The sequence below is a fragment of the Alexandromys fortis genome, unplaced genomic scaffold (genome assembly GCF_014885135.2).
Source record: "Alexandromys fortis isolate MF-2015 unplaced genomic scaffold, M_Fortis_MF-2015_v1.1 scaffold_55, whole genome shotgun sequence".
Lineage (NCBI taxonomy): Eukaryota > Metazoa > Chordata > Mammalia > Rodentia > Cricetidae > Alexandromys > Alexandromys fortis.
In genome coordinates, this window is record NW_026067936.1 from 2,493,529 (window position 1) to 2,604,406 (window position 110,878).

The 110,878-nt window shown below is 47.8% G+C and overlaps 3 protein-coding genes and 1 pseudogene across 14 annotated transcripts in view; 3 read left to right on the forward strand and 1 right to left on the reverse strand.

Moving 5' to 3' along the window:
* Positions 1-9,289: 9,289 nt before the first annotated feature.
* Positions 9,290-9,721, forward strand: LOC126504497 (40S ribosomal protein S15-like; annotated as a pseudogene).
* A 13,550-nt stretch (positions 9,722-23,271) lies between these two features.
* Fgfr1 (fibroblast growth factor receptor 1) lies at positions 23,272-76,564 on the forward strand. Its single transcript, XM_050146764.1, is given in 19 exon segments — positions 23,272-23,290; positions 34,620-34,798; positions 53,111-53,152; positions 59,450-59,716; positions 61,433-61,522; positions 61,773-61,945; positions 64,811-64,934; positions 66,083-66,273; positions 68,342-68,486; positions 70,722-70,924; positions 71,801-71,946; positions 72,216-72,337; positions 72,740-72,850; positions 73,270-73,460; positions 74,096-74,218; positions 74,486-74,556; positions 74,890-75,027; positions 75,290-75,395; positions 75,502-76,564. Coding segments are annotated over 18 exon segments (2,511 nt in total). The 5' UTR covers positions 23,272-23,290; positions 34,620-34,707; the 3' UTR covers positions 75,679-76,564.
* Positions 76,565-80,519: 3,955 nt separating this feature from the next.
* On the reverse strand, positions 80,520-98,965 carry Letm2 (leucine zipper and EF-hand containing transmembrane protein 2). Of its 8 annotated transcripts, none has more exons than XM_050146775.1 (11): positions 98,896-98,965; positions 97,713-98,105; positions 95,378-95,822; positions 94,084-94,227; positions 89,314-89,451; positions 88,623-88,823; positions 87,078-87,197; positions 83,520-83,633; positions 82,233-82,325; positions 81,655-81,732; positions 80,520-80,819 (listed from the first exon to the last, which is right to left on the reverse strand). In XM_050146775.1, exons 2-11 carry the CDS (start codon positions 97,757-97,759, stop codon positions 80,757-80,759), a joined length of 1,443 nt encoding a protein of 480 aa, XP_050002732.1. In that variant the 5' UTR covers positions 97,760-98,105; positions 98,896-98,965; the 3' UTR covers positions 80,520-80,756. The 8 variants fall into 8 exon arrangements, with proteins under 8 accessions (XP_050002732.1, XP_050002730.1, XP_050002729.1 ...); XM_050146773.1 differs by lacking the exon at positions 98,896-98,965 and adding an exon at positions 98,506-98,888; XM_050146772.1 differs by lacking the exon at positions 98,896-98,965 and adding an exon at positions 98,484-98,888.
* A 4,255-nt stretch (positions 98,966-103,220) lies between these two features.
* Positions 103,221-110,878, forward strand: part of Nsd3 (nuclear receptor binding SET domain protein 3) — a 101,054-nt gene continuing 93,396 nt past the window's right edge. For 3 of the 5 annotated variants that reach the window (XM_050146759.1, XM_050146761.1, XM_050146762.1), the window contains exon 1: positions 103,953-104,422. The gene's annotated coding sequence lies outside the window, so the exon portion shown is untranslated. Of the gene's footprint in view, positions 103,678-103,952; positions 104,423-110,878 lie in introns of those variants that run through there. The other 2 variants (XM_050146760.1, XM_050146763.1) reach the window with 2 other exon arrangements.

Consider the following 110,878-nt stretch of genomic DNA (forward strand, 5'->3'; position numbering starts at 1 on the left):
AACTCATTGAACACAGAGAAGCCAAGTTGGTGAAGAGGCTTCACCCCCATGATACTCGAGGGCACTCTACATGATACCAGAGGAGAATAGACATCAACCCAGCTACAAACCCTTCACTCTGCAAAGGGACCTCCCGCAATGGCACAAAGATAATTGAGTTTAAGACTTACTCTGTGAGATGGAACCCGTGCCCAACACTGCTCCAGTGGCCACGGACTGAGGGGAAAACCAAAACCTAGTGTCTGCTAAAGGGCCACAGCTATAAAGCTCCTAACGATGTTCTTCTGTATCCATAGATCAGTGTCTGACTCAGCCATCACCAGAGACGCATCCTCCTGTTGTGGATGGGAACAAATACAGAGACTTACAACTGGACAATGTATAAAAGAATGGGAAACCTTGGAACGCTCAGTCCTAAGTGGAATGTCCCCATCAAATCCCTTCTCTCAAGGCTGAGAGAACTGTAGTCAGAGACTGCTCTTTCTTTCCCGGCTGCTCAGACCCGAATAATCACACAGAAACTGTATCAATTACAATACTACTTGGCCAATGACTCAGGTATATTTTTAGCTATCTCTTATATTTTGAATTAATCCATTTCTATGAATCTGTGTATCACCACGAGGCTATGGCCTACCGGTAAGCTTCTGGTGTCTGTCTCCTCGGCACCTATGTGGTGTTTCCTTGACTCTGCCTACTCTCTATATCTCTTCCAACCTGGCTATATTCTGCCCTGCCATAGGCCAAAGCAGATTTATTCATTAACCAATAAAAGCAACACAGATACAGAAGGACATCACATATCAGGGAGCTCTGAAGAAGAGGAGGTGGAAAGATTATAAGGGCCAGTGGGGATATAGGATGCCAAGGAAACACTGTATGATACTAGAGGGGGCCTTCTAGACACACATGAACCCACAGAGACTGCAGTAGCATGCACAGAGCCTGCTCTAAGCCAGGTGGGGTACCAGTGCTGAGAGGGGAAGTAGACACAACCCCCACTCCCTAATCCAGAAGCTACCTCCAATTTTTTCACTTGCAAAGGAAAAATTAATTTTCTCCAATGAAGTCCCATTGGGTATACAAACCACTCTAAGGGCAGGCCCCATGCCCAGCAGTAGATGGCCAACACAAAATGATTCAATGGTATTTTGGTAGGTTTATTTGTTTTTTTGTTTGTTTGTTTATTATTTTTGTCTACTAATGCATTGTCTGAGTTTTTTTCATCTTTAACCCTACGGGTCTTTTGCTTATATATTATGGTTTCCTATAGTGATATTTCATTTGTATTTTAATAAATGAAGCTTGCCTGAAGATCAGAGAGTAAAACAGCTGCCCTGGTTAGTCTTGCAGACCAGGCAGTGGTGGCACACACCTTTAATTCCAGTAGCCACACTAGTTTGCCATAGAAATTTAGCGGTACGTGCCTTTAATCCAAGCCTTAGAGAGGATTATAAAACAGGAGGAGACAGCTCTCAGACAGTGTCATTCTGAGATTCCTGGAGGCAGGATCACCATTTCAGACTGAGGTAGAGGTAAGAGTCAGTGGCTGGCTGTTTTGCTTTCCTGGTCTTCAGGTTGAACCCCAATTTCTTTCTCTGGATTTTTATTAATTGTACTACCACTCCCAATTTTGTTTTTATGGGAATTTTGTGTATCAGAAGGTATGTGTCTCCACGCTTGTGTGTGTTTCTTGTGCTTCGTCTTTGACTCTTTATTTTTCTGTTTGTTCATTTTCATTTATTTTTTTTAGATGCCTGATGGTTTTCTAATAGAAGAAAGAAAGAAAGTGTGTGGATTTGGGTGGGTGGGGAAGTGAAGAAGATCTGGGAGGAATTGGATAGTCAGAATAAGTTGTATGAAAAAAATCTAATTTCAATAAAAATATCTAAAACCAAAAACAAATCTAACCTTTTTACGATGAATTATCTGATATATAGAAAGACTATCTGAAATAAAAATATGTATTTAAATATGATAAATCTTTCTTTTTTAATTTTTAAAATTCCCAGGGGTGTGTGTGAGAGATGTGTTGGCTCATGCCAAGGTGTGCAAGTCTGGTCAACAGAGAACTCTCTGAAGTTGGTCCCCATCTGTGGGTTCTGGGAATCAAACTCAAGTTATCAGGTTTGGTAGCAAGAGCTTTTACATGCTGAACCAGCCCAATAAGAATTATTTCTGCCTCTTGGAAATAGTTATCCATTGTGGGTGTTTGAACCTGAAATGTATCCCACAGGCTCATGTTACAAAGCTAACAAACTGGCGGCACTATTTTGGGAACTAGCTATAGAAAGTGGGTCTTGGGGCTGGAAAGCTGACTCAGCAGTTAAGGGCACTGACTCTTTTCCCAAAAGACTTGGTTCAAATCCCAGCACTCACATGACAGCTCACGTCTGTCTGTAACTCCAAGATCTGATACTCTCATACAGACTTACCTGTAGACAAAACATCAATGCACATATAATAAAAGCAATTTAAAAAAAAAAAAGAAAAGAAAAGAAAGGAAGGAAGAAAATGGGTCCTCAGGGGAAGGCCTTTGAAGGTAACTGGACCCTGATTTCACCTTTGCTCTCCATTCCCTGGCTTTGATCTAAAGGGTGTCTATCACCTCTCCATCCACCCTTAACTGAGCTGCTCTGCCCCTTGACCCAGATAGACCAAAACCCTCTGAAACCCTGAACCCAACTAACTCTTTCCTTAAACCGCTTCTTTCAGGGACTGTACCCGCAGTTAAATTCAACCTGAAATGAACAGAGTTAACACATCACCTATCTTCAGAAATGGAGCATCCCCTATGGTGCTGAATGTCGCTGTAGCTCTTCTTTAACACTACAGAGGGACCCACTGGCCTGGCTTATGTCATGTTGTCCTGGGCTGGGGTGTAGAGTTTATTAAAATGTATATTTCCTTGACCAACATGTTACTTCATTGTACTTGCTTTAAGGAATAGTATCACTTTGTATTTTTTTTTCTTTTTGTGGCTAGCTGGTTTCTCTCCCTATATTTTTAAGATCTATGCTGATGATAATTTCAATTTTTTTTCATTGTTGAGCAGTATCTCATGAGTGAACGGAACTGCTTTGTTGGCCCATTTTCTTGGCAATGAGCATTGGATTATTTCCTGTTGTGGCTGCTCTAAGGCCTTCTTTGTGCTCCCTGCCCTGGCTACCATACACACAGGTCCAAGAATTCTCCAGGATTTGCTCCCATGGGAGAATAACCACAAACTTCCGGCTTTTAGGTCATTTGCCAGACAGTTTCTGATACAGTTGTGCCAATTTTTACCAGCAGCATGAAAAGCTATTTCCCTTTACACCCTAACTAGCCAGTGTTTAGTTAGGCATGGTGGCTCATGTCAAGAATTCCATCCTTTGGGAGATAGAGGCAGAAGTCGTGACTTAGGGGCAAACCTGGACTGCACAGAGAATTTGAAGCTAGCCTGTGCTACATAGCAAGACTGCTGTGAGGTAGTGCTCTTGTACACTATAAAGATTTGTCACTCATATTGGTTTAATAAGATACAGATTGGCCAGTAGCCAAACAAGAAGTATAGGCAGAGTGACCAGACTAGGAGAATGCTGGAAAGAGGAAAGGCAGAGACACAGTTGCAAATCAGATACAGAGGAAGCAAGATGAGAATGCCACAGTGAGAACAGGTATCAAGCCACGTGGCTAAACATAGATAAGAATCATGGGTTAGCCGCGCACGCCTTTAATCCCAGCACTCGGGAGGCAGAGGCAGGAGGATCTCTGTGAGTTCGAGACCAGCCTGGTCTACAGAGCTAGTTCCAGGACAGGCTCCAAAGCCACAGAGAAACCCTGTCTCGAAAAACCAAAAAAAAGAAAAAAAAAAAAGAAAAAAAAGAATCATGGGTTAATTTGATTGTGAGAGCTAGTTAATAATAAGCCCAAGCTAATAGGCCAAACAGCTTATAATTAATATAAGCCTCTGTGTGTTTATTTGGAACTGAATGGCAGCAGGACAGAAACTTCCATTTACACATTTCTTTGAGACCCTGTCTCAAAGAAAAAAATATATAACTGTTTTCAGAATGCTGTCATTAAGAAAATAGATAATAACAAATATTGATGAGATATATGGGAAAGAGAACTTTAATCTACTGCTGGTGGGAATTGGTGTTACTCCAGTCACTATGGAAACCCATACAGAAGTTTCTCAAATGGCAACAAACAATAATCTTACAGATAAAAAAAAGAATGATTGTACAGATAAAGTGAAATTTCAAACTAAGTAAGAATAAAGCCTGTACAGTTTCATCTCAGAGCAGCGTCTCAGAATTGTCCCTTCTTGCTTCCTGCCTTGCATCTGTACTGACAGGGACGTCACACTGCCGGAAAGGGAAAGTGAGTATTTTTCTTCTCTTGTTTCAGAGGTTCCCTGAACTCCCTGTCACCAGGCTCCTGTCATTAGCTTTCACTCATCCAGCCAAGTCCTCCTGCACCAAACTCTGGCAGCCCGGCCTGGGAGGAATGCAAGAGGCTGCCTCCCGCTTGCACTTCCTAGTGCATCCTTGACCCCTGGGGTAAAGAGGAGCTCCAGTGTCAAATCTCCAGGGCGACCATAGACCACAAGCATGACTACTCACCCCTGCAGCAGCAATCCCTCCCTTCTATGGGAGCAACTTCCCAGACATCTTGCTAGGTAGCTTTAGACAGTCTTCACCATGACAGGGTTTCCCTTTCTCTTCAGGTGAAATGTCTCTTCCTGGTGTTTCTCCCTATACCTCCCAATCCTGTGGTTCTTGCCCTTCACCGTGAACCTGAGAGACAAGCACAAGGCATTATGCTCACTGCCGTGAGAAAATAACTATCTATTGGAACCAAGCATGGCGACACAGACATGTTTATGTTTTATATAGAACATGAAATTCATACATATATACATATATATAATTTCATGCATCTATATAAACGCAGGATCTAAAAAGGATTGTGATTAAATTCTTTAACTTCAGTTTGTGAATAAAAGACTGCCAGGTGCCAAAATCCATTCATGTCTTGTTGTTTATGAGGTATCTGAATGTAAGAATTAAATAAATAGGGCCAGCAGGATGGTTCACCTGGATAAAGGCATTTTGCAAAACCCTTGTAAAGGTGAAAGGAGACAACTGTGTGTGTGTGTGTGTGTGTGTGTGTATGCGTACACATGCAAAAGGTAAAGGAAAAGGAAAGCCCCTGGTTTAGTTTGACCATACCTCCAGGCTGGGACAGTAAACGCCAAGCTGGCATTTCCTCCCGACAGTGAGAATGTGGGGGAGGGGGGAAACATGGTCTCTGCTTTCACTTAGGGTCTGGAAGGCTAGGTGAATCTACTTTCCAGTTCAGTAACCCATCTGAGAGGAAGCTGTGAAGATTCCGGAATGAGAAGGAAATGTAATCTTTCTCACCAGCTCTTCTTCACTTCAGGGTCTTCAAACACCTTCTCCCTTGTCCAGGAAAGTTAGAACCAAGGTCCTTCCCCATTGGGTCATGTCCAAGAACTGAGCTTGGGGGTTTGTGAGGGCCAGGCTTCCCTCTGCCATCTCTCAAACACAGCCTCAAGTGTCGCCCATCTGTCATCTAAACTCCCATCCTCTGTGGCCACCTCCCAGCAGCAGCCAGCAAGCCGCACACTTCAGTCTACCTGACCTTTTGTGGAACAAGTACAAACTCAACTGTATTGTTAAAAATCAAGTTAAATAAATAAATTAAGTTTTGATAAACTAAATGCAAAGATAAAGAGACAGGAGAATTTAGCATAGAGGAGAGAAAACGTGAGAGGCAGTTTCACTACCAGAGATGTCATTGCTCACACAGCCCACAGACCCATCGCACAAATCCCCAACATACAGAACTCTGTGGAAACAGACAGACTGCTTAACCTGCCCTGTTGCATGCCTTCAAAAGCACACAGGCTTCTGAAACAGGCTCTCGCCCACTGGAATCCTGGGATTACAGACTTGAGCCACATCCCTAACCAGAACTCACTTTTTGTTTGCTTTGTTTATTTGAGACAGGGTTTTTTAGTTATTTGCTTTGTTTTAGTGTGTGTGTGTGTGTGTGTGTAACCCTGGCTGTCCTGTAACTTGCTCTGTAGTTAGACTGGCCCTGAACTCAGAGACCTGCCTGCCTTTGCCTTCCCAGTGCTGAGATTAAAGATGTGTGCTACCACCACCCAGCTGGGATTAAAGGCATGCACCACCATCACCCTGTGGATTTGCAGTTCTAATAGGCCCCACGTCAAGAAGATCTATTAAATTCTAGGCTCTGGACTGTGTAGCAACAGAGCAGCTAGGAGGTAGTGGACGTTCATCCTCGGACCTGTCATTGGGCTCATATAATAACGTGGGGCATAGCTCTCCATGTAGCACTAGGAGACCTGGCTACAGAAGCTGCTCAGAGTGTCGTCTGGAGACAATGCAGCCTATGTAACAGGCTCTATCCAGTCTCCTCTGGAATCCCACAACGACCCAGCTCAGAGGCTCCCTGAGTAAGTATCTTTCTTCCAATAGCAACAGAGCCTTGCAGCCACCTCCTCTGACACAATTCTAGACACCTTGCATTCTCTCGTCCCCCTTTGACCTCTTCCTTCTCCACGCCCCATCTTTTCTTCCTTCCACACAGAATTGCCCTTTTCTTTTATTATGCCTTTAGCCCATGCCTGCAGCTTGTATCTCAGCGAGTACTCCTTCCATCACGGACCGACTGTCTCTCCCTCCCCAACTGTCCCTGCTGCTGGAGTCTGGTGCAGTGAGGAAGCCTTACGGGTGGAAAATAAAAGCCCACATGGAGTAAGTTGACTGTATATGTTGCCGTTCCCCCCAATTTACTGTGAAATTTCCCTTGAAATGGGCAAAGCATTGCTTTTTTTTACCACCTGTCGTGAGGATGGATTGCAGAGGTCCTACTTCAGAAGATTCTTAGGGCAAAGGTCACTGGTCTTCTGGATCCCACTAGCTTTGCAGTGGCAGTACCCAACCACCACATCCCATACCTAGATTAGCTGTAGGAAGTTTGACTGTTGGGCAGAGTCAGCTTTTCTTCATCCCATCACCCCTCAACTCGCAGGTCCCACCTCCATCCTGTAGGACTCACTGGGGATGAATGGGGATTAAGGAGCCCTGTGCTTTATAAATGTAATGAAGAAGTACTGAGCTTGGCTCTCTGACAGATTCTCTAGAGAAGACAAGGGTAAGGGCAGCATTGCCTACCCTATAAGGGAGAGGCAGGACAGGGAACAGAAACCGGGATTGGAAACACTGGGGATATTCCGTTACTTCAGCTTTGCACCATTTATTGTTGAGACTCCAGCCGTTGAACCACATCATGTATGTGGCCACTGAGATGCCCATTCCAGTCCCTACATCACCAGCGTGTATGCTAGGGTTAGAGGTGGTAGGGTACTTACTTAGCTTGCTTGAAGCATTGGACTCAATCTCCCCCAAAGAAACCCCAAAATGTGAGGAGAGAGAGAGAGAGAGAGAGAGAGAGAGAGAGAGAGAGAGAGAGAGAGAGATATTATCAGGAAGGCTGTTGAGAAAAATAAATTGAGACCAGTGGTCTGCTTCTTCCCCTTGATTGCTCATTTTCTTTCCCATCTCAGTTTCTAGAACATTGTGCAGTAACTCTGGAAAGGCTGCCTGTGGCTGCAGAACCCTGTCATGTATTGGGCACCACGCAAAGGATTATAGACAGTAGTTTTGTATATCCTCGCAACCCTAGGTAGCTGCTCCACAGCTTCCTATGAGGTAAACCCATTCTAGGGTGAAGATACCATAAGCTGAAAATGCATCAAAAATATCTTATCTACCAAACGTCCATCTTATACACATTACACAGTAGAGTACAGTACGGGGTGACTAGTAACGTCAGTGGCCGCGGCCGCCCACACTGCACATCACTAACCTGAGTGAAATAATCAGAAGCCCCATCCCCAGTGGCTGCACACCTCTAATCCCAGCATTCTGGAGGCAGAGGCAGCAGATCTCTTTGAGTTCGAGGCCAGCCAAGGTTACACAGTGAGACCCTGCCTCAAAATTCAAAATTCAATATATGATTGCTACTTAACACATCTGGCGTTTGCACTGCTGCCGAGCTGAGAACTCACCAAATCAAACCCCTGGAGGGCGAGGACTCCCCGTCTTACAGCTGAGGAAATGTGCCCCACGGGGGCTCACTGCTCAACCTGCCAAAGTGACAGGAGGAGGAAGACACAAAAGCACTCTGAGTGTTAGGTCCAACAATGCTTTTCCAGTCTTCGGGGGAACACACTGCAAGGCCCGTGAAACAAATGCTAGTCTTGGGTTATTCTGCGTTTTGATTAAGGCCAGTGAAAATCTCATTTAGATTTTTCCAAGGAACTTGAAAGTCAAACACAAATGGTTACCTGAAGCAGAAATTTCCAGGGCCTGGGGCAGGGACAGTGCTGCTTGCTGCCTGGATGAGACGGGGTGAGCATTTATTTTGCAGTGTGTTCCATACCGGTTCTCTGCCTGTCATCAATACTCTTCCTTGCTGCCACCAACACATGATAATCTGATCTGAAAGAAAAGAATGAGCAAGGTATCTATAGAAACAAACATCATCAAATGTCCTGGCTCCCTTCCCGGGGCTTCAATAAGAATGCTGGAGAAAAGGAACCGCAGAGCGCTAGCTGCCTCAGCCAGTCTTCGTCAAGCTGTGAAGACTGGATTTGCTTGCTGATCTCCAAGCCTGCTGCTGGAGAGGTGGGAGCCCTCCTGGTGGAAACATGGGCTGGGCTCAGTATCAGATACAGAGAGAAGGACGTTATTAGGCGCTTGTCTTCCTGGAGTGTATGAATTCTTTCTTTACTTCCACATTTAATGTTCTGTGCTAGCTAACTCACTTACTGTTTTAATGACATTTACTGCACTGAAGAGCTGGAGAGATGGCTCAGCGGTTGAAACTATTAATGTTTGCTCTTGTAGAGGGCTCACTGGTTCCCAGGACCCACATTAGGGGCTCACAAGCACCTGTAACTCCAGTTCCAGGGGGATTTGGTTTTCATGAGCACCTGCATTCATGTGTGTGCGTGCACACACACACACACACACAAACACACAATTTAAAATTTGAAAAGAAAACTTTACTGGATGTGGTGGTGCATACCTTCAATCCCAGCACTCAGGAGGCAGAGGCAGGAGGATCTCTATGAGTTTGAGGCTGGCCTGGTCTACGTAGTGAGTACTAGGTCAGTCAAGCGAGATTCTGTGTCAAAATAAACAAACAAACAAAACAACCTTGGCTCCTTTTCCAAGTCGCTGCCAAGATGGCCGAAGTGGAGCAGAAGAAGAAGTGGACCTTCCGCAAGTACCTACTGCAGTGTGGACCTGGACCAGCCGCTGGACATGTCCTATGAGCAGCTGATGCAGCTCTACTGTGCCCGGCAGAGGCGATGCCTCAACCGTGGCCTGTGGCAGAAGCAGCACTCAAGCGCCTGAGAAAGGCCAAGAAGGAGGCGCCGCCCATGGAGAAGCCCGAGGTGGTGAAGACCCACCTGCGGGACTTGATCACCCTGCCCGAGATGGTGGGGAGCATGGTGGGCATGTACAACAGCAAGACCTTCAACCAGGTGGAGATCAAGCTGGAGATGATTGGCCACTACCTGGGTGAGTTCTCCTCCATAACCTACAAGCCTGTGAAGCACGGCTGGCCTGGCATCGGTGCCACCCAATCCTCCCGCTTCATCCCCCTCAAGTAGCTGTGGCCAATAAAGACTCATGTTCAGTCAAAAAACAAACAAACAAACAAAAAAACAACCTTGGTTTTGGTCATGGTTCAACTCTAATGTGGGCAGCAGTAACTCACAGTCTGCTCTTAGGAAGCAAAGACGGTGCTACTAGGCAAGGAGTCCCAACTGCCTTAGCTTCTTGGTGCCTTACAGAGAGAAGGAAACAGAGGCCAACACAGCTTCTGATAACGCGAAACTGACAATGCAATAAAAGACAGAATCATTTGTTTGTTGTTTGTTGAGACAGAGTCTCCTTGTGTAGCTTGGCTGGTGGGAGCCCACTACATAGACCAAGCTGGCCTCAAACTCACAGAGGTCTGCCTGCCTCCTGAGTACTAGCGCCACAATGTTCTGCAAGGCTCTTTCTTGAGCTCGGATACTGCCTCTTACCCCTGGACTCAGAACTTTAGAAGACCAAAGTAGATGGAATTAAATGCAGGTGAAGGGTGTGGTGGGGGAAAAAAGACAAAAATAAACTTGAAACATACATAGCAGAAAGCATACTTGATTTGGAAGAATTTTTCCATCTCAATTCTCCCCGGGGCCTATTCATAACAGAGATACGGTTTCTTAAAATACATTTTCTGCACTGGCTGGGTGAGTCTCCTTAAAAATGCCTGCCATACTTTCCCTGGCCCTGCCTCAGTGAACTCATAATTCCTGACCAGCACCTTCCGTGAGACCAGCTGAATTTGAGCAGCCGGGGTGACCCTGAAACCTGGCTAAGGGCATTCATGCCAACCCAAAGGTGTCAGATACCAGTGGGCTTTTTTTTTTTGCATATGTCTATGATCTGTATGCATGTATGAATGTGTGTGGAGGTGCTTACACACAGCGTGTGTGTGTGTGTGTGTGTGTGTGTGTGTGTGTGTGTGTGTGTGTATGTGTATGTGTAGATCTGAAGCAGGCTCAAAGTGTGGCGTTGCTAGCATTCCTCAATTGTTCCCCACCTTATTCTGATGCAGGGTCTTAACTGAACCCAGACTCAAGTCTGGTGGACTCCTGGGATCCCCTCTCTCTGTTGTTCCCACAGGGATTACAGGTGGGCCATCAGGCCTGCTCAGTGTATATGTGGATACTAGGAATCTGAACACTCTATCCACTGAGCCATCTTCTCAGGCCCTCAACATTTTTTTTAATTGATTTAGTTAATGTGCACTGGTGTTTTGCCTGCATGCACGTCTGTGTGAGGATGTCAAATCCCCTGGAACTGGCATTACAAACAGGTGTGAGCTGCCATGTGGGTGTTGGGAATTGAACCTGGGTCTTCTAGAAGAGCAGCTAGTGCTTTTAACCTCTCCGGCCCCAACATTTTTTTTCTGTTACCCCACTAGTCCCCTCCTCAACACTCATGTGTTTTGTTGCACAAACATGTAGTCCCCAACAAACATACCCTATCTCACTGATCTGACAGGACTGAGTTGCAATGGATTCAGGTTGGTTAGTACCAACTCCTCTTTAACATCTGCTCAAGTCATTCACAATTCTTTGCCCTTGTTGAAACTATTTTTTTTTTTTGTAATTGAAGTTTGTAGCACAAATTCTAATTCTTCTTAATAATAAAAACCTGGAATCAGATAACGGGGCAAAAACTGAGAGATCAGAGAAGCAGAGCAACTGACCATTAGAGAGACCTTTTACCTCTCCTGAATCCCAAGACCAAAATGGTGGTCCTGTCCTCAGACTGTGTGGGTGATCCTCAGACTGCGCTGAGCTCCTGTCTCCTCCTGTGTTCTATCCCTCTCTCCACCCAACCATGCTGGAATTAAAGGCCTGGGATCCCAAGTGCTGGGATCGCCTTTGTGTGAGCTCTGTTTCTCTTAAAGACTGGTTCAATTTCACGTAGCCCAGGGTGGCCTTGAACTAACAGAGATCCATCTTCCGAGTCCTGGGGTTTAAGGTGTGCACCACCACCGCCTGGCCTCTGGTGGTTTAGCTCTGCACCCTAATCTTCAGGAAAGCTTTATTTGTTAAAACACAAACAAAACATCACTACAGGTGTTTTAAAGAGAGCAGTTTTAAATCCCCACTGTAGTCATGTGCCCCATTAGGAGAGCAGCCTCTTTTCCTGTGGGGAAGGCTTTGCAGTCAAACTGGATGCGCAGGCTTGCTTGTGGGCCTTCCTTTGCATTGTTTAGCCTCTGCAAGTCTCAGTCTTCTGACCTGTGAACTAGGAGTTGCTAACAGCACCCGGCTCATCATCGTGGGGTTTAAATGAGATAAATGGCAGAAGGGTGTTTTAGTGTGTTGCCGGCACACAGTGAATGTTGTCAAATATTAGCCTCAGAAACAAACACACAAATCCCACGCAGGCTCCGGCACAGGAGGGAGGTGCAGAAAGAAACCAGGGCCTGCCAGACCCCTTTCACTTCCTTTCTTTCTCCTCCCAACCTCTAAGGCATCATTGCAGAGTCTGAGCCCAAGTCATTGAAGAGAAACTTCACTCCAACCACAGCAGGTAGCCAGACCCAGGGGGAAAGAACAGTAAGCAGCCACTGAAGATACTGGCGAAGCATGAAATGCAATGGACTTAAAGGAACAAGCCAGTGAGGACCATTTGAAAGCAGAAGAGAACTAAGAAGACACTCCACCAGTAATATTCAAAGAGGTTAGAAACTGACCACTCAAATGCCAAATTTTTAGGCAATATTTTCCTGCTATCCATAAGAAATCTGTACCGTGTAAGGGGGAAGGAAGATAAAGAATGACTGGATTACTTGACAGGAAGTCAACGTCACAGATTTTGAAGATGTAAGCCACGTACCACATTCAGGGCTCAAGAGATGGCTCAACAGTTGAGTGTTTGCTACTCTTGCAGAGGAACCAACTGAGTTCTGTCCCAGAAACTGTCAGGGAAGGGGCTATTTAGGATTGTTCTTATCCAAATTGACACCCATCTAGCAGGCCATTTTTCATGATTTTCCTTCTTGCCTAGAGACCATACCATTTATCTTAGGGTTTTTATCGCTGTAATGAAACACCATGGCCAGAAGCAAATCAGGGAGGAATGTAACAGGAGGAGGGCCCACTTGTCCATCCTGGCCACCCATTAGCTCTAACTTCTTATTGGCTAACTCTTACATCTCAGTCTAACCCATTTCTATTAATCTATATATCGCCATGTGGCAGTGGTTTTCCGGGAAAGATGCCTTTTTTTCTCCCAGCATTCAGTTCTGTCTTCACTGCCTACCTAAGTTTTATCCTATCAACTAGGCCAAGGCAATTTCTTTATTCATTAACTAATGAAAGCAACACACAAACAGAAGGAACTCCTACACCAATTCACCTTTTCTGTTTAAACAAAAAAGGAAGGCTTTAACTTTAACATAGTAAAATTGCATATAACAAAACAGGTATCAAATAAGAACTACAGTTAAAATATTTATATCTACTTTATCTTTTATCATAATTAAGGAAAGCTATATTGTTACTATCTATTCTTCAACTCCATCAAAGACTCCAGAAGGATATAATATTACTTAAGTAAACAGGAAGTACAATGTAAACAACTTCCAAAACTCTAGAATTGCTGCCTGGACAGTCACCCAAAGTTCTTCTGTACCGTTGGGGCATTCATCTTCAGCCTACAGGCCCATAGTATCCAGCAGACTTTTCCATGACAGAAACTGTATTAATTAAATCACTGCTTGACCCATTAGCTCTAACTTCTTATTGGCTAACTCTTACATTAGAGGAAAGAGTTTATTTGGCTTCCACATCATAGTCCATCATGGAAGGAAGTCAACAGGACAGGAACCTGGAGGCAGAAGCTGATGCAGGTGCCATGGAGGGGTGCTGCTCACTGGCTCACTCACTGAGGTTTGCTCAGCTTCTTTCTTATAGAACACAGGACTACCAGCTTAGGAATGGCACCACCCACAAGGGCTTGCCTCTCCCCCAACAATCACTAATTAAGAAAAATGTCCTACAACTGAATGTTATGGAGAGGTTTTTTTGATTTTTTTTTTCCTCCTTTCAGATGGCTCTAGCTTATATCAAGTTGACATAAAACTAGCCAGGACTCCAGTTAGTGTAGACTGAGGGATTTTGCTTTGTTTGTTGTGTAAGTGTGTGTGTGTGTGTGTGTGTGTATGTATTTGTGTATTTGGGCACGACTCTTACAGTTGTGCGTCATGGGTATATATGCGTGTTTAGAGACCAGAGGTTAATGTCAAGTGTACTCCTCACTAACTCTCCCCATATTTTTTATGGAAAGGCTTCTCGCTGAAGCTGGAATTCAAGGCCCTTTTGCCCAAGGAACCCTCCCATTTTCTGCCTTCCCAGCACGAGGATTGTAAGACAGCTTTCTGAGCCTGGCTTTTTTATGTGGTTGTGAATTCCAGGTCATCCAGGGCTGCACAGTGAGATCCTGCCTTTAAAAAAATTAAATTAAATTAAAAATAAAAATAATGAAGAGGCCAGGCAGTGGTTGTGTGCACCTTTAATCCCAGCACTCTGCAGAGGAAGCTGAATCTCTGAACTTAAGGCCAGCCTGGTTTACAGAGTTCTAGGATAGGCAAGGATATGCAGGGAAACTCTGTCTCGAAAATCCAAAATAAATAAATTCAATAGATTAAAAAAAGACGTCACACCCCCAAAGATAACCATTATTAGTAGTTGTTGTGAAATATGACTTTAACTATGTGAAGGTGTGTTACATTTATTTATGCTGCATGTGTTTTAACGATGTAAAGATGTGTTGTTTTGCCTGCCTGATTGGTCTAATAAAAGCTGAACGGCTGGCCAGTAGCTAGATAGTAGACAGATAGGCAGGGTTGGCCAGCAGAGAGAAAAAGTAGGAGAAGGAATCTAGGCTTGACAGAAAAGAGGGAGAGAGAGAGGGAGGAAGGGAGGGAGGGAGGGAGGAAGAAAGGGAGGGAGGGAGGAAGTCGCCTGAAGCCAGTCAGTCAGGCAGCTGTCAGTCAGCCAGACGTGGAGTAGAACGTACAGAATGAAAGGTAAAAAGCCCTGAGGCATAGGTAGATGAAGAGATACAGGTTAAATTAAGTTATAAGAGCTAGCGAGAGAAGCATAAGAAAAGGCAGAGCCTTCATAACTAATAATAAATCTCTGTGTCTGGATTTGGGAGCTGGTTGGCGGTCCAAGTAGTTTAGTTAACAGACCACCATCCTTTTATTTCAATAGAATAGGAAAAATAATAATTGGTTCGAGAGAAATTACATGTATATAGTAAAAATTTCTTTAAGTTTCAAATTAAATTCTTTTTAGTTTTATTTTATGTGTGAGTTTTGCCTTCATGTATGTATGTGTACTGGGTATGTACCTGGTGACCTTGGAGGTCAGAAGTCATCTAGGTCCCCTGGATCTAGAGTTATGGATGGTTGTAGGCTATCATGTGGGTAGTGGGAATTGAACCCAGATCCCCTCCAAGAGCAACAAATGCTCTTAACCACTGAGCCATCTCTCAAGCTCTTAAAATTGTGTGCGCATGCGCACACGAGCATGCGTGCATTGTATATATGCCTATGCGGCACACGGGCACGTGTTGTATATATGCCTATGCGGCATACGGGCACATATGTACCACAGCATTGTAGGTAGAGTTTCTATTGCTGTAATAAAAAAGCGTGATCGTAAGTAACGTGGGTAGAAAAGGGTTTAGTTTAGCTTATACTTCCAGGTAACAGGAATCCAGCAGTGAGGGAAGTCAGGGCAGGCTTGCTCCCGTGGCTTGACCAGTCTGCTTTCTAGAATCCAGGACTACCAGACCAGGGGAAGCAATGCACGCCCTCTGCTCGGCTCTCCATCAACCATCAATCAAGAAAACACACCACAGGCTTGCCTACGGGCCAATCTGGTGGAGGATTTGCCCAGCTCAGGTTCCCTCTTCCGAAATGAATAGCTTAGGTCAAGCTGACACAAAACTAGCCAGTGCGCACACCATACTTATATAGGCGAGGACATCATGGGGGAGTTAGTTGCTTCTATTGTGTGGGTCCTAGGGGTTGGACTTGAGTCAGCAAGCATAGCAGCTGGTATCTTTACCTACTAAGCAGTATCATTAGCTCCCAGGGTAAAAATGTCAAGTTCTAAAGGACATAATAATCTAAATGCCTCTTTGTTCCCACTCCTCGCTTCATCCATCAATTTTCCAAGTTTCTTTTCAGACAGTCTAGATGAACCAATGGGTTGGTTTTCCATATCTAAGGGTTCAGCATCCTTGGATTCAGCCTAGAATAAAAAATATTTTTTGTAAAATTGTGTCTAGTAAGCATTCACAAAACTTTTTTCTCTTCATTATTCTCTAAGTAATACCGTATATCAGCATTCACACCGCATTTGTATTATTATATTAAGAAGTATCAGTAGCCGGGTAGTGGTGGCGCATGCCTTTAATCCCAGCACTTGGGAGCCAGAGGCAGGTAGCAGGTCTCTTTGAGCCCAGCCTGCTCTACAGAGGGAGTTCCAGGACAACCAGGACTACACAGAGAAATCCTGACGAAATAAAAAAAAAAAAAAAAAAAAAAAAAAGTAATCTAGAGATGACTTGAAATATATGGGAAGAAGTGTACATGTTAAGTGCAAATGGTACCCATTTTATGTAAGGCAACCCAGCACCCTTGGATTTTTTTATATGAACAGGTGTTGGCGTTCATGAGAAGGTGAAACCGAATTCCCTTAGACACCCATGGCAATTGGTCTTATATGTATATAGTACCAACTGTCACTGCATCGTTTGTGAGTGAAAACACTGAACACAGTCACACACACACATTGTCTAACTAGTCCACAGGGAACTTGATAAAAAATAAATCATGTACTTGCATTATTTCAGAATTGGCACCCTCCTCCGGAGAATCCAAGTTCTGTTGCCAGCACCCCTGTCTAGCAGCTCCCAGCTGCCTGGAAGTCCAGATCCAAAGGATCCAACACCCTCTCCTGGCCTTTATTATTATATGAATTATTGAAGACAAATATTTTGTTTTCTCCCCCACTTAAAGACAGGGCTTCATGTTGGTTTCAAACTCACCCAGGCAGGAGGATGACCCAGGAAGACTGATTTTCCCTACTGTGTGTCCTAAGTGTTGAATTACAAGCATATGCCAACATGCTCCATTTACTTGGTGTTGGGGAAATCCTGGCTTATGTCGTGCAGGGGATCAAATCCAGGGTTGGTGCATGCGAGGTAGCCATTCTACTGTTAGTTCCATCGCCTATTTTTAGATTCTTCTCCTCTTTAGCTCCACCCCTCGCGATATCACCAAAAGTTCTTAACCAACCTAACAGATATTATTTGCAACTGGATGGAATCTACTTCAAAGTTCAATCCCCAAGTGTCTTTGTCTAACCCTGAATCTTTGATCTTTGTCCCTAGGAAGAGAAGAAGCCTTAGAAACACCCCCCAACCCCTCCACCCCCACCCCCACCATGGGCCTTCTCAGAAGTGCAAAGTATTTGCTCTGCCACCTCTCTAGCCTCCTGGCCTTGGATGAGTTGTTGGCTTTAGCTGGGAAAGGTTTGTCAGTTGGAGGAAGGGACACTTTGGAGTGTCCTGAAGAAAAACAGAGAACAAAAGGTCAACTTGTCTTCATTCTGAAGGGTGCCGGGGAGTTAGACCAGAGACCAAGGTTGTACAGATTCGCTTGCACAGCAAGACGTCCAACAAAAGGGAAGCTGCTTGTCTTGGGGGCGCCAAAAGGAAGGAGAGGTAAGTGTGCAAAATACCCTTTTCTGAAGCTGGTGCTGGAGAAAGGAATTTCAAGCAGGGGTAGAGGTAGGTGGATAGAAAAGCCACAAGGAACCTAGAAAACCAGGCTGCAAAAGAGATACCAAAAGAAAGCTCCTGGTCTATGGGGACATCAATGGCAGGTATTTATGTTGCACCTACAGTGTGCTGGGCCCCATGCCAGGGGCCTTGTGGCAGTATCTCACTTAATCCTTTCAACAATCTTAAGAATTGCTCTTGGAATCGCCAAGGTACCACCGTAGAAAGAAAGGGAAGAAGGGAATTGGCCAGGATCACTTGGGCAGAAAGGAATGACAGACTCGGAACCCACACTCAAAACTGATCCAATGTCACCCTAACCCGTCCTTCTATGTATCTCGGGGCCTGCTATCCTCAACCATTCCAGGCGAGTCTGGGTGCTCGCTCGGTGGCGTCTATTATCTTTCATGGTTCAGGCATCTCCTCTCCTAATGTGTTCTCTTAGAGGCTATGCCCCGCCGAGCCTGACACACCAAAGTCCCTTCTTGATCAGAAACGGACCTCAGAGATTGAATGTGGCAGCGCCTTTCCCCTCTCCCAGCATATAAAACGAACCCGAAGTTATTTACAAAAACATCATGCCAAAAAAGACACACACCCTCCCCTTCATTCACTCACTGATGCTGCGCTAGGAACAGCCAGGGGTCACCAAATGGCGGCCAGATGGCAACTGGCTGCTGTCCCTAACTCCAGGAGCCTGGGGCAAAAGGCACAAGCGGCCCACCTGCTATCTAGGGCCTGTGAACCAGCCACTTTACAGAAGGCCAGGGGCTACCCAGGGCTTGTGAACCAACCACTTTCACGGAAGGCCAGGGCAGTTCCCTGCTCTAGCATCACCTCCTGCGACGGCTATCCCAGCTAGCCTGGCCGGTTCCCAGCCTTCCAAGGACTCCAGCCGGCTGGGCTGGGGGAAGGGGGGGCGTGTCACGGGGACCTGAAGCGGTAGCAAGAGGGGGTGATCGTCCCGGTAGGCACGGTGGATTTCTGAGAGAGCACTGCTATAGAATTCCTGCTTTCCTGCTAGAACCGCCGAGGCAGAGGGAAGGCTCTGCAGCCGTCTTCTGAAACAAAGAAGGCTGCCGGGGCTTTGGGGAGAGCTCGGTTTCCCCACTTATATTCAGCACCACTCCCCCTCCTCCCACAGATCCCCGAGGCAGCAGGCCCCCTGGTTATCTCTGGTCCTGGAGCGCCAGGGCCTTTGTCTCCCCCTCTGCCGACCCACCGGCCAGGCCAGGCGAGGGGCCTCCAAACCCTTCCTGACCCTCCCAGCTCTTTGTTATCTCAGAGGGAAGATTACGTTTCCCGGTAAAGAGACAACTGCCAGGCGCCCTCGCCCTCCGTGCAGGCCGGGGGCCCGGCGCGGTCGCCCCACCCTGTGGCCTGCGGCGTCCCAGAGCTGCCCCGGGAGCGCCGGGTCTGCGGCTAAGCAAGAGCGGGGCGGGAGTGTCGCGAGCTGCAGGGGGGGGGGGGGGAAGCAGGCGTCCAGGCAGGGTCTGGGGATACCACTGCCTCCTCTGGGCCTGCCACCTTCTCCAGTCCAGCCATTCTAGATGTTTCTGAGAGAGCAGGTGGGCCGACGGACAGCTATCAAGTTCACTACTCGTTTTCCCCCATTCCCCTAAATCTATACACCTAAATCTAATAAAGGTGCGGATATACTCCGCACCTCAACACCAAACAGGCATGTGAATTTTTTTTCCTGGTTACAGCAAAGGCGTATTTTTCAACTTCTAGCTTCTACGTGCTCTTCAAAATGGAAAGGACTGTACTATGAAATTATTGCAATATTTATTTAATAAATTTAATTATATGAAACAGAGAGAGAAGAGGGAGGAGGAGAAGGAGGAGAGGGAGGGCAAGGGAGGGAGGGGTGGGAGGGAAGAGGAGAAGGAGAAGAAGGAGGAGGAGGAGGAGAAGGAGGAGGAGGAGGAGGAGGAGGAGGAGGAGGAGGAGGAGGAGGAGGAGGAGGAGGAGGAGGAGGAGGAGGAGGAGGAGGAGGAGGAGGAGGAGGAGGAGGAGGAGGAGAGAGCATGAGCCTGAACTCTCCCTAGGCAAGCACGTCACTGAGCCAAATCCTCAGCCCAAGGCTGTATTAGAAACCTCTCCTTTTAGAAGGGCCTGGTGATACTGTCCTGAATCTCTGCATTGAGGGAGGTTAGCGTAGAAGTCATAGTAAGCTCTTGTCTCTAAATCAATAAAGATCTTTGTCAGAAGAAGGACCGAAATGAAGTGTCCTGAGGAGCAGCGTGCAAGTGTGCTGGCTCTCAGTAGTCAGGTCTACATTTTCCATGACTCACCTTCCCTATCATTACCTCAAGTGGTAGGTGGCTTTCTCCGGTAACCCTGGTTTCTCACATGCAGCCAGGCCCCAAACAACAGGTGTATATACCTCAAGGAAAATGGGTTGAGCTAGGTGGGAAGCCCCGATGGGACATCTGCCCTAGAACAGTTGAGAATCTTGCTGGGAGGAAATAACCAGCAAAACCATGTTCAATATTAAATCAGCGGCGGTAGCAGGAGGCTGCAGCATCTCCGGTCCCCGGGGGTGGCGGAGAAGGCTGTTTGGCAGCTTCTATGAGAGGATAAATGGGGCTCCTGACTAGGAGCTGAGGGGTTGAAGAGTGCAGGGATACGCTTATAGGAGTAATAACCCTTAAATACTGGCCGTCATTTCTGCTTTTTATGTAGTTTTTGATGATCCATTTGTTCAGAAAGTACTCACCGATTCTTTACTAAAAAGTAAACGTATCTCCCGGCACCTCCCTCTCCCATAGTTTGAACTCATTGTTGTATAAGCTAAGCACGGGATCTACTACTGAGCTGAACATTCAGCTTTGTCAGGCTAGCTGGCGGCCTCGCACCGGAGAGACAAAGGTGGGAGGGAGGACTGCTTGGAGTTTGAGGCTCCATCATGAGCTACAGGCTACCCTGGGGTACAGCATTAGACTACTTCTCTTGGGGCTGGAGAGATGATGGTTTAGTGGTTAAGAGCACTGGCTGCCCTTCCAGAAGACCTGGGTTCAATTCCCAGGATCCACATGGCAGCTCACAACAGTGTGTAACCCCAGTTCCAGGGGCTCTGACACCTTCACACCAGTGCACATAAAATAAAGTTAAATAAATTATTTTAAAAAGAGGAATAAAAAAGACTACTCAAACAAACCACCTGAAAGTTTATAAATCAATAAACTCGAGCGCTTCTCCTCCTCCACCCTTCGCCGGAGGTAAACATGTGATAGCATCACATAGCTTACTATTTTCGTCACCTGGTGGTCACAGAGAAAACTGTCCGGTGCGGAGGGAGTCTCAGATAGTCTGGTATGCAAGCTGTCACAAGCTTGCTCTCTTGAAGGGTTCCTGAGGAAACAGTTCTTCTCACTGTGGCTCTCTGCTTGTGTAGTAGCCCCCCCCCCCTTTTTGATACACTGACTCTCATTATTAGGTCTGATTCTCATGGGGGAGACCCACAGCTATGGACATCTCAGACTTGATTTTATCAGATGCATGAAGCATCCAAAGTAAGTCTTTGAGTGGTGGAAAAGGTGGAAAGATTCTTCACACCTAGTATGGCTGCGGACTTCCCACCCTTCCGGTGGTCCCCCAACTAGACGACACCTCCTCACGGTCACCAGGAACTCTTAGGAAAAATTGCAGAGACCCCTCCTCTCCCCGCCCCTCATTGGTATGTAACAAGTCTACAGGCTTCTACTACCCACTCAGGTTTAGGGTGCCCTGGAATCAAAGCTCTGTCTCCCTCAGGCCATTTTTCCCTATTGTTTGAGACAGGTTCTCTAGCACAAGCTGTCTTCCCAGTCCCTATGGAGCCAATGATGACCTCAAGCCTCTGGTCCTCCTCCACATTCAGTGGCTAATCCAGTGCTGGAAACCGAGTTCCCGCCAGCTTCAGCAAAGCCCCAACCAACTGTCTTACAATCCTTAGCATGCTTCATTAGGATGCCGTGATTCCTCATGTCCAAGCAGAACCGAGTATTGTATTGTTCAACATTCTCAACAGGATTCATGCCCACTGGACTCATGCCCATTGGATTAAAGAACTAGAGATTAACCACTCCGTGGATGGATCTGGCAGGAAGGGCATTTCAGCCATTTTCATTGAGTGCCACAGTAGCATACTGTGGGGTGTCTGGGTTGGTTCTGGTTAATTCCTAAGCGGGGAGGGGAATGCTCCTCTCTACACCACTCACTTCTTGCTTGCTTCCTGAATGTTCATTGAAAACTGGCGATTCCTGAGGCTACCAAGAACGGCACTGTAGAATTTGCAGGGTCCATTCCAGAGTGAACCACAAAACCTAAATTATGTGGCTGGGGAAAGTTGAGATCCAAGGAAAGAGTCTGGGGGCGGGCGCGTGGGGGGAAGGGGAGATCGGCTCGTCCATCAATAAAAACAGCTTGTATTTATTGTGAATCATGTGAGGGTCCTATTTATTTCTCCATTTTATGTGTGTTGTTATCTCCCGTTTACAGATGGAAAACTGAGATTTAGGGCACCGAAATCATTCCCCAAGACACACAGATAACCAAAGACTGAGCTGCGAAGTACAGCCCCCAAACTATAGTGCCAGTCCGTCGCCCCTCCCCACACCCCTGCTTCCGTCCCCAAATTTCTGATCTATTCATGGCCTGAAATTCGGGCGCCCTTCAGGCGAAGCTCAAGCCAGACCAGACTGTAAAGTGTCTGCTCCACTCCGGGCTTCTCCCGGGCTGCGGCTTTGGAACTACAAGGCCCAGCAGGCATCTGTAGGGGGAGGAGGAGGAGGTGGGACTAGCGCCGGGTGGGAGTGAGAGAGCGAGCCCTCGCGCCTCGCCGGCGCACAGCGCTCGGAGCGCTCCTGCGGGTACCGTTGCGGGGCCCTCGGCAGCGGGTGGCGCCGAGCCGGAGCCGGGACGCCGGTGCAGCCGCCGTTTGCCGAGGATCCGGGCTGCACAGGGAGCTGGGCCGCAACGTCCCGACTGGACGGACACTGTGCTTAGCGCATTGCGGCGACCTCGCCTTTCCCGGCCGCGAGCGCGCGCCGCAGCTGGAAAAGCAGCGGAGCCCGAAGACTTTTCTCCGTTCCCAGAGGCGCACCACACCAGTGCAGCAGTCCGAGCACGTCGTGGCCCCCGGAGGGGCAATGGAACCCGGGTTGCCAGAAGCTTGAGGAGCCGCTGCCGCGTTCTGGAGAGCGGGGGGCGCACGATCTGGGGACCCCCGGCGGCGGACCCAAGCCCTCCCCCCCGCCCCGCCTCCGGGGCACCAGCTTCGGCTCCATTGTTCCCGCCCGGGCTGGAGGCGCCGGGTTCCGAGTGCCGCCGGGAGTCGTGCCTTGGCCGCCGAGCTCTCGCGACCCGGCCAGGACCTGAAACGGAGACCGGAGACGACCGACCCGGGCGCAAGACACAGACACCCGCCGCGCCACGGCGAGCTCTCCAGAGGCGGGACCGCAGCGCCAAGTGAGGTAAGAGTCGTCGGCGTCCGCAGAGCCGGCTGACTGGGCGTCCCGAGCGGCCCCCGCGCTTCTCCCGCTGCAGCCCGCGCCTCCCTCTTCCGATCTCCCCCCCACTCCACCCCCGGCTCCACTCCCTCCCTGGCGCCCCTGTCCCTCCTCCCTTGACCAACGTCGCCGCCCGCGCCCCCTCCCAGCGCGAGGCCCGCTGCTGCTGCCCGCTGCCCAACTTTTCCGCCAACTCGCGCTCTGGAGCTGGCGAGGCAGCTGCAGTGCTCCGAGTCCAGACCCCGACCCTCCGGGGAGAGGAGAAGGCGGCGGAGGCCGTGGGTTCCTGCGGGGAGGGGGGCGGGAGTGGGCTGCGAGGTGAGTGTGTGTGTGTGTGTGTGTGTGTGTGTGTGTGTGTTATACACTCCATCTCTTTTGGTCCTCTTGTGAGGATTCACACCCCCCCCCCATTCAGCCGGTGGCTTTGGGCGCAACACCCCACATCTGGGATCTTTTCAAGTGTTTTTCCACGTCCGGGCAAGTCTGGGGTCCGGGTTGGGGGCTTGAGAAGGAAAGGAAGTGGCGGGGAAGGCTAGCTTGTCTTGGAATAGGTTTGAAGGAGGTGTCGTCACCAAATGGCTGAATCGGCTTTAGCGGAGAGCGAGCAAAAGATTCCCCCTTTCCGAGGGGTGGTGGTGGTGATGTTCTGTGTAAGTCTTAGACCTAGAGGGCTTCTGAAGGGGTCTGGGGAAGGGGAGGGGGGACGCGGGGTCTGGATCGTTCTGGGAAGTGGGGGAAGGGATGAGGGCTGGTCCGGTGCGGAGTCCTCCGTTGCCCGCTTGTTGCTTCTCTGTCCCAGACCCCCTCTCCGCTCTTCCCGCGTCTCCTCTCGTGGTGTCGCTGGCGGGATAAGACAGGCGAGTACCCATATTTTTTTGGAGGAATTTACTGACTTTTTTATGGTGGGGTTTGCATTTACCCCCTAGTGAAGCAATTGGACACCTTGGGAGTGCAGGAGGAGTTCCCTTTTTCTGGGCCTAGAAGCTATTAACTCATTTGCAAAGCATTTCGACGGCGTTTTTCTCCCCTACCCAACCCCCCATTTCCCAGATGTAGCTGCCGCATCTGGTTCCGTTTCACCCTACACGGGTACACCGCAGCCACATTATTAAACATCCCTCTTCCTCCCCTCCCCCTCCTAAATTAAAACTGAGATTCTTCCACTAGTCCTTCCTACCACCACCCCTTAATATTTCTTGAGACGTGGAGAGGAGGCTTTGGGTTGGAAGAGAAAAGAAAGTTGTGGATCGCAAGTGATTTTGGATTCCTCCACACTAGACTCTCCTGCTGGTGGCGAGCGATGGGTGGCCGGGGTTGTGCGGGAGAGTCAGCTTGGGAGATGCAGCCATAATTCCCTGGACCTTCTTGGGAGCGGCTTGCTCACTAGAGGTGGCCCTTGTCGGTGGGTCTGGGCCAAGATAGGCCTTGACGTGTACTGGAACCAAAGCATCGCCTCGCCTCGCCTCGCCTCGCCTTGCCCTTTAATTATAGTTGGAGAGTCTGTCCGGTGTGGACACTGCAAGCCCACCTATCGCAGGTTCCTCGCAGGGCTCTGTCCTTGATGCGGGAGCAAGCTGGGTGCAGCGGCTGATGCTGTTGGAGCCAGAGGCACCTTATGTTTTCAGTGAGCTCCTTGGGTTGCAGCCCTCGGAAACTGAAAATGGAGTGTTTGGCCGTTTAAACAATGACTACAGGACTAGGGAAGGAATGTACCCCCCCCTTTTTTTTTTTTTTGCAATACTCTTTCGTCGGGGGCGGGTGGACAAGCAAAGCATCCAAAGGGTCCAAAGTTGGCGTCAGGGTGGGTAGAATTGGTGCCTTTCACCCTCTCCAGTCTTTTAAATTGAAAACACTTCTTTGGTTTCCTCCTTGGGGCGGCAGTTTTGGAAGCTGTAATGAAATCGCACTTTCTCTAGACATGGTAATTAAGGTGACTGTTTCCTTCGCAGATGTACCGTGGTCTTTGCACCTCCGGACCAGTGCTTTTTTTGGAATAGTACCTAAATTGTGGAACCATCGCCCTGAGATGGTTGAGCAGAAAGTGGCTGTTTTCCTTCCTTGGCCAGGTTCCGGGGTTTCTCTGAGACTTGTTTTAAAGCTAAGTAGCAGGGCCCCTGGGACTGACTGGCCATGGTCTGGCCAATTACCCCCACGCTGGGGTGGTGTCCCTTCCTTTCGGTGACCTAAGGCCGGCAATCTCAACTAATACCAGCCAACTGTCCTGGTGGCTGGCCTTCCTCCCTAATGGCTTGTTTACATATTTTCCCACTTGGGACACACTTCTGAGACCCTGTTGACCCCTTAGTGCTGAGTGTTTGGGGACCGAGACGCTTTCTGGGGCTTGGCTCCAGCTGGGACAGTTATATATTTCATCAGTGACAAGTTACTTGAAATATGTTGCTTTTACTGTTAGTCATAGCTGAGTGTCAGCTTTTCAGTGATGGGCCATGGATTGAGAGTCACGTGTACTCCCAATGCCAGTTTCAAAAGTGTTTTCACGATGGGAGGATGGACAAACGTGGACATTACTTCCTTTGGTTCCAGGGTATAGCCTTGGAGTGGTGTTTTCCTTGGCCTCAGGCCATGAAGCTTGTTGGAAAGCTCAGTCCCCTTTGGTACCCTTTAAATAGCAAGCGAAGCAAAGGGACAGAAGGAACAGAGGGACATGACAAATGTCGTCACCATCTCCTTACAAGAGAAGATGACAATATATATAGGCACCCTACACCAGAACTACCTTTATCCAGGGTGGACTCCAGATGAGAAAATTGAATGAGGCGTCGGGTAGGCAGACTCCAACCTTGGAGACCAAAGACAATCTTTAGACCTTGCTGTTAGTGATCTGCTTTTTGCTCATCAGTGATAGTGACCTGATACAAGATTCTTAAAAGCTCTTTGTTCGTGTGAACTTGGGGCTTAGCAGCGAGTGTCTCCAAAGGCCCTTTTCTTTCATTTTTTTATTCTTTTTTTTTCATTTTTTTATTCTTAAAATTACATTTATTTACTCATTTATTCATGTGTGTGCACAAGGGTGCCACAGTGCTCCAGTGGAGATCAGAGAATAGGTTGCAAGATGTGGTTTTCAGCCTGGAGAGATGGCTCAGCAGTTAAGAGCCCTGGCTGAAGCCTGGCAGTGGTGGTGCACACCTTTAATCCCAGCACTCAGGAAGCAGAGGCAGGCGAATCTCCCTGAGTTCCAGGCCAGCCAAGGCTACACAGAGGAACCCTGTCTCGTTTAAAAAGGACACTGGCTGTGATTCCAGAGGATTTGGGTTCTGTTTCCAGCATGCACATCAGACAGTTCACAGGAACTCTGTGTCTCCGCTGATACTTGCACCGGCATGCACATATCCACACACGTATGTGTGGTTGAAAATAAAATCTTAAAAAAAAAAAAAAAGAAAAATTACTTAGTTCTCTTCTCCCATGTGGGTTCAAGGGCTTCCTCTCTTACCTGCTGAGCTATCTTGCTGACCCCAACGGCCCTTTCCTTGCCCCCAAATTTTGTAATCTCTTTCATCCAAATGGCTGTTGAGCTTTAGAAGAAATGCCGGTCGCTCATCATCCCTGCATTCTGGAGGGATGTATAAAGGTCAGGAGTTCAAGGCCATCCTACGTGCTGAGTTTGAAGCCAGTAAGCCTCGTGGGGACCCCATTTCCTCCCTGGAAAGTCTGGGGCTCTGCTGCAGGAGGGAAAGGAGTGAGCCTTGACTCCGAGGTCTTGCTCTGAAAAGGGCCTCACTTTCATCACTTAGGAGGAGTTTAATTTCCTCTTGGGAAATTTGTCTTGCATTTTCCATTCCCAGGGCTCTGGAAGAGGGCTAATGAAGTGCACCCAGGAGTCCAGATGTGGGTCTTTAGAGACGGTGCTGGTGTTTGCAGAGGTCAAATACTTCCTATGGGATACACTGTCTTTTCCCTCTCACGGCTGCCTTGCCTTTAAATAGGTACTCTACTTACTACCAGCCTGGAGGAAGACACTTTATTTGTGGGCACTCCTCCACCGCCCCCCCAACCAAGCCTGGAAATAAGTAGTGTTCACCTAGGTAAGGGATCGCACTAAGACGGCAGCAACCCTCCACTCTTCAAAACTCTTAAGCGATCCCTCCAGGCTGTTTGTTTGGTTTTCCAGTCTGGTTCTCATCTAGGCCCAGGCTGGCCTCAAACTTGAGATACTCCTATCTCGACCTCTTGAGTGTGAGTGAGATGATACACACACCATACCCCCCCATACAGCTATTACTAGTCAATATAAAATATTTTAGATACTTTCCACATGTGTGAAAACACACACACACACACACACACACACACAGGAGTTTACTTTGTTTCAGCAGTGTTAGGAATTGAACCCAGGGCCTTTTTCCTGCTGGCAAGCTGTTTCACTACTGAGCTAACCCCTCCAGCTTTGTTGACAGTCGTTTGGATATTTTTTAACAGAGGTGCAACGTAATCTCAGCTTCTTGGTCTTAGACTACCCTCTTGGGCGTGTCTTTCTTTCTGAAAGCAGGTTTCCTTCTCTTAATCCCCATGCTTAAAATGTTTTTAATAAACCAAGCTTCGTCATAAAACACACACACACATAATTAACATTTTTCTTTTCTTTTTATCTCTGTGTACAAGTGTGTGTCCATGTGTTTGAGTATGCACACATGTCACAGGGCTTCAGCCTAACTCACTAGAACGAAGGACGGTCCTCAACCACAGCCACAAGCTGAGTCATCTCCAGCCCCGCAAGCAGCATTTCGTTTGTACCAGTTACAATTTTGTAAACAAGACTACCCTAGCGTTTAAAAAAAGTTTATTAAAGTGATGTGCGGGATAAGTTAGCTCTGTCGGTTAGTAAGTCAGATCCCAGTCTGAAGGGATTCATACTTTTGTATCATAGTCCTTAATTCTGGGGCCTCGGTATGCTTAGAACATTTCTCTGTAGGAATTGTGGCTGGTTAGCATGGGGAACCGGCTGTGACACCCCCCCTCCCGATAATCTAATCTTTTTTCTTGAAGAATATCTACAGGTTGAGAAACCTGGACTCCCAGATGCTCATGTCATGTTGGCAGTCAAAGAGTTTTAGGCTGTTAAACATTCGGATCTTCTCTGGCAAAGCCACTCTAAATATCCAAATATTAGAATCCGACCAACTTCTAAATCTGAAACATGCGTGGTTGCATCCACTCACAAAGAGGATCCCAGGCCTGGGTTTGTCTCTTTCCGGTCTCACGTGCCTTCTTTCATTCCATTTAACATATGTGCCCGCATTTCCTATGTTCATGCCGAGGACTGACGGTATTGGGAGATGCAGTTAGGCACAGATCCTGCTCCACGGAAGCCTGCTGTTTCTCGGTGTCCTAGTCAGGGTTTCCATTGCTCTCTGATGAAACACCGTGACCAAGAGTTAACTTGGGGAGGAAAGGGTTTATTTCAGTTTACACCTCCAGGAAGCTGTCCCTCACTGAGAGAAGTCAGGGCAGGAACCTGCCATCAGGAATTGATGAAGCCACAGAGGAGTGCCGCTTACTGGCTTGCTCCCCATGCTTGCTCAGCCTGCTTTCTTAGAGCACACGGGAACGCCAGCCCAGGGCTGGCACTGCCCGCAGTGAGCTGGGCCCTCCATCAGTCATCAGTCAAGAAAATACACCGCAGGTTTGCCGACAGGCCACCCTGGTGGGCATTTTCTCAGTTGAGGGTCCCTCTTCTTCCAAAATGACTTTAGCTTGTGTCAAGTTGATCTAAAACTTGCCGGCACAGTTGGGGAGAGAAGAGGGTGGGGAACACGAGTTCAGTAAGGTGATGTAAACTCCATGGGGAAAGGGCTGGTGGTTTATTGGGAAATCAGAGGGACGGGGCTGAGGAGCCTGGCAGTGTGCAGAAGCAGAACTTTGTGAGATGGGGTTCACGGATTAGGTCATTCCTGGCCTTATCATGGAAGAGGGACACTCGCACTGACCTGCAAATATAATGGGAGCCTCCTTAAGTTTTGGGGTGATAGTGTCCTCGTTTGAAAGTATGTGAGAAGAAACAGCCAAAACCCACTTTAAACTTATTTGGGTTTTAAGAATACATTGTATTCATATTATGTCTTAGTCTTTCTATTGATATTATTATTGATAATATTATTGATATTTCTAAAATACCACCCTTAGCATGTCATCAATATAAATAATTTGAGAGTGCTGGCAGTTGAACCTGGTGCTTGAAGCATGTTAAAGCACACACTGTGCCTGGCCAAAATATATAAAATCGGTGAGATATTTTACATTTTCTTTTTCCCTGCTAAACGTTCACAGTTTCTGTTCTCACTTCCAGCATACCCCAGTTGGCAGGAGCCATATTTCAGTAGCACAACAGCTGCATGTGGCCAGGAGTCACCAGATTTGCCAGCTGAGTGCTAAGGGTGTGAAGATGGGACGGGCAAAGTACCTGTGGGAAGGGGGACGTTTGAGTACTCTGGAGAGTGTCGTCGAGGAGGGACTGTCTGAAGAGGTGGCTCAGTGGTTAACAGCATTGACTCTCTTTCAGAGAATCTGGCCTTGGTTCCCAGCACCCCCACGTGGTGGCTCACAATCCAGTTTCAGGGGGCTCCGATGCACTCTTCTGGCCTCTGCAGGCACACACACGGTACAAAGACATACAAGCATGCAGAACGTACACATAAGATTAATAATTCTGAAAACGATCTTTTTTAAATGCAAGCCCACTGTTCTTTCTTCTGTCAGCCCTAGTACTGTAAAGAGCATCCTCTTCACGGCGCTTGCTTAGCCCCGTAACCACTTTGATGTAGGAAGACAAATGTTCTGGACTCCGTCAGGCGGGGAAGCTGAAGCCCAGGGTAAATCGCTGTCCCCAGGATGGCAATGTCATAAATGAAACCGTCTGTTGCCGTTGACTGTCTTCTCTAGAACACGGGGAGACAAAGACCTCCGGGGCTAAAGACGTGGCTCAGCTGTTAAGAGCTCTTGCTGTTCTTCAGGAGAACCAGAGTTCCATTCCCAGGACCAACATCAGGTGGTTTATAACCTCCTGTTACTATAGCAACAGGGGAAATGACATCCTCTCGTCTGGACTCCTTGGGCACCCATACACATGTGCACACGTGCGTGCAAATAAAATCCTTAAGAGGAAGATGAGGAGGAGGAAGAAGACAACGACAAATACTTGGCCCTGAATGCATCAGCTAGTTTACTAGACAGAGAGATTTGATGTTAATAGACTCTTTATACCTTTAGAATTTGAAGTGCCGAGGGCAAGTGTTCCAGGTCCCGACTTCCCACTAGATGTATTGAAATTTCTGTTGTGTAAGTACTTTAACCATATAACCACCCGGATGTAGTCAGGACACATATTATAGCCTTCCCACAAGTATGAAAACTGAGGTCGTGTGGTCTCCTCATTTGCCCTCCATTGAAGACCTCTGTGTCTAGGCAAATTGGGCTTTGAATTCTGTGAACCCCAGCTGGTAGTGGAGAGACTGGTGGGGAAACTGTCACGCACACCCGCAAGGCTACAGGTCCCATCTGTCAATCAGGGAAGGGAGGAGGTGATTCCTAAGGGCTAAGATGCCAATCTCCAGGACTCCAAGTAGCATCTGGGTTCATGGCTTGTGCTGCTGAGGGCTCTGCAGATGTGGAGAGTGGCGCTTGTACCCAGCAACCTTTTCATTCCTGGAGTTGGTACCAGGAGGCCAAAGGTCTGTAGCATCCTTTTGTTGTGCAGTTTGAGGCCGAGAGGGTAGGAGAGGGAGAGGCAGGAACTATTGTACCTCTTTTGGAAATGAGTCAGAGAGAAGGTGCCAGAAGTCTGGAGTACCTGAAGTGCGGTCATTATGGGGGGATGAAAGGAGGTAGGTTAGATACCTAGGAGGAGGTAGGTGGGCGGACATCTCAGGGGACAGGGTGACAGGTGGAAGCTGCTGTCCGCTGCACCTAATCAGTCGTCGCACGATGACACCATCTCCACCGTCCACCCTTTGTTGATACACAGAGTCGGTAGTCAGGGTTACTGTGGGACGCAGGAGTGTGCCTTTCTGGAGAACAGGCCCATACTGATTAGCTGTATCTTTGGAATGTGACATGTGGGTTTAGAGGCCTCTCTTCCGGTGAGGGCGACTTCTGCAGTTGGCCTGAGATTGTGCCTGACCCTGGGTCCTGAAGGGCCCTGAATGATATGTTTCTAAAGGGCTTTGCCCACCAAAGAAACAGAAACAAGAACTTAGAATTTCCAGTGTTGACTTGGATTTGTCCTTAACCCCTTGGTTTCTCTAGTGTATAGGAATCCACCTGTGTCTGCACCAGATGAAGGTCTAGTTTTTGTTTTTTAAACTTTCTGTGTTGGGGATGAACTTAGGGCACACCGTATGCTAGGCAGTCAGTCATTCTTCCTCTGAGCTGTATCTCAGTTAGGTGTGGCCAAATTATTTGCATTCTCCCGTCTTGAATTAATAACCCCCAAACCTGGGAATCAAGTCCTAGTGTTACTAACAGCTCCATTTACTTAAGTTCTTTTTTATTTTAACTTTTCTCCCCCAAGACAGGGTTTCCTCTGTATAACAGCCCTGGCTGTCCTGGAATTCGCTTTGTAGACTATGTTGGCCTCGAACTCACAGAGATCCGCCTTCCTCTGTGGGATTAAAGGTGTGCACCACCATGGCCTAGCTTTGTACTTAAATTCCTGGACCCTCAGTTTCTGCATGTCTTAGCAGAAACTAGTCCTATTCCTTAGAAGCAGAGAGGGAGGAATAAAGTAAGTTTTATAGTTATAAATGCATTTTTACTTGTATAGAGTCCACAGAGTATTCAGTAAATATGCTTTTCATTTCTAATCCTTTACCTAAATTCAGCAAAGAAAGAAAGAAAGAAAACAAGAGAAATATTTACTTCGCTTTTGGTTTAAAATCATTATTTTTTTTTTACTAGGCCTTTGGAGACAGTTAATAGTAGTGAATGCCTATTCTGCTGGCCAAGAATTCGGGGGTTTTCTGCCAGCCAGGACTGACTCACCGGAGAGGGGCCCTCTGGTTCAGGCGGAGGCAGGGCTGAACCACCACTTTAGGGCATGTTCCGGAGACCGACTTCCTGGACAGTGTAGACAGTCTCATGCAGCACCAGAGGACAGAGATGGCCGCCCCACACGTGGTGCCCAGTCATGTGTCACTTGGCCGATGTTTTGTCATTGATTATCTATTCTTTAGGGCCCTAGGAAGTTGTTTTAAATTCTGCCACCACAGGGCTAGTGAGAGGGCTCACTGGAGAAAGATGCCTGCCTGCCTGCCTGCCTGCCTGCCTGCCTGCCTGCCTGCCTGCCTGCCAACCTGAGTTCAGTCCCCACAACTCACAGAAAGGTAGAAGAGAGCAGATTCCGTGGAGTTGCCCTCTGACTTCTGCATGTGCACTGCTGTGACCGACATAGTCATGCACCCACATACACACATGCGGCCTTAGTAAAGAAAAGAAAACATTCAGCGGGGCAGTGGTGGCGCACTCAGGAGCAGAGGCAAGCAGACCTCTATAAGTTCAAGGCCAGCCAGGTCTACAGAGTGAGTTCCAGGGCAGGCTCCAAAGTTATAGAGAAACCCTGTCTCGAAAAACAAAAACCCACCATTTAAAATATTAAAAAAAAAAATCCACCATAAACACAAGAAGGGTCAAGGGCTACAGAATCCATGGCCTCTGCAAGCCTTTAACTGTGCCTGACTGCGTACAGGGCCTTGGTCTCCCACCTCCCCTCACTCCTCCACTCAAGGCTGTCAGACACAGCCGTCACCATCCAGCCTCAGAGGATGCCAGATCCGCTTCCCATTGTCCTGCTCTGTCTTCACCCTAAGCAGCGGTGTAGCCTGTGTTCTCTGGGAGGGAGGCTGGTAGATCCGGAGGTGCCTGGGATCCTTAACATTTTAGAGGCACAAAGAAAGACCTGGAGGGCTGTGAATGGCCTTGGATTCCATCCCTGGTGGGGAAAAGGGAAAAGGGAAAAAGTCTTGTGGCATCTTCATGCATATGTCCAGGGAGATTTATCAGTGCTGCCGTATTCCTTGTGACCTATTTGCCTCCTGTTTCTTCTTCTTTTTTCTTTCTTTCCTTATACATAGCCCTGACTGTTCTGGTACTCACAGAGATCTGTCTCCTGAATACTGGGATTGAAGTGTGCCGTCACCACCGCAGGTGCCTTCTGTTTCTTGACTTGTTCCCCAACTCTTTACCTCTCTGTTCCTCCCCAGACAAATTGGTTAGTCCCAGACAGAACGAAGCCTTGTGTCTGGGTGTCATCAGATTCCTGTCCTTGAAATGATTGCGCAATACTTAAACTGGAGGCAGAGGCAGGATCGACTTTTTGTTTTGTTTTTTTTTAAATTTGCACCGGACAGCAACCAGCTAGACAGCAACCATCTACAAATAGAGCAGGGCAGGTGTGGCTGGGATTGAGGTGTGTGTGTTAGGGATGGGGGGTCACACTGCTCCATCTGCTTTCACATTGAGAGATAAAGGCCTTTACTCTGGGGCCTTCCAGGGGCCTAGACACCTTTGGGATCCTGAGCTGGAACTGAAGCCTGGGTGATTCTGAGCTACAGCTGCATCCTTGGCTTTGGTTGGGTCTTAGCCGTTGGTTGGCACAGCTGGCAACCCTTGGCCATGTAGCCATAGATCGAGTTCCCAAGCTTGAGGTAGCAAGCCTGTCTACCTTGTGGCTGGGATTCTTTGGCATCTTCTGCTTTATCTCAGGCTTCAGAAGGGCCTTTATCACCTCAGCATGTGCTCGCCTTGCCTTGGTATTGTTAGCCTGCATCTTAAGGGATTCATAGCTTTGTGACTGGAGTTTCTTTTGGGGCGGGTGTCAAGACAGGGCTTCTCTACGCATCCCTGGCCGTCCTGGAACTTTTGAGGTAGACTGGCCTTGAACTCAGAGACCCGCCCACCTCAGTCTCAAGTGCTAGGGATGCTCCCCCACACCCAGCTTTGCTTATGACTGGGGTTTCTTGATGCCGTTCCCATGCCATTTGGGGTACTGCTTGCATGTGGCACGGTTCTTGGGCTTGGCCGTGTCTACAACAGCCCACACCACTGAATGTGCTTGCTCCCAGTATGGCTCTTGGGGACTTTCATGACCTCCTTTGCTTCTTCCCATAAGTGCATGAGATTTTTTATCACGAAGAACCTCCTGACGACAGTCCCAGCCATCGTGGCCACTTAGTCTGTACTCAGAAACATAGCTGTATAATTGAAGGGTGGAATCCAGTTTCCCACCACTGTGACAGAATGTCTGAGGTCATCAAGTTAAGAAGAGAAAAGGTTTTGTGGGTGTCAGTCTATGGTTGGCCTCTACTTTTGAGCACACCTCACGGCGGAATGAAGATGGAATCTTTGGAGCATGTGCGGGCTATCCCTTCATTCATGGTCAGGAACAGAAAGGGTGAAGAAGGGTGGGAGAGTAGGTTTCTATAATCCTCTTCAAGGGTATAACGAACAAGCCATATTATGGACTTCAGCCTTTGACCTGTTTCGGTGTTGGGATAGGCTCAATTTTTGCACCTTCAAAAGCACTCAGTAATTTCAAGCATCCTTCTGAACAGGTTGACCATGGACACAATGCCCTTTCTTATTTTCCTTACCTCCTGCCCCCAACTTCTATGATAGATGTTGTTTCTTTCCCCAGAGGCAACTTGAGAAGGCAGATCGAGCTCAAGGTGGAGTATCCATGGAGGCGTGGAGGCTTGTCACCAACCTCTAAGTGCAGAACTGGGATGTGGAGCTGGAGGTGCCTCCTCTTCTGGGCTGTGCTGGTCACAGCCACGCTCTGCACGGCCAGGCCAGCCCCGACCTTGCCTGAACAAGGTAAGACAGCAGGCTGAGGGTCAGCCGGACCCCGGAACTGAGGAGACAGAGTGTGTGTATGTGTGTGGGGGGCTGCTGGGAAGGCTTCCTGGGAGGAGCAAAAGGCTCCTTTCCGGTTGGTGACATCCACTGGCCGGGGGTGAGGTACTTGGGATGAGTTTTTGCTTTTCTTCTGGGGAAACAATGTGATTGGGTGTTTAACTCAGGCGACCACAAAAAAGGGGTAGGTGTGGCGTAGGAAAGAATGCCATGAATACAGATTTAGAGGAGACCTTCTAGAACAAGAAGAACTTGACAGTTGGCCTCTGGCCTCCAGAAAGCTGTTCCAGAGACGTGTCTGCTATAGGATGAACAGTCACAAACACATGCGCTTTTGAACTTTGTCTTCCATTTCTCACTTGGGGGTTTGATGGGAAGTTTGCTTTGGAGGTGGCCTGTCTGAGGGACTTGGGGGAGACTGAGAACCTGGAGGCATGATGGGGCACGGGAGCATCATAAGGCCCTCTGGTCTGCGGTGTGTTGTTAATAAGTCCCCAGAGGTAGGTTGCTCCTGAGATAGCTGATGGCTTCTGAGGGACTTGGAGGATAAGTGTTGGGTTAGCCCTGCTGTCAAAAGGCAGTGTGGCCTGAGAGTTCGTGGCTGGCCACAGAGAAGGCTCAGGCATGCACGTGGCAGCGGTGTCTGTGTTTACAGGACTCATTCTAAGTTGTCAGGGACCTGTTTGGTGACCAGTGGGTGAACCTGTGTGTGCAGATGGCAGTGAGAAAGGGGTACGGAAGAGGGAGATTTTCTTGCTGGTGCAGGGGCGGAAATGAGAATGTTCTGTGTCGCAATCAGTAGCAGAACCAAAGCCATCCTAATGAGTTGAGACGTGCTGGACACTCAAGGCAAGAGAGGACCTCCTGACCTCTAGGGAGGTTGTCATCAGGCAGTGGAGAGGCAGTAAATATGACATGCACTGTATTTATCTACTGAAGATTTTATTCTCATTTTATGTACTTGAGTGTTTTGCCTGTGCATGTGTATGTGTGCTGCATGTGTCCTTGGTGCCTGCAGAGACCAGAAGAGGATTTGTGGGTTTCAGGAACCGGAGTTAAGAATGATTGTGTGCCACCATGTGGGTGCTGGGAAACCACTTCACTCTGCAAGAACAGCAAGTGCTCTCAACTGCTGAGCCATCTCTGCAGCCCCTAACAGACCCATAGTTAAGCCACGCAGTGGAGCTCTAAGAATGTGGGACTGTCGTGCACAAAACTGAGGTCCAGTTAGGAAGTTGGAGTCCTCCCGCCCAGTGTGACACATGCCTTTAATCCCAGTACTTGGAGGCAGATCTCTGTGAGTCGGAGGCCAGTTTGGCTTATAGAGCCAGTCGGTGCTACTCAGATTCTGTCTCAAAAGAAAAGAGAAAATAGGGGTCTTTTATCTTTTTGTTTTTGACATAGGATCTTGCTGTGTAACCCTGGCTGGTCTTGTGACCCTCCTGCCACTGCCTTCTGCATGCTGGGATTACAGGTGTTTACCCTGTAATCTTACCTTAGGGTACCAAGGTACAGGTCTCCAACGGGGTTAATAAAGGGCATTCAAGGTGGAGCCGAAGGAGCGAGCCATGAGGTCAGAAGGTTTAAGAAGTATTAGACAGCAAGCAGTGTTGCTCACTGAGTAAATAACTGTGGAAAGTAACACCTGGAAGAACTGGATTCAGCCGGCATTTGGAAGGCTTAAGTCTTGCTGAGGAACTTAGTATATCTGAGTGGTTCTTGCTGAGAAACTGGAAGTTTAAGGACGTGGTCCAGTTTTCAGAAAGCTGGCTTGCATTGTGTGGCAGGTTATTAAAATAGAGGCAACAATAATAAAGGATTAGCTGTCTGTCGTAATTCAGGTAAAACACTTCCATGTAAAGTGTGAGGAGCCATTATTGCACCTGCCACTGTTGTCGCGAAGACAAGATAGAAGGTGGTGTTGAATGTCAGTCAGAGGGAATGAGACCGGGAACCAGGGATAGTAATGGCATTCTAGAAATAGAAGCCATGGGCTTAAGTGGTTGGATGCCAGCTCCTCTTCCTCCCCCTCCTTCCCCTTTCTCTGCTCTTCTCCTCTTCATATTCCTCTTCAGCCTTCACTTCTTTATCCCCCTTTTTCTAATAAACTCTTTGCAGCCCAGGAAAGAAAAGCAGGTAGTTCAGATCTTGTCCCAGGTACTTGCAGGCAGGCAGGCAGGCAGGCAGGCAGGCAGGCAGGCAGGCAGGCAGTTAGCTTTCTAGAAGACCCTCACATAAGGAATTTTGTTTTTCCAGCATAAGAAAGGATGCAGAGGCGACGCCATAATGGAGGTTGGAGCTAGGGGACAGAAGATCGTTGTTTGCTTGGTCGGTTTATATTTATTTATTTTTTATATATACCTGCATGACAGAAGAGGGCACCAGATCTCATTACAGATGGTTGTGAGCCACCATGTGGTTGCTAGGAATTGAACTCAGGACCTCTGGAAGAGCTGTCAGCTCTCTCAACTACTGACCCACCTCTCCAGCCCGCTTTTTTTTTTTTTTTTTCTAAGACAGGGTTTCTCTATGTTGCCCTGGCTATTCTGGAACTCACTCTGTGTAGACCAGGCTGACCTCAAGAGATTTCGCCTGCCTCCTGGGATTAAAGGCATGCACCAGTACCGCCTGGCACAGAAATGGTTCTCAGAATAGAAGGAGTAGGAAAGGTGGGGGAGGGCTACCAGGCTGTACCGTAGTCAAGGCTGAAGTCAGTCAATTGGAATATAACTTATATGGTATACAATGTACCAATTTTTAGACAGGTAGCTTTGGTTTCCCTAAGTGCTAAGAGGTCAGTCTGTCATTCCAAAAGCTCGTCCCCTGCTCCTTGCAGACTTGGACCTGCTTCCTATCATCACGCCTTAGTTTTGTTTGTTCTGGGATTTCATGTAACGAATGAAATTTTATGGCGACTGTGACTCCATCCATCTGCGATGCCCACAGGGGTCATTGTATTCTTTTGATTCTTATTTTCTTGGTGACAGAGTCTCACTGTGTAGCTACGGTGCCCTGGAACTTTCTACATACACCAGGCTGGCCAGGAACTCACAGAGATCCACCTGCCTCAGCCTCCAATTGCTGGGATTGAAGGTTTATGCTACCACACCCCGCTCCTGGGGGGCGCAGGGAGGGGCTTTTTGAGAGAACGTGGGAGCCGCCGTAACTGTTGTTGTCATAGGAATAGTCTTTCTGCGTGCTGTGTAAACTCTTGGAACCTCAGAGACATGCGGCATATTGTAGTCTTGGCACGCTGATTATTAAGTAATGCTGCTATTGTCTTAAAAAACAATTGCAGTCCATGTGAAAAAGATTGGTTCAGAAGTTGAAAACAAACCATCCCAAACCTTGCTCACACTGAGAGCTTTGGAAAGGCTTGGGGGTCGGGTGCGGAGGGGGGGGGGCAGGCGGGAGGAGATGGCAGCCCCTCCCCTGACCGAATGCAATCCTGGCAGTCTCTGCAAACGCCCCTGGGGGACCTGGAAGGCCTGCAGTTTCTGGCTGTCCTTACAAAGTTGATTTAATAAGGGTTCCAGGAAAGCCCGTCCCCCTCCTCTCCCTCTCCTTCCTTCTCCTGTTTGCCATATTACCGAGTCTAAGTTTGTTTCAGACCAGGCCTTGAGGTCTATGGGTAAAATGAAACTGGAAGACTGGCCCAGGGGCAGAAGACCCTTCTTTCAAAAGATAAGAACCAGTTTAGGAGATCTGAGCTTGAGGAAGGCTGTTTCCATGTATTTTTCTCGGAGAACAGGACTTGAGGAACCAGTAAGTGGCCACGTCCAAAATTTTGCAAGGCCACTTGTGGTGGTTGGGAGTGGCGGCCTTTCCTTCCCTTTTTCCTGGGCACCCTCGATGGAGCAGAGAGTGTGAAACTTGTAGTCTTGAAACACTTTCCTGCATCCACAGAAACCTGCAACTCATAAGCGCTTTAATGGCTGAGGTTTTTCAGCTCCTCCCACCCTCTCAGATTTGAGGGAGTCTGGTGGTTGGTGGAAGGGAGGAGAGGTTACGTTTTTTAATGGAAAAGCTGCACGTCTCTGTTGCTGGCTGCAGGCCGCCTGTGTACCACAAAGCGGTGCTTTGTCCTTGTTCTGCAGAAACCTGGGCCTATGGGGAGAGGCAGAGGCTGCCCGAATCTGGCCCTGGCTCCAGTCCCACTTCCCTGGTAGCCCTCCCACCGCCCACCCCGCCAGGGGTCCTGAGCTACCTTTGGTCCTAGAGGGTGCACATTTCAGCCGAGCTGCCTGGGAGCCGAGCAAGATATCACTAATAGCCATGCTGGAGTCCCGCTGCTTTAGCCTGTTAGTGTGACCCTAGTGACCCGAGGGACAGTGTCGCATAGCTGGCCCGGAAAGCACGTGGGGGGATCCACACACCCCCACTCTCTCCCCACAGTAAATTTGCTTGGGAAAAGACCCTGTTTGTTTCTAACTAACACTGGATGGTAGAGGATCCCAAAGGGCGAGGGGAATTACATGAAGCAAAAAGTGCTGAGTGATACCACACACACACGCACACACAACACACACACACACACACACACACACACACACAAACACCCGCTCAGTGGAGAGTGGAAGGTTTAGGTCCGTGAAATCCGAGGTGTGTCCTGCGCTGTGAGGTTTCCCTGAAGGGCCTACCTTGCCAATACCTCTGGAAGGTACTTGCTGGTGGAGGCGGGTGGGCAGCGGAAGGGCAGTGCTCAGCCTGTGAGAATGTGAGAGCTCTCACGTGTCCCGCTTAGCAGCAAGGCCGGGGCAGCGGAGCCGCTCAAGGCTGTGTTCTTGGCTCCGGCTTCTGCATTGCTGCGCCATTAGCCTCACTGATTTTCCACTCTGGCTTTGCCAGCCGCTCCCCAAAGTCAGGGAGGAGGAATTTCTCAGGGAAGAAAGAACAAATGGTTGTCCAGAGGACTTGCTGTGTGTGGGGGCGGGGAGGGAGCCCGGATAAAGAATCAAGCCAGGGTCCTGTCACCTGGTCTCCGGGGCTACCTGTAGGGAGGGCAGAACTGGAGGGAGCTGGATTCTGCAGGAGCATGCCTCTGCTGCACAGAGTGGGTCACCGTGGGTCAGCAGGGTCTCAGCAAGTGGTCAGGCCTGTCGACCAGAAGCAGGATGACTCTGGGCTGTTATGGGTGGCCTTGGAGTGCTGGGGAATCGTTATCCCGGAGGTGAGTCCCGGGTCAGAGAGCCTGACCAGCAGCGATGCCCTGGTTTTACAGGGCCTCATTCCTCTAGGTTATTGGAAAGTCTGGCCTCCTTCCCCTGGACAACACCTTTGCTTCCCTCTTCCAGGGAACCTGGACCTGAGACAACTGTTTTTCCCCTCGCAGGGAGAGACCCAGCTGCTCTGCTCTCTCTTCCTGGCTTTCTGTTCAGCTGCCTGGGTTTTCTGCCTCTAGAAGAAGGCCATACCCAGACTCTGCTCCAACTGCTTTGTGTCTGCCTCCCCTACCCTAACCCCCTTCTCGGGGTTTCAAGTAAATTACCTGAAAGTTAACTGCCCTAAGGGCCCCAGGGGCAAACTCCTAGTAATTCCCTTAGATTCTCAACCCATGGGTCGCAACCCCCACAGGGTTTTCCTATCAGATGTTTACATTAAGATTCGTAACAGTAGTATGTAATTCATAAAATTACAGTTATGAAGTAGCAACAAAAATAATCTTATGGTTGGGGGTCACCACAGCATGAGGAACTGTATTAAAGGGTCACAGCATTAGGAAGGTTGAGAACCTGACTTAGGAGAAGCCCTTTGGAGTCTGAGCTGCCTCTGACTTTCATTTTGCGGCCCACCCGTGGTGTGACTAGTGGGGAGACGTGGTCCCTTGGGCCCTCTTTGTGGCTGTGCTGCCAGCAGAACACTGAGCTTGGGCATCTGCCCTCCCATTGCCCCCCACTTGGCCTTTAGCTAACACCAGTGCCCCCTTTCCCCGTAGCACATGGTCCCTGCCATCTTCACACTGAGCAAGGCTGCAGAGAGTTGCTGTGCCGCTGTGCCTCCTGGGATGGCTTGTGTAAGAGAGGTGATTCAGGGGCAGTGACCCCCTTGGTTAGCCCGAATGTAGCTCTTTCCCAGACTCTGAACGTGGAGGTGAAGTGGGTGAGGGCCTGGCCGTCCAGCAAAGTGTAGACTCGCTGTCCGGAGCCTGGGTAGAGAACATCAGTACTGAGATTTCAAATGGTTAATTAGCAAAGAAAATCGAATACAGAGCCAACCATTTCCTCAACATTCTCTACAGTGACTGCTGCATTCTGGCTCTGACCGGCCCATTCCTTCCCTGCTTCCCATCCATCAGTCCAGATATATCCCTTTTTTTTCCTTGAATGTAACATGCAGCTCCTATATGGCCATTGCTTATCCAGCTCCCGTAACATGAAATGCTCCCATGTCCCCCACTTTTTATAATACTTAATGGTGTATACTTAATTCTTATCTTAAGGTTTAGTTTAGGTTTGCAACTAGGGTTTTATTTAAAAGGCCACCTCTTTCTTGAGGATTCTTTTGTTTCCACGTCTTATTTTATTTTATCCATATGGATTTTTACCATGTGCATGCAGTGCCTCTGCAGGCCAGAAAAGGCTGTCATCCCCTGGAACGGAAGTTACAGGTGGTTGCCCGCCACCGTGTCAGCGCTGGGAAATTGAACCGGGGTCCTCTGCAAATGCAACAAGTGCGCTTACTGATTGAACATCTCTCCAGCCCCGTGCCTCCACATTATTAGTGAATCCGAGGCCCTCCTTCTTTCAGTAGCCGAACACTTACTTTATGCTGCTGCTGCACAGTGTTGTCTGTTTTGTTTTGTCTTTTTGGTACGTCATCGCCACCCCACCCTAGTGCCCAGGGCTTCGTGTAATACTAGGTAAATAAATGATCCTATTTATTCCACGAGAACAAAGGTCTGCACAGTTGAAAAGAATGTCTTTACTGTTTGTTTTTTAGGGGGTGGGGGCTCACATAACCCAGGCAGATCTTGAACTGAGTGTATAGGAAAAGGCTGATCCTGCTTTCACCTCCCGACGGCTGTGATTACAGATGTGTGCCACCATCAGTCCTAAAGACCCTTGTTTTCGTTTGGTTTGGTTTTTCAAGCCAGGGTTTCTCTGTGTAGCAGCCCTGGCTGTCCTGAACTCTGTAGACCAGAGGCTGACTCTGTGCTCATAGAGATCCACCTGCCTCTGCCTCCCAGGTGCTAGGATTAAAGGCGTGCACCACTATGCCTGACTAAGAGCATTGTTTTGATGGGGTGTAACACTCCTTTAATTCGGAAAGGTAGAGGCAGGTGTATTTCTGTGAGTTCGAGGCTGGCCTGGTCTACATAGCAAGCTCCAGGACAGCCAGGACTACATAGAGAAACTCTGCTTCAAAAAACAAAACAAACAAAAACATTGAAATAAAAAATAAAAGGCTGCAGTTGGGCTGTAGTGGCGCACGCCTTAAATCCCAGCACTTGGGAGGCAGAGGTAGGCAGATCTCTGTGAGTTCAAGGCCAGACTGGTCTACAGAGCAAGCTACCGGGACAGCCAGGACTGCACAGAGAAACAAATCAAAAAAAAAAAAAAAAAAGATTTTTTTTTGGGGGGGTGGGTAGGGCTGAGGGAGAGTGCTGTGTACACTGTGTGCATGCATAGGGACGTAGAGGCCAGAGTCTTCTCTGGTTGTTCCCCTCATTTCGAGACAGAGTCTCTCTATTGAACCTGAAACTTACTGCTAGTTCAACTAAACTGGCCAGCCAGCAAGCCCCAAGGGTCCTGTCCATGTTCTCAGTGTGGGGAGCTGGGGGTTATCTCTCTGCTACACCTAGCTATGTATATCTAAATGTTGGGGATCAGGTCATACATGACAAGCACTTGAACTTGAGCATCTCCCCAACCTTCATTAATAAAAATTTCGATTGCATCACTATATGAAAACACTCCTCAGAAGCCATACCTGCAAACTTCTTTGAAAATAAGATTAAATGCTGCTTTGTGGCATCTTTGCACTGTGCTTGCATCTTTCCATTTTTGCACCTTTATGATCCCGTTGACAGTTTTTAGCCCCATAATTGCAGGGGTGTATTGAGGTTTGGGAAGCCCATTAACTTGCCTAAAGTTAGACATTTGGTGAAGGGGAGAATTAGGATTCAAAGGCAGGCCTTACTACAATTTTGCTTTTATTTATTTCAGCGTTGTATTTTGCTGTATCCTCCTATCAAACCGAAATTCAGGAACAGGAAACATGAGTCCTCGGAAATCTGACTTCTTTGAGATCCCCTGCCTTATGTTGGTTTTCTTGGGACATTCTGAGGTTATTCAGACTGACATGAAACTAGTAATCCCACTGCCTCAGCCTCCCCCCAATACTAGGATAACGGATACCCCTACTAGTCCAGTGGGACAGTTCATTTCATTCCTTTCTGTAAGGTTTTTCATCAATCACAGGTCCACGAGGTGCCATAAAGTAAGTGTGGTTCCCAAGCCTACGGTCATGGGTCATCCGTAGAACAAAGCTTGCCTTTTGCATACTAATGTAGGGACTTCAAACTTGGGGAAGGCATAGCCAGTTAGCACACTAATGTTGTTTCATAGGTCATGCTTTATTAAAGATTTTTTTAAATTTTTATTTTATGTGCATTAGTATTTTTGCCCATGTGTATGTAAGTGTACCACATGCAAGCCTGGTGCCCCTAGAGACCAGACGTCAATGGATCGCTGAAACTGGAATTACAGACAGTTCCCATGTGATTTCTGGGAACAGAACCCAGGTCTTTTGCAAGAGTAGCAAGTACTCTTAACTGCTGAGCCTTCTCTCTCCAGCCGCTAACCAGTGTACAAACTGTTTGGAGAGGGGGGAGGCAGAGAATTACATATTAAATTTCAGACTGGCTAGGGCCATATATCAAGACCTTGTCTCAAAAAAAAAAACAAAAAAAAAAACAGTTGAGGTTGGGCATGGTGGGGCATGCCTTTGTCAAAAAAAAAAAAAAAAAAAAAGGCCAGGAATGGGATCAAATCAAAACCAGCCCTGGCATCGCCTAACCCCAGCAGAGGCATGCAGAGTTCCAGGCCAACCTGGTCTACATTATGATGTGCAGGTCAGCCAGGGCTAAATAGTGAGACCCTGTCTTTAAAAACCAAGAACCAAAGCAGTGGCCCACGCCTTTATTTCCTTTATTTTGGGGTGCAGAGGCAGGCAGATCTCTGTGAGTTCAAGGCCAGCCTGGCCTACAGAGCGAATTCCAGGAGAGGCTCCAAAGCTATAAAGAAACCTTGTCTCAAACAAAAAAACAACCAAGGACCAGGGCTGGAAAGAGAGCTTAGAGATTAAATTAAAAAGTACTGGTAGCTCTTACCAACAGTAAGTAATAACTCCAGTTCCAGGAGACCTGATGCCTCTTCTCAGCATACATACATACATACTCTCAAGCACACACATATACACATAAAATTAAATAAAAACAACAACAACAGTGCAAGGAGCCATGAGTAACATGGCTCAGCGGGTAAATACACTTGTAGTTAATTTAAATAAGCCTGATTGCCTGAATTCAGTCCCCAGGACTCAAGCGATGGAAGTAGAGAACCTCTGACATCTACTTCTGTGTCTTTGTAGACAGACAGGCCCTTACTCCACAGTAGTGCCCTAGGAATATAATGTATTGCAATTTAGTAACTGTCTTTCCCACTTTTGCCACTTGGGCTGTGTAACCTTTTCAAAGGAAACATGAATAGTCTTAGCGTTCCCTCTTGAATGCTTGAGTGGACCCCTTCTGCCCTCACCAGGGGTCAGGCTTAGTTTTGGCCAGCATTAACTTTTTTGTTGTTGCTTTGTTTAGTTTGGGGTTTTTGAGAGGAGGTCTCTCAATGCAGTCCTAGCTTTCCTGGAACTTGCAGTGTAGACCAAGCTGGCCTCAAACTCATATAGAGATCCTCCTGCCTCTGTCTCTGGAATTCTGGGGTTAAAAGAACACACCACCACACCTAGCAGTATTAACTTTGAATAGACTTGCAAATACAATACAGAACAATACATTTGGGGAATGGTATTTGAAGCCCACATCAAATAAAGACATTGAACCAGGTTATTTGAGGACACCTCACACTGCATAAGACGGCCTTTTGCTCAACGTGAAGGGGTAAATTGCTTATTTGGAGGTTATATCTATTAGTGCGTATTTTAGTTGACTATATAGAGAGATACTGATATGTATTGGTTGTCTTAATGATGTTCTGGGAAACGTATCATGAAGAGATTTTGTATGCAGAGTGTTCTTACAGACTTACATAGTATAGACCAGCACACTCCTAGGTCAACAGAAAACTGGCTGGAGCTGGTGTTCTACCATTTGAGTCCCGGGGACTGAACTCAAGTAGTCAGGCCTTAGTTTCGGTCTGAGCATGTCTTAGAGGTGAGAACCGGTGGCTGGCCACTCTGCTCCTCTCATCTCTCAGTTTTCACCCCCTACTATCTGGTTTGGGGTTTTTATTGTTAAGGCCAATTAAAATTCACGTAACATAAAAACGTTTTATCTGTAACGGGTAACGCTCTAAAGTAATGATTAAAAGTGTAGCAGATTCAGAGCTGAGGAGATGGTTCATCAGGAAGAAACGCTGGCTGCCTGCGGAAGTCTGGGGAATCGCTTGCTGTCTCAGTTCAATCCCCAGAACTTAGGTAAAGGTGGAAAGAGAGAGCCAACTCCGCAGAGTTGTCCTTTGGCCTCCACAGGCACAGGGGGGTACCGTACACATACATAATGATAATAAATATTTTAAAAGCTGCTTTAGAAAAAATGCTTTAGTACATCAAGCCTACTCTGTCATAGTTTGGCCCACGCTAAGTGTGATCAGCATGCTTACCCTAGCCCGAAGAGTGACAAAATCATCTAACTCAAGCCTGAGTTTAGCCACGGTGCAACTTATCCTTGTAGTTACCTGTAATCTATCTATTTGGGTGGGTGAGGCAGGGGGATTGACGTTTGAGGCTATTTAAGGTAGAGGATGTAACTTAGTGGCTGGGTTGCTTGCCATGCATGAGGGTCCTGGGTTCAGTTTCCAGTACCTTTTCTCCCAAGCCTGTTTTATGAGAAATCAGTTGTGGTGATCCTGGGCAGCTTGGGAGCCATAGCTAATGCCCAGCGTGGCAAGAAAGCTGTGTGGCATCTGAGTAGCCTACATGTGTTTTTGCTTTCCTACCATATTATAGTTGAAAGGGTCTTGTTGTTGTTGTTCTTTTGATTTCTGTTTGTTTGTTTTTGAGACAGGGTCTCACTGTGTAGCATAGGCTATCTTGGAACTCACCATGTAGACCAGGCTGGCCCCAAACTCACAGAGATCAACCTCCCTCTGCCTCTCGTTCCTAAGTGCTGGGGTTAAAGGCAACTGCCATCACACCTGCTTTCAACATTTCTAATCTTAAAAATGAACCACTGGCCATGCACGACAAATCTGTAATCTCAGAACTCAGGTGAAGCGTAGACTAGAAGGGGCCTAGGCTTGAGGTTCACCTTCATATTCCACAAGGAGACTGAGTCGTAGCAGGAGATAGCCTGCCCAGAATCACAGTATGTAGAGATAGGGTCTTTTTGCTCAGGCCGTCTCTGCTGTGCTGAGCCACTGGGTCCTGGAATCTTAGAGCTCTTTTTCCAGATGACATTAATTAAGATAGTTTTCCTGGGGGAAGGAATCTATACCCCAAGAGTCCCATGGCTCTGGCTTACCTTGTAGAAAAGTACAGAGACCCTGCTCTATGGAGAGGCCCCCTCCTAAGTCAAAACCCACCCCAACCCACCCATACACACATACCATGCTCTGCTGAGTACTGAAGCAGGAGGCTGCTTGTCTTTGATGCTGTGTGTGCAAGAAATAGAGGCTGAAGGAGGAATGTTTTGTGGACGGGTGGACTATAAATGACGCTAATTCTCCTTTCTGACCATCTGTGGCTTCCAGGTCTTTAGGATCTTAGGACCATTTTATTTTTGTTTTTGTTGTTAGACCCAAATATATGTAACCTTCAGTGTCATAAATGCTTCAGGGCATGAGCTGCCACATCCACTGATCAGCAGCTTCTAGAACTTTCACCTTCCGTAATTGATACTCTGCTTATTCACCAATTAACCAGCTTTCTACATATTATTTCATTTTAAGAAATGGTATAGTGTTTATTTTCATAATGTAAAAATAAGCACTCTTACTATTATTATTTTAAAGCCAGGCAGGCTGTTGTGCAGTCTGGCTGGCCTGCAAAATTGCTGTGCAGACTCGGTTATCTGCCTGCCTGTGCCTCTGGGTGCACACTCATGCACTAGGCTGGGATTTAAGGTGTGTGTGCCACCAGTGGCCGCCGCGCCCACCCTCCTTTTTTGGTATGTATAAATGATTGTGAAAGTGGGGCTTGATCTGGAGCCTCAAGGATGCCAAGGAAGTGCCCAGCTGTGGGCAGTTCTCTGTGGGAAAAATGACATGCCGCTTCCTGAGAAGGCTCTTTCCCCACCCTGGGGTGGGTGGTCGACAGCAGCGGCTCTCTGACCCAACCCCAGACTCATCGGCACAGTGCAGATGGACAGAGGCAACAGTGACAGCAATATAGCAAACTGGTCACTCCAGCGCCATCTGTGGGGGCTTGTGGGGGGGGGGCAGAAGGCACATTCCGAAACAGCTGACTCTCCCGCTGAATGGATCAGCAAGTTTTGGGGGACTGCAACTTTCCTGCCCAGCTGCTGCGCTTTTCCTTCTCCAAACTGGAGCTTCCGAGCCTGGGGGAGGGGCGGCCCCTAGGAGGCTGGGGCGCTTGGGGGCAGGGCAGTGCATTCCTTTCTTTAAGGAACCTGACCAGACTTTAAGGTCAGGGCCCAGGGAAGAGCGGGACTGCTGAGTTACCTCTACCCCGCGGAGTTCTCTCGCTCCCTTTCCCTCCCCCACTCCTAATGATCTTTCCATTACAGAACCCAGACCAGGAAGTGCATGACAGGTCGCAGCTGCAGACACTTGGCTGGGAGGCCTGGGCTCCCTGCCAGTAGTGGGAGGGTCCAAGCTACCTCCCTAGCAACAGGACCACCACCCTGTAACACACCCCCACCCCCACCCCGGGCCAACAACTTGGCAGAGATGTCCTTGGGCTCTCTGTCGGTTGGTTGGTGACCAATTGTCGTTTTGATGGGTATTTAGGAAGTGACTTCCGGTGCAGGAGAACCTGGCTGGGTTCACCTGCTTACCACCCCCACGTCGGTTCACGGTCTCCATCTATTTTAACCCAAAACCGAAGCTACCTAATGGGTGTGTTCGAACGTGCACGTATGTGTATGTGGAGTGGAGGAGGATAGCGCCCCGGAAGCATGGGTTTTGCAAGCTCCAGGTTTGTGATCTGAAGTCACTTAGGTTTTTTTTTTTTTTTTTAACTCCCTGCCGGGGACGGCTCTTCCCATTTAGAATTGCTCAGGAAATGTTAGTGGACCCTCCACGGCCCTAGGAGGCAGTTGTCACGCAGGAGTTTGTCTCCGCTGCCAGCTGTGCTGTTGGCTCTCTTCCCTGAATCTGCCATGGCTGCATTCTTCTGGTACCAACTGAGACACGGTGACTCAAACTTCTGGGAGCCCTGAGCACAGCCCGCCCTTCCTTGAGCTGCAGGGCAATCCCCACCTCCCCTCTTAGGTTCTTTCTGGCCAGTGAGCTAGGAGAGAGAGAGAGAGAGAGAGAGAGAGAGAGAGAGAGAGAGAGAGAGAGAGAGAGAGAGAGAGAGAGAGAGAGAAGCAAAATGTATTAAGGAACCAGCTGGGGGAAAGGGTACAGGAAGATTTTTTTTTCCCCCTGCTTGATTCAGGGTTTTTTTTTCAGCAGAGCCAGAAGTTTTTCTGGGAGAAGAGGAAAGACTTGATTCCTTTGTTAATCTCTTAATTGCAATCCTTCCAGCTGGACCGGGCTGCAGTGGGAATGGGGGCCACCAGGGCCCCGGTACCATATTCCCAGTGGGGGGAAGTACAGGTAATGAATGATACTGCCAGGTAAAGTTGGAGCCCCGACTGAACACACTTGTGATGCCCGCCTTTGTCTTAAGGTTGAAACTCTTGGCCTGGGACTCCCAAGTAAGGTTCTGCCGGTTACCTCCTCCTGCCCAGCTCCTGGGGAGCTGATTTTGGGGGGTTATGTGTTGGAGGCAGAGACCCTATCTGTGGCTTTGGCCATCATGGGCAGCCCCGCACCAAATTACAGTGATGAGGTGGGACACACAAAAGGCTGAAATCTTTTCTTAATAAAAACAAAACAAAACTTCAGCCCCAAGCCCCTGGGCTCCTGAATGGCGATGGCTTCCTGTCAGGATTAGCTCGGCTGCCTGGGCATGTGTGTGCTGCCTTTCTCCTCAGGAAATACCTTTAGTAAGCCCCGGTGGAGTCCCCATGGCAACGAGAGAGGGGACCTGCTGACAGAAGCCATTCAGCCCTCCTTGTTCCTCGGCCCCTTTGTTGTCGGCTTTATTGCAGCCCCTATGGCAAGCCCCGCGGTTTGCGCCATTTTTTTGTCAAGCCAAAAGTGGAGTTTTACATTTTAACGGGCTGTTCTGGCAGCGGGCCCCATTTGCATGCAAAATGTTCCTCCTTGCTCCTTTCCCTTTTCTATTAAAAACACAGAAACAAAACAAAACCAAACCTGTCCAAACCCTCAGGTCAGGGCCCTGGATGCTGCGGACAGGGAGACAGGCCCTGGTAATTGATTGGCGCTCCTGTTTCCCCCTGCCGCACACCTATGCGCCCCCATTTTTGCAGCGTCCCTTCATGGAGGGGATTTTAGGAGTCAGATCTCTCAAGGCTCCTTCTCTAAGCCCCGTCCCTCGTAGACTAATAGTTCTCATCTGGGATTCCACTTCGCCTACTTGGTCTGTCTTGGTCTTACTAAAGTAAGTTTTCGGTTCCATTTCAAAGTCAAAATAACGTAATAAAAAGCCTCTACCGAGGGCCCCTGGAGTCCCGCAGTGCTGTTCTTGGTTCCTTTTAAGTTGCTTTCAAAGCCACCCCGAATTCCTCCCTCATTTATCTCTGGGGGCTTGTGCCAAGACCGTAAACACAGCTAGACCACCATCCCCCGTGTGCTACCCAGGTGAACACTGCTAGACCACCATCCCTCCCCCACGTGTTACCCAGGTGAACACTGCTAGACCACCATCCCTCCCCGACGTGCTACCCAGGTGAATACTGCTAGACCACCATCCCCCCCCCACGTGTTACCCAGGTGAACACTGCTAGACCACCATCTCCCCCGTGTTACCCAGGTGAACATGGCTAGACCATCATCCCCCGTGTGCTACCCAGGTGAACACTACTAGACCTCCATCCCCCGTGTGTTACCCAGGTGAACACGGCTAGACCTCCATCCCACGCGTGCTACCCAGGTGAACACGGCTAGACCACCATCCCCCGCATGTTACCCAGGTGCCTTTCTCCCTTCTTTTTCTTAAATTTTTTGTTTGTTTGTTAGTTTGTTTTTTGAGACAGGGTTTCTCAGTGTGACAGTCCTAGCTGTCCTGGAACTAGCTCATGTAGACCAGGCTGGCCTCGAACTCACTGCCTCCCGAATGCTGGGATTAAAGGCATGCAACACCACCACCCGGCTCTCCCTTCATTTTCTTTCTCTCTCTCTCTCTCTCTCTCTCTCTCTCTCTCTCTCTCTCCTTCCTTCCTTCCTTCCTTCTTTCTAAGCTATTTACTTATCTTTAGTCTATATGCATTGATGTTTTGCCTGTGTGATAATGTTGGATCTCCAGGAACTGGAGTTATAGAGTTGTGAGCTGCCATGTAGGTGCTGGGAATTTAACCTGGGTCCTCTGGAAGAACAGCCAGTGCTCTTAACCATTGAGACATCGCTTCAGCCCTCCCTTCATTTTCTTAACCCCAAAGTTCCAACCAAAAGCAATTAACAGGGATAACTCTGAGATATCTTTCAAAGGACCTATGTCTGGATTTTTGTGGAGGGAGTCCTATGGTGCCTAAGATGTCATTACCATTCCTGACCTTTGAGAGGGGATGCGGCACTGTGTAGATCAATCATTCTAGCAGTCAGGCAACAGGGCTGATATACAAATGAAGCCACGAACACTTTCAAGTTCATGGCGGGGGTTCATTTAAAAAACAAAATAAAGGCCAGGCTGAGGCAGGAGGATCTTACTTTGGATAACCTCATGCCTCATGGGGAGGGGTGTGCAGAGCAGGGCAGGGGAAGCCGTCTCTAAATGAACAAATAAGAAAGGGGTTACACACACCTTTAATCCCAGCACTGAGGAGGCAGAGGCAGGTGGTTGTCTGTGTGGGTGAGTTTCAGGCCAGCCAGGGATATGTAGTGAGATTCTTTCTCAGAGACCCAAAAAAGGACCACACTCAGCTGGTGATAGACTGCTCACCTAGACTGTGGGAGGTCCCGTGTTCAATCCTGAGCGCCAGGTCAAGTGGGCGTGGTGGTAAGCACCTGGAATGCCAGCCTTCCTCCTGAGTGTTCAAGGAAGGAGCGAGGAGTAATTTGAAGTAAGGAGGCAATTTGTTGTTGCTGCTGCTGCTGTTGTTAGAGAAAGACATTTAAGAGATGCAAAGTCTCTAGAAAGGCAAAAGGCTAAATATAAGGTATAATGAGGAAGTGAGGAGACCGGACCACTGAGGCAGGGGAGAGGAGACAACGGGAATGACACTGGATTTTGTTTTGTTTTGTTTTGTTTTTTTTTGAGGTCGGGTTTCCCTGTGTAGCCCTGGCTGTCCTGGAACCCTCTCTGCAGACCAGGCTGGCCTCGAACTCACAGAGATCCGCTTGCCCCTGTCTCCCAAGTGCTAGGGACTATGGCCTGCGACACCATGCCCAGCAACTCTAGATTCCTGAGGAGGAAAGAACCTGGGGATCTCAGCGTGTAAGAGGACAGGAGCCGGCATGTCGTGTGTGTTCTGGGGCCTGGGTCTCTCTGACAACTCGCATCTGTGGACCTGGGCCAGGGAGAAGGCTGACTGGCCCGTTTGCTAATGTTCTTCTTCTGCAGTGGCCCAGGGGAGGGGGTGGTGGAGGGGTGAGGACGGGGTGGTGTGGTGGTGACATCGGAGGTTATCAGCTCCAAACTGCCAGTGAAGGCCGAGGAGACAGGTGGTGTCTGCTGAGCCAGGGAATACAGCGTGAGAACTGGGAGTGTCTCCCTGTGACCAGGACTTTGCTGTGCACACCACCAGTAGGTCACCTCGCACTGTCTAGATCATGTTTGGGATGATAAGTGTGGGGGAGGCGCCTGGGACACAGTTGACCAGACATCTCGAGCCTTTTCGTTATGTGACTTTGCAAGAAGGCTCACAGCCTCCACATCTTTCAAGTGGGCAGCAGCACCAATAGCATGATCATGCTATTGGTTGTAGAGTATCCCGTGCAATGCCCCAAAGGGGCATCATATCAGGAGGGTGCCATGCGGAGCGTACCCCGCATCCCCAGAACTGCTCAGTCGGAGGGGTCCTTCAAGTTAAAAGCACTGGGGTTTTTTTGTTTGTTTGGTTTTTTTGCTTTGTTTATTTTGAGATGGGGGGTCTCAAGTGTGTGGCCCTGACTGCCCTTAAATGCACAGAGATCTGCTTGACTCTGCCTCCTGAGTGTTGGGATTTGAGCTGTGGTTGTACACATCTACACTCAGCAAGGTGAAAACATCCTTTTTTGTCTTGTTGCAAGACACGGTTTCTCTGTGCAGCCCAGGCTGTCCTGGACCTTGTTCTGTAGACCGGGCTGGCCCTCCAACTCAGATCCTCCTGTTCCACCACCACCCGGCTGGTAAAGCATTCTTAAGGTATTGTTATAAACCGTGCCTATGAGAATATGGGGGAGGGAAGGAGAGTAAGCCCAGAGCAGCCAATTTAGAATCTCTTACAAGAAGGTAAGGGGACACTGGGGACCTTAGATGGCATTGCTGTTTTGAACTGTAATGGCTTTACCATTCTCTAACAGTCAAGGACTAGAAAGACATGGTGAAACTAAGTTGTGTGTGGTAACTCATGCTATCCCATCGCTCCAGAGGCAGAGGCAGGAGGCTTGCCATAAATTTAAGGGCACTATGAGCTTCATGGTAAATGTAAGACCAGCCTGTTCTGTCTCAGCAACAACCAAAACCCAAGGTAAACAAAAGGTGAGCTGGATCCTGGATAGATATGTGTTCTGAAGGTCCAGGGCACTTGGGTTTGAGTCCCAGTTCTCCCACTTACTGCCCGGGAGGATTGTCCTAAATGAACCCCGTGTTTCCCGCACCTCCATTCTCCCTGATTGCAATAAGGATATACTAACAGTACCTCTTTCACAGGGTTGCTGTGGGGGCTTGATGAGGCAGCACACGATGACAACGGTACGTGGCACATGATACACTCCACAGCCATACAATAGAGCGAGCACAACTGTGGTAGGATATTTGTACACCGTGTGGAGATGTAGTGCTGTGATTGGTGCAACAAAGAGCCGCATGGCCAATAACGAGGCGGGAGGTGTGGGTGGGACTTCAGGGAGAAAGGGGAAAAGAAAGAATCTAGGAGTGTGGATGTCGCTAGAGGCTTCGAAGTCGGAACGGTATGGGACAGAGGCCACCAGGCCACCTGACAAAATGTAGGTTAATAAGGACAGGTTAAATTGAGCTGTAAGAGCTAGTTAGGGAAAGGCCTAAGCTAAGGCCAGGCTTTCATAATTAAGTCTCCATGTCGTTATCAGGGAGCTGGTAGTCCTACAAAAGGAAGTCCAGCTATACACCGTGAACTCCATAAGGCTGCTTGCAGATGAAATGACGTCCTGGAGAAAAGCGTGGCTCTGTTGTGTGTGGGCATCTTGTTTGCACAGTTGTTTAAGTATCCCGAGATGGGAGGCTTCACACAGGGTGAATGGCGACGTGTGTTTGACTTCATGGAGTCACACGAAGACGCAGGCTTTGGGCATGCATTGCCTTCAGCCCAGGTTGGATTTTATAGAACCAATTATAAGTTTCTAAAATTGCATTTACTGATGGGGTCCGTGTGCGCTTGTACATGTTTGCCACGGTGCACGAGCCGGCGGTCAGAAGGCAGCTTGTAGGGGTCGGTTCTTTCTACCACTCAAGTCCTGGAGGAGGAGTGCAAGTCAGGCTTTGACCAAGCGAGCATCCTGCTGGCCCAGGAGGTGATATTTTAACACAGAATGCTTTCCAGCCCCGTTTATTCACACGGCACGAGTGTACTGCATTTATGGTCTCCACAGCCAGGTGTGTCCCCAGGGATGTCTTTAATGGCTGTCTTCTATTGACTGCTGTACAAGCTGAAGTGTAATAAGATTTGTATGGATTTGGGCCTAGATAGGGCTCAAGTCAGAAAGCAGATTTAGAGTCAAGAGATCTGATCAACATACTTGGGCCAGAATTACCTGCTACACGACTGGAACATTTCTGGCCAGCTCAGCCATAAGCAAAAATGCCACCACTCTTGCCTTGGCTTGTTGGGAAGTTACGTAACCAAAATATTTGGGGGACAAATAGGAAGGGGGCAATAGGGTTTCATTCACATTCATGGATGTAAAAGCCCTATGAAAAAGATCTCCTTCCGGTGCCCTTTGAGGCCAAAGATTACTGAAGCGTGCCCCTCCCTTCTGCTCGGGTCTGAGAAGCAGGATAGGGCCAGCACATCCTTTCCCTCCGTCTTTGGGAATACTGGCCCAGCCTGTTTTCGTGGGCTTTTACATCTACAGCAAGCCTGTGTATCTCTGGCTGTCCTAGAACTCACTCTGTAGACCAAGCTAGCCTCAAACTCACAGAGATCCACCTGCCTCTGCCTCCCGAGTGCTGGGATTAACAGCGTACACTACCACCACCTGGCTTTAGAAGACCTTTATGAGGACAACTTTCAGGAATTGGTTCTATTCTGGTGGATTCTAAGGGTCAAACATGGGTCATTAGGTTTGGCAGGAAGTAAGTGCCTTTACCCGAAACCACCTGGCTGGTTGGTTAGTCCTGTACTTAATCTTAAGTCACATTCTTCAGGAATTGAAATGCTGATTTCTAGTGGCTGAGCCTTCACAATAAAAGTAGCGGTTAGCTGCTCTCTCATTGGCTGATAAACCCTCTCCAAGTAGCAGTTAGCTGTTCTCTCATTGGCTGATAAACCTGCTTCCTGTAACTTTAGCCTATTGGTCCTGACTGAAAAAGTCCAGCTCACAGAAGCTAAAGAATGCCAAGTGTTGTTTGTCAGAGTAAGGGCCACACGATTTTTAACAATTGGGTTAGTGAACAGGGTCAAGGATCAAGGTCAGGGCCCCTCTACAGGACAGTAACACAGGTAAGTATCAAGTTGGTCACCTTTCTGTCACCTCCTATGATAAATGACTTTGTCTCTGTTTTGTGAGAGCTTAACACATCTAAGGGCTCGGCTAATCAACTTAAAAGGCCTCCAGTGCCCTAAAGCCTCTTGGCTGATTTGTGAGTCCTCTAAAAGACCCATTTCTGTGTCCTGCCGTTAAGTGATATGAACATTGTATGAGTCACTTCTGTTCTGGGTTACTTGCTAGTTCTTAGGAGATGGTGTGGGCACTTGTCATCACCAGAGACAGTCCTTCCTGATGTCTTCCAGCTGTCCCTGGAATGTGACGGATCATACACCAAAACACTCTTCCACCATCACAAAGAAGTAGGCCAGGATGGTGGTGGCACACGCCATTAACCCCATCACTCAGGAGACAGAGGCCAGCCTGGTCTGCATATGGAGTTCCAGGATAGCCAGGGCTATACAGAGAAACCCTGTCCCGGAAAACAAAACTAAATGAAAGGCATGGAGGAAGGGAAGAAGGGGGGGAGAGAGAGAGAGAGAGAGAGAGACAGACAGACAGACAGACAGACAAATACTATGACATAGGAGGCCCAGCTTGGTCTCCGTAGAGAATGTATTTCAGGACAGCTAGGGCTATAAAAAGGCCAGGCAGGAGTCTATGGCTATGAATTTTCTTGCAGCATGGAGATAAAATCATCTAACATTGCAATTTGGGGATGGTTTCCTAAGTCTGAATATACAGTCAGTCCTCTATGTCTGTGGGTTCTGTGTTTGCTGATTCAGTAACTGTGAATGGAGAACCTTTGGACGAAGGTTTTTTTTTTTTTTTTGGGTTTGTTTGTTTTGTTTTTGTCTGTACTGAATTAAGCATGAAAACTTAAGCACTGTCGTAGACCAAACGCTGCTGGGATGTTCCTGGTGGTAGACTTTGTCTAATCTGAGTCAGGAGAACACAAGAGGTTTTGTTTGCTGTCGGCAGAAGTCCAGTTCCTGTGCAGGGAAGGTGCAGCCGTACGTACCAAGGCACAGCCAGGTTTGGGTCCAAGGCAGGGACATAGTTGGGTAGAGTGGGAAGATAGGTTGATAGGGACCATGGAGACCCAAAGGGTCTTACTTTATATCAAGGGCAAGACTTTTATGAGGACAGCTATACGAGACTATGTAAACCGGAGTGTCGGGATGGGGGAGTATGAACCCGAAGTAAGAGGCTATCCCAAGGCGGCTCTACGAGCGGGAGGAGGCAACCTGCAAACAAGAAAGCTGGTTCCTGAAAGTTCTGTGGAGCACAGAGATGCGTGTCTTTTCCACGCTGGTCAGCACTGGCTGAAGTTTTGGCCCTGCAAAAGGGCAGATTCCCTGGCTCCTTCCTTTAGGAGCAATACCTGTTGTCTTTTTTTTTCCTTTTGCCAAGTTTCTTTGGGAACTACATTTTGTCTCTGGGATCTGTGTGAGAAGGCTATTTGATTGGCTGAGCCTGATAGTTTTTGAGTTCACTGTTGACCGATGGCTGGTGCAGCTTCTGAGCATCAGAATATTTCATCGCTGCGGCCGCTCGAGGGAAATGAGATGGGATAGTTAGGAGGAGCGTTTGCTGTCTTCCTTCAGGGTCAACTCCGAGCTGTTTGTAAACCATTAAAAATGGAAGGAATAGTTTGACGCAGCTATTTTTAATCAGCCGTGTGCTCTGCTCTCCTGTGGTGTGTTCCTCAACCAGATACACAGAAATAAACACGTGTCCAGCCTTCCCGGTACCCAGGCCCTTTTAAAGGAGTCTGACTTTCTCCGTGGCCCAGTATTTAAGAGAAGAGTCCTCAGGTTCATCGATGACAGTGTTTGAGCTCCTTTGGGAGAAAAACCGTGTGTAGCCCCCATGTACCTACGATTTCTAGTACAAATCAATGGAGCACTTCAGAGAGAGCCATTCAGATGAGAAGGGAGAAGCTGGAAAGGTGGCTAAGAGGATCCAAGCTCAGAGGAGCCATCCCAGCTGGTTCCCACCACCCCTGTCAGGTGACTCACAACCCTGCAGGACTCCAGCTTTAGGTAATCTGACGCCTCCCATCCTCATAGGGACCCACACTCACGTGTACACGCCCACAGACGGACACAAACACACACTCATCGAGATGAGAAACAGTGCCGGAGCTCGGTGGCCCACGCAGAGCACTGGGTACCAGCCCTAGCACTGCCAAAAAGTGTGGTTGAGGAAGTCCCTCCACAGCGAGTTCAAGACTCTGTCTCAGAAACTAAAAGCCTGGGTGTAAGCCGGGTGTGCCGGTACACACCTTGAACCAACCCCAGCACTCGGGGTGAAGAAGCAGCAGGTGGATCTCTGAGTTCCAGCCAGCCAGGGCTACAGAGTAAGACCTTGCCTTTAAAAAAAAAAAAGGCTGGATATAGTAGCAGGTACTCAGAATCCCCAAATGACAGAGGCAGAAACAGGGAGATCTCGAGTTTGTAGTTAGCTGAGGATGGAGTTTAAAGGACAGAGGGGATTCAGGAAGAAAGACAGTAGGGAGGCGGCCCAGGTCGTTGGATCCGTAAGTATTCAATTGGGCAGCTCTTTGTGGTGATCCATCCCATCCTCTCACCAGCCGGTGGTGAGAGCTGGATTCTAGGAGGAGGTAGCTGCCAGTCTGAACACTGGTGAGAACCTAGAGAGAGACAAAGGCTGGGTCAGAGCAGGGGCTGAGCTGTTTCAGAGTCCCAGGGACCTACGCCCAATTCCACTTGAGCCTAGGCAGGTGGCAGGCATGAGAGGCACGGTACATTCTTTTTTTGTTTTGTTTTGTTTTGTTTTTGAGACAGGGTTTCTCTGTGTATCAGCCCTGGCTGTCCTGGAACTCACTTTGTAGCCGAGGCTGGCCTCGAACTCACTTTGAGAACCACCCGCCTCTGCCTCCAGAGTGCTGGGATTAAAGGCGTGCGCCAACACCACCAACCACCTGGCTACCTCATACATTCTTTCAGAGGAAGAGGCTAGTCATGCATTTGAACATCCAAAAAGATCAGAAACTTCTCTGCTTCTTCCTTAGCCAAAGGATTTATCTGGCCAGTATGTCTGGCTACTAGTAGTGCCAAGAATATAGGTCTTCCTGGTGACGTGAGTGAGCCAGCTCACCCACAAGGGGGTGGGTGCCCTCTGTAGCATCGGGTCTTCAGGATAGTTCTAGCACTTCTGCCTGGGATGCCTAGGGGAGTGTGTGTGTGTGTGTGTGTGTGTGTGTGTGTGTCTTGGCTACTTTTCTGTTACTGTGAAGGGACACCAGAACCAAGGCAGTTCATAGGAAGAAAGCATTTAGTTTGGGACTTGCTTACAGTTTCAGGTGAGTCGATGACCATCTAGGTGGGGAGCTTGACAGGCAGGCACAGCGCCGGATCAGTAGCTGAGAGCTTACATCTTAAACACAAGTTGGAGGGAGAGACAGACTGACAGACTGACTAGGAGAGACTGGGCCTGACTTGGGCTTTGGAAACCTCAAAGCCCACTACCAGTGACACCCCCCCCCCAGGTCATGCCTCCAAATCCTTCCCAGAACAGTTCTGCCAATTAGGGGGTCAAACATTCAAATATATACGCTTTTTTGGGGGGGAGGTCATTCTCATTCACACCACCACAGTATGACCCTGTGTCTCTCGAGGAGGAAAGCGGGATGCAGGAGAGTGTGTGCCCAGGCAGCGGATGAGAAAGGGTTTATGTGTGCCGTGTCTGCTGCCAGAGCAAATGCGCAGTTGTGGCAGCTGCAGGCCTTGGGCCTAACACCTGTTCTCTGGAGGCTCCCCTGAGCTGACCTCTCCTTGGCTGTCCCTCCCTCCCACATGAGCATCTGTGTTGCTAGAGGGCCAGGCCCCCACCCTCGCTGAGTCATGTGTACCCAGAGTCCTGGTCGAGCAAATGCCTGCTCTCATCTTGGGCGTGGGGGCTGCCGGGCGTGTGACAGGTTGGGTTTATCCACTAAAGGGAAGAGCTGAAGCTGACAGGGCTGAAAAGGAATGGGGTGTTCTGGTGGGAAGTGGCTGTTCTTGGCAAAGAACTGAGCGGCATTTGGGGAAGGGGGCATTCTAGATAGAGGAAGACCTTTCCCTTAGGATGGAGGAAGTTGAAACACTGCTTAATGCTGCTGCAGCTGCTTCCTAACTTCGACCTCTTTCTTCTTTGACTTATGGAGAAGTGGGGTGGAGGAGAAGAGCTAGGGGTCTCAGGTCGCCCATCATTTCCAACGGGTACACAGTCCGGTCCCCAGCTCTGTGGCCTCCACTGAGGCCCGGACAGTGCAGTGTCCTGTGGCTCACCTAACTCCCTTTCTCTCTCCTCCTCCTTTCCCCACTTGGCTCTTCTTCCTGGCCCCTGTGGGTGGCTGCAGCTCAGCCCTGGGGAGCCCCAGTGGAAGTGGAGTCTCTCCTGGTCCACCCTGGTGACCTGCTACAGCTTCGCTGCCGGCTGCGAGATGATGTGCAGAGCATCAACTGGCTGCGGGACGGGGTGCAGCTGGCGGAGAGCAACCGTACCCGCATCACGGGGGAGGAGGTGGAGGTGCGGGATTCCACCCCCGCTGACTCTGGCCTCTACGCTTGCGTGACCAGCAGCCCCTCTGGCAGCGACACCACCTACTTCTCCGTCAATGTCTCAGGTTGGTAGCAAAGCCCTCACCGTGTCCACTCCTCCCCACTTTATTTGCTGGTTTTAAAAGGGAGACCAATTTCCTTCCCTTCCGTGATCTGCCCCCTACTCTGCTTCAGAGCTGCTGCCCACTAACACCGCTCCCTGCCCGCTGCGTGGCTTAGCTCTCAAGAGGTTGACTAGATAGGGCAGGTGCCGGACCAGTGACCTGGGGCTGCTAAGATCCTACCTTGATGCTTTGGGCTGTTAAGACCCTGTGATTTCCCCCACCACAGCATGCCCCAGTCATGCTAAGTGGGGCTCGGCCAGCTTCATCTTGTCAAGGCCTAGAGTTAGCAATTGGAGCCTAGGAGCAGCATATGCTGTGAGGTCCCTGCTGTGCTGGGAAGGACTCAGGTACCCTGCCGTGTCCTGACTGTGTGGGAAATAACGCACCTGTTGTCTATCTCACAGAACATTATGAGTGTGACCAGGCAAGCCTAGAGCTCTGTGGTTGGGACAATGCTTCCTCTAGAATGTGATTTTGACAAAACCAGGATCTGAGAAAGAAAAGGTGGAACTTCTGATGTCAAGAGATGGCTCGGTACCTTCTCCCAGGCATCATTTAGAACGTGTCCCCAATTGGGGAACTTGGTTCCCTAAGCCCCAAGAGTGTCAGGGGGAGTAGAGAGGCCTGGTAGCAAGCCCCCCCCCCTTTTTTTTTTGAGACAGGGTCTCTCTACACAGCCCTGGCTGTCCTGGAATCCTGGAACTCACTATATAGACCAGACCAGCTACAAACTCAGAGATCTGCCTGCTTCTACATCCCAAGTGCTGAGATTAAAAGTGTGCTCCACCATACCCGGTCTGTTTTTAAATGGGGAGCAAAGGCAGTTATAGCAGGCAATGGTGGTGCACATCTTTAATCCCAGCACTCCAGAGGATCTCTGTGACTTTGAAGCCAACTTGGTCTGCATTTCTACGTGTGAGAGCTTGTCTTTATCAAAGATTTTAAAAGGCAGCTTTGGGACTGGAGAGATGGCTCAGCTGTTAAGAGCCTTGATATTCTTGCAGGGGACCTGGCTTTGGTTCCCAGCACACACAGTGTGCTCACAATTGCTTGTAGCTTCAGTTCCTGGGGATCCCATACCATCCAGCCCCCTTAGGCTCCTGCACGCACATGGTGCATGCAGACTCACAAACATACACATAACTTACAATGAAATCTTTGCGGGAAAGAAGAGAGAGAGAAAGAAAAAGCAGGCAGCTCCCAGCCCTCAGCAGTTCTATACTAGAGGCTCCTGACAGCAGGCTGTTCATCTTAGGGTTTTAGAAGTAGCTTCAAGGCCCAGAGTGTCTAGACCTCTATGGGTTTCTCAGAGGTTGACGTTCAAAGAATACCGATTCCTCAGCTGCTATTGTGGGTACCCAGATGGTACTGTTAGCTGAAAGGCCTTGGTGTATAGGCTACAATTAAATAAATTTTGGTGGGGGGAAAGTGCTGGCCTTGCTGGAGCTGTTTAGACTCTAGAAAGAAGGCAGTGCATTGGGCCAAGATGAGTACTGGAGCGCGCGGTTCTTAAACAGAGACTGTCACTGAGAATAAATCTGGGGACATTGGGAGTCCTTATGGGATGGGTGGGTGTGTTGTCCGTGACTTCACTGAGCTGGTCCTGATGAGGCGACTTCGGTTTGATGAGAGATGCTCAGAAGTACCTCAGGACCCACCTCCCCCTTCTTCTCACAGATGCGCTTCCCTCCTCGGAGGATGACGACGACGACGATGACTCCTCCTCAGAGGAGAAAGAAACAGACAACACCAAACCAAACCGTAGGCGTGAGACACTGTTTTCTACCTATTTACTGCCTTTGAGACATGGGATTTGAGACTTAGGGGAAAGGCCTGCCTACCTGGGAGGAGAGAGGCTCAGAGGGCCTGTGGGCCATGGTGCCTGACTCCTGCCCGTCTAGACAGCCCGAGGTATTGAGCAGATAGATGAGGTGCGTGCAATCCTGCTTGGGCCCTGGCTTCCGAGCCTGACCACTCCCGCCACCCTCATCTGTCCACCTTGGCTTTTCCTGGACAGCTGTAGCTCCATACTGGACATCCCCAGAAAAGATGGAAAAGAAGCTGCATGCGGTGCCAGCTGCCAAGACGGTGAAGTTCAAATGCCCATCCAGTGGAACACCCAATCCCACTTTGCGTTGGTTGAAAAACGGCAAAGAGTTCAAACCTGACCACCGGATTGGAGGCTATAAGGTACGTACATGTGTGTTCATATCCAAAAAAAATTCAGAAGAAGACATTGGACGGAGGGCTGGGATAGGAAACCCATATTAAATACCTTTATGAGTTTGTTTTAGTTGCCCTTGTGTGTGTGTGCGGGTGCATTCTAGACAGGGTTTCTCTGTGTAGCTCTGACTGTCTTAGAAGTCACTCTGTAGATTGGCCTTGAACTCAGAGATCCCCCCCCTGCCTCTGCCTCCTGAGCCCTAAGATTAAAGGCCTGCTACCACTGCCCGACTTACTTCCCTTTTTAAAGGTGGGATTTTTTTTTAAATTAAAGTTTATTTTATTTGTATCTATGATTGTTTCATCTGCATATGTGTATTGCACCAGATGTATGCCCAGTGCCTGCAAAGGACCGAAGAAAGTGTCAGATCCCCTGGAACTGCAGTGTTTTGATTTATTATTATTATTATTTTAAAAAGAGGAAAACTTGGAGGAGTCAGTTTTCTCCTTCAACTATGTGGGTCTTGAAGAACAGACTCAGGAGTCAGGCTTGGTGGCAAGTCCTTTACCCATTGAGCCACCTCACCAGCCGTCATTAGCTCCTCTCTCCCTCCCTCCTTTCTTTCTTTGGTTTTTGAGGCAGGGTATCTCTCCTTGACCTGGAACCCACTCTGCGGGCTGCCCCCAGACTCACAGAGATCTATCTGCCTCTGCCTCCTGAGTGTTAGGATTAAAGAAATGTGTGTGCCGCCCTACCTGGCTGTCTTAAAGGACAGATTCCTGGAAATGAAATTATCAGATAAAAGTGTGTAGGTATCTTCTAAATTGTCAGTGCCTATAATCCACGCCTCCCTTCCCTTTCCTTGTCCCTCTGCACACTAAGCATTGAGTCACATCTTTAGCCCCCAAGCCCTAAAAGGGAAAACCAGTCACCTCCCCGCAAGAGAACATTAGAATAAACTCACTAGGCTTCTGCCAAGAAATACAGCGTGTGAAATTGTTGTGTGGCTTATTGACACCATTATTGACTTCCTGTGCTTATCAGCTTCTTCCTGTCCTTCCAGGTCAAGTCCTTATCTATAGGAAGAACAGTTCAATGAGAATCTCTCCCTCAGAGATCTGAGTCTCCCCCAAGGTTCCCGAATAGGTTTCATCTCCCCTAGACTCTCTTCTCATTTCTTCTTGACTCTTTGGAGACTGTTTCTTCCCCATATATCCCAAACTGGCCTGGAACGCCCATTCCCCCGTCTTAGCATCCTAAGTGCCACCATGTATGGTTTCTACAAGCAGAGGGGGAGGGGCTGGCTGGAGAGACAGCTTAGTGGTTAAGCATATACCACTCTTCCAGAGGACCGGAGTCTGGGTCCCAGCACCCACATCAGGCAACTCACAACCACTTCTAACTCTAGCTCCAGGGCTTCTGTGGCACCTACACTCACGTGTGCATATGCACGTACACATACACACATTTAAAAGTAGTGATAGATCTTTTTCTTTCTTTGTATCTTTATTATTATTTATTTGTGGGTTGTTTGATTGCTTGTTTTGAGCCAGGGTTTTCCTGTGTAGCCTTGGCTGTTCTGGAACTTGCTCTGTGTAGATCAGCCTGGAGCTCAGAGATCACCCTGTTCTTCTGCTCCAGAATGCTAGGATTAAAGCTGTGCACCACCATTTCTAGTTCTCCTCCTCCTCTTCCTCTCCTCCTTATCTTTTTTTTTTTTTTTTTAGAGAAAGGCTATGGGAAAGCTTTACCTTAACTTACCAAGTACTTACTGTTTGCAAGTTACTATGCTTCAGCAGCTAGGACAAGACAGCATTCTGGCCTGTGAAGATTTTGTAGCCCAATAAGAAGGCAAATGGCAGAGGGCAGCTGGGATGAACAGCTGTTCAGTCAGTGTATAGGTAGATGGGCAGAAGGAAGGTTGAGCGCAGATCTGACCAGAGTCAGCTGGAAGAAAGAGATAGGGTTTTTTTTGTTCTGTTTTGTTTGAATTGCATTTTCATTCGGTTTGTGTGCAAGCGGTGCTGTGCATATGGAGATAGATCACAGGACAACGTGCAAGAACTGGTTGTCTCTTTCTACCCTGTGGGTCCTGCGAATCAAACTTGTCAGGCTTGATGGCGAGTGCCTTTGTCCCCTGCTCCATCCTGCCAACCCTGAGGAGATAGCTTTGGAAACTCAGTGTCCAGAGTAGCAGGAGGGCCTCATCAGGCCTGGGGAGAAGAGTCCCAGTGAATTTAGGAGAACTTGTCAAAGGCACGTTCGTCCAGATCATGGCTGCTCCTGAGTGCTGCCGTGAAGGTGTCCAGTGTTAGTTTAGATGGCGTGGTGTGTACCAAGTGTGAATAGGCCAAGAAGTATTCTGTCAGGAGCCATTTCCCCCCAATCATTACAGGAACCATCACCCTGGGGAGTCTGCAGAATGCCCCTCACCCAATTAGCAGCTATCTCTTAGCGGAACCCGCCTCACATTCCAGCTATCCAGGGAACCAGGTGTGGCAACTTGTGACTTCTGGCCTGTCTGTCCGAGTGTAGCCTGGCCTACGTGACCGGAACCACGCGGCGAAATCCCTTGCCCTGCCCCCCATTCCTTACCATATATAAGCAGCAACCATGACCCTAATAAACGGAGGCTTTGACAAATCTGCTTGGCCTCCTTCTTCTGTCTTAGCTCATTCCCTTCCAGGTAGCGCCCCTCCAAGACCCTGGAATTACTGATTGCGGGGTGGGTTACAACCCCTAGACTGTGTAGCCCACCCCAACGCAATCGACAGTATTCCCTCTAGGCTTTGTTTTGGCTAACGATGTGGCACCAGCCCCATGCTGCCTGTTCTCATCTGCGCCTTACCCCAGATGCTCAATAAAGCCCCTGGGTTGTGCCTGTCCTACAGGTTCGTTATGCCACCTGGAGCATCATAATGGACTCTGTGGTGCCCTCTGACAAGGGCAACTACACTTGCATCGTGGAGAACGAGTACGGCAGCATCAACCACACCTACCAGCTTGATGTTGTGGGTAAGAAGGCCAAGGCTAAGGTGGCAAGAGTCAGCTGGAGAGAAGGGCAGGGTGGGAAAGGCAACCTTGGAATCTGAAGCCCTAGGGATGGAATCTGGACATTTGGCATAATACTTCCCTCCTTAAACCTCACTTTTCCCTTCCTCATTCCTTCTCCTCCTTCCTCTCCTCTCTTCCTTCCTTCCAATTTGAGATACAAATTGGACTTCAGCTCACTCTATTGTACAGCCTGACCTTGAACTCATGGTGATCCTCCAGCTCCAACCTCAAGTGCTAGGATTAAAGGCATGGGCCTGCCTTAAGCCTCACTTTTCTTTTCATCTTTCTTTTATTTTATTCAATCATTCAATTATTTGGGACAGGGTCTCTTTATGTATCCCTGGCTGTCCTGGAACTTGTCAAGTAGACCAGGCTGACCTTGAACTCACCTGAGATCTCTCGACCTGCCCTGCCTCTTGAGTGCTGGGACTAAAGGCATGCACTACCAATCCAGACATAGCTTGATGCAGTGATGGGAACTGTGGCATAAGAGAAGTTTTTGCTTAATGAACACCACTAACATACCAGGGTCCTTCATTCATTCATGCCCTGAACTTTGTTCTTTGTGTCCTTACAGTAGAGACACAATCTGAGTAGCTAGCTATAGGCCAGGTGCACACACGGAGGTGCCTCTGAGTAGCTATAGGCCACACAGAGGTGCAGAGGCCAAGTGAATCCCAAACATGTCTCCTCGGTGGCATTTTGGAAGACAAGAACAATATGTTGTTTGTCTCAGGGCTGTGATTGTAGAGGTTGTGGGTCTTCTGTTCCGGGGACTGTGTGGGCCAGAGCCTCACAACTAACACCTGCCTCAGCATTGAGGTAGTTCAGGAAGAAGATTGTGGTCTGGAAGATCTGGGGCGGGCCTAAGATACTGAAATCTGGGGGGTGTCTCTATTTAGACAAGAGATTTGGTTGTGCCTGAAAATGTGGGTGCAGGACTGGAGGAAATGGCATCCCTTCCCTCACATCAAGATCAAGGGGCTGGAGTTTAGCAGAGCCACCAGGACGGGTATTGAAGAACCAAGGTAGACCCTATCTCTGCCAGCATCACTCAGGACCAGGCCATTGAAGGGTCTAACATATCCATCCTCTCCCTTGCCCCGCAGAGCGATCCCCTCACCGGCCCATCCTTCAGGCAGGGTTACCTGCCAACAAGACAGTGGCCCTGGGCAGCAACGTGGAGTTCATGTGTAAGGTGTACAGCGACCCACAGCCTCACATCCAGTGGCTGAAGCACATCGAGGTGAACGGAAGTAAGATTGGCCCGGACAACCTGCCGTACGTCCAGATCCTGAAGGTAATCTTAGCCTCATTCTTGGCCAGTATGCTGGGAAGGTGACCAGGTGTCCCCTGGGGCTCAGCGCCTACTGGGATTGAGGCTCAGCCTGACCCACAAGGTGCATACACACACCATCTTAGTGGGGATCTAGCCACAGGCTGGTGACAGCAGAAGGTGGGGGGGAGCTGGGGACAGAGGGCGGGGTGAGTGATAATAGTTGCTGCATTCTAAAGAGCCTTGAGAGTGAGCCAGGGTCTCAGATCAATTACCTAAGGAAGGCATTGAGACTCTTGCTTGCTTGTGGCCCTAACACCACAGCCTTCCAACAACAAGTGTTTCCCAGTATCGGCCCTGTTTACTTCCTAAGTTACAGTCGTTTGGCGCCAAGGTAAACGACAAGGGTGTTGCTGGAACATCTGGAAAAGTCAGTGCCCTGTATAAATTCTGAGGAGTTTGAGGAGTAATGGCATTTTCTTCCTTTTTCCGCTCACTCCCAGACTCTCATTGTCCCCGAATGCTCCATTAATCCAGGGAGGTAATTGGCTAAGTCTCCAGAGGATCTTGCGGCAGGAATAACCAGAAGTTAGATTTCATCTTCCCTCCCCTGCCTTGGTTGTCCTAGAGATTTACTGGCTGTCCCTTTTCTTTGCCCCTGGTGCTGAGACTATTCTGGAAGACAGGGGGCCAGCTCTAGCTTTGGGCCTTGGAGATCCGTCTCTGATTACAAGTCCCCACCCTGGCCTGGTAGAGGAAGTTTTACACAGACAGAATATTTGCTTTGGACCGTGACCCTTCCCCTCCCCTTCCTTCCTCTTGTTTCCCCTTTTCCCCCTTTTTCTTCGTTTCCCTTCCCCCTTTCCCTTCTGCCCTGCGTCCAGCCCTTCCCTTTCCATCCATTCTTACTAGTGGTTTCATTTTGTCCCACTCAGAGGAGAAAGAAGATGGGAGGTCCCAGTGTCTCCCTTACCTTGGCTCCTTGGGCCTGACTGGAAGTTACCCCAGGAGCGCAGTGTGGCCACATCTCAGTGGTTGCCCAACTGACTCGTGTGTCGTTGGTTTGTTCCAGCATTCGGGGATTAATAGCTCGGATGCGGAGGTGCTGACCCTGTTCAATGTGACAGAGGCCCAGAGCGGGGAATATGTGTGTAAGGTTTCCAATTATATTGGTGAAGCTAACCAGTCTGCGTGGCTCACTGTCACCAGACCTGTGGCAAAAGGTAATGTGGAGATGGACGGGACCCTATACCGGGTACTTGATTTAGGCCCCACACTGCTGGGGCAGGTTGGGAAGTCAGCACCAACTCCGCCTTTCTCCTACTACGTTCTAATGCCCAGAGCCATGGAAAAATCCCTGGCTTGGGAGGTTGGTTTGGTTTGGTACTGTGTTGGTTATCTGTGGCTCCCTTTGTGCCTCATGTGTTGTGTTCTCTCTCTCTCTCTCTCTCTCTCTCTCTCTCTCTCTCTCTCTCTCTCTCTCTCTCTCTCTCTCTCTGTCTGTGTGTGTGTGTGTGTGTGTGTGTGTGTGTGTGTGTGTGTGTACACTTATGCCCATCCATGTACTTATGGGATAGTCTTTTCTGTTAGGAATGATACTTTAGACTGAAGTTTTAAATGGTGGCAAAGAGAAGGGACCAGGGAGTCTCTTTCAAAGACCTGTATCTTCAGGTCGTGTGTGTGTGTGTGTGTGGCGGGGGAGACTGCCTTTCTTTCCCTGCCATCTGTCTGTCTGTACCCACTGACTCTCCTTACCTAAAACCAAACAGCCCCCCACCTGCCAGGCCCCGTTTCTCCATGCTGCCCACTGCCCGCATGCTTGGCTGGGCCAGTGACTGCCAGCGTCTGGTGAAGGGTCATAACCAGCCGTCTTCTCCTCAGGTCTGCAGGAGCGCCTCCCTCAGGGCCTCACTCTTTTCCTCTAACAGGTCTCGCTGCCTGGTGGTTTCTGCTGCCTTGATGCAAAGGAGATGCTGGGGAGCGTTCTCTTCCTCTGGTTTTGGTCCCCTTCTCTGTCCCCTCGGTGTCTCTGTCGTCTCTCTGAGGTCTCATGTCCTATGCCTGTCCATTTTGCTTCCGTTGTCTCTTCTAGACTGCTGGAGTTAATACCACCGACAAGGAAATGGAGGTGCTTCATTTACGAAATGTCTCCTTTGAGGATGCGGGGGAGTATACGTGCTTGGCGGGTAACTCTATCGGACTCTCCCATCACTCTGCATGGTTGACCGTTCTGGAAGGTATACACTGCACTGATCCTTTCCGTGTCCTGCTTTTGCCATGGGAGCAGCGCATCCATTATAGGACCAGGGAGAGGCAGGAAGGGATGACTCCCGTCTGCTGTGTACCCTTTTCTGCTCCAGATCTGAGGCACATGCAGGGGGTTCCTGGGTTTTTTTCAGGAAGCCATGGGGTAGCCTCCCCCGCCCATCTATATCCGGCTTTCTCCCTGGTCACTGTAATGCATGCTTGAGCTCTGGGTTTACCTTGTGACAGTGCTTTCCAGCACAGGCTCCTTCCATCCTTGGGGATAGCATCTTCCTTCGGCCGCTTGGTACCGAGGTTTTGAATTACTGGGACTTCTTTAGCCGGTCCCAAGAGTGTCAGCAAGAAAAGCCCTGGACCTCTTCTCCATGAACACAGGTTCTCAGCCAACTGAAGCTTACCACTTCTGTTGGGTGCTGCTGGCCCACTCTGCATTCTGCTGCTCTTTGACTGGCATGCCTGGATAGCAGCAAACTTGAGCTACCTCGGGAAAGACGTGTCTTAGCCCAACGGTGCCCATTTGACCTCTCTGACTGACTCATCCCTTCCCAAGTGGGGAGATCTGTGTCCCATGTACCAGCCAGGAAGGAAGGAGCCTGCAGCCTTGCTGGGTGGTGGGCTGGTGACACAGGACCAGTATGGTTTTGCGTGCATGTGGCCTGCCTGCTGCTGTTCTGCGGCTGCTACCTTGCGTTCCTTCTCTACTCCTCCCTTCCACCTTGCTTGCCCAGTAGCCACTGCGCCACTGCTTGCAGAGAAGCATCTCGTTAGTAGTGTTCTCGCCCCTGTCTCTGTTGAGTCAATGCTTCCTGTGAGTCCTCATTTTCTGACACCGAGGGGGGAAGAGACAAACAGCTCTTTCCCTGTCATAGACTCCGTTTCCTTGTTGGGCTGGGAGGACTCCCAGGGTATCGTTTCCTCTTCGGATGGCTAAGGTTTGAAAGGGGAGGGCTGTAGGAAGAGGGCTGTATACATGCAGGGAAGAGGTTCCAGCAGACAGACACTATTTCTGCAACGGCAAGTGGGGATGAGTATGTGTCTTAGTCAGGGTTACTATTGCTGCCTTGAAACACCATGACCAAAAGTAGCTTGGGAAAAGGAAAGGGTTTATTCAGCTTATACTTCCATATCACACTTCATCATCAAAGGCAGTCAGAAGCTTAAACAGGGCAGGAACCTGGAGGCAGGAGCCAATGCAGAGGCCATGGAGGGTGCTGCTTACTGGCTTGCTGCTCTTCATGGCTTGCTCAGCCTGCTTTCTTATGGAACCCAGAACCACCAGCTCAAGGGTGGCCCCGCCCATACCAAACTGGGGGGCCCGCCCCCATTAATCTAATAAGAAAGTGACATGCAGGTTTGCCCTCAGCCCGCTTTTATGGAGGCATTTTCTCAGTTGAGCTTCTCTCCTCTCAGATGACTTTAGCTTGTGTCAAGTTGACATAAAGCTAGAATTCTATTCTTTTTTCCTTTTTTTTTTTATTTTTCGAGACAGAGTTTTACTGGGTAGTCCTGGAGCTCACTTTATAGCCCAGGCTGGCCTCAAACTCCCAGAGATCCACCTACCTACCTACCTACCTTTTCCTCCCGAGTGCTGGGATTAAAGGCGTGCGCCACCATCACCCGGCTGGAGACATATTTAGACGTTAATTTTTTTTTTTTAACCTGTGTTTTAGCCATTTGCAGGTCTGAACGAACAGAGGTAAAAGGTATTTAGAGACACAGGATGGCTACCATGGGCATTCATTAGTCCTCACTCTGAGTGCCACTCTAGGCCTTGTACTTTGAGGACTCCCTGACCCCTTGGGCATAACAGCCTGTCTCTTTATGATAGATACATGTGTACAGCATTGAGGTTCTGCAGGGGTCTCTGGGTGCCCATCTGGCCCAGTAGGGAGCTGCAAAGTGACTCTGGAGTCAAGGGGTGTTGGACTTGCCTGACAGCACAGTCTAGGCTTTATCCTCTATGGGTTTGAGTTTAAGGGTGTTTAAGGATGTCTCAGAGGTCCCAAGGTGTCAGGTCATTTTGATACCAGCATCCCAGCCTCTGTTGGGATTTGCCTGGATTCTCCCCCCCCCCCCCCCCCCCCCCCCCCCCCCGTTCCCTACAAGTTCCCAGGAGGAAAGGAGCAGGTGTTAGGTTTCTCATGGGACATTACCTCTCCTGGGCAAAGCACCCTTGATCTGCTGACACCCTCTCCACACTGACTCAGCCCTGGAAGAGAGGCCAGCCGTGATGACGTCGCCACTCTACCTGGAGATCATCATCTACTGCACCGGGGCCTTCCTCATCTCCTGCATGGTGGGCTCCGTCATCATCTACAAGATGAAGAGCGGCACCAAGAAGAGTGACTTCCACAGCCAGATGGCCGTGCACAAGCTGGCCAAGAGCATCCCTCTGCGCAGACAGGTAACAGAAAGTAGATGGGGGATTTGCACGCCCACCACTGCCTGTCGTCACCTCTTTCTGGGCCTCCAGGGCCTGCTCCCTTCCCCCAGGCCCCAGCTGTTCCTCACCCACCATGTTGGGCTTTGTTCCGACTTCTGAACCAGTCACATTGGGACATTCTAAGCCATCTCTGGCTCCGCGCCTGCCTGCCCTGTACCCCTCTTATCACATGGAGGGAGGAAATGGGTCAAAAACCGCAGGTGTGTGGACGAGTAACTGCACCTCAGAACACTGCTATTCCAGAAAGGTGCCTTAGGGTACCTCTCCGTAGTCTGAGGAAGAGTTTTTGCCAAGAGACAAGAAAAGACTTGTTAGACAGAGGTTAAGAGCACTGGTTGTTCTTTCAGAGGTCCTGAGCTCAATTTCCAGCACCCACATGGTGGTTCACAGCCATCATGATCTGGCGCCCTCCTCTGTCACGCAGGCATACATGCAGGCAGAACACGATGCATAGTAAATAAATAAATCTTAAAAAACATAAGAACTGTTGTGATATTATAAAACCCCAAGTTGGAAGAGCTATATTTGGTGTGCTCATTGAATAGATGAGGAAAACGGTCACCTGTATAGCCCTGATTAGCCTGTAGACCAGGCTGGCCTCGAACTCAGAGACCTGTTTGTCTCTGCCTCACTGGGGTTAAAGGTGTGTGCCACACTGCCAGAGTGCTGGGATTCAGAAAGACTTTTTGATGGTAGAAATTACTCAGTCATATAGGAGCAAATCTGTGCTATGGAAAACACACACACACACACACACACACACAAACCTGGGGGTTTGGAAGGAGTCTGTGCTACCCCTTCCTGCTTGCCTTGCTAGAAGGGTGACCCCACTCTTTCTTACAGGTGTCAGCAGACTCCAGTGCCTCCATGAACTCTGGGGTTCTCCTGGTTCGGCCTTCACGACTCTCCTCCAGTGGGACCCCTATGTTAGCTGGAGTCTCTGAGTATGAGCTTCCTGAAGACCCCCGCTGGGAGCTGCCACGAGATAGGTAAGGGGCTGTGGCTTTCCACCAAGGACCCCACGCTTGCCCTCGCTGTAGGAACTGTGTGTGCTGAGGCCTTGTATGTAGCAAAAGTACAGAAGTACATGAGATGCCTCTAGAAATAGCCGTTCCCAGCTCTTGGCTGGGTGAAATGCCAGGAGAAAGGGGGCTGAGCTGCCCTATGCAAGTCTGACCTTTACCAGCCCTGACTGACTGTCCGTCCGTCACTCACTGTCTGTCCAGCCCTGACTGTCACTCTCTGTTTCTGCCTCAAGACTGGTCTTAGGCAAACCTCTTGGAGAGGGCTGCTTTGGGCAAGTGGTATTGGCCGAGGCCATCGGGCTGGATAAGGACAAACCCAACCGCGTGACCAAAGTGGCTGTGAAGATGTTGAAGTGTGAGTGACGTGTCTGTTTCCTTTCTCAGCAAACCAGGTCTGGACCAAATAGAATACACCTTACGATGCTGTCATTGTTCACACCCGCTACGCTGCCTGGGGGGCTAATCTGGGACTAGAGGGGGATAACACACCCCAAGTCTTTCAATCTTATCTTGCTTCTTAATGTCGACCTGGGTTCAGGTGCTCACCTTAGTCCTATAACTGGCTTTTTTTTTTTTTTCGTGGCCTCTCCAGCCACATTCAATGCCACATGGTAGTGGCGACTCCTGGATGGGAAATGGGAGGCGAGAAGCAAGTCCTAGAGGAAAGGGGTCCCTCCGGGATCTGCTCTCCCCCCCCCCCCCCGCCCTTAGCTGTTCTTCCACCTCCCTCACACCACTCTCTGGTTTGTATGTGAAGCCGATGCAACAGAGAAGGACCTGTCAGATCTGATCTCGGAGATGGAGATGATGAAAATGATAGGGAAACACAAGAATATCATCAATCTGCTGGGGGCGTGCACACAGGACGGTAGGCAGTGCCTGGGGCAGCTCTGGGCTCCGGCATCAGCTGAGAAACTGGCTTAGCAGGGAGCTTAGTGTGTTTCTCAGGGGCTGGGCTGGCCCGACTGGCATCCATCCAGGAATTCTTACTGACACCTAGATTCAGTGTGTGAATAGGAACAAGGGTGTTATTGGCATCTATAATGGGGTTCTTGCCCTCAGTTTTGCTTGGGAACTTTCTGGGCTCCACTAGGAAGAATTCTTTCTCAGACTTTCTATGCGGAGAATGGCTTTCCCTGCGCCCCAACCGGAGGAGGCAGGAAAGGGGAGTTAGATGAGGCGCGGGACACAAGCAGGCTGTAACACTAGAAGGAGGGGCCTCCATGAGGTGTAGCAGCACTTCCTGACCTCTAGCCTGACCTGTGGCCTCTGTCTTTGCGCGCTCAGGGCCCCTGTAAGTCATCGTGGAATACGCCTCCAAAGGCAACCTTCGGGAGTATCTGCAGGCCCGGAGGCCTCCTGGGCTGGAATATTGCTACAACCCCAGTCATAACCCCGAGGAACAGCTGTCCTCCAAAGATCTGGTGTCCTGTGCCTATCAGGTGGCCCGGGGCATGGAGTATCTTGCCTCTAAGAAGGTAGGAAGCCTGATGGTGCCCCTTCCCCAAAAAAAACAGGGTGGGACTGAAGCCACCTAGTGCTCCGGTCTAGGACTGCACAGTCCCACAGTCCATGCTGGCCTGTGTCAGTCCCTCCGGTGCTGGGATGCTAACGTTGCTAACGTGCACTACTGTACCTGGCTCCAGCTTGCGACTGTTGATCCGTTAGAGTTGGGGTCACAAAGCCTGACCCCTTGTGTTTCATTAGGTTCTCAGAGAACCTGAATTGGGAAAGCCCTACACACACACACACACACACACACACACACACACACACACACCTCCACAGACTGAGGTGGGCCTACACATTGTTTTGGGGGTACATTTCCAAAAGCTAGAGGTTGAGATCAAGAGAGAAGGGCATAAAGGAGAGCTTGCTAAGGTGTTGAGAAGACTACAGCTGAAGGTGTCTGGAATTAAAGACTGTTTAGGGGGGTTGTCTAGGGAGTATGGGGGTGTCTAGAGGGTGTGATGGGGGTGTGGGCAGACCTGTGAGGTAAAGTGGTCTGCTGCCTACTGCACAGTAAGCGCCAGAGTAGAGGGGGCTAGGTGACTGTGGCAAGCATGGTTCAAGGTTGTCACCCCCCTCTCTGTCACTCCTTCCCTCTGTTTAGTGCATACACCGAGACCTGGCTGCTAGGAATGTCCTGGTGACAGAGGACAATGTAATGAAGATCGCAGACTTTGGCCTAGCCCGAGACATTCACCATATCGACTACTATAAAAAAACCACCAATGTAAGTTTCTGGCTTGGCATCGCCTGGGCCCCACGCTGCCAGGCTTTTGCTGTACCCTCTGCTGTACTCTCGTGTGTGGGGGGGTGTGATCTAAGAAAAAGTGCTGTAGGGTGGGCTGAAGATATGCCCTCCGTGCCCTGGGCCCCACCTGTCCATGCCCTGCTCCGCCCGCCCGCCACCTCCCCCCCTCATCCATCATTGTCAGTGCATCCCGTGAGTCCTCTGTGTGTCATTCCCCCTCCCCCACGCACACACCGCTGCTTGCAGGGCCGGCTGCCTGTGAAGTGGATGGCACCTGAGGCATTGTTTGACCGGATCTACACCCACCAGAGTGACGTGTAAGTTTGAAATACACAATTACATGGGCTGTGTTGGGGAAAGCATACTAGCGGTCCTGAGTCTCTAGACTGATGAGACTCTCCATCATTGAGAGTTGGGGTGGGGGGGGCATTGTCTTGTCCCGTGAACGTGTTCCAGCTTTCTTTGCATGGCCCTTACTGCCCCCCCCTTGTCTCCTGTGCCCTGCCCCCTGAACTCAAGGCCTGTGTTGGGGCAGGAGAGGTTCAGGATGAGCACCTGCTGTGCTGACTTCTCAGGAAGACACGGGAAGGGACCCCTAGGGCATCCTAGCCCAGTGCTGGGAGTCACAGTGGCACCGTGCTCTCCTGTAGGTGGTCTTTTGGGGTACTCTTGTGGGAAATCTTCACTCTGGGCGGCTCCCCATACCCTGGTGTGCCTGTGGAAGAACTTTTCAAGCTGCTGAAGGAGGGTCATCGGATGGACAAGCCCACTAACTGTACCAATGAGCTGTAAGCAGGAATTGGGGGAAGGCTGGGGGAGGGGCTGTTGGTAGTCAGAGCCCTTTGAGTCCGCCCTTGGCGAGCTCAGTCGGATGTCGGAGCGGAGAAGGTTCCTTAGGTAGCGGCTCATGGGAGGGTCCTGAGGTCCTCAGACTCTGATGGAAGTGGGAGCATGGCGGGCAGGTGACGGGAGCTGTCGTTATGAGGGAGTAGCCCCCCTGACCCCTCTCTGCTGTTGTCCTCCCTCTCTGACCTCCCCATCCTGCGTCAGGTACATGATGATGCGGGATTGCTGGCACGCAGTGCCCTCTCAGAGGCCTACTTTCAAACAGCTGGTGGAAGACCTGGACCGCATTGTGGCCTTGACCTCCAACCAGGTAGAGCTGGACCTTGGGGCATCGTGGCATGCGCAGGCACCTAAGGGGACACGGCCGTGGGAAGGTCTGTGTGCCATGTGCCACCAATCCTTTCCTCCCATCCCAGGAGTATCTGGACCTGTCAATGCCGCTGGACCAGTACTCTCCCAGCTTTCCCGACACACGGAGTTCTACCTGCTCTTCGGGGGAGGACTCTGTCTTCTCTCATGAGCCGTTACCTGAAGAACCCTGTCTGCCCCGACACCCGACCCAGCTTGCCAATGGTGGACTCAAACGGCGCTGACTGCCAACCTTCCCCGGCCTTTCCCCAGTTCCGTCGTGACCTGTGTCCCTCATCTGTAATCCCCTGCTGGACACGCTGCCTTTCCCTTCTCCCTTGCTGCTGGCAGGAGCCAGTGTGTAACTGAGGCCTTCCCGGGTGGCCTATCCCATCATCACCCCCAAGAGCTCTCTCTTCCTCTTCTCAACCTGCTGTGTGGGAGAGGAGCCAAGAGGCAGGTACCGGCTGGTAGCCGCTTCCTCCTTCCTAGGTGTTGGACCAAGACCCACCCTGCTGCTTGGCACTCCTTGGAGGCCCGGGGAGCGGAAGCAAGTGGAACCGGCCTGCGAGCAAGAGCTCACTGAGTCTTCTGGTTGACCCACTACAGCCTCCTGTGTTCTGGTGGCAGCAGCCTTGGGGCTCTGAAGCAGTGGGGTTTGTTTCTGTTCAGGCCTTCACTGAGAGCAACCTCTGCCCCAGATGGTTGGTACCAGTGGCTTCTTAATTCCAATACTAATTTGCTTTGCTGACCAAATACCTGGTACCGGAAGACGGTGAGGCAGAGATTGGGAGCAGTGATGTGGCCCTGGGGCTGAGCCCTAGACTCGGGGCTTTGTACATAGCTATGAAGAAAACACAAAGTGTATAAATCTGAGTATATATTTACATGTCTTTTTAAAAGGGTCGTTACTAGAGATTTACCCATTGGGTGAGATGCTCCTGGTGGCTGGGAGGCATCCGTTGCTATATATTAAAAACAAAAAACAAAAAAACAACAAAAAAAAAGGAAAATGTTTTTTAAAAGGTCATATATTTTTTGCTACTTTTGCTGTTTTATTTTTTTAAATTATGTTTTAAACCTATTTTCAGTTTAGGTCCCTCAATAAAAATTGCTGCTGCTTCATTTTTATCCTGGGCGTGTGAAAAGGGAGCAGATGCCCCCTGAAAAGGAGGGAAACAGGGACTAAGGGGCCATGAGCTGTTGGCACTGTGTGCTTTCCCTATTTCCTGTGACCTCCCAGCCAACCCTTCTATCTCAGATGCTTTGGGAAAGGCGGGGGTAAGAAGACAAAAGTACTGAGGGCAGAGAACCGAGACTACGAGCTTATTTCCTAAGAGGGGGATGAGACCAGCCAACGGTAGAGCGAACCAACTAACGGTACAGAAACTCACCCCAAACCCTGTGTGGGTAGAAAAATTGTCACCCGAAGCTAGTCTTGTCCTTTCCAGTCTACTCTCTATTTTTCTCTCCCATACAATCCTCCTGTGCCTGGGTCCCTGTTGCTAGGTTGTATTTGTTGGGACTGTTCCTGATCTTGGCTTCCTTATAGTTTTTTTTTTTTTTTTTCCCTGTACAAACCCCACCCATCCTTCAGGAAAGGGAAACACAATCTCTTTGGTTTGGGTCAGCTTACTCCTGCCACCTGCTGGTGGCTTTTGTCCTCTTCAAGTGGTTCCTTGGCACCTTATTCAAACCGGCGGTACGCAGTGATCCTTGCTGGAACACTGCTGAATACAAACCCGTTCAATATGCTTTCATCCTGTAGTAAGTAGGGCTGCTTCTTTAAATACATTCTGAGCGGGGCAGTTTGGTAGCTGTGGTTTTGGTCGTCATCATAGAGTTCTTATCATTGTTTCTCTCTGTAAACATGTAACTGTCAGAATATTACAAGTGTTTTTTTTAGGGGGGGGTATGCAGAAAGAAGGTGTAATTTGGCGAAGAGGGCCAGGGGATAAATTTCAGCTCAAACTCATTTTTCTTGTTAAAATAGTGAGCATAATTTCTGCCTCGGCTCTATTTGATTCAGTATTCTGTGACTGGGCGGGAGATTCTACAAAGGGCTTTTGGATGACTCAAGGAAAAGTGCTAGGAGCTATAAGCACTGAGGTCCTTGCTGTTACTATTCAAATTGCCCACAAATATCCCCCGAGGCAGGGATGGCTATCCAATAAAAGATAGTGAAATTGACCTGAGAGAAAATGAAATGGCTATTTTACTTCGATGACCAGATTGAGTCTCCTGGGAAAGGGAACCCAGCTTGTATAATGAAGATGTGCTATCAAAGTATTGCATCTGTCTGGTTTCCCAAGGGTTAAAATATGGCCACGGCGTCAATCAATACTGCCTTTCCATCTTTTCTAATTGCCACAGGCTAGAGATCATCAGTCCCTTGGCTCTGCTAATGTAATATATTGATTTCAGGTAAGTAAGATTGAACACAGATGAAGTAGGAAATCTGCCTTAATAGTAATGAAGTCTCTGTGTTTATCAGCTGCCACTGGGTGGAGCCAGCAAGCTATAATCCTCCTCCCTATCTCCCCCCCCCCACACACACACACAGTATTAGGTCATAGGCCAGTTTGCTCTGGAAACCTTTGACCTGGGTTTAGCATTCTAAAGGTCTGGACATGACCAATATGGTGTGTGCAGAATTAGACTTGATACAAGTGCAGGGTGATACTATTAAATGCCACCAACAACTATTATGGCAGAATTCTGTGTTGATGTGAGTCGTGGCTAATGTCACTCCAGGTGTGTGTTAGAGAGGGCCTAAAATTATACCCAGTGAGATTACTAACCGCTGGTGGAGCCAGGCAACCTACATCTGCAGGAGGGCAGAGAACAGTGAGGGAGAAAAAAGTCTTTGAAGCAATGTGGCCTGGCCTTCCAGCCATTCAGCTGGTAGAAACCAAGACGACCGGCCAGAGCCCTGAGGTTGGCTGGTCCTGGTGGCACACACCTTTAATCCCAGCACTCAAGAGGGCAGAAGCAAGCAAATCTGAGTTCATAGGCCAGCCTGGTCTACATTGTGAGTTCAAGTCCTGCTAAGAATGCACAGTGAGACCCTGTCTAAAAGAAAATGAAACAAGAGCACTGAAGTTATGAAGGGCTCTGGAACCAGCTTCCTCATTGGACATGTGACAGTGTTCAGAATCGTCTTCACCATACTGCTCCCCAGATGCATTTAAAGGCCGTACTGCAAACCAGTGAAGTGCTGGAGCTGGCCCTCAGAGGCTGGTTATGTGCTTCCTAGCATTGGAACTATCTATGGGGATGGCCTGCCATCCTTGGGATCTGCAACTGTGGTTACTAATCAGTGGCCAGAGCACCACCAGTGAGGTTTCAGTCTGAGGTGGTCACATACCCCAAATGCTATAAACAGAAACACTGTTTCTGTGAAAATGGGTAGAGAGATGTGTCAGTATATTACTAGCCTAGAAGGTAGCAAAAACAGGTAAAGCTACATAGTAAATTCCAGGCCAGTTTGGGCTACATGAAACTGTCTCAAAACAAACAAAAAATGCCCAGGTGGCACAAGCCTTTAATCCCATCACTTGAGAGGCAGAGGCAGGTGAATCGCTGAGATCTAGGTCAGCCTGGTCTACAGAGAGAGTTTCAGGCAGCCAGGGTCACACAGAGAAAACTTGTCTCGAAAAACAAAACAAAAAAAACCCACAAATGAAACAGCAAAATGACAAGAGAGCAGATCTGGTAGTGCACGCCTTTAATATCAGAACTCAAGGGCAGAGGCTATGGATCTCTTAAGTTCAAGGCCAGCCTACTCTATATAGCGAGTTCTAGGCCAAAGTGAGACCAAAAACAAAAAGCAAAACGGGGGAGGGGGAGAAACACACCTGGAACCCACCGTGACTAGGTTCAACTGATCCCCTTTTGCCTGCTGAGAGGCAACTACACATGAGTTGGCATTTCTTATTTACTTGATGCCAGGCTGTGCTCCCCTCTAACTTTTAATTCCATAGTAAGCAACCCTAGCTTTGCTGTGCAAGAGCTGAGAGGCCTTTCCCTTTTCACCTCTCCACAACCAAAGGAAGATGCTCTTGGCTGGCTGCCTATCAATCAAAAACCCTAAGCCTAAATACCTGACTTACTGCTTGTTACTGAGTAGCAAAGGGACTGTATGAGAGCTTACTACCAGCCTCTGACAGGCTGACCGGGGGAAAAAACACGCAGAACAAATGGTTAAGATTAATTATGTGTTAGAATAGTGTCCGCCTCCCAGATTCCTGCAGCCTCTGTAGACACAGGATGTCTCTCTTGTTTGTTGTTTGGTTTTTTTCGAGATAGGGTCTTCCTTATGTAGCTCTGGCTGTCCTGGAACTCACTCTGTAGACCAGGCTGGATGGACTTACAGAGATCCACCTGCCTCTGCTTCCCCAGTGCTGGGATTAAAGGTGTGTGGCACCACTGCCCGGCTAGCTCATCTTTTTCCTTCAGATTTATTTTTATGTGTATGAGTGTTTTGCTTGTGTATTTATGTGTGTGCATCACATGCATGACTGGTACCTGTGGAATTCAGAAGAGGGTGATGGATCCTGTGGAACTGGAGTTAGAAATGGCCGTAAACCATCATGAGGGTGATTCGAATGGAGCAACTGGTCTTAGCCACTGAGCCATGGCTCCAGCGCCACTATTCTGTTTCACCTTACTGGGACCCTGGGTGCTTGCGCACGGTTCCACTGGGGAGTCCCTCTGCAAAGGTTGGCCAGGTGCTCTAAAAAGTGGTTTTGGCAATCTCCATGTTCTGACTAGGGATTCCACCCCCAGGAGGCAGAGGAATCCAAGTTGCCAAGCTCCATTATGGAATACATTTCCTCTTAAAAGGTCTGAACCAACTGGGCTGTAATCCACTTGGGAAAGACCACTTGGGAAATAGGGGTGGGGTGGGGCTTAAAATCCAAGGCTGGCCTGGGCAATTTAGACCTTACCTCAAAATCTAAAAAGGAAAAGGGCAGGGCAAGGGATACAGTCCAGCAAGTGGTTACCTAGAAACCACAGGGCCCTGAGTTACTCCCTAGCACTGCCCCCCTCCGAGTGCACACAAACAGGAAGCCATTCAAAAACATGTGGGAGTGGGTTTTATGCAAAGTCTGGGAGGATGACAATTATACAACAGAAATAGCTTCTCTAAATGGCCTGGTGTCACTGCTCACACATCTGGAATGGTCACGGAGCCTCCAACGACTTAATGGCTGATCCTTTATCTCACGCCAGACAGGCTTAGCTAGAATTCCTTCACGGACGGATGTCACTGCTGGGGGAACAGTGGCTGGAGAGAGTGAGTCCCAGCTCCAAGGGGTCCTTAGGCTCCTTTTGAATCAGCCTTGCTGTTCTGTGAGGTCTTCTGGGCTTTGGCCTGGAGGATCTAGGTACAAAACAGGACTTTAGCCACTGTAAATTCATCAGTATCCCATCCCCTTTCACCTTCTTAACCAAACTAATGGCCACAAGCCAGGCTCAGTGTGCGGATCATGCTTGTAATCCGCCTCAAGGCTGGCAAGGTAGGAGAACTGACCCGAATTCCAGGAAAGCCTGAACTCTAGAGTGAGATTCCTTCACACACACACACACACACACACACACACACACACACACACACACACCCCAGAGAACCACAATTAGACAGCGGCCACAAAGTCAGGTGTTGGTTGTTTGGTCATAAAGGTGAAGACACACAGCATGGGTCTTGGGACCCAGCTGCAGGTCAGACTGTCCTACAGGGGACTGTCACAGTCTCCCCTCCACTAAGTGACCTTCCCACTGTTCCCCCAAACGGGAGAAGGGGCACAGAAATATCTTACTTACATGCATTTTGCTGAAACTTTAATTGCTTTCTTGCTAGTATTTCCTGACATCAGAAGCCTGTGGCAGCTCTATGACATGTGATAACTATTTTATTTAGCACATTAAAAAACAAAAAAAAAAACAATAAAAGGGCCTGCCTATATTGTAATTAGCTTCTAGACTTCACATGCTTAGGCCCTGCTCCACCGTTGCATTGGTGGGGGTTGTTTGTTTGGAGTTTTTTTCCTCTTCTTTTGGACAACTGAGGTAAAAGGTAGCAATTATGAGATGACTAGAGTCTAGCCTACAGCTTCCTGTTTGACAGGAAGAACGTGCGATGTTTTATGGTACTTATGGTTCTGGCGTCTCCGTGCTTTTACAGATAACTAGGGGAGAGGTCTCTCTGGATTACTTACTGCTTCTTTGGAAATGGCTGCTGCTGATGGTGTTGTGTGTGGGGATGCTTCTGGGGGCAGTTGCGCAAATTCTTCATCCTTAAACATCAGAAATGAGAGATCAGTGGTTTAATACAGCACACATGAGCATCCACCGTGAATAGCAGGAACTCTTAACTACTTTATATTATGTAGCTTTTGAAAGGCAAAAAATCTAAAATTTATATGTAATTAAAATGTTGATTTAAAGAAGTACTTTTGGCAGTGCTGGGGATGGGGTTGTGGTTTCACGTTTCCCACAAGCCTTTACCAATGAGCTCCACACCTAGTCCCATTGGAATTATTTTTAGAAACAGATTAAACAGCATAATAGATGTTCTTTATTACCAAGTAGTACTATATTGAATATGATGGTTTCTGTTGCATTAGGAGGATTAAAAACGCAGAGAATTGGCTGGGTGGGCATGTCTGTCATCTCAGCCCCTGGGAGGCTGAAGCAAAGGATCGGGAATCTGACTCAGTCAGATCTTGTTTGGAGGAAAAGAAAATTAACATTGAAAAAAGTTGTTTTCAGTTTAATCAAGTAGAAAGTAGCTAACCTTAGTTCCCTTTAGTTGAGGCGCAGGATCTACAGCATTCTCTTGTGACTCAGGGGAAGTAGATGACGTCACGACAAGGTTTGACTTTGGGGCCTGGGGAAACATTACGTCAGTGTAAACTGTCCTGCCCAGAAGCTCTTCTAAAGCAATATGTGCCTTGAAGCCATTTGCCTTCCTCTGTGTGTGTGCGTGTGTGTGTATGCGTGTGCGTGCACATACGTGAGTATGTCAGAGACAGAGGCAGACAGGGTCTCACTGTGTAGATCTGTCGACTTAGAACTCACCCTGCTGTGATTAAAGGTATGTGACTGACTACAGCTTTCTTTATTTTGTTGTTTTTGAGATGCATCTCACTGTGAAGATTAACCTGGAACTTACTATATAGACCAGGCTGGTCTTGAACTCAGAGATTCCTCTGCCTTTGCCTCCCAAGTGCTGGGATTAAAGGCATGTGCTACCATGCCTGGTAGACTAAGCCTTTCTTTTTCTTTTTCTTTTCTTTTTTTTTTTTTTTTTTTTTTTAGTTCAAGCTCATTTCCCTTTACTAGCCTTTCTTGACTTACATGGAATATAGTCCTGCAATAGTAAGTTAGTATTTGGATTTTGAGCATCCTATACACAAAACTTGCACACTATTTAGATTCTAGGATTTAAAATACTTAGTTCTAGGCCAGCCAGGGCTACATAGTTAGACCCTGTCTTAAAAGAAAAAAAAGTAAGCAGGGCACTGGTGGCACATGCCTTTAGTTCCAGCACTCGGGAGGGAGGCAGAGGCAGGCGGATCTCTGTGAGTTCGAGGTCAGTCTGGTCTACAAGTTTAGTTCCACGATAGGCTCCAAAGCTACAGAAAAAAAAAAGTGGTGGTGGTGTAGGCCTTTAATTCCAGCACTAAGGAGGCAGAGGCAAGAGTAGATCTCTGAGTTCAAGGCCAGCCTGGTCTTCAGAGTCAGTTCAAGGACAGCCAGGGCTATACAGAGAAACCCTGTCTCAAAAAACCAAAACAAATGAGAAAACTACAAGTAAAAAAAAAAAAAAAAAGACTAATGAGCTGAATGAAGAGACAAAAAGTTAACATTCTAAACTCTTGTTGACTTGAAAATTTATAGACAGTTGAACAAATGAAATAGATAGGAAAGAAAAGGAACCATTAGTTTAAAAGGAGAAGAATACAGGGCTGTTAATGAAGAATACTAATGTTCCTAAAGTCCTGCCTGCTCTGACTTGAAGACACTGGTCTCCGGAGAGGCCTGTGGGATGGCAATCCAGGTTCAGCATGAGTTCACTGACCTCTATATCTGGTGGCAGTTCAATAGGCTTTGGCTTCACATCTATCAGGTAGAAGGTACGTGACAGGAGCAAAAGAGAAGGGGGGACGTTCTCCTTCAGGTGGAGGTCCAGCCACTAGAGAGTGGACGATAACAAGACACGGAGTCAGAGACTGTAGTAGCCAGAGGACCTATGGTCATCTGCTTCCCTCCCGGACCTCATCCCAAGCACACTGGTAACCTGTGGCCCAAGGATGAAAACACCAGCCTCCTGGCTTCTGTCCCTGGGCAAGTACCTAGCAACTGCTGGTCACTTAAACTCGCCAGCCAATTCCCAATCCAAATCGCTACAGATCTTCTCTAAGGAGAAAGATGGTATCAAAGAAGACACCAGAAGCCAGGGAATCCTGCAATCTAGACTTGGGAGGCTGAGGCAAGAAGCTGAGTTCAAGGCCAGCCTGAGTTACCTGGTAAGAGCCTATCTCAAAGTGATTAACCACCTGTTAACCAAAGAAATCAACATTAGAATGAAGGTTTTGAAGCATCAAATTGGCCAAGTTTTTTGTTTGCTGTTGTTCTTTATTTTATTTTTGCTTTGTAGCCCAGGCCTCTTCACTTGGGATGCTCTAGGCACAAGACTCCTAAGTGCTGGGGTTCAGGCATGGGCCACTGGGGTGCAACTGTTTTGTAAAATCAACACACAACAGTGACACAATACTGTTTTGTACTTTGCTTTTGTGTGTGTGTGTGTGTGTGTGTGTGTGAGAGAGAGAGAGAGAGAGAGAGAGAGAGAGAGAGAGAGAGAGAGAGAGAGAGATGTATAAGTGTGGGTCCGAGTATGAAGGTCAGAGGACAACTTTTGGAAGGCATTGTGTCCTTCTGCTGTTGATTCTGGAACTGGAACTCAGGTGTCAGGCTTCTGCCAGATGAGCCATCTTGTCAGCCTTTTCCATCCTTTGCTTCTTATCCCCACTGAAATACCGTAGGAAATACCTTGATTCTTGTCAGTTGATGCAGTAATGCCCCCTGAAATATTTGGACAGGTTTCCATTGTATGTAAATGTCATGTTTTACTTGATAATCCTATTTACCTTTGGGATAATTCTATTAATTAAAAATGGTACTGCAAGGATGATGGTAGTAAATGCCTTTAATCCCAGCACTCAGGAAGTAGAGGCAGGTGGATCTCTGAGCTCAAGGGCAACCTGGTCTACATTGTTCTAGCAAGTGTTACATAGTGAGATCCTGTCTCTAAACAAACAGAATAAAATAGAGTGCTTACTGCTCCTGCAGAATGCCAACTGCTCCCGCAGAGTGCGCACTGCTCCAGCAGAGTGTGTACTGCTCCTACAGAGAACCTAGGTTCAGTCCTCAGCACCCACACCAGGCGGCTCACAGCTGTCTCTAACTGCGTGCAGCTCCAGGAGATTATCAGATGCTTCTGGCCTCCATGTGTCTGTTGTTCTCAGGACATCCTGCCCTCTACGGCTCAGGCTGGCCTTGAACTCTTGGTGATCCCCATACTTCAGCTTCCTGAATGCTAGCATTACAGGTATCATCTACCAAGCTAGGCAGTGTATGTGTTTTTAAATTTTAAAAGATGATGCAGTTTGTCTTCATGGAGTTTTTATTTTTCAACTAGCAGTGCAGAAGTGCCCTTCTATCCAAGCTCTAACAAAGTCTGGACTTCACTGATGTGAACTGTGTCTTTGTTACAAGATCGTTCACATGTTTATCATTTTAAATATCTTATGTTTTCTTGAAACAGGGTCTTACTCTGAAGCTCAGGCTGTCCTAAAACTTACTGCACAGCCCAAGCTTGTCTCAACTAATGGCACTCCTTCTGCCTCAGCTTCCCGTGCACTGGGATCACCCTCTACAAATGTTCATCTTCCAGCTATAGCTAGTGTAATGTGTAAGAGGAGAATAGCTACCTGACATGGCTCCTGTCCCCAAATAATCTTCACATGTCATGGTGGTTTTTACACTGGTAACACTGAGGACCCCACAGAAGCTGTTCCTTGGTTTTCAAGTGTGTTGCTGCTGTCAGAACCCAAGTGTGCTCTCTGATGGGTGGTACAGACATCTACTACCAAAGCCAACACTGTGTACTGATTTGGAGCACAAGAGGAAAAAGCAGTCAAAGTGGGCTCCTGGACAAGGTCTGGACCCTGCACAGGCTGATAATGATGACCCTTTGTAGGGGAATTTTTGACAAGAAATTTGGTGGAGGCAAATTCCAAGTCGGCACCAACATCTCCCAGATACACACACCTCCAGTTATTCAAACATCAGTCTAGACCAGTGGTTCCCAACTTGTGGGTCATGACCCCCTTGGGGATTGAATAACTCTTAGGTGACAGGGGTCACCTAAGGCCATGGGAAGACACATATCTACATTAAAATTCTTAACAGTAGCAAAATTAGTTATCAAGTAGCAACCAAAGAATGGTATATTGGGGGTGGGGGCGGGGCTCACCACAACCTGAGGAACTGTAGCAAAGGATAGCAGCTTTAGAAAGGTTGAGAACCACTGGTCTAGATGCTTTATGAAGGGATTTTACAGATGGAATTGAGGTCCCAAGTCAGTCTACTCTGAGATAAGATCAGGGGGGCTAGACCTGGAGGCCCAAAATGAGTGCAAGATTTGAAGCATGAGCCGTCCGGCACATGGCAGGTTTTGCCGATGGAAGAGGGGACCAAGAGGTGAATGCTACAGGTGGCCTCTTGGCGCCGAGAGTAGGTGGGCTGGCAGCCAGGGAGGAAACAAGAACTTCTTCCTGCCTACAGCTGCAGGGAACATGGCTCAGCCAACAAACTGAAGGCATGTGGGAATGGATTATTCCCCAGAGACTCCAGAAGGCAATACAGCCTGCACTTGTGACCCTTGGGTTGCTCTGTGATCATTTCTAACCATGGAGTTTGTAATAGCATTATAGAAGACTGTGTGGTTCCCTGTCCCTGTCCAAGGGGGAAACAAACAAACCTCTTTAGGGCATGTCTAACTGCTTGGTGACATAAAGCCAGTTAGGTATGGTGGTTTAACTGTTTGGACCTGAAATGGTTCTCCAAGTTCCATGTGCTCAAAACCTGCTCACCAAACTATGGTGCTGCTTTTAAGGGGTGAGGCCTCACGGCCTGAAGGGAACTGAAGGGTTCTGAAGGGAACTAGAGGACCTTGTCTCCTTTTCCTTTGCCTTTTTAAAGAACCAAACAACAATAACAAAACAGGGTCTCATTTCATAGCCTCTAACTCACAGAGACCTGCCTGCAGCTATCTCCCAAGAGCTGGGATTAGAGGCGTGCTTGTCTTTCTCTGCTTCTTGACCACTGTAAAATGAACAGGACATCTCTGCTGTGCAGTTTTGTAAGGTAAACTGTGCTGGCAAAGAACCAGAGAAATGGGACCAAGCAACTGCTGGCTGAAAGCTTGGAAGCCGGGAGCCAACACAAATCTCGCGCCTTCGGATGCATGTTGTCAAGGCAACGGACCGCTGGCTAATCCAGCCTGCAAAGCAGAAATCAGCACGTGAAGTGGGGAGGGCTGCCGTGAAGTGGGGAGGGCTGCCGTGCTGCTTGCCTCTGTGAGTTGCTGCCGCAGTTGCTCCTCCGTGAGGCCCAGTGATCGCATCCCTCGGGCCCGGCAGGCGGACTGGAGCTCTGACACACTCAGAGCCTTCACCCCTTCTGTGGCGATTATCTGCAAGACGTGGAGAACAGTGTTAGATCTTTGGCTTTCAGTTTTACTCAATGCCTGTATTTCAGAAAAATGGACAGAACCCCCAAATCTGATGCTTTGGCCCTTTGCCCCCAACACTGACTGCTGCAGACCAGAAAGGTAGCGGTTGAGAGGCAAGGGTGGTGCTGATGGGCAGCAATAAGATACTTATATATCCACCCCCAACATTTTATCAGTAGAGTACTTCCTGTCTTGGTTTGGATTTTGCCTGGTTGTAACATCTACTTTTCCTTTTTAAAGATTTATTTATTATGTATACAATATTCTGCCTGTATGTATGCCTACAGGCCAGAAGAGGGCACCAGATCTCATTACAGATGGTTGTGAGCCACTGTGGTTGCTGGGAATTGAAAAGCAGCCCTTGCCATCTTGCTCCAGCCATTTTATTTATTTATTTATTTATTTATTTATTTATTTATTTATTTATTTATTTATTTTGGCTTTTTAAGACTGGGTTTCTCTGTGTAGCCCTTGGCTGTCCTGGAACCCATTCTGTAGACCAGGCTGACCTCGAACTCACAGAAATCGCCTGCCTCTGCCTCCTGAGTGCTGGGGTTAAAGGAGTGCACCACCACGGCCCGGCTCTATTCTGCCGAAAAAAGCTTTCGCACACCATTTGCCACGAGTCTCAGTGCTGTCTCCCTGTCACCAGCCCAGGATGAGCTGAGTCCTCTGGCCCACATGTGACCCAAAACTACAGTTCTTCTGGGATCAGTACTGTTTACACCAGAGTTCTGAAAGCAACACCCGAAGTCTAATAGGGCAACGTGCTCGTGTCGTCTCTGCTTTGGGAAACCTGCTCCCGGCAGACTAAGACAGCAGCTGATTTCGATTCAACAAACATTCTTTCCACGTTTTAAAGGAGCCTAATTAGGAGTTATACCCCAAATGGTGCCTGCTGCAAGCTGGCTTGCCTTGGTTTTCCTCCTACCATGGTGCTCTGCCACCTTGTTGTTTTAACCAGACTAACTCACCCAGCAGAATATTAACTTTGGCACCAGTTCCTGTGCAGGAGAATAGAGGTGTGTGTGTGTGTGTGTGTGTGTGTGTGTGTGTGTGTGTGTGTGTGTGGTGTGTGAGGGTAGAATGCTGCCAAGAAACCAGAGCTGATATTTCCTTCCCAGCGGGTGCTAACTACTTTAGATTAGTCCCAGTAATCCATCCAGATTACTCGCTGCCTACGACAGCCTTTTCTGGAAGACAGATCCTGATACAACAAACAAACACTGAAATGAGTAGTGAAACTGGAACTTGTCATAGCGATGGCTTTTTTAAAACATTCATTCTGCCAGAATACTTCTATGACAGGCCCAACAGCAAACAGCGCATTTCACAAAGGTACCCCCAGATGCCTCCGGACCCCCGTTGCTGGGCTGAGGCTCTTACTTCGTCATCTGCTTTTATAGACTTCAGTGTCATCAGGAGCTGGAAGCGGAGCAAGTTGTTCGTTCCGAAGGCCTGCAGCTCCAGCAGCTTGCACAGGGCAACCAGCTGGGGTCGATCCAAGTGTTCCAGGGCTAACTGATCCTCAAAGAGTTTAGAGAAGCGAACTATCTCTTTAGTGCTGGGCTTGTGGCCTGTCTGGACCTGGGCAATGGGACAAAGGGCAATTAAAAGGTGTTTCCTATTTTACATAAACCTCCTAGTAGACTATTTGAGGGAGATGGCAAAGCAGTTAGAGACTTTATATATTGTATGGGTGGTTCATTGGGAATAAAAAAAAGGTCTAGTGGGGAACTGTGGCTCAGTGGGAACCCGGCACCTGGCGTGCGTGCATGCCAGGTTCAATGCCTAGTCTAGCCCCACCCCCCAACAAAGCTCTTCTTAGAATCAAACTCAGTGACTAGAAAAATCTTAAGTATTTCTAAAGTTTATACTGATCTTTCTTTCCATGATGATCACTTTAAGGTGGCCTTTGCTGCTGCTGTTTTGCAAACTACTCTAAGTGTTTAAAGTGTATATTTATAATTTAGATATGTGGCATTTCAAAGACTGAACACTCTCGATGATCCACGAGGACACGCTTCTTCTGTAACTCCAGCCCAGAAGTCGCTGGCCTACTGCGAGCCCCTGACACCTGTTTTACATAGGAGAAAAGCTGGGAAGAGGCATCTCCCAACTTGGCTCGGTTTCTCTTCGCCATTTCTGTCATTGTCTCTTGAAGGAATTTTGCTATTTCCAATTTTGCCGCCATCTTTTTTCTTTGTTTTTCTTCCTTAAGAGAAGAGGAAAAAGTTAATCACAAGTGCAGGTTGGCAGTGACGAGAGAAATAACCTCCTCCCTGCTACTGGGCACCCCCACCACACACATCACAGTAACACTGTTAGCAGGCCCGGTTAAGTTTGTAAGAACCCAACCACTGTAAAGGGGCTTCCACTTAAACTGTCTCCTTAATCTTGCATTTAATTCTCATTAAAGCAATGATTGTAAGTCCCAATGAAAGGCTCTCTTATTAGATAAGTCACCACCTCCTAACCTCACCTAGGTTGCTACTTAAGCCAGACTCTGGAAGATGGCTCCAGATTTTGCTCTACAAGGAAACTAACTCCATGCTAATCATCTTTACAGTTTAAATAGAAAATATGCAATGCACTGTGTGCTGTAATAGATTTGAAAAAAAAGTACCATACAGAAGAGAATTAAATATACATTCTTTTTGTTATTGTTTGTTGTTGTTTTGTTCTGTTTGAGACCGGGTCTCTACAGATCCCTGACTGTCCCAGAACTCACTATGTAGACCAGGCTGGCCTCAAACACATAAAAATCCACCTGCCTCTGCTACTTGAGTGCTGAAATTAAAGGTGTGCACCACCATGCCTGATTTAACGTACATTTTTTAATAGATTTATTTATTTGTTATGTATATAGTGTTCTGCCTGTATGTCTGCCTGCAGGCCAGACCTCATCACAGATGGTTGTGAGCCACCATATGGTTGCTGGAAATTGAACTCAGGACCTCTGGAAGAGCAGCCAGTGCTCGCTAACTGCTGAGCCACCTCTCCAGCTCCTTAATGTACATTCTTTAGACACTGTTGCCTAGTAGTTGCAAATCCTCATTCGTCATCAGAAATACAGTGGTTATTTTTGAAATAACCATGGTCAAAATGCTGGGCACAGGGGAGACAGAAGCGGATATAGTGAAGTCACTCTTTCAAGAACATTATCATTAGAATGCTGGGGGTTGTTTCCAGATCCTGATTATTTTAAATGTAAGTAAATTAAGGCCTGCAGTTCTCGCAGCTTGCAAAGGGCATCCAGCTAGAGTTTAAGTAAATTAAACCATCTTCAGGCAGTTAAACATTATAGTTTGATTTTCCACTTTAATCGCAAATTAAAGTCTAGGGGCATAGCTCAGTGGTAGAATGCTTGCCAAGCACCCACGAGGCCCTGAAGTCTATTCCTAATATCACTAAAAGAAAAAAAAAAAAAAAAAAGGAGCCAGATGTGGTGGTGCACACCTTTGATCCCAGCACTCAGGAGCCAGAGGCAGGCGGATCTCTGGGAGTTTAAGGTCAGTTTGTTCTATATAAGGAGTTCTAGGCCAGCCAGGGCTGCATGGAGATGACCCTGTCTCAAACAAAACAAAACAAAACAAAACACAAGCAGGAAAAACGAACTTTATCTCAGATCTATCTTCCAGTCTCTATTCTTATTGTCAGCCTCATGATTTCAGTTCTGCCTATTTCCTTCTCCTGGCTCTGTCCCGTTCAGTCCTTCTGCCGGCAAAATTACTTTCCTAAAATACAGAGCTAATCATGTCTCCCATTACCACTTCAAGTTCTAGCTTCTCTTCACCGCAGTCAAAGGCAAAGTTCAAATTCCTGAGCGTGGGCGATGCTTTCCAGCCTGACATTCCTTTTGTCTGTCTCCCGCTACTGAATCCTTGTCCAGCCTTCTCCCAGAGCTACAGATGGTGGTAAACTTTCACCCTTTCTCTGAACCTCAGCTCCAAAATTCCTTCCATGAAACATTTTCTTGTTTTTTACATAGCATTTTCCAGTCTTACAGATGGACAGATTTATTGTCCCCTAGGAGTGCTTTATGACACTGTCTAGTAGAGACACAGTGGCGGGGTGGGGGGGAAAGGATGGACGGACAGACGGACTTCTTTTCTAGCCCAACCCCTTTGCAGTCACTAAGACACCTTCCCTAGTTTACCTCTCACAAGTACTGAGGATAAACCACACCTAGGCTCATTAAATAAATAACAGTAGATGTTTGTCTTCTTTATTATTTAAAATAAACCTTTAAGGATATTTATTATTATTTTATGGTTATTTTGCCTGCATGTATGTATGTCTGTCCACAGAGGCAGAAGGCATTGGATCCCCTGGAACTGGAGTTACGGATGGTTGTGAGCCACCATATGGGTGCTGGGAATTGAACCTGGGCCACTGCAAGAGCAGCCAGTGCTCTTAAACTCTGAGCTATCTCTTCAGCTCCTTTATTATTTTTTATTTTTTGGAACTCAATATGTAAACCAGGTTGACACTGAACTTACAGCTCCCTTCCTTCCTTTCTGTCTCCATCTCTTTCTCCTCTCTCTCTCTTTCTAGCAGTTAAAATAAAAACAGAGTGTAATGATGCACACCTTTAATCCCAGGACTTGGGAGGCAGAGGCAGGAGGATCTCTGTGAATTTACAGGACAGCCTGGTCTACAGAGTGAGTTCCAGGACAGTCAGAGCTACATAGGGAAACCCTGTCTCAAAAATAACCAAAACAAACAAATTAATAAAATATAGTAGAGATAGAACATTCAATAAACAGTAATAAGAAAATTAAATATTTACATATAAAAATCCTGATACCGATATTACACACTTTCATATTATCAAATTTTCATAATAAAACAGACTGGATTGTACAAGCAAAGACAAAATACAAAACTATAACAATCCTAGAAAAAAAGTAGTAGAAAAGTTTAACTTGGGGCTGATGAAATGGCTCAGGAGTTAAAAGCACCAATTTCCAGAGGACCCGGGTTCAGTTCCTAGCACCTACATTACCCTCTGTAACTCCAGTTCCAGGAGGTCCAATGCCCTCTTCTAGCCTCCTCAGGTACCAGTCAAGCACGTGATGCACAGACATACATGCAGTCCAAACACCTATACACGTACAATCTAAGTGACCTTGGGTTTGTGAACCAGCTGCCAGCTGTAGCTCCAAAGGCATGACCATTGAGAGTGAACCACATTTCCCTATCACTGGCAAAGACCTGGGATCCATTCACAGCAATGGAAAGGGGAAAAAATGCTAGAGCCATTTCCAGGAATGGGGGGAAAAATAAGGCACAGACTAGGAGAAAATATTTACAAAGTATATATTTGATAAAGGACTTGTATATAATACACAGAGAACTCAAAACAATAGAAACAAAATACCCAATTACAAAGTGGGCAAAAAGGAGCTTTGGAGATGGCTCAGTGGGTAAAGTGCTTGCTCACTCAGGCATGGGGACCAGAGTTCCACCTGCCTGCAGTCCTGCTCTATGGGACACAGGAGCAAACTGGCCAGCTATACTAACCAAATCAGTGAGCTGTGGGCTTTAAGTGAGAGACACAAAGTCTCAGAGCTGATTATCTATGTATCTGTCTGTCTGTCTGTCTGTCTAATCTATAGATATCAGAACTCTCTATAAAGTGCCTATCCACACCACACACACACACACACACACACACACACATTAATGGTGGGCAAAATAAACATACATTCCCTCAACCAGGTGGTAGTGGCGCACTCAGGAAGGCAGAGACAGGTGGAACTCTGTGAGTTCGAGGAGGCCGACCTGAGATATACAGAGAAACCCTGTCTCAAAAAGCCAAACAAAACAAAACAAAACAACAACAAAACATACATCACCTCAAAGAAGTTTTAGCAATGCCAAAGCAGCTATCCGCTACACACCTATTAGAATGGTTAATATCCAAAGTACAGTGTCAAACACTGGGGAAGACAGGAAACGGCATGCTTGGGTGGAAGGCAGAATGCAGGGCTGCTCTGGAAAACCGTTCAGCAAATTTTTACAACGCTAGATACAGTGTTACTGTGTGCAATCACTCTTGCTCAAGTTAAAAAAAAAAAAAACCTGAACACAAATATTCATAGCATTTTTACTTATACCTGCCCAAATTAGAACCACTCAATTTCTAAAAGATGAATGGATTTAAAAAGCACTTTTACATTCATAAATAGAATTAAAATATTTTCATAGAACTTCATTATTAACTTTTTCTGCATTGGATCTTCAAATATGGAGTTATAGGAAATTGTGAGATGCTACATGGTGCTGAGAACTGAAGCAGGTTCCTCTGCCAAGGGCAGAGAGTGCTCTTAACCACTGAGCCATCTCTAGTCCCTTGTGCAAGAACTGTAAACGCATACTGCTAAGTGGAAGAATCCAGTCTGGAAAGGCTTCACAGTGTGTGATTCAAAGGACATGGCATTCTGGAAAAGGCAAAACTGCAGAGTGAAAACATCTGCAGTTGCCAGACTCAGAGAAACACAGTAGGTACAAACAGGTAGGGGACTCTGAGTTTCAGATGGCGAGGCTACTTACTCCTCACGACACTGTGACGGTGGGCAGGCCAGTGCTACGGAGCTGACAGAGCTGCATACCACAACGCGTGAGCCCCAGTGTCAAGCACGGGCTTTCATTAATAACAGCGTATGACGTATTAACATCAGTTCCTCAGTTACAACGTGCGCCACAACGACACAGCCCATGGGAAAAGGGTGTGGTCCATGGCAAGTCTGTACTTTCTGCCCGTTTTCCTGGAAACCTACAAAACTGCTCTAAAAACTAAAGTCTATTCATTTTTTAAAAAAGGTTTTAAAATCCTGTATACCTTTTTGGATTCACTTTCAAAAGTTGATGGCAACATGTCTGGGAAGAGCTTCAGAAACACTGGTATCAAGAATTCCATAAAAGGTACAATTATGAACACCATAAATGGAACCAAGCGGAAGACATCAGCGCAAGTTCTCAAAAGCTAAAGAGACAAATGCATGAGCAATATTACACATCCAGGACATGCCCAAACCAAGCAAGAACGTCCAGCAGAACACAGCCTGCCTTGGTATTCAAAGCGCGTAAAAAACTAAGGTTTTCTACAACTGGAAAGGTCAAGTCTTTCCTTCAATGAAGCTCTGAAGTAGTGTTTATGGGCTACCCTTGGAGAAACCTATGACAATCAATATGCATTAGTGGCATCTCTTAAGGTTCCACATTTTGATAACACAGTATTAGTTAAAATTAATTTTTCCTTCTTGAGAGGAGGGGTTTACTATGCTGTCCAGGCCGATCTTAAGAGTCCTGGACTTAACTGATCCTCCCCCCTTAGTGTTCCCAGTACCCAAGATTAATAGTATGTTCCAATGCACTTGGCTTTAAAATTGGTTTTTAAAATGCATATATATGTATATATATTTAATATATTAACAACATTAATATTAGGTTAGGATTAGGTTGTCTTACGAGACAGGGTTTCTCTATGTAGCCCTGTCCTGGGACTCATCCTTCTGCCTCTGCCTCCAATGTGCTGGGATTAAAGGTGTGCGCCACCACAGCCTGGCTTATATTTCTAATATACAAAAATTTCAAGCCTCTCAAATCCTTGAAGAGTTAAAAAAAAAAAAGCCACACAGAATTAGCTGGAGAGATGGCTCAGCAGGTAAGAGCACTTGCTGTTCTTCCAGAGGACATGAGTTCGGTTCCCAGCATCCACGTCAGGTGGCTCACCATTGCTCCAGGGGAGCAGATGCCTGTGGCTTCTGCAAACACCTGTACTTGCATGCACATGCCCACAAGCAGACACACACTTTTACACACCTTAAAATAATAAAAATGGAATCCTAAAAACCTCACAACTCTGTAGGCAGATATTCTAGCCAGTTGAAGACAAGGTAAGACGAGATCAAAACAAGCTCTCTGGGCTGGGAGGGCTTGCTCCGATTCTCAAGGAGGAACCCTGGCATGGCACGAAGCTTTGGTTTCTGATCAGTAGCTATAATTTCCATCTTAGGGTGGGGAGCACTCTGCATCAAACCCAGGGCTTCGAGTATCATCAGGAAGTCACCTAAGGATTTTTACGGTGAAGTTTTACTTTTGCGTTTTCCATTTCAAATAGGATTCTTGCCTACCCTTCGCCTCTCTCGTCTCGATAGCACCTGTCCATGCAGTAGCCTCCAAACTATTCTGGCAGCAACTTTGGTGTCGATCCAAAGTAAGTAGAATCCATTGTAATAATATTTGAGTTCGTGCATGATTTTTTGTCTAAAGGACAAAATTTTTTGCCTTTCTTCTGCAGTCTCTGTCTCCACTTCTCTGGGAGGCTGAGGGCTCGCTGGCTTAGGTTTTACTGGGGTTTGCTCCGGCTGAGGTTTACCAGGGATATTCTGTAGCCAGCACGTTGTGTGTAGCTTTTGTGTGAGTCTAGCTCGTAAAGGGTGGGCTTGAGTGCTTGGTAGACTGGGACAGGAGTACTTCCTGCTTCCATAGGTCGTCCGAAAATGAGAATCTGGCAAGTGGAGAAACGCAAGTGATAGGGAATGGGAGCAGGAAGGATAGAGAAAATGGCTGGGCAATCTGGAAAAGAGAACAGTATTCTTTCAGTGAGATGTATCATTACAAACAAAAAACAATAAGCCTGTCCCCAACTGATGTTTACTAATGATCGGAATGTAATTGTATGTGTGTGTATACTTGCGTGTTCCTGGGCATTAACCTAGGACCTTACACTTCCTAAGAATGTACTGTATCATTGAACTCCAACCCCTACTCCTCAGCCAGAGATACAACTTTGGTTCTTTTTTTGTTTGCTTGTTTTCAGTTTTTTCGAGACAGGGTTTCTCTGTGTAGCTTTTGAGCCTGTCCTCGAACTTGCTCTGTAGACCAGGCTGGTCCTGAGTGCATAGAGATCTGCCTGCCTCTGCCTTCTAAGTGCTGGATTAAAGGTGTGTGTCACTAAGAAGACAGTGCTAACAACCAAAAGTAGTTCACCTATACTAGGCCAAGTGTTCAACCACTGAGCTGTACCTCAACCCATAGAACTTCTTAAACAGCTGAACTGTGCTCAATTATTAAACATATCCTTAGAAAAATATTAATAGAATGGTGATTTGCTATAGCAAGTTAGAAATTCTGTAACTATTATTTTAAATATCTAGGGGCCAGTGAGATAGCCCAAGGGTGTCGAACCCTGGTTAGCTGGAAGAATAGAACTGACTCCTACAAGTTGTCCTGTAATCACCAAAAGGGTGCCAGGGGTATGCTCTCCCCAGGAATTAAATAACAAAAAACTTAAAACATCTTATTTGAAAAAAAAATCTATTTGAAAACATATTTCTGCCAGGGATGATGTTTGATAGTACTGTCCCTATCTACTCTCATAAAGCAGATGATTTGACTTTGCTATTAGCTACTTTAGGGATAACAAAGAATGTTTTAATGAAGTAACTTCATAGCCCCTGCGAGGACTAGCCAATTATGTAACATTGCTTTGCCCTTGTATCTGTGGACTCCCTCAAAGTGATGAAACATAAATTCCCTAAAAATCTCTCAAGAGCACTTAAAAGTACGAATTAGAATTGAGCACCCCAAACAATACTGAAGTTAAACCAGAACATAAGATCTTAAGAACAAAAAACATCCAAATAAAGCTACAGGCATCTAGCCAGTCATAGAGTGCCGCGTCACTTTAATCCCAGCACTGGGGAGGCAGAAGCAGGTGGATCTCTGTGAGTTCGAGGCCACCCTGGTCTACAGAGTGAGTTCCAGGACAGCCAGAGCTACAAAGTGAAATCCTGTCTTGTCTTGCAAAACAACAACAGAAAAAAAAAAAAAAGGAAAAAAAAGCTATTGACAAAGAGTTGGTTGGTTTTGTTTTTGGCTAAAAGATGTCTTTCCCCTAATCTTTAATCAAATGTTTTGAAACATAACAATAAATATACTCTTTAAATGGCCAAAAGGGAAAATACACAATGAATGCAGCACATGGGGAGTTTTCAGTAGTATTCTGAACACATATGTAAGTGACAAGAGACAAGAGCCCTGGCCTGAGCTTCTTCGTGAGCTGTTCTCCTCCTAGAACTGAGGTCCTCATGTAATATTCCATAACAGAAATGCCACTCTGAACTAGTGCATCGATTTTCCTTCTATAACACATCTACAGAACTGCTTTAAAGCAGTGTAAATCTAACTATGAGCTCCCAAAGGATGTATTTAAAATTCAGCGAGGTTTGGTGAACTCTGTCAAACCTTTTGCTGGTTTCTTTTCTCTTTTTTTGAGACAGGGTCTCAATAGATAGTCCTGGCTGGCCTCAAACTCACAGAGATCAGCCTGCCTCTGCTTCCTGAGTGCTGGGATTAAAGGTGCATGTCACCACATCTGGCCAGAAGCCAATCCTTTTACACACATTATTTTCCATAGAGATGCATGAATTCATATACATATCTGTGGGAAATTCTGAACCTTACCTTGTCCACAACATAGCTAAGAGTGAATTATAACTGTAGATGGCCATATTTATTTTTTGTTTTAACTAGCCAATAAAGAGACCTAGGCAAAAGAAGTGAATAATTTAGTATTTTAAAAAGGCATCAATTAAAAAGCAGAATTCAGTTTTGTTAAACTAATGCAAGTGGAAATTTGAGCATTCAAAGTGCAAAAGTTCCTCCAAGCTCATGGAAACAGTCACGGTAGTAGCTCTGCATGTGAAAACGGTACATTTGCGATCCCAAAACACAGAAAAGGGTTGGTTCTAAGAAGGTGCTCGTGAAGACGACATGGCCTCCAAAGGCTTTTTTTATTTCTGGTCAATAGTGTCTAGTTATCTGCTGCGACGGTTAAAAGAAGAAAGACATCTTTATCTGTAACCAGAAAATACAGAGAGTAAACATCCTGCATTCATTTTCGGTCCGTTTCCCACATTGTTTGGTCAAGCTACAATCAACCCTAAAGTCTAAAGAAGTATTCACCCATGTCATGCGAGGTTACACATCATTAGAGATAGGTACCATTGCACAAGGTACCTCTAATGGTTCAAATGCAGATGAAAACGGATCCCATCCAAGTGTTACTGAATCTCGGGATTCAGTACCTGTAACTAAAACCGTTCTCCACCCTGAGCCGCTTTTCAGCTACTGGCAGCAACTCTGCTCTCTCGCAATCGCGCCGAGAGGAGGTTCCCCCTATAACTCTCCCCCACTCCGCCCCCGATCCCGTGGAAACCTTAATCCCAAGGCTACCATCGCGAACCCGGCTCAGCACCTCGGAAACCAGCCCCACCGCGGTTAGCGCTCCTCCGGAGGGGGGCCAGGCCCGCCGCGGAGGCTTCCCAGCCCTGGATCGCGGGTGGCTACGGGCCACTCCCAGGCAATCGGCCCGGCGTTTCGGGGAGCCCCAAGCCCAGCGCTACGAGGACCTCTGCACCCCGCGCTTGCCGCACCGGTGCAAAAGGCGCCCTCGGCTCTCGGCCGGCGGCCTCAGAGGATGTGGGGCGTACTGTTGTGGGTTTGGGGATTGCTGGAGTGGGGTTAGGTACACGGAAGGGGCGAATGTCAGCTGGGCGCCAAATCTGACGGGCCGGGTGGGGAGCTGAGGGGTGATGCGGGAGGGAGCGCGAGCTGCCTGTGGGATGATGGGGGCCCCAAACCCTACCTTCCCAATTCCTCCCCGCCCCCAAACTAGAGGGGCCGGAAGCCTAGTCTCAATGGTCCCGCCTCCTGCGCCTCGCCCTGTGGCGTCACTCCGAGTGACGCTACAACCATCCAATGAGCTCTCAAATTCTGGGAACGGCTCGCGTCCTTCACGGTAGCACGTGAAGTGACTTGTAGGTTGGACTTAGTTTAGGGGGCGTCTGTACTACAGGGGCCGAAACTGCGTTAGTAACGTCTGATAGTCGGCTTGATAACCCATCTCGGAGTCACTAGTGACATCGCTTCGATGGTTTTTCCTCTGTCCCTCTGTCCACTCAAACTCTGAAACTGCCTAGAGGAGTTTGTGAGGTCCCGGTAGCAGAAGGGACAGCCTTGGGAAGGGAAACATATTTCTTCTGCAGGGTTAAAGGTTGGAAGGCTGCTGGAATCGTCATATGGAATCTGAATTTCACTAAAGAAATTGGTTTCTTAATGTTGTCGCTTATTACTGGTTTGTGTAGAAATCTCAACATTTAAAATATATTCTAAAGTAGCTGTTAAATAAGGTAAGCATTGCAGGTTTGGGGAGACTTTAGTTCCTGGCGGGGGGTGACCAAGCCACCTTTGGAAAGTGAACGTTCTGAAAGTTTGCGTGTTCCCATTTGTTCAGCTTTTATTTTTTCATATTTATTTATTTATTTTTCATAATCTTATGTAGCAGAGGCCAGTCTGAAACTTAATAGATAGCAGAAAATGGTCTTGAGCCCCTGAAATGTCTGCCTGCCTTCTGAGTGTTTGGATTACAATTGTGCACCACTACGACCGACTTGGGCTTTTAAATTTATTTTTAATTTTTTTTTTTTTTTTGAGACAGGGTTTCTCTGTAGCTTTGAAACCTGTCCTGGAATTCTGTGGACAGGCTAGCCTCAAACTCACAGGGATCCGCCTGTCTCTGCCTCCTGAGTGATGGGCATGCACCACCACTACCAGGCTTTGTTTAAGGTTTTTGAGACAGGACTTCACTATGTAGTTCTGGCCAAACGGAACACGTTGTGTATATTTACCTCCCGACTGCTTGCATTTAAAGATGTGTACCACTATGCCTGGCTCAAATTTTTCTCAACCTTTCTCTATCTGACAAATCTGGTCAAATTATGGGCTGAACAAAACAGAATAGTTTCTGAGGGCCAGGCGCGGTAGCACAGCCTTTTATCCCAGCACATGAGAGGCAGACAGGCGGATCTCTGTGAGTTCGAGGTCAGGATGATGTACAAAGTGAGTTCCAAGGCAGCCAGGGCTACACAGCAGGATCCTGTTTCAAAAGAACCAAAAAAGGGAAAAGAAAAAAGAAATGCAGGCCGCTTTTAATCCACAAAAGTCTATTTCAACTGAACCGAATGGACTATTTAAAATAAGCAAACGTTTCAGTTTGGCCGCTAGGGGTCCCTTTGTGCATGTCCGACAATTTTCCACATAGGGGTTTAGTTTCACAGATGATCTTCAAGAATTAAAATTTACAAAACTTACCCTCTTCTTCCCTGCCTTCAGACAGGGTCTCACTGTGTAGCCCTGGCTGGCCTAGAATTCCCTATGTGAACCTGGCTATCCTCAAACTCACTGAGCTCCTCCTGATCACCACACCAGGCTAAAGCTTTCTTTTCTCCTCCTGAAAATTCTAATGGTAAAATTATAAGCTCTACGATAATAATTTGAATGTTGATTTTATAAGTGAACCATTGCATTATCATAAACATGTATTCTTCCAGAAAAGATTAATAAAGGATGCAAAAAACATTCCTGTCGTCTCACAGTGAGATATTTAATACTGGAAAATTTCTTATCCATGTATTATATTCACTTACAAACAAGCACAGCAAAATTTATTAAGTATTTATAAGCCAGCTGAACTAGCCCATACCCAATATTTGAAACACCAAGTAGATTTTCTAGCATGGTCACAAGTCAGCAAGCAATCCAATTCTTAAAAATCGGGAGGGGGTAAGAACGCTTTTTATGAAGTCCATTTCTTTAAAACAGAAGAATACTCTCTCCAGGCTTGTATATGTTATCGGGCTTGACATTTGGATTTTAGGATAAATGTAAATTTATCTATTTATCTAAAAAATTTTTTCAGAAGAGAAGCCCCCAAAAGTTTTTACTGCCATAACTCCGAGAAACCTATTCTGCTTCTGTCTTAATGTTTACTACGAAAAGAGTAAGCATGTTCTTGAACCTCAGAATATGTTAGATGTTGAAAACATAAGGCATTATGTGTGCCTACTTCCCTCAATAAAATCTCTAAGGGGCATTTATGAGCTCCTCAGATGGGAAATCCAAAAGCCTGATTGAGAAGCGAGAGCGTTGCAGGAGGAGGGAAGTGGAGAGGGCTGGGAGAGGATCAGGCCAGGTCCACATCACTTCCCTGGCTCACCCTTATTTTACACATTTGCCTATTCGTAAGTGCAGTTATGGCTTCTTTAAGTTGTAGTAATATCGAAGGATAGGTTAAAATAGTGAAAAGCCTGGCCCGGGACTCCTAGACTGTGATCCGAGCTACTAGGTAGGCTGAGGAAAGAGTTCCTGAGTCCAGTTGGAAACGAGCCGGGGCCACATAGCAAGCCCCATCTCAAAATAAACGAGTAAGAATAAATAGAAAATGGTTACAGATTAGCTGGGAATGGTGGGTTGTGTTTATAATCCCAGTACTCTGGAGGCTGAGGCTGGAACATTGGCAGGAGTTCAAGGCCATCTTTGGTTAACAAAACTTTACAGATTAACAGTAAACTAGGCTAGGGGAGGTGGTTCAGTAGAAATGTGGCTTACATGGTGAAAGCCTGGAATCAATTCCTACAAGCGTCCTCTGATGTTAACACACAAAAATTAAAATGTTTTGGTTTTTTCCTAGACAGGTTTTCTCTGTATAACAGCTCTGGCTGTCTAGAACTTGCTTTGTAGACCAGGCTGACCTGGAACTCAGAGATCCACCTGCCTCTGCCTCCCAAGTGCTGGGATTTAAGGCATGTGCCTCCATGCCAGGCATAATAATAATTAAAATAATGTAGAAAATTAATAGTAATGCCCCCCAGCCCCAGTGGTGGCAACATGGCTTAATTCCAGCACTCGGGAAGCAGGCAGAAGAACTGAGTTTGAGGCTGTCCTGGCCTACATAGAGAGTTTTGGGATGGCCAGGGACCCTGTCTCAAAAATTTTACTAAATAAATAAAATCAGTTGGATTGCTTTCAGTGTTACCCTTAGTATTAGCAGCCACGTTAACAAACACATACACATTTAGTGCCCATTAAAATCTCTGAACTGGCCCGGAGGTGGTGATGCACCATTTTAATCCCAGCACCTTGGAGGCAGAGGCAGAAGGATCTCTGAATTTGAGCCCAGTCTGGTCTACAGAGAGAGTTTTAGGAAAGCTACGGCTGTTACACGCCTCAGAAAAGCAACAACCACCACCCCCACCCCAAGCTGGGTGGTGGTGGAGCACACCTTTAGTTCCAGCACTTGGAAGGCAGAGACAGGTGGGTCCCTGTGAGTTTGAGGCCATCCTAGTTTACACGAGATAGTTCCAGAACAGGCTCCAAAAACTACAGAGAAGCCTGTCTTGAAAAAACAAAAAACCCAAAATAAAAATAAACAACAAAAAAAGTCAAATCACTGAAATGTAAATATTTTGTAAAATTCTGAGGTGGTGGGCTGGAGAGATGGCTCTTGCAGAAGACCAGAGTTCGGCACCCAGCACCCACGTGATTGCTCACAACCACCCTTGACACCAGTTCCAGCAGATCTGACACCTCTTCTGACCTCCCCTGGGGACCTGGCATGCACAAGACGCGGAGATATACACGTGAACCACGCACTCAAAAATATAAAATTATAAAATCTTCAAAAAAAAATTCCAAGCTGGTATTTGGAAAGAAATACATCAGCAATCTCCCGTCATGGTAGCAAATCGCACGAGCACTGTAGTATCTCTGGCGAGAGAGTATGACACTTGGTAGTGATAGGGTTCTGGACTTCTCGGAACAGAAAGCAAGGGCGTGTATCGGTTTCCTCATCTGATCGCTACGTCTGTTCCTTTTGTAAGTTCACGTCTCTGGGTTGATGGTTCTAAGTAATCACCACCAGGCCCCAGGAAACTACCTCTGCACTCCCTTCGAGACTGTTTACCCGGCCCTGTCATTGTTTTATTCCTATTTCCTAGAACGGGGAGGGCTGGAGGTTTGCAGAGCACGACCTCCTTCCTCTCTCTCGGGTGATCGCTCAGGGACAAACACCCTCACGTCACTCGGTGCCGAGGTCTGGCCCCGAGCAGCGCAGGGCCCGGGCACGTGACCCGCCCGCAGTCCTCGCGGTGGCCCGCGGCCCGGGATGCAGTCGCGCTGACGTCCTCCTGGTTACCCACAAGCCTCTGTGCCCCGGTGCGGGCAGGAAGAGGGCAGCCGGGTCCAGCGCCTGCCCAGGAGGTCGGGGTGCCTTCTGAGCCGGACGCGGACGCTGCTCGGCAGCCCCTAAGCCCCCAGTGCTTGCAGCCTGGCAGCCTTCCGTCTCTCAGCGGGGCAGCAGGGGAGACTGCCAGCCCTGGCTCAGACTCTCGTCCTAAAGTGCAGCCCCCTGTCGGGACGCCGGGGGCCGGGGCGCTCTGCTGACAGCTGTCAGAGTGACAGCGACTCCCGAACCCGAGCACTCTCTGCTCTGCGTAACCGCGTCCGGCTCCTTAGGGTCTTCCTAACGTCTAGGAATTGTAGAGCAGGGCCACTCGAGTACCATATGGCGTCTAGTACGTGCTGCCGTTTAGTAAGTATTAGCCCCGCAGGCCCGACCTGGCCGCCCCTCCGCACCAGCCCTTCCTGTCCCTCTGCCTCATCGCCTGCGGTCTCGCGTCGGCTCCAGACTCTCGCGCGCCCCTCCTCTCGGCGGCTGACGAGCCTCTTCCTCCTTCGCTCCCAGCGCCCGGGCTCAGGACTGCATTTCCCGGCAGGCGTCGCGGCCTGTGGCCAATGAGGGACCTAGGATTTGGCGGCGGCGCCGCCGAACGGGGCGGGGGGGCTTTGTGCGCGGAGGCGGCGGCGGCGGCGGCGACGGCGGCGGCGGCGGGAGCTGGCGGCACGGAGATCCGGACGGAGGCCGAGGCCGGGGCTGTGTGCCGGGCGCCTAGGAGAGGTGTGCAGCTTTCGATTGAAGCTCCGGGTCCCCGCTGCCCTTCGGGGCCGCCAGCCTCCGGCTCCTCTCCGGCACCAGCAGCTACTCGGCGACCCCCGTCCGGCCGCCTCCCCTTCGCTCCGCGTCGCCCGCAGCCTTCCGTCTGCCCGCAAACGAGCCCGGCCGGCCGGGCCGTGGCCCTACTCAGTGCCGGCCGCCATGGCAAGGGTGCTTGGCGCGGGGGAAATCTAGTCCGAGGATTTCATGCGGCCTAGCTCGGTTCCGTCTCCTGCGCCCGCGGTCCCGGCAGCTGCCGGCAACCCAGCCCCACTTCGGGCCTCCGTGTCTCTCCTGTGATCGTACTGACACGGCCGGGGGGTTAGAATGGAACAAACTGAAGGTAAAGTGCTTGTGTGTGCCTGCGTGTGTGTGTGTGAGCGCGCGCGTGTGTGTGCTTGTGTGTGTGTGTGTGTGTGTGTGTGTGTTGCGCGTCAGGGCTGAGGAGGCTCCCTGGGGTGGGGGCGACCTAAGACCCAGACAGCGGTACGGAGTGAGACCCTGGAAGGGGAGGTGCCGCGGGGTGGCCTGGAAGGGTTCGAGGAAGGAAGAGCAGATGGTAAGGTGGGTGTGGAAGGAATCGGGAGGTGGGGCAGGTAGGCTTGGGATATGATGTAGTGGTGCTGAGCTGGGAATTGGGAGTAGAGGTGGGATGGGGGCGGGGATAAGGATGGAAACGGGGGAGGGGGAGGGAAAGAAGAGTTAGATTTGGACATTAGAGACCTCGGTAGACTGCAAATTAGGGAGGTCTGGAATGGAATGTGGAAACTAGAAGACTTGGGGGAAAGGGATGAGATTGATGGAGAACAAGGCATCGCCTGGGAATCAAGGGAGAAACTAGTGAATCAAAGTGGAGGAAAAGATAAGATTAGGAAATAGGGATGAAAAATGATTGTGTCAGGATGCAATAGGAGGATAGGAAATAGACGCAGAAAACCGAAAGACATACGACTGGGCTAGGGAAAGGACACTAGCTGAATGTTGGAAGGGATGAGAATTATCGACCAGGCGTCACCGGAGTGTGAGGAAAAGAAGGATGGAGATTATGAAGTGTTAGAAAGGAAAGCCTTTTGTTCCTATATTTGTGTGTATTCTGTCTTGTATTTCAAGGCTAGAGAAATAGAGAAGCTAGTGGTTATGGGGTTGTGATTGTTGTGAAATGAGGGCGGTGTGGGTGTTACTGTTCTGAGCGAAGAGGAGATGTGTTTGTGTTATGGTAGGGAGACAGGGAGAGACATGGCCATAATTTGATGGTTTTGGTGAGGGAGTGAAGACTATTCAGATTTAAAGGGGGCAGGGGCAGCCATGTTTGCTACCAGGCACTGCAGTGTAAATAAATTCCTTTTCCTCTCCCGACATCTGCGTGAATCTGGAACCGACCAGTTCACATTGTTACACCCCCCTCCCTTCTATTCATGAACTTCTCTTAGCTCTTGGGTCATTTACGATTGCTCATAACCACCAAAGAAGGTAGTGATGTTTTCCATCTTGTGTGTTTTGCTGCTTCTCCCTTTTTTCCCCTTCTTCCTTCTGGTTGCAGAAGAAGCATACCGATAAATTGCAGTGTAAAATTTAACCCTTTTTTATAAATTTAAAATTATGGTTTTTTTTAACTAACTGAAGAAATCATTACTAACCTATTTCAAACATGATTGTGAAAAGTCTTAAATATTGATTGGTTTCAGACACCTCAGAAGCAAGTCAATATTTTTTTTCAATTCTTTAAGTAAACAAGGAAATTGAATTGGTTATTTTACTTGGGGCGCTCTTCGGAAGGGGTGGGGAAGATCAGCCCGTATCTGCTTGCCTAATTTTGAATATTGGAAAATTAGAAGTGTTCCTGGTGCTAGGTAATAATGCATGTTGTTATGGATAATGCTTTTTTTTTTCAAATCAGCTTTCTATCACCTCTTCCTTTTGCTTTCGTGTAGCTAGCTCAATACAGTGTCCAAATGCCAGTTCAGCACAGCACTGTGATCTGTGAAGTGACTTATAATCCTTAGATCCTCATTGAGTTGCCAGCGTTTAGGGGGTGGGTGGGTAGGAAGTTCTCTCACTCTCAGGAAAGCTAAGGTGAATCTTTAATGTAACTACTTGTATGATTCTGAATAGTTACTAAGGGTCTGAATCTTGACAAAGTAGATCAATTAGTATTGGGTGAAATCTCTTTTCATACTGAAAAGAATTCAATATGTGCCCTACTTAAAAGATAATCATAATTGTGATAAATCCAAAGTTTAGCCCATGACTGAGTAGTGAAACTGTTTCCTAATACCTATGTAATGGCCTCAGCCCATTTGTACTGCGGGCTGCTGCAACAAATCTTAATAGTAATGTTCTCTCGGTTTTTATGGAGTCTGGTGGGAAACTTAAATGTAATGTTGTTGAAGTGGTGCTTTCTGAGATTAGACTTGGCATAAATGTTGGGTTTATAGCGGGATATTTTGATTTGACAATATATGGTATGAATTTTTTTTTTTAATTCTGGAGACAAATTCAGTTCAAAAAAGCCATTCAGCATGTTCTTGAAATTTATTTTGATGCAGGTATTTTGTTTGTATTTCTTTCTTGGTTTGCATTTTATTTGTAATTAAGTAAACTTATGTGCATGAACTATTAATGCCGGCATTTTTAGGAAACTGAGCAATTATGTATTACAATAGAAAACATCTATTTGGAAACGCAAATGAGCCGTCTTAGAGTGCTCTGTTCTGGGTTCCTTGGATGGGTATCCATTCAGTGAAGAAGTCTATCGTAGTTATTAAACACCTGAAATAGAAATCTGTGCTGATTACTAAATTTTTAAAAATTATTTTATTTTTTTGTGTATGAGTGTTTTTACCTGTATATGTGTGTGTGTTCGTGGAGGCCAGAAGAGGGTGTCAGGTCCCTTGGATTTGGAATTATGGATGGTTGTGAGCTGCCATGTGGGTGCTGGGAATTGAACCTGGGTCCTCTGGAAGAACAGCTACTGTATTTAATCACTGAGTCATCTCTTTGACCCTGGTATATCTTTTTATTTATGTAGTGAGACACACTCTCTCATATATTCCAGGCTGGCCTCAAACTTTCAATGTAGCTGAGGCTGACCTTGAACTTCTGATCTTGAACTGCTGATAGTACAGACTCTAGCACGCCTCATTTATGTCAGGGTGCTAGGGTCCCTCCTAGGGCTCTAATGTTTGCTAAGCAGGCGTTTCACCAACTAAACTACATCCCTCTTCCCTTTTTTCTGAGTGGCAAATTAATGAATGGTTTTATAATGGTTAGATTAAAGAAATTTTGAATGAAGGAAGCTAATTGCCCACAAAACTGGTTAGTTTTGGTCCAACTGTCCAAAGTAACTCTAAAGACAATAGTTTCTGGAATTTTAAAATAATCATAATCAACAGTAATAGCTGTAGTAATAGTTGTCCTCTTGCAGTGTGCTATGCTTAGTGTCCTGCGTGAGTGCTTTCCCCTTATCTTCTCTATGGTTTTCTGAGACACTACTTCTAACTGCTTTCTGCAAATGGAGAAAGAGGTTAGATAACAGCATTACAAGTATTATTAAATATTTAAATAACCAAGCTGGTATTTGAGTATAGGTCTTTTGAATTATAGAACCCAGACAGCAAACTGTTTCTGCTCATTTCTTCTTTAAAGTCATAAGAATAACACATACTTGTTATTTAAGATATTTCAAAAGAATAGTGCCCCCATTGTCACTGTAACTACTTGGAAGTGTCTTGAGTGTCCTAGACAGTTTCGGAGGATTTCCTCACACACACACACACACACACACACACACACACACACACACACACACACATATATATATATATGGCTCACACTCATAATTCTAGAACCCAGGCCTCTCAACTACACCTTGGCCTTTTGTTTCTTTTCTTTTTGGGGCTTGTCCTGGAACTTGCTCTGTAGGCCAGGCTGGCCTCAAACTCACAAAGATCCGCCTGTCTCTGCCTCCCGAGTGCTGGGATTAAAGGTGGCCTTTTCTTATTTTATTGTGAGTTGCTCAGACTGGCCTCAAACTTGATATCCTCTTGTGTCAGTTCTTCCATGTATCTGACATTATGTGTACCAAAGCTCTGACTGCCGATTTGCTTTACTCAGCAGGCATATGGACCTACAACTTTGAGTCAGGGTGTCACTAGGTAACTCTGGCTGTCCTGGAACTCCCTAAGTAGACCAGGCTGGCCTCCGACTCACAGAGATTCATCTGCCTCTGCCTCTGCCTGAGTGCTGGGATTAAAGGCATCCCCCATTAGGTCCAGCTAAATTTACCATTCTTTTGCTATTTTAAGAATATAGTTGCTTGTGACTACATTTGTAACAGTCTGCTTTAATGGAAGATAAATGGTACAACCTAGCTTATTTTACGTGAGAAAAAACTGAGGCCTATAGAAGTTAAGTCCCAAGCTTTGGTGACAAACCGGTGACTCAAGAGCACATTACTTCCTTACTATGAAAGTTTTTGAGCTGTTCTGTAAGCTCCAGGTGAGAGGGAATGAGCTGAGGTCAGCCAGCGTTAGTGTAATGAATTCCAGGGAGTTGCAGTGAGGCAAGGGTTCATACTTGTGTTTTTTTCACACTTTGACAGGCAGCATATGGATAAAATGTTTTTATGAGTAAATGAATTATATCCAGGCTATTTTGAAGTTTGTGTTTTGTTCAATATAATAGGTTTTGGCAGAATTTTTCTTGTAATGAAATTGTCAATGAAATAGTTAGCAATGATGGTGGAAAATTAGAAGCCTAGTCTTGGTCTTAAAATTGAGACACTGATCAAGTTTTCTTTGTTTTGTTTTAATGAGCTGGAAATTCCTAATTAAAGGCAATAGTTTTAAAAGGATATCAGGCTGGACATGGTGATGCACGCCTTTAATACCAGCACTTGGGAAGCAGGGACAGGTGGATCTGTGAGTTCGAGGCCAGCTGGGGCTACAGAGAGAAACCCTGTGTTGAAACACACACACAGAAGAGAAGAAGAGTTGTCAAGTATGAGGCCAAGAGAAACATTTAGGATCCCAGCACTCAGGAGGATATCAAGTTGAGGCCAATCTGGTCTAAACAGTGAGACTTTATCTCAAATAAATAAATAAATAAAAATCAAAAAAAAAAAAAAACAAAAAACCACACACACAAAGAATTATAACATCCGTACTGTTCATTATAAAAAGGAAGAAATGATAAACACAGCATGGATGGATCTTGAGTTAATTCTCTTAAGTGAAGCAAGACCAAAAAGGAAACATATTCTATGATTCCAAACAAAAGTCATATATATACACACTGCTCCACAGTGACAAGCAAATCAGTCCCAAGAAATTAAAATTCTTAAAGCTTTAAAAAGATTTAGGAGTTGGTATTCATAAAAATCTGTTTTTCAATGCAGTGCTGTTTTTAGTTTTACTTTAGAGAAAAAAACAGTATTATTACTTTTAAAGAAGCAACTAAAATGATTTTTTATTAATAAACAACATATCTGACACTTGATTTTTTAAATAATTAATGAGCTTTATTTCTTTAGACTAATCTTTTCATAAATTATTAATAAGATGGGACCTGTGGGTGAGTTAGCTCAGCAGGTAAAGGCACTTGATGCCACACATGGCGACCTGAGTTAGATCATGGGACCTTAATGGTGGAAACAGAGAGTAACTCCTGAAAATCACCCCTACCTACACAGACACCCGCACAGATTAGGTTAATCTCAAACATTATAAAGAGTAATTTATCAACTAGATGTATTAGAGTCACCTTATTTTACTCTGTGTGTGTGTGTGTGTGTGTGTGTGTGTGTGTGTGTGTGTGTGCAGGTGTATTTCCTTTCACTCTGAGTTCCAGGGATCAAACTCAGGAAGTCAGCTGTCCAGGCATGTCTCTGACCCCTGAACTGCCTGGACAGTCCTTCCTACCTTCCTTTGTAAAAGCTTACAGGGTCTTCAGGCCATGGTGGTGCAGGCCTTTAATCCCAGTACTCGGGAGGCAAAGGCATCTTTGTGAGTTCAAGGCAGCCCGGTCTACAAAGTAAGTTCCAGGGCAGCCAGGGCTGTTAGACAGAGAAACCCTCTTGGAAAAAAAAAAAAGCTTACAATTTCATTTTCATTTTTACTAGTAACCTTAGGAAATATGTAGTAAGTTCTTTAAAACACCACTGTAGCATGTATAATACCTGTATAGTGTGACATGAAAAAGTAAAAGATGTATTTTGAATTTTGTGAATTAGAAAGCACTGTTTTTACTGAATGTGTGTTGTTACTCCTGTAGTACATCTGAACAAGATTTCGAATTTGAAAAGACTCCCTAAAGAGGATTCTTAGCTTATTTAAAAATTATAGGTATGGCTTATTTTGTTTGTTTTGTTTTAAGATAGGGTCTCCAGTAGTCCAGACTGGCTGGCCTCCACTGAACTCCCTATGTAACTGGGAGGCCTTGAACAAGTGATCCTTTTGACTCTGCTAAGCATGGACATTCTCTACTACACTGAACCAGATTGTTTTTTCTCTTTGAGACAGGCTGGCCCCAACCTGGAGGAGGCTAGCCTTGAACGCCTGTTTATACTACCTTCGTCTTCCAAGTGCTGGGGTTTATGAGCATGTATCACCAAGCTGGGGTTGATATGGACCTGATCCTAGTTAAGACTTCCATGGAGGCCGGGCGATGGTGGTGCACGCCTTTAATCCCAGCACTCCGGATGCAGAGACAGGTGGATCTCTGTGAGTTCGAGACCAGCCTGGTCTACAGAGCTAGTTCCAGGACAGGCTCCAAAGCCACGGAGAAATCCTGTCTCGAAAAA

What these genes read in the sequence shown, in the direction of transcription:
- Letm2 (XM_050146775.1), bottom strand. Translation starts at nt 97,759, where the DNA reads ATGGCCATCTACAGTTATAATTCACTCTTAGCTATGTTGTGGACAAG. An exon ending in CGAGACGAGAGAGGCGAAGG is followed by an intron (nt 94,228 to 95,377) that starts GTAGGCAAGAAT and finishes TTGTCTCTTTAG; the next exon opens with CTTTTGAGAACTTGCGCTGA. An exon ending in TGCGGCAGCAACTCACAGAG is followed by an intron (nt 83,634 to 87,077) that starts GCAAGCAGCACG and finishes TCCACTCTCTAG; the next exon opens with TGGCTGGACCTCCACCTGAA.